Source organism: Lepisma saccharinum, chromosome 1 (genome assembly GCF_977018435.1).
Source record: "Lepisma saccharinum chromosome 1, izLepSacc3.1, whole genome shotgun sequence".
NCBI classification, from domain to species: domain Eukaryota; kingdom Metazoa; phylum Arthropoda; class Insecta; order Zygentoma; family Lepismatidae; genus Lepisma; species Lepisma saccharinum.
Window position 1 is genome coordinate 105,399,430 of NC_139229.1, and position 144,179 is coordinate 105,543,608.

Below are 144,179 nucleotides of genomic sequence, written 5' to 3' on the forward strand. Positions count from 1 at the left end.
GTACTACAAACTTTTGCACTTACAGCATAGGTTTGCCTTGTTGACTGGTGGAGTATTCTTACAATGGACCAGTTTTCACTGGCAGGTAACTTCAGACTTTGTTCATTGCTGGCCTTTGGAGATACATGATTATGCTATCTAATATTGAAGGTGGTCAAAATGTGTAATTCTAATTTTTCTAATAGTTCATTCATGGAGTTAAAACTAATAAATATTATCATTCTTTAAGGACATGTCAGCATAGAATAAACATACACAATTGATTAGACAAGTTTATATTTAAAACATAATATACTTTCAGGAAAAAGACTACAGCAAATAGTGAAGTTGGCAACTTTGGCTAAAGAGAATACAATATATATATATTTTTCCATTTTGATTTGTTATATATTTAATTTACACCAATGATTAAACACAAATATGTTTTTATCTTCTTTTAAATATATTACTCCAACTTGTACTTGTTTCTCCAAGTATAACTGATTATTAAATTTGTGGAAACAACACTTTCCCAAACAATATTTACACAATTAAAAATGTATTTACAAAAAAAAATCTGTGAACTGATAAAATTTTTGTAACTGTGTTTTATGCCTTCCTGATTACACAAAGTATTACACACATTTAAGAACTACAGCAAATGAGTTATAAATACCAATGCAAGCAACCCACACATAATGACTGTAGGAGTACTTTTGATATCATTAGTGATCATTTGTAATGTAAAAGAGTAATTTTTATTTCTTATATATAAAATGTATAGCATGAAATATTGGGATAGATACTTTTTCTTCTTGAAATTGTATAGCAACAATTTAAAGTTGTTCAAATCTTTATGAAATGTTAATGTATTAATATTCTATTGCAATTATACTGTATGAATACACAAAAGTTTGGTTTTGAAATATTGAGAGGTTCACATATGATCAGAATATTTAATCATGAAATCTATTTGTACCACACAACGTTGGTGCAAATTTAATGATAACCATGCATTTTGCGTAATTCTACAATATTTAGTCTGTAAATGTACTTCACAGCATTTTGCAAAACTCGCTAAGGATATTAAATTATAAAATAACAGCAAATATTGCAAGATATCCACGTTACAGGAAAATATACTCTGGTATCAGTAATCAAATTCAAATAGATGCTTTGAGATACTGACACCAGTGGTGTCTGTCTACCAATACCATTATGCCAGTATTGGTAGAGACTCAGTCCAAATGTATATACGGTATACATTCATATAAATTAAGATTCCAATTGAAGAAGAGTAATTAGATAGAAAATGAAGAATTGAAGTTAGTTTATCATGCGAGAATACTTTCAAGTATCATATATGGTCATACAGATATATGTAACAATAAAGGTCTATCCTCTCCAAAAGCATATCGAAAAAGTATTTCTATATTATATTTTTTCTATTATGTACACATAATGTTACATTTTTATGTTTTCCTGGTATTCTTATTAAATCTAGCATGAATAAATTCAGCACTTTATATTCCTAACAAAATAATTACAAACACATTCAGTGTGATTTATAAATTATTCTTCATGTATGGTTCTTGATTCCAGTCTTCTCGATTCCAAGTTAAGATTACTTTCTTAAAATATGTTTTGGTCTTTTTATCACTGCTAATAATGATCTTCCGTTTTGAAAATTAAATATACCTTCAGGTGGACAAAATATTTTCAGGGAGAAATATACAGTTGCTACGTACAGAGGCTCTAAACAGAGCTTCAAACTGAACCATTAACACACCAAGTGGGTACAGCATCTAATTTGACATATGTAGTAACACATCAATGAAAAAATAATATATACTAATATATATATATGTATGCATGTATATATCCTTTTTATAAGTTCAATTGTGCATATCTCCCTTCTCTCTGCATTCTCAGTCTTCCCTTTCATGATGAGATAAAAGAGCTCGGTTCGTTCTGACCCAGCAGTCCTTCACATGGGAAGCCTAATGGCAGTCATTCAAGGTTCAGGCGTGGGAAGTAAATGCCTCTTCTGCTGAGCCACACTCTGAAAATAAATACATTATGCCACTCGGTAAGAAATCTCTGGAAGCCATTATAATACATAAACTGAACAATAAATAAAATAAAATGGGAAAATCCAGTGACAATGTCACAATTTGCACCAGGGCCGCCTTTAGAGAACGTGAGGCCCTGTGTGAATTAAATCCGCGAGGCCCCTATATTATGAAAATTGAAATTATCGACATCATTCGTTTTTCGTAAAATTCTACGCTAAAGCAAGCATGGTTATTAGTATCATGTAATTATTATCTATTGTTATACCCACACGCGTGTTCTTCTTTTACCAATCTAAAATTTGACACCCTGTAGAGGAAGGTGTAATCAAGGTAAAGAACTTTTCTTAATAACTTTTGCTGATTGAGACCTCGTTTCTGGGCTAAATAAATATCCTTTGTGTTTGCAGCCATGTACTGCAAATTTATTATTTAAAGGCCAAGTTTGCTGCCTCGCACTGGTCAGGAGCAAGAATAAGCCAGAATAAGCATCAATTTAGTCCTGCTACGGAATTCGTCTGCTAACCAACGACAGACGAGTGACCTAAGTTTCACAAATTGACAACCCAAAATGAGATAACGCATGTTACAATAATGTGTGTACCAATATTTTTGTTTTATACTATTTGCAGTGTCATATTGTCAAACAAATATGCAAGTTTATGTAACAGCAGAAAAGAACGTGGCAGCAGACACTACCTTATTTAAACCCGACGGTCAATCACCTGAGTGTAGAAGCAGAAGCAGAACTAACCTATCATTTGGTGCAGAAGATGAAATACACTCTTCCTTGCAATTTGTTCCTACATTGCCACCTGGCTCACAGAAGAGTTAAATTTAAGATCACCAATGCCACTGGCACTCACGGCTGCGACTAATCACCAACAACACTAATACTAAACCCCAGTATTTTGCCATTATTTCCGTTTATCCATTGCCGCGGAATTTGAAGCAAACTGTATTTAGAGGTAGTAACATTTTTTCGAAGTCGCCCTTCTGACTTTTTAAAAACGCATCCCCCTTCTTTCCTTTTTTATAGCCTTTTGGGATCCTGATTAAAATTTACAAAATCTGTCTCGTTCCCAAGATATGTCATTTCCCACACTCGTATTCTAAACATCCACACGCACTACTGTCTCAAACAAGAATGACAAGGAAGGTAGAGAATGATTTCATTAACTTGAAACTTGTTGGGACTTGGGCATAGTTATAGAATCTGGCAAAATTTGCAAACGCCCCTTCTCTGGGAGGGTTTGTCAGGAAATAAAAATTAAATATCTCCAGATCTTTATTTCTATTCATCTGCGGGGGAACATTCCGACCCAAGGCCCGTTGATCTGCTCACCGATTGCCTTGAGAGATCTTTTTTGGAAATGGATAGAGTTGTATAGTTTGACGTCAGAGGGAGGAAAGGCAGAAAACCTAGAACGTGCCCGCTTAGAAAGTGACACAGGGCCGTAGTCAGGCAGGGGCCATGGGGGCTCACCCCCTCTAAAATGTAGACAGCAGATATTATTTTGCTCAAGACTTGGTAAAGGTTAAATTCACATAATAAAAAGAACAAATATCACATTCTTTATGACCCAAAGTCAAAGTAGCGGTAAGTAATTAGAATATTCTCTCTGCTTCAGCTACGAGTGGGAACAAAGGGTGTGAATGATATTTCTACATTTTCTGTGTCCTCTATAAACTTAATAAGCCCCCCCCCCCCCCAAACAGACACACACACATATGGTACTGTTAAACGTTTGAAAATGGACTTGCTTTACACAGCTACCACTGATAACCCATGACCCCCCCCCCCCTACCTGGAGATAAATTCTGGCAACGGGCTTGAAGTGAAATATACTGTGTATTTTTTTATTATTATATTAGTTTGTTTCTTCCGAGAAATAAATCTGTCCGCAAGTACATGTTGAAACTACTATAGTGGAACCACCAGCAGAAAGACCTGCGTAGACCAGCGACTTCTGGGCACCGTACTCCCACGACGAGGAGAGGGGCAGGGTGAACCATGCTTCCTTATGGATCGAGCTGAACGGATCGAGGGGAAGGTGCACGAAGATTTTAGCCGAAGGTTCTTTTGTTTGTAGTCGCTCTATAAAATATAATTTAGAAAATGTGATATTTATTTTCCATGTTTCCTTCTGACGAGAAGTAGCAAAATCTTATTGAAAAGACAAATTTGAGGTTGGAAATTGTAAATTTGCCCTTTATTCTTTCACGAGAGTGCTACGAGCGCTGTTTAAAATCTGAAGTGCTTTGAATACCATCCTATAAGAGACTAAATAAAGATGAACACCAATCCTGTGTTGCGAATTGCTCACCTCGAAAAGCCCAAATGAAAACACCATGAAAAAAATTCCTGCAAACTGAGTGCTGTGCATTCACAAGTAAGAGACAAATAATTGATTGTCCCAGCAATAGGACTGTTCTCAAACGTATGTTTATTCCAGCATATCTTATTTTGCGTCACTTTTCTGTCTCTTTAGGCACATTGTAACGATGAGCATGAATGATGGTTAGATGAAATTAAAGAAGGAACAATCACAGAAGCACCCATGCCCACCACTATATGAAATTTATGGATACTCACAATGAAATGAAATTAAACACTGAAGCCCAGGCCAGGATTTGAACCTGGAATTTTCGGTGGGGTTGACCGCTCAACCACATTGACCACTAAGATGGGCTCATGTCTTAAAATCACAATGACTGACTTTCTTACCAGAGAACTCAATAAAAATGCCCTAGATAAACTTTTCTTGCAACCTTTGTGGGATGGAGAATTTTCATTAAAAGAAGAAGGAAACTGAATAATAAGCACACAAATAAACTTGCTAACTAATTAAATCTCTAGCCTTCTTAAACCCGAAGGTTCATGACTGCAACACAGGCCTTCCACTAGTCCCTATCTTGAGCAAGATCTATATACTCTTTTCCATCTCTACCGATTTCCTTTAGGTCTATCTCAACGCTGTCCCACCATCTTCGTCTTGGCCTTCCTATAGGTCTCTTACCATCAGGTTTCCCAACAAGAATCCTGTAAACTCCTCTTTCCCCTCCCATTTGTGCCACATGGCCTGCCCACCTAAGTCTAATTGAATTAATTATTCTAATAATATCTGGACATGAATACAAATTATGTAATTCTAAATTATGTAACCTTCTCCACTCAACAATCTCGTGTGCCACAAGTAATGTAAACAAGTAGACAAAGTCATGTATGATTTATAACCAATGTATTTACCAATTTATCGTGTAGATTATGGCCTTGTCTTTTCCTCTACTCGACTATTACAAATTATGACAAGTTGTTAAACAATATTCCCAAAGTTTTGCGGGGAAACACTAATAGAGCAAACTTAATTTGCTGTTTGCTTGGATTCTGAAGAATTAATATTATGAAGATGGGAGATTGTTCTAAAAAAAAGGTGAGAGCATTTTTTTAGAACTCTTATATTTAATCGTACTGGGATGAAATTATGCAAAAGCACTGAACGTATCCATAATTTTGAAGTTCTTCACATTAATGGTGCTACAAACAACTCCAGCCCTCTGAGGGTCAGGGCGTGCCAACAGATTTTCTTTGAGTGACCCGTGGTCTGTGCATCGAGTCCCATCATTGCTGTTCTCTGGCTTTGGAGACCGGAGACCACCACATCATCTTTTCAAGCAGCTCCTCAATTGTCCTCATGATGCTGTGTCAAGCCGAAATTTTGGGGGTTCCGATCGGGACCACTCGGTCTAAAACTAGAGCGCTAACCAATATGCTACGTGGGAGGAAGCCCGTAGCCAGGGGGCCAAGGGGGGAGGCCAAGCCTCCCTGGAACTGTCAGTAACCCCCACTGACACTGCCGTTAGCGGCTTTGACATTAGGTAAAACTATTTGTGTAATAGGTTTGCAGTGAAGAGTGAAAATGTAGACAGCAGATATTATTTTGCTAACAACTTGATGAAGAAATTCTTGAAAATTCACTTCTCAGTACTTCATAGGGGAGATTTTTTAGCTGTACCTTCGCTGCTCTGTTACGGTCTCCCGTTTAACCTTTAAACAGTCATATATATGACCCATAGAAAGTATAGGCGAAAACAGCCAATGGGTCATATATGACCCATGGTGCCGATTACAACATTCATGTGCTTTTAGGACCTTCATACTTGTATGTGAGGTTGTAAACGCTGACAGATGTTGAGATAAGACTTTGAAATGTCATGTGGAAGAAACCCAAAAGGTCTACTCTTTGAAAACAAGGCAAAAGTTTGCACCCTTTTTCCAAAATAACGGGAGAAGAGGGGGCAAACACCAGATTTTTTTTCATTGAAATTTGGGGGACTTGGCCCCTCCCAACCCCGTTTTTCTCACTTGGGCTTTCTGAATTGTACACGGTCGCGTGCTCTGATGTTTTTGCTTTCAAACAAAAGTTATCCGAAGTAGATTGCTCAAATAGTCAAGAGATATAACGTTTTTCTGAAATAAGTGTAAAAATTTAAAAATCGCATGCAAAGGCCACGGCGAGAGAGGGGTTACTTTCGAAAACCGATCGGCTGTATAAAGGATAAAGAGAAATCTGTGACTTTGACGTTATCATGCAAATTTCCTCTGCATCTGTGTCAAAGGCCAACAACAGCTCCCAAGTTTTGGGAACGAAGGGGAGTTTCATTGCTTCGGCCCGGTGTGGAATGTACTGTAGGCACAATGACTGAATATTGTGCATTTTTTCTTGTGTGATATAAATATCTGTATTATCAAAAGTAGTAGTATGGAGTGTGTAGAAAGGGATGATTTGAATAGCAGTCAATTTACACTTTAATCAATGTTTCAAAATATATAGAAAATACAGCAATACCTCGTTAATCTGGACTAATGGGAGGATAAGTTGGCCGGTTTAACGAAAGTCCAGATTAACTGAAATAACCTAAAAGAACAGTAGAAACTGAATTAAAACTCCGTTTATAGCAACAGAACACATTTATTATGGTGTATTTAAAGAGCATAGGCCTAAATACACTATACAGTACAGTAAAATGTAAAGCAATATGACAATGCAGTGCTTCTAGCTACATTTAAAACCTTGCATTCTGCAGCCCGGATTAAGCTAAGTCCGGCATATTGAGGTCCGGATTAACGAGGTTTTACTGTATGTATTTGCATGAAATTGCAAAATTTTACATAAGTTAATGACCCCCCCACCCCCAGACACACATATAATTTACCTTCATTTAATACTGTTAAACTTTTGAAAAATGGACTCTGTTTACAAAGCCCCTCTAATAACCCGTGAGCTGCTGGAGATCAATCCTAGCTATGGGCCTGCATGGCAGCCATCTTCCCAGTAATAGGTATTAGAGGTCTGCACGGGCTCGGGCCAGGCCCTCGGGCCTAGGCCCGGCCGGGCCGGACTCGGGCCATAAATAACCAGAACTTCTCGGGCTCGGGTCGGGCCCGGGCCTCGTGGCTATTTTGTTAGCGAATATTGTCATCGAAAAATAATTTTTAATTATTGAAATTATGGTTTACTTCGAGAATGAGAATACATTTTTTATAACAGCTAGTTAACGAAGTACAACAGTGCCCATTTTTTTTTTCAAATGCTGAATTGGAAAGTAATTTTAATTATGTTTTCGGGCTCGGGCCGGGCTCATGTTTACTTATTATCGGACTCGGGTCGGGTTCGGGTTTCTTTTCCTCGGGCCGGGCCGGACTCGGGCCTTACAATTTAGGCCCGTGCAGACCTCTAATAGGTATGTTTAATTTTTTTTTTTTTTTACTTCAAGTAATTTTTTTCTAATTTCAACTACCATCGTTGTCACAATCAGCCCAAAGAACAGAAAAGTGCATCTTCTTATCATTTGGTGCCCATTTGCCTACTTGTTTTAGGAGTTTTCAGTGCCTACAAATCTGCACCCAAACTCAATACTTTCTAACACGAGAGCATTATGTGCTTTGCACTACTTGAAGTACCAAACACTCGAAGACAGTTTCATATTACTGGCAGAGAAATCTTGCTGCGGTTGTAAACACAGTGACTTGCCCAAGAGCCACAGAGCCCAAGCGGTCCTTCAGGACTTTGATGCCACCTCTTCTTTTCATCTTTTCTCAAATTGGCCAGATCATAAATTCCAAATGTGGGGCGACACATCCTCAAATGTGTTGTCCCTCAGCTTGAAGAGTAGACAAATAGCACATTTTATGGTGCCTGTCCCCTATCGAGCAAAAATATATGACAGAAAATCGAGGAAAGTTGGATTCACAAATACATTGCTGTTCCTTGTCAGCAAATTCTGACTGATGGCTTGACAAGAATGGATACTATTGTCCGTTACGAGAAATTCAACTTCGTTATGGTGAAATTTTTCGTTTCACAGGAATTATGTTTCCTTTCCTTTTTTTTTTTTTGTTCCCTCTATTCGAATGTAATCTCGCTTGTACGGACAAGAAATTAATGAATTACTGATTTAGAAGGGCAAGGCCCTCAAAGCGCGAGGCTCTGTGCAGTGGCACACGCCGCACATCCCTAACGGCGACCCTGATATGCACAATCTATCATGGGAACCTACCTGTAAGGCTTATCTGTAGTTTGTGCTCTGTCAAAACCTGGTGCTGCCACCTCTAGCTGCTACAGCAGCCACCCTCTGAGGCATGCTCTCAACTAGGTTGTGAAGATGTCTTCGGAATCCTCCCCCATTCCTCTTGAAAAATTTCAGACAGGTGGGCAAGGGGCATTGGATGCATCTCCCAAAACCTCACCTACTGTTCCAACTCGTCCGAAAGGGGTTCAACGGGATTGAGGTTGGGTCTTGTGCAGGTTAATCCAAGCAATAAACATTCTTGTCTTGATACCATCGAAAAGTAGCAGAAGCAACATGGTACATAGCACTGTCATCCTGGTAGTAGCAGGGGTTCTGTAAAAATGCAACAATGTTTGGAATAATCCTTGTCTAGAATTGTACAGTACAACTGAGTCCATGCTTCCACAAACAACCACCAGTGGTTCCACACCGTAGTACATTGACACATCCTATGACATAATGCCACTATCACCAAATTTCCTTGTGGGCACTTTGCACTCCGGTAGAAGGCTTTCCCTGAATATCCACCACACTCATACTCATTTGACAGACTGAAACAGTGTGAACCCCGACTCGTCACTCCACAGAACTAATTTACACTGCTCCAGTATGCAGTTGCTACGATCCAAATGCCACTTCAGCCTCCAAGCTTTATTGGTCTTTGTGATAATGGGCTCATGTTGCAGTTGCTCCATTGGAAACGGATACCCCTGTTGCTGCATGAAACTCCTGTCTGATAGTGGCGATCGACTGTGTCCGATTTTTAACAGTTTCACGTGTTAGGGTTTGGTGATCTCTGTTGGTCATAATTTTTGGTCACCTGGAACGCTTGGCATTCCCATGTTCTTCCACTTTCTACTTATGCCAGACTAATGCCATAGTTGATTTGGGCCTGTTTAACTTAAAAGCTATTGCTCTGCTGGACAACCTGCTAAAGTGGCATCCCACCGTTACACCCTTATCAAAGTCAGACAGCTCTGCACCAGGTGCCACGTCCTTCACAACTGGTTCTCTTGCTTACTGAAACACATCAGACAGGTTCAGGTCACAGGATGGCCGCACGAGTCAAATAACCTACTGTCATGGGTTGCCAAATTACTTTTTGGTATATAGTGTATTTATTCATAGTGATAGGTACAGAATTAGAAGAAAGAGTAAGGAAGTTTATATTTTGTGGTTATCATGACTATGAGAGTTTGTTGTATGTTTGGGATGAGAATGGAGTACATGAATACATCGTTACATTCAGTCTTGATTGTATTGATTTGTTGTTTTAAGTTAAGCTAATCGGGACTGGACCTACAGTTTAAAATGGGATCGGAACCACTATGTGCCTCCACCGAGAATCAAACCCAGGACACCTTGATTACAAGGCGACGACGCTACCACTGCGTCATCGGGGAGGCCATTCAGTGCTCAAAGTGAGGGCGAATGCAGGGGAATGCCAGAAATTACCAAATGCATCCCCCTAGCTAATTCACTTTCAATTGCATACCGGAACACTTTGGATTCAGGGGGGGATGCAGTGGGATACTTCATTCTTCAAATACAATTTTGAAAGTGCATTTCTCTCTTTCAAACAGCTCATGGTAAATTCTTGAGTATCAGAGAACACTGAACAATAGTAGAATCTGGTATCAATGTGATGTGCACAACTTGGAACTGTGTGCCTCTTTCTTTTTTCAACATGTTAGAATTAATATCATAGAGGTGTTACAATAGATTCCAACGTTATATCATTAGCACCAACAACAAACAAATTGTGACAGTACTCAGCAATAGGGCTGGATGGAAATATTTCAGTCGGGAAGTGAGATAAAAGGACATCTCGATGTTCAAGATGGGAAACAAAGTAAGGATATTTTCCACTTTTGGCTATTTGCAATTATGAGGATGAGTGATGATAGGATGAAATTGATGAAGGGACACTCCCATAGAACACTCATGCCCAGGCAAGGAGTCAAACTCGGAACCCTTGGCATCGTAGCACACTGTGCTAACTAGCCACCATGGAGGCTGGCTTGGTTGGCAGAGAGAGCAGGCAGTGCAGTGACCTAATGTCTATTAGTGCACATAATTCGCAACTTGCCCAAGACCGATTTCAGTGCTTGTCTGCGCTCCTTTCAGTGCAGATCCTCATGTTCACATGCCCCATGTCTATATGAAATGAATGTGAAACAACACGTGAAAGTGATGTTGACAGGGAAGGGGGGTAGATTTTGTTAAAAATTGGCGGTCACATCTAGAAAATGTGAAATGTGCATACATTACCGCTTTTACTGCTACACTAATATGGTCGCCATGTTTGATGATGTGAACAAATGAAGTTCGCTATCCGTTCCATGGAGCATTGCTTTACATGTGACAATATGGCGTCATCAGTAAATGTGGAAAACATACTTGCCCCACAAACTATTCACGTAAGGTTAGGTTAGGTTAGGTTATGCAAGCATAGTTAAAATTCAGGGTATTCATAAACATAGTTTTTGAACGCTAATCATGGCAAAAAATTGTTCTTTCCTTCATAAATCACCGGTGCTTACTTCGTTCACGGATCCCCTTATTTCTACTTATTTCGCATTTTCTAGACGTAACCGCCAATTTTTAACTGCAGATTCATGATTAGGATGCCGAATTTGAAAGCAATCGGAGATACTTCCGGTATTCTGTCATTGCTCCCAATCTGCTTTTAAGACAGGAGTCCTGCGAAATCTGATGTTCTTCTTAAAGTGCTTTGTTTTGAATATGAGATAAGAGTCTCTACCACAAATGGCAAAGCATGTGTAAGCATGAGAAGAGGACAACCACAAGACAACTCGAGAGAGAGAGAGAGGCAACATTAGTGATAACAGTGGATGATCTATTTGATATTTCCCATCAGGACATCACGGAAACGATAGAAGTAGAAGAGGACAAATAGTTAGTTTCTGGAAATGCAAGGGAAGAAAGAACACCAGGATTCATGACGAAACTGGACTAAGAGTATGTGTTGCATCGTGCAGCTAGTGCCGAATGCAAAGCTAAGATGGAACAGGTACACACTGTAGGGGGTCATTGCTTTAAAGGATATCGCTGGCGCCAGTGAAGACCTTGGTTCATTTCCCTTCTCAAGTGATAGTGAAGCAGGAGACGGAAAGAAGAGTAGCAGCGGTAACAAGTACAGTCCTTCTTTTTTCAAAAAAAATGAAGAAGACTGCCATTGTAGGAGACAAATTTGAGCCTGAACTGAAAAAAAACTCAAGTTTCCAACCAACTTAGCCACTACTTTCAAAGAAGTTTCTGCAATGAATATATGTTCTGTGACTCTTTAATGACCTTCTGCTTACCTTTCAGCTCAAGTTTAAAAACTAATAATAATATGGAAAAAAATAAGAATGGGTGGGGCACAGCCAAAAAATGTTTCCCGGGTACCAAACCTCCTGCAGAATATTTTAAAGTTGAAAAAAAATGGAATTTTTGCAAATTTGCCACCAGGCTGTGCATCCCCCACCTATTGATTTTCACCCCAGAGTATACACCCAGCTATCAATTTCCATTTCGAGCACTGGTTATGTGTGTGGTATATTACAGACAGGTTAACATTATTAAATCACTGTTGTCATGATCAGGGTTGTAACTAATGACTAAACCATGGGGAAAAGGAGGACAGCATGTATGGGACAGTCATTTGGGATAAAGAGTTGACGTAGATTAGCCACACAGTGTATTACGGTCCAGGTATTAAGCATATTGCTACAAAGCATGGTCTTCATGGCCAGAAGAAGAGAAATCATAAGCAGATGTATTCTGTGATTCTGTGTGTGTTCTTGCTATATCATGATTCAATGTACTTGAATGTTTTTGGACAAAACGTCCAGTTTCTATTAAATATGTTAATTGTTCACCGTCTGGTTTTTATCTTGTACAACTTAGTATTAATCTACATTACCATGTCCTTCACTCCGAACCTATCATAGTGCTTCAAGATCTGTTCACAAATTCGATATGAATTTGAATGAAGAATTTACATCTCTTTAAACAAAGGTACTCAATAGGTCGGAATGACATTATTATCCTTATCCACATATGCATCACATTACACAACTATTCATTCACAATGAAATTACAAGCCACATTTCCTATGTGAGTAAGGCAACAGACTGACATCTGATTCATTCCAGAACAAATCAGCTGGGACAAATTCACCCACTCAAAGGACTATAGAAATACTCTAAAATACATAAATCTCAGCTGGTACAAAGGGGTCATACTCAGAATGATAACTCCTTGTTAATCAAAACTCAAAGCAACTTATAAACATTCTCACTATATAATTTACAACAGGTTAAGGCTAGACATAATACATACATCATGTTACAGCCAAGACACATTTGGTGGATTTGAACATTAACAATCGTATTATACAATGTGAAGTGGACACAGGGTATGCTGTTACATTGTTTAATCTACATTTGTACAAAAGGTGCTTTCCAAATACACCTGTCAGTCTACCAATGTAATGATTAACCTTTTGAAGCCCCAGGCCCTTTTCACAGGTAACCCCCTTGGTGCCAGAGCCGATTTTGAGCAAAATGCAGAGTTTCAATAAAATGAGTGTAGATCGGAGGCTAATTGCCCTAGAGAGATGAATGATACACCGCTGTACGTGGAATGAATCACAGATTCAGACGATATAAAATGAATGCACATTCGGCGTATATATGGAGGGGGAGGGGGGAATCCCCCAAAAATCACTGCTTTAGAACAACAATGCTGGCCTTCCTTTGTTGGCAAATTTTTCCCTTGAAAAAAGATGCAAAAAAGAAGTCTCCTTTTTCCTGCCATTTTCATGAAGAAAAAAATCATGCAACACTCATTTCTGTTAAATACATGTGTTAACAACAATATGAAAAAAGAAAATCTGAATTCTAGCCAAAAATAGCGAAGTTATAACGTAAAAACTACGATCTTGACAAAGTGTCTCGATCGAGACGATCGGGCACCCAAGGGTTACCTAAGAGCATCTCGATCGAGACGATCGGGCACCAAAAGGTTAAAGGTGTAGGTAATAACAAGCTATCTGTTTGCGTCCAAGCATTCCTAAATCTCAAGCATGGTGACAGCACATACCGAATATGAAACTTTAGTGAACATAATCACCATCTCCAAGATGTAATTTAGTCTATCTTATCAATGCAGCGATTTATGAAAATGAAATAGATGATTGTGGGCTGAAATTACCACGGCGGATATTTTAAATATGTGATTACTGTCAGATAAAAATATTTGATTGTATACGCTAGAGGTGGGAGACTCAAAAAATTACGAGCGAGTGAAAGTGGCCCCGTGCAGAACTCTACCAACTCATTTGTTTGGAAAAACTATCACATCCTTTAATTGGGTGATCCTGGCTGAATATAATTACTCCTATTTGAAAAAAATATAGCTATCAAATATATAAAACTACACAATCGGGTAAGCTAGATGGTTTATGTATGCAAATCAAACAAGACTTTGCTTGTAGTGCAGTATTTGATAGAGATGTAACGAGTCCAATAAAGCCATTCAAAGTGGACATTCTACTGAAACCAGGAGCTGTTCCTATCTTCAGAAAAGCTTATGTTATGTTATACTTACCTACAGTTTCCATTCAAACTTAGGAGATAATGTTGCAAAAATAGTAACATCAGGATTGTGGGAACTAATTACTTACTTGGACTGAGGTTCAAATCCAGTTACAGTGATGAAAAAGGATGTTTTGCTAAGATTATGTGTTGACTTTTCTACTACAATTAATGAATGACAGAGAATTTGAAATTTAATTGCAGTATTCCTGATATTTCCATTAAGCTTATGGGTTGCACACATTTTTCAGTTGCACATCTTCACTTGAAGATGGCTTATTTTCAGTTATTGTTATCATATCAGATGCTGCACAAAATCTCATAATTGTCAACACCCATGTTAGTTTATTCAGAATCAAAAGGTTATACTTCAGAATTCCCATAAGTGAAAGCTAATTTCAACATGTTGATAATTTAGGATATATTACAAGTGATAAAGAAATCAGTCTGTAGCCTAAGAACTTTAATATGTTGTCCAGAGTCAAATGGGTATGGTGAGTTTTCAGAAAAGGTTTATTCCAAATCTCGACTCTGAAGAAAAATACCCGATGGAACTGTTCCAAGGATTCTTTAGAAGAATTCCACAGCATTATTTCAGAATAAAAAATAAAACCAATTGTTCCATTTGATCCAAACATATTGTTCTTGTTTGTGATGGTTCACCTTCTGGATTTGAAGTTCATTGTGACATTGTATTAATTGTCAACTTCATACTATTGCATGTGCTTCTATTTTTCCATGAAACTGAGAAGAAATATGCTCAAAATTCAACGTGAAACAATGAGTGTGTGTAGTTTCTGGTCACAAGTTTGATAGAATATCAGATGCCACTGTAATCAAATACATATTTCCTCCTGACAAAGCTGTGTCTAAACATATGTTACATACACTTGTTTGTTGGTCTTTATTGTTATCAGTAGGGCTCGGACGTTGATGACAAATCATTTTTTTATGAGCCTTGAAAACAATGCTAAACCAGATATAAGTATGTTTCACTTCAGTTCGAACCAGAAAACATTATTTTTATTTTGCATCCCTTTGCATTTTTCACCCTCCTTTTTACTTTTATGTCATTTCTCAGTATTTTTTGCCATTTTTATAGCATTTTTAGGCTTTTTCACCCTCCCTTGTTGTTTTGTGAATTTTAAATGCATTTGCTAGCATAACTTACATATTTAAATTTCCTGACATAAACCTTTTAGCAAGTTCGACATTAATCCAAAATACAGTCATTTATTGTGGTAAATTTATTTTTCCTCCAGCAAACTTGAAATACTTTCTGTGAAGCCTACTTTGAGGTTCTCTTGGTGGCCTCTATTATCTATTTAACATGTTGTTTTAAAGCAAAATTAGTCCCAATATTTAAAAAATATGTACGCGAAACACAACCATATTCTCTGATGCTGGCCAGCTATGGGTTAGAATATGTGAAATTATTCCACAGGCAGGTAGAATTAGAATCACTTGCAGGACTGCAGCCCTCCCCAAACAAATTATATTTTGTTGCCATTAGTGCAAAAATTAAATATTTATACTACCGCTATCTTACTGCATCCTGTTGCGCTGTGTGGAGCTTTCAAATTCACTTGGCACGCAACAAGCGGCAAACTGGTATATGAAGCTGCTTCCCCCTCGGGGACTGCCAGTACATCTCCATGTTAACTCTAATATAAGCACTGCTTCGACTTGCCTCCCTGCTAGGCCCTTGTCAATGCTAAAAAGCAAACTGCATTCAATGCAGTCCAATATACGGTGCCAAGTGGTAGAAATCGAAAGCTCTCACACTATGACTAGACGGCGGACACAGCACATAAACATGCAATTATTACCGAGAGAAACAGTAGCCGGCCATGTAACGCGTCCATTTCGCTTGTCAGTAAGTGCAGGATAGTTTAAGTTTTTGAAACGATTTAAAGAGTTATTTGTTTTCTGACAGTAAGTTATATAATCTGGTGTTCTGAATGGTAAATCGTACAAGTAAAAATGAATAATTCAATGAAAGACCGCCGCATGGAGTTCATCTTCAAATAGTTAAGGTAAGGTTTTTTTGTTTTTTTTATGAATGCAGCCCTCCTAACAATAAGTAGCATGAGCCGCCACTGATTAGAATATAAACTTCTGGATGTCCAAAGAATCAAAATAGGTGTTGATATAGAATTGGATTACCTCCTGATGGATCAAAAAATGATGTATTTAAATTTCGATCTCTTAACAATATAGTGATTGCTCCTGCTAGGACTGGTAGTGATAATAATTGTAGCACTACTGTATCGTGGAAGGTCTACTCTGAAAGAAATTGAATGACTTATACAGAAAAACCTTGTGGTGGATTTTATGTAACTTGAATTAAAAATAAAGAAAACTACATTAGCACTTAATTGCTACTTAGTTTGGTAGTTTAAACTACCAAACAAAGGGTTTTATCGAATTATTCAACTACATTCTTGTAATTTATGAAAAATCAAGCTTTCATTTTTGGAACGAAAATAATTTTTAGGACATTTCTTTAAATTTTTAGATCATCAACCTCCGAGCCCTAGTTATCACTATCCAAGCATAATGTCATATCCTCATCTAAGGTTCCAGTAGGTGATAAGTTAATCAGACTACCAATACCGGGAGAGCCTTCAACTGATGATGATGCAGTTCAATGTTGCCAAGTAGGAGGAAAGAAGAGTGTCAATCTCAGTTGGAGAAATTGCCAAACACATGTCTAAAGACCCAATACTCAACCAACCAGTTTTGATTACACTGGGGAACAAAATTTTTGTTGCATTGATACCAGCACTTGTTCTTATCTAATTTGAGTGTGCTGAATTCAAATCTGAAGTTCGTTTTTCTCTGTAAGCTCCAGATTTTTTTATAATTGAACATTTTCATTTTTTGCAAAATTTGACACCTCACGCATGATGACATGGTATGTCTGTGGAACTTGTGGCCACGCTGTCGTAAAATTAAGCATATACAATAGTATTTGCAAAGATGTATTCACAAAAACATGTAAGTGTGTCGAATTTTGAACATTTTTCTATTATAATCAAATATAACTATGAACTAATGCTTTTCACTGTACATTAACATGTAACATCTATTATGAGGCAAAGTTCAAATTTGTTCTAATCAGGCAGGAATTTTCGCTTGTAGCTATGGAGTTTGTGGATGTCCTCAGAGCAATCTCGTTTGATGCTCCAGCAGTAGTCTGCCAACATATGTTTATCCCATCGCCCTTGATATCTCTGTTCCATCGTCATGATGTCTCGATGGAAGTGCTCACCCTGTTCATCACTAATAGCACCTAGGTTGTCGGGGAATTGATCAAGGTGACTATTCAGGAAATGGAGCTTCACACTCATGTTGCACCCAAGATCACGAAATGGCAACAGCATGCTGCTAACAAGAAACTCATAGTTATCTGCCTTTTTGTTACCAAGAAAGTTTTCAATAACTGCCACAAAAGACAGCCATGCTGCCGTCTTCCTGTTGTTCATCTTCCTGACAAATACTTCATCATGTACAAGGGCACGAATGTTAGGTCCATCGAACACACCAGCTTTGATCTTCTCAAAGGACAAAGTAGGAAAAGCAGGAACTGTGTGTTGAAAACAATCACCATCTGTACACAGTGTTTCTCCCAAGCTCGACGGTCCCACATACAGAGATAGCATGGAAACTTCGTGAAGTCTCTCTGTTGACCCAGGAGAAAGTTCACCATTTTCAAGTCCACGCAAATGATCCACTTGTGCTCATGATATCTGAGTAAGTTAATTATGATCAATTTGATGTCATTACGTTCTTCTCGCAAATGTACTGAGTGACCAATTGGCACCACTCCATATACATTGCCATTGTGCAAGAGAACACACTTGAGATTGCGCTTTGAGCTGTCCACAAATAAACACCATCCTGTTGAACAATACGAAGTTATACCTAATTGTTTGAGAAGACCTGGAATATCGTTGCAATAAACAAACTGCTTGTGTTCTGAAAAAAATTGCACAAAAATCTGGTCCCGCTTTCGAAAATAAGAAACTTTTACGGAGAGGCCAAGGAGGTTTTTTTTTTTCCTGCAGTCTGGAGGCTAATACCTCAGCCACTTTCTTGGAAAGCCCTAAGTCACGCACTAAATCATTCAATTCCGATTGGTTAAACAGCTGAGGAGATGATGGAAGTTTGGTATCAGAGTCGTCAGAGTCTGCAACCATATTTTGTATGTCGTTATCACTACCCTCATGCTCTTGCTGATCATATTGACTGCCTTCATCTTCAGATGAGTCAAAACCATTAAAAACTGGAACTGGGAGTTCTGAAGAGTGCGGAGAAGGTCGAATTGCTGAGGGAATATTGGGATAGGAGATCTTATGCCTCTTTTTCTTATCAACAATCTTTGTGTTTACCAGGCAAAAATAACAGTCAGTTATGTGGTCTTTGGGTTCTCGCCACACCATGGGAACTCCAAAAGGCAGACCACGTCATTTTCCTTTTGTACAGTCACGAATATTGGCAGAAATATGCCAATATTTTACTTCAGGAGAAGAGAGAGAAATTCACAAATTAATACATACAAGTGATAGCGCACCTTTCAAATCTACAGATAGGAATTGACTGTAAATGTAAAAAAAAAAAAAAAAGGAGCTCCCTTGTGCATTGCACCACACCATGAAGGTGGAGTTAGGGTCCCACTCTTTCTTGAAGGTAAAATGTACACACTTTAATACTATGGACATGTAAAGCGAAATAATAAAAAGTAAGCCTGCTCTAAACAATTACTGAACTGAAACTAAATACAAAAAGACCAAGAAAGAAGTGGAAAAAAAGATATGCAAAGAAGAGGTAACAAAACATGGAGACTGAGTACAAGAGGAGAAGAAAAAGATGAACGATTTTGAATGAATGATTTATTTTACTTCATGTTTCTGCCACTTTTAGCTAATTGTGAAAATCAGGGCAAATGGTGATAAGATGAAATAGATGAAGGGACTGTCACAAACTCATATGGACAGCCCACAATGCTAGTCCCATAGAGGATTGTACTGGCCATAGGTCCAGACACCTCACTAGTCTGCAAAATGCAGTCCAGGGTGTATTACGTGAACAAGTGATGCAAGTGAGGTTGACATTTGGGTATCTTGAGAAATTGTTGTCACCCCTTACACTGTGAGATGTACTCGGTTAAAAATGTGGTGGACTGGACACGTCATGACAAAGATTATCATAAAGCAAAGTAACAATACAGCAGAACTGTGGAAGCAAGCTGAAAATTACTGAAAGAAATATTGAATTAGTAATATTATCAGCAACTTTACCCAATGATCAGTGGATAATTACTACTTACCAATTAATTTTAAATATGTACTTTATCACTAATGGCAAAATTTTCATACTTGTTTATCCTGAATAGAAAGTCACCTTTTGTTGTTACTTTAAACATAATTGAGATAGTGCATGAATTGTAGGTTTCTTACCCAACGCCTGTTCCAAGCAACAGTGAAATGAAATTTGTAAGAAAGAGTGTGTACAGAACTTCCTTTGAAAACAAGCTGGTTTTCCCCACCTTGGCATGCCTGATACTGTAAGTTTTCCTCTTCGGATGCTTGAATTTCCAGTCCCTAAAAGGAACAAGTAAAAATAAATTAGTAATGTTGCAACAATTACATTTACACAATGCCAATAACTACATGCGAACATCATGAAGACTAGCCTCATTATGAACTGGGAAATTTGGTTATATATTTTCAAAATCATCTGTGTGAGAAAATACATTTATCTAATTATAGTATGAGCACTTAACCATTTAGTTGAAACCTGTTTTCATCTACAGCTTCTCACCAAACAATAACAACAGTGTAGGCATTTGTACTTTTATCAGAACTGTGTTGTTTCCACCACATATGTTCAAAATGCATGCAGGATGACATTTCTTAAGGTGAACTTTTACAAATAAACTTCAATACAACACTACAATCCATCTTGAATCTTCACATATGGTTCACTTTGTCATGTTACTAATAAGAACTTGCTTCTTTCAGTACCTAAAATTATTTAATCTGCTGAACATTTTGATGTACTGCACATAAGAACTAAAAATATAATGACATGTAATGTCAGTAACAAAATATAATAGGCAACAATTTTTATTTGCAAGGGAAGTTAGATTTCATTGTTTTTTTTTTAGTTTTTGAAGTACGCTGGCACTATTTATAAACTAATAACAATAAACCAATATTCCAAAGCAGTTGTTGTTGCTATTATTATAATTATATCCTTGGGAGACTCTTCAAATTGATCCACTAGTTGAGTGAATATCCAGTACAACTTTTTTTCATTTTTTTACATTTAAAACGGTGTACTGAAATGCATAGATATTCTTGTTATTAACTTTTACACACCTTGTTCAAGAAAAAGCATTACAAGTTAGGGTGGGGATTTTAGTCATAAAGTTTATATTGCTCCCAGAAAAATATATTTTTTGTGAATTTTGTAAACTGTGGGACAATTATTCTTTGGATTAAATGGTAGAACATGTTTCATCATTTTGCACAATTTTTAGTTTGGTTATTCTATTGGAATACTAACTAAGCCGAGTGTCAGGTCAACTTGGCAGCAACTTTTCGCACATGTAGATCCAAACGTGTGCGCAGAATATAGTTCCGTTGAGACGGGTTCTATTCCGACATAACTGCATACTTGCAAGGAAACAGTTAATAAATTTGTAATATGTAGACAAAATAATATATACATTAGCAGATATGTACCTGATCGGTTGCAATCACTGAGCAGACAAACTTGGAACCGCAGATCGCCAACTAGGTTGTCGGTAGCGGTGAATGAACACTTAAACTCAAGAGCGAGTCAAGGTGGACTTGAAGACAGTTGCAGTACACATGGAATCACCAATCCATCTGACACCAGTGTTGCAGACCGTACTATTTTAACCCTACATTTATCATGATTCATTGCTAATCGAGCTGCACAGCAACGAGAATGGCTGAATCAAGGTCTCCTGTTGAGTGCGTGGTTTTTGGCCCAAATGCTATTTTAGGCAGGATTCAAGAGGGAAAGATCTCCAAAGTCAAGCCAAACAAGTTGTTTTAAATGTATATTCATCCTTAAGGCAACAATATCCGGATAAGATGATGAGGTGATGAGCATCACGTCGGTATTGACAGATGTCAGTGAATGTTCCATTTACACGGTGAATAGTGTTTTTTTTTTAAAACGGGTAATATGGAAACACCAGGCAAGAAGAGGCCCCTTGCTAAAGGAAATCGTTCAAGAATGGTGGTGTTGGATGATTTCTCCATGCGACTTATTTGCCAGAAAGTACACGAGTTTTACCTTCGCAATGAACTTCCAACCTCAAAAAAACTGAGAAGTGAGAGTCATTTACCGCCAATGAGCGCTCAAACTGTGTGTTGGGTGTTGAATGATTTGGGTTTTGAGTTTAGGAGGAAACGATCGTCTGTGTTGCTGGAGAGGGAAGATATTGTTGTTTGGAGACACAAGTATCTCAGCGCTATAAAAAGGTACCGCCGCGAAAAGAAACATATTTATTATTTGGACGAGACATGGGTCTATGCGGAACACACTCTGAATAAACCGCGGGAGGATACCACTGTGCAAAACCACTGCCAGGCTTTCGTTGAAGGGCTGAGCACTGGATTAAAGCAGCCGACTGGGAAGGGGGAGAGGCTTATTGTTACACACATTGGCAGCAACGAAGGCTTTCTCGAAGATGCTTGTTTACTGTTCCATTAATGAATGAACCAACTTTGAAACAAATATAATATTTTGCTTGAATGAGGCTCCTTTTTAAAATTTAATGTGCTTTATTTTACTTCGCTTTTATGCAACTTTTTGGCTAATTACGAAGATGGGGATGAGTAATGATATTATGAAATTGATGAATGGACACTCACACACATTCATGCCCAGGCCGGGATTCGAATTCAGGACCCCTGGCGTCGTAGTGCATTTTAAAATTGAGAACTAAATTAATTAATTACATTTTTAACAAAAGAAATGCGTGTTGTGCGGGCACGCGGGCGTGCATGTGTGTAGGATGCACAATCATTTATGAACATACCACATTGTTTTTAGTAGTCCTTATGTCGAAATCGGAGAGAGAGAGACAAAAAATGGAGAATATTGGAACCTTTCTTTCTTGCAAAAAGTTTGTTTTTAACATTTTTTTATTTATTTATTTTGCTTAGCTTTTTTGATACTTTTGGCTAATCATGAGAATGAAGATGAGTGATGATATGAAAAATTGATGAAGGGATACTCTCAAAAAACACCCGTGCTTGATGAATGAAATATCATTATCCTTGCTTAGCACCCCACTTAATATTATCGTGCAAACAGTAACTTCTGGTATTGTAAGGAATCCGTAGCTCAAATGGCATAGTTTTGTGAAAAGTGCAAAATATAAGTTTAAATTTGAATACAAAATTGTACTGCACATTCCGGATTTTCAAACAAGTTAATTTACGAAACATACTTGTCGTTAACTGGTACATTGTATAACACCATCAATAACAAATCACGCTGTTTTTGTGGTATATAAATGTCAAGTTTATATGTCTTATAAGGAACGGATGCTTGCAAATGGTGCAACAAACTTTTTAATAAATTTAATCTTTGTAAACAAAAGCAATAGCTCGCAATAAATTCAAGAGATGCCTGTCGTTTACTTTTACTTTCTTTCTTTTTGATTGCTCGATACAACCTAATTCTCCCCTGCACACGCACCCTCATGTTTCGAAGATATTTCACGATTAAACAATAACACATTTATTACACAGTTTATGCACAGAAAGTGATTTAAAAATTAAAAATTGTGTGGTTTAGGAGACTAAAGAAGTAGAAATACATTCCCCTTGACATGCATGTACGGGTTTTGATGTGTTGATGGGTTGGTGATGGTTGATGTCTGCGATACAAAGAGCTCGGTGGTTCAGGTAAGACTGGCATGGATGATTCTGAGCGCCGTACTCGCATGGATTAATACATAAAACATGCTGCAAACTTGACCTGAAGTGCGGCTTAACTATTAATTGAAGGGCTCAGGTGTAAAACACATGGTAAGTGACATTTTGGTAATTTTGAGTTACAAAGTAAAATGTGCCATTCTTAAATTTTTGAGTGAAATTGCCATGTCATACAATTTGCATTGGACCCAGTGAAGCCTTCTGAAATTGGTAAACACAACACGAAAACAATTTATTTATCTACAGTATAGCTTATAATAATCTTTTTCCTTAATGAGCTCAGAAATGACCAAAATGTCACTTACCATGTTTTACACCTGAGCCCTTAAATTAATATTACTGCAAACAGTACTGAATCAACAGCATTACCTAGCAACAACAGACTACAAACTTTCTATTCTGGCAACTTATTCCCACTCTCCTCCTTTAAAAAAATGTCTTTGAAGACCAGTCTCACGATTCTTTCTGAGCATCAAAGTACTTTTTTTAGTTGGACTTTCCTTCTCTCTGTTCTGATCTCTATTCGACAGCTACTTCTTGTGTTTCCTGATTCTCCCTTGCAGAGGAGACTTTAATACCCAGATTAATGAAAAACCAATGGCACCCTGTACCTTAAACAGAGCACTACTTACTTTGGTGGCAACTGGTCTGGTCTACTGCTCCACTCCCATATCCAGTCTGTATTTCTATCAATGTTGGTTATTTCACCATCCTGCAAAATACGTAAGTTTATTAGTTTTCAATTTTTTCACAAATACCCACAAAATTTATGACATGAGCACATAAAGAGCACATAAGAAAAACAGATTATCCCTTAAATAATAGTAGAAATTAAAAGCAGTCGACTATATATTAGAGTGGATAAAGAAACACTTTTTTAACCTACAAAAATACCTGGGAACCCAAAATGTGTCATATTCTGACATCATTCAATGTGCAAAATTTTGTTGCGGCATTTCTTCAATCTGTACAGTTGCTTCAAAGTATCAAATTTGCAAATGATTATTTCTTCACCAAACATGTCATAGTCAAGTGCTCTCTGAAAGGAGTCTGAAACTTGATGTTTGTTCTCTTACAAATCAAAGTTTAAAAAATTGATTTTGTCTTGTTTATGAAACTGGATATGTTCATTCAATGAAGAATTTCGTCACAGTAGAAACTAGTAACTTTGATTGGAATTCGAAACAAGCCCAAGAATTGGGGTGTAAGGGGTGACCTTCGCTGAAGGCACCCAAAACTCAACCACGCTTCAACGTAGTATACCCTGGTTGATGCAATATTGCAGGAGCATGGACCCAAGACAGTATAATCCATAGGTGTAACTTGACGGGTTCACTTGAACTTCTCCTCCTTAATTTCAGGTTTATTAACATTTACAAGGTACTTTTGTTAACCTCCTGGGACCTGGGGAGCAAAGTAGTAAAGAGTAAGATTTATGATTTCACAAATCGCAAATGTCAAGAATTATCTAGCAAATATGTAATCCTGGACCCTTTTTTTATGAGATGGAAAACTTTTCGAGTCTGCCCAAAGTTAAGCCCGAAGTTCAATTCTGCCCAAAGTTAAGCCCGAAGCTCGATTCTGCCCAAAGTTAAGCCCGAAGTTCGATTCTGCTCCCTCAAAATTAGGCGTCAAGCTACGCCATGGTATAATCTTCTGCGGGGCTTGTGTTGTGGATTCAGGGGGCATTTGGGCCTCCACTTTCTTAAATTTGAGCCCCGCACTATGGTCTCTCAATGCTAAGCCTTGTATATCAAGAAAAGCAAACTGTCGTTGACCCCCTTCCACTTTTTATGGTACCCAATCGCACCTACTGTATGGGTTGTATTTACCCACACTGGAAAACTAGTATTCAAAGTGCACTTGGCGATGATTTTAAATCCGGAAAGGACCATTTTAGCTAAGAAATGCATCTGAAGGTTCAGGTAAAAACTTGAAATTTTGAAGCAATCGCACAGACTGGAGGCATGGCCACAGATAAATAAATTATTGCACGGCAAAGAACACAGCAAATCACACATTTTTCCGCCCATCCTCGCAGAGTTTGAACACACACGCTCTCGTATCAGTACTTGCATAAACTGGATGAATGTATTTGTTTTTAGCATTACAACAATATTTATTGTAAGAAATGGAGATGTATTGTCAGTTACAAGTATGACTTCCTTCACCACAAGTTAATGGACCATCGCCCCCCTTTCTACATGAAAATGTTTCAAATCTATCTGGTGATATAAGGAAGACTGGCTACATGAGTTCGGGCCTCCCCGATAATATGGTGATAATCCAGTTGTCTTGTAATCAAGGGGACCTGTTCCATCTCTGGTAGAGGACCAGTGGCTTTGCATTCCACTTCAGTCTGTCTACTCCTGATAGTCCATCAGAGCACAGAGTGGACCCAAAATAAACTTTGACAAGAAACACTTTAAAAATCGTTGCATGCACAATGTCAGTCTGATAATTCCCTGTAGGAAATTTTGGCTACTGTTGTCTGTAGATCAATAGGTGTTTTGAAACATATACTGTGTTCAGATTTTCTAACAGATATGAATAAAAATTGTTAATTAGTGGAAATGAAATGTAATATTTACAGCCACCATCTTAAGCTAAACGCACTACATACATACTAAATATAATACTGAATAAATTATTTTCACTTGTAGTTCCTCTACTGTACTGTTTTCAGTAGACCAATAGGTGTTTTGAAACATCTACTGTGTTTAGATTTTCAAATAGATATAAAAACAAATTGTTAATCAGGAGGAATGAAAAATTATATTTATGGCCAATATGTTGAGCTAGATACACTACATGCACATAATACTGATGAGAATATTTTGCTGTTGTTCCTCAATTGTACATTAAGCCTATTGAAGGTGTTCAGTAGGAAACCATTTTGATTCAGTAGGTTTCCGAGAGAAAGAGTAGAGTACAATTGATAACAGTAGATTTTTGTCTACTGTAAACAGTAGAAATTTCCAGCAGGATGAGTGTTTCTTCAGTTTGGGTTTTTAAGTCGACTGTATGCACATAAAGGCTAATCGCAGGGACAGCGACAGGGGTGGGCACAGGTGGGCAAGCGCCCACCCAAAAATTCCTTTGTCCACCCAATCAAATTCAATAAATATATACAATTAGGAAATGTAAATGGTTCTGTAAATATAGGTTGGTCCTCATTCCATGTATATTTTACTTGTGAATATTGTCGATACTATAAAGTTCACAAGCTTCATCCCATAACAAGCTTTGACGTCATTTGGCGAAACTTTTGTCTAGTAAGTAAGTTTACGAAAATTTGAGCAAATATCCTGTTGAAGGAAATCAATTTAAGCTCTTCTTTCTTCTTTCTTAATTTTGTCATGGAAAGCTGAAGGTACTATCAGAACTCTTTTTTAAAATGTGGTCTAATGAACACTGCTATGATTAGAAGTAATCAACAGGCTTAGTAAGTTTTGTGGGATACTCACAATTATAAGGTTTATAATCAAGAGTTATTCAGAATTAGGAGGATTTGGAGGGTTGCAGCTCCCAGCCTTCAATGGAGAAAAATTGCTTTGAAAGCAGGCATATATTTAAGAAAAAGATATTTGGAATATGGAAAAATATTTAAAAAAATATAACTAACCATCTGACATGACTTGGACTAAAGGTTATAGACTAACTGAAACTGTGCATAAATGGAAGTGAGTTCTTGATGTTGTCAGCACCCGCCCTCCACATAAATCTCGGCCTGGGTATGATCGAAGTAATAAACAATAAAAAAATAAAACATCTTCTTCGCCTCGCTTCCTCCAGATACGCACGAAATTATATCGACGACCTTTTTAATTGGGTCCACACTGCAATACCAAGAAAGAAGACATGCGGAATTTTACGTTTGATTGATTAAGTTTTAAAAAAATTACTTCGCTTCTCTTCACTTTTGGCTAATCGCAATGATGATATGATGAAAGTGATGAATGGACACTCACAAAAATACCAATGCTCAGACCGGGATTCGAACCCGGGACCCCTGCATCACTGCGATAACCATTCCGCGGGTAATTTGATGTGCCACTTTTTTATTCTATCACGTTTTTTTACATAGTTGTCATCTTCAAATAATGCAATGTATCTTAAAATAACAATTTTTAATTTGTTCTAATTAATAACGAGTATCCGCAATCACTACCATACCGAGGTAACCAAATTTTAATGTAACAGTTTTGTAGGTTTGGAAAAAATCTATAGAATTACTGAACTGATATAATTAGTGGTTCGCACAATTTACAAGTTATCTTCCAACATATAAATTTTCACTATCTGTTATGCAGTTCTTATGATTAACTTGCATGAATTTCAAAGAAGAGGAAGAAAGGGTGGAAAGAAAGCTTGATTCGAGGGTCTCAGAGACCTATAATGAGGCAGCCAAGTTAAAGGAAAAAATTGCAAATAATCCAGTAGTGATTTTTTTTAAGTTCACATGCTCAAATAGGCTAATTGTCACTAGATCTCCAATTTAAACTGTAGTCCTAACGAGTGTGCATTGGCCTTCCACTGGGAATCAAACCCAGGACCACTTAATTATAAGGCGAGAGCTTTATGCGATCGGAGAGACGGTATACAGAAATAACTCCACAGAAATAACTCCGTCAACCGTATCATTTTATAACATAAAATGCATCCATTTAAGAAGTGGATTACACTATTATTATGATTGGCCCATGGACGTCCGCAGAATTTTTTCAAGGAGGGGCAAGCATGATAATTTGTTCCAGGGGGGACAAACAAGACATATTTCCTCCCTTAATAGTGCTGCCCCCTCAAAGAAACAATGATTAAAATTGAAGCTCTCATGTTCCTACAACATCCACCCTTCCAATAATTAACATAAATTACTGTGAATGAAATGCAATATATGTGTGTAATGTATAAGTTTATGGTATAAGATCCATTTTCCATGGGGACGTCCCCCCTGTTACCTTCTCCTCCTTCCGGACGCCCATGGATTGACCTGACATTTAAACTATTTCTTTCACGTACGGACAAAAATATTTGAGACTTGTATAAAGCAACGTCGTTGTTCGCGGAGCGGAGTTATCTGTTTAGAAAAAAAAATGAAGCCTTGTGGAGTTGAAATTACTACTTCAACTTTCGAAGTGCTACGAACTGTTGATTCTCTATTTGTGGAAAGTAATCAAGACTGATTTTGACTCATTGTTATATTTCAAGTCGATTTTCTGCTAGTTTTGACAATTGGTGAGGTTGAATGGTAATTAGATGAACGTCATGAAGGGACGGACACAAACAACCACAGAGGCACAAAACACCAGAAGGAATATCTTGACTGAGGTTACAGGCAGCAGAGACTCATTTGCCTACAAGAATAGTTTCCAGGTTGTACTATTCAGGAGGGAAGTTGACATTTGAGTGTTCGAAAAGGTCACACTTACAGCCCAAATAATGTGAAAAAGATACGAATTAATGGATACCTTGATTATGTTTGACGAATTCCTTGCTTTCAAATCGCTTTCTACACAAGGTAAGAGGGAGATCTCGAGTGAAAGACAGAGAGAGGGGGAATACATGTTAGTCAAACTCACATAATGCCTTACGTTTGTACCGCCCACCTTAATTTATCAATATACAGCTTCTGCCCACCCGGTCGAAAAATTCTGGCTAATCGGTACTGAACCTACAGTTTAAAGTGAAATCCGAAATATTATGGTATCGAACCCGGGACACACCTTCATTACACGGGAACGACATTACCGCTACACCATCTGGGAGGATGACAAAATCACTGACTGACGCTGGTGCATGAAAAATGCCCATTTTCTTGAAGTGTTCCTGAAGTTATAATGGTGGAACGCAAGGTCATGCATTCCATCAAATGACATGCTTGAAAGAATTCTGACGCGTACCGAGAAGGTGGTGTGGTGGTAACGCTAGCCTGGGTGCCTTCGTGAACCGATGCTAATGAGTTCTGACTACGGCGCCATGCAATCTTGAGCACAGCTGGTAGATTATGACGAAGGAGAAAAAAATAGCTTGCTGCGCGTCGAATGGACGGATTACACAAACAAGTGCCAACTCTGCCACGCTAATCACGTGATGTTGCCATGGCATGTTGTGCATAGCGTTCGTTGAAGCGAAACTGAAGGACGAATGCATGTATAATGAACCACTGTACGCTGTTCTGCTTTGTTCCGTAAGGGCTCATTGTTTTTCCATCCCTGAGCTTCGAAACGCTTTTCCTTTGGTCACACGGCAAACGTGTTGAGGCTTCCTCCAAGAATTAAAGCGCAACAGAAATTTCTGCATGGCCTGTAGATAGCTCGAAACTACACTCCAAATCAGTTACGCTGCTAGAAACATCCTGATAAAAGATACTTTCCTCCAGAAACGGTTATCATACTTTCATACAGAATGAAAGAAACAATTTCCTCAATGTCTGGAAATACCTGGAGCTTGTTTCTCACTGTATTAGCCTCACTGCCGAGGCTTCTTTCAGCGCGAAATTTGAAATTATGTGCCATCATTAACTATCTCTTTTTTATCTCGGAAACTGATAATAGAGTGACGAATGATACCTCGTTTTGTTCAGTATAGTTCACACTATAATGTAATGCCAATGAAAAACACGTGTGCGTTAGTAATTAGAAGAATAAAGAAATGTTCTTGGAAATCTTCGTCGTAATTAACCTAAAGAGACATAAAATAAGAAATATATACGAAATATTATTAATGACAATCTGAAAATGTTTGATTTTACTCTTACCTTCCATTCAGCAAATATAAATCCCAATTATTGATTCATTTGGTTTATTTTACTTTGCTATTCTGCCATTTTTGGCTAATCGCGAAGATGAGGATGAGTGATATGATGAAATTTATGAAGACTCACAAACTACACCCATGCCCGGGCCGGTATTCGAACCCGGGAACCCTGGCGTCGTAGCGAGCAAATCCAAATTATTGATGAAACGAAGAAAGGAACAAGTCCTTTGCGACATTACATTGCGAAGTCCAACAACATTAAGAAACGGGAGATGGCATTTGTTTATAAACTAGTTTTGTGAAAGAATCTAAGAAATTGATCTAAGCTGTAGCCTAACAACAGCAATTTCTCTCCTAACTACAAATTTACAAATATATTTTTGGTAGTTTCACATTTCAAGTGCCTTTCTAAGAAAACGTTCTAATGCAAATAAACAAACACCTGATGTGAAAGAAATACAATACAAAGGCTTGTCGTATTCTGAAGTTACAGGTTCAAAACGTTCGGCAAAAACAAATCAGATGAACTTTCAGTTTAAAACGACGGGGAAGCTCATGAAAAAGGATATGGATGGAAACTTTTGATGTAATGTGAATGACCTCATTATGTAGGAGCGTGTTACGGGTGTTGGATAAGCCCCACATAGAGTACACGAATATATCACGTGCTAGCATTTCTCTGGCATGCAGGGGAGAGGAGTGGGAGAGATACAACGGTTCCCGTTTATCAAGTAATTGTGCTCAGCAAATAACACTGAATGGATTATATCTACTCACGCTCAATTTTAACTGCTTGCGATTTCCTTGGCGGTTCAGCTATTATTATTATTTACGTCATTACATTTGGTTCAAGAAGAGACTACAACTAGGCCGACGCGGGGACCGTCTTTATGGCAGTGACCCTCTGTTGCCGCGTTTACCTACGAAGAAACTTCCGGTCAAACAGCCAATTATACCTACCGCTGTCTCCTTCTTTGGGCAACAAGCGGCAACCTTTTAAACACTCCTCCCCGAACCAGCCAGCAGAGAAACAGGAGTTTGTCAAAAATTGTCGTTCTGCACTGTGATTGGAGACCCTGTTCGTACGGTGGCACAGCTTCAGTTGACTTACGAAAATGAGGGACTTATTCGCGGCTTTAATCCAACCTTCTCCATAAAATGGCGTTCCTGCACGTTTTATGTATGTATTTTACGTTTTTGACTTCTTTAAGAAGCTAATCGCGAGGATGAGGATGAAAGATGATGGATCGATGAAACTGGCCAATACACCAAACTGAAGTTCTCTGTGCGTCAACATTTGGGACTATTTGCCCCTTTCGCATTTTCCAGGCTCAAAAGGACAAAACGTATGACAAACACACACCTACAGAGGGTTATACTGACTGTAGATCCAGACGCCAGAGCCTTGTTGTCCAACGAGGTTGACACTTGGGGTATGACTCGTCGGACCCAATTCAAAAGCCTTCTTTGTCAAGCGCCGTATTTCGTCTTCTGACATAAGCTCGGAATGCTTTCGTGGTTAGGTTAAGCTTGTTAGGTTTAATCTTTCGCCATAAATAGACTACGTTTATTTTTTTTATTTTTTTAAAAAAAAAAAGGTCACTGGAACTCGGCAGTCAAACCATGTTGAGTTAATTCTTTTTTAAACACCCTGTACGAAAGTATTTACCCTGACGTCAGAAGACGAAATAAGGCGCTTCACCAAGAAGGCCTTTGTGTTGGTTGCAATAAGTGAGGCCCTTCACACTAGTGTGCATTCAGGAAAGATCACCCCTTACACCCCTCGATGAAACTGATGGTGAAGTGACGCCCAGGACTCGAACCTCGGTGATAAGATCATCAGTCCAGTACGCATGGTACGAAATGAGCGTACAGCATGTTTAGGTGGAAGGTAACAATTTCAACTTCTCGGTGTACAGACACCAGCAATAAAAATGTGTCATCTAGATCCTGAAATACTCTAACTAACTAACTCTCTAGCCTTCTTAAACCCGAAGGTTCATGGCTGCAGCAACACAGGCCTTCCATCTTTCCCTATCTTGAGCAAGTTCTATATACTCTTTTCCATCCCTACCGATTTCCCTTAGGTCCATCTCAACGTTGTCCCTCCATCTTCGTCTTGGCCTTCCTACAGGTCTCTTACCATCAGGTATTCCAACAAGAATCCTGTAAACTCCCCTTTCCTCTCCCATTCGTGCCACATGGCCTGCCCACCTAAGTCTTCTTGATTTAATTATTCTAATAATATCTGGACATGAATACAAATTATGTAGTTCTAAATTATGTAACCTTCTCCACTCACCTGTCTCCTCATCCCTTTTAGGTCCAAAGATTTTCCTAAGGATCTTATTTTCAAATACTCTCAATTTATGTTCCTCTTTCAATGTAAGGGACCAAGTTTCACATCCATATAATACTACAGGCAAAATTACTATTTTGTATATTTTAACTTTTAGTTTCTTAGATATTAAACGAGAAGACAAAAGTTTATGAAGAGAGAAGTAACATGCATTTCCTGAATTAAGCCTACTTTTTATTTCCTCTTTAATATCATTTTCATTTGTTAATATTACTCCTAAGTATTTGAATTTGGAAACTGGTTCAAACGAGTTGTTATCAATAATTAGATTTTGATTATTACCTAACACTTGGTTTTGGCCTGTAAGCATATATTTAGTTTTCTCTTTGTTAACTTCCAAACCTATCTCTTTAGCAGTTTTGAAAAATATTTTAGCATTATTCTTAATTGTATTCACATCATCCCCCAGTAAGTCTACATCATCTGCATATGCTAACAACTGAGTCACACCATTTAATTTTAGTCCTTCTTTAGTTTCTTTTACCTTCCTTACAGCATATTCTAAGGCAAAATTAAAGAGCAATGGAGATAATGCATCTCCTTGTTTTAACCCATCATGAATTGTAAATTTGTCAGACATATTAATACCCACACGAATTTTACTTTCTGTTTCACTGGTGCATATTTTTATCATACTAACAAGCTTCTTAGGTATTCCAAACTCTACTAATATATCATATAATTTATCTCTTTTGACTGAATCATGTGCTTTTTTGAAATCAATGAATAGCTGATGGACATTTTGATTATATTCCCACTTTTTTTAAAGTGTCTGTCTGAATACTCACTTCCCTGAAAGGCGTTGTGTGTGTTGCCTAAAATCTACGGCGGTGGTAGAAGCTTCCATTGAAAATTTGCTATTAAAATCCACTTATTGCCGTAGAGTTAGGCAACACACATAACGCCTTGCAGAGAAGCAAGTATTTCAGGACCTACTGTCCCATTTTTATTGCCGGTGACTGAATTTACGTAATTCGTCAGCTCGACCACATTATCTTTTTGTGATAGCTGTCTGGCGCGCAGAAGTACATACATGTGACTGCAAGTTACCTCGATGAACCTTGACGCATTCGTAATCTTTGCGGATCATTGATAGTAAAATTAACACAATAAAATTGTTCTTGCAGTGATTGAGCTTTTTAATTACTGAGCGTTTGAAAGCATTTTGCATGTCTTTTTCAGAGTGGACAATAGTCACATTAAAAATGGAGCACGCGATCACTTCTTGGACAACCTACTCCGATACCGTTGCAGTACGTGCTCGCGAGCACATACTCAGTTTTATGAATGCGGCCAACTGAGTAAGATTATTACAGTTTTATTTTTATTAGCAGAGTTGCATTCGCGTTTCGCGTTATCTTCTGCGGCGGTTAAAAATACCTGACGAGTATATGGTGCAAAATCCTTTAGTCAGACTGTTACTGGTGCAACTCCGTTCTTAACTTTCCTGGTAATGGAATTCTTGTTTTGAAAAATAAATTACTTTTTCTTACGATAATTTGATAATTATTTTTTCCCAGTAGAAAATAAAACAGTGTACGTGTACGGAAACAAAATTATGCACAAAAATAATGAAAAAGAAAATAGAAATCATTCAAATTTAAACTAACGCACTTCCATGGCGGAGTGGTTAGCACAACGGGCTACCACATCAGGGGTTCCGGGTTCGAAAACAGGCCTCTGCATGGGTGTTCTTTGTGAGTGTTCCCTTATCAATTTCATCGTATCCTCCTCATAGTCGCGATTAGACAAAAGGGGCAGAAAAGCGAAGCTAAATAACAAAAATTAAATCTAATTACGATGTACCACAGTCATTGCTTTATGTTCTTTTGTGGTTTTTGTCTTGTACTGAGTGCAGAATCGTCATGAAAATTCATATTTTCTCGGTGACCTGCGAACAGCCACCACCTATAGGTACTAGAAGAGCGTTAAGCGGTCAACTCTCGACCTCGCCACCGGAGTTTAAGGATTCGAGTCCCAGCCTGGGCAAGGGTGTTTCTGGGACCGTCCCATCATCAATTGCATCTATCAATCTCAACGTCGCGATTAGTGCGTTGACATGCATTTGAATCCTATTTTGAGGAACACTTGCTTCCACGCCCTCTTTCAAATGCTTACGAATTCCTGTTTTACAACGGAATCACGTAGAACCTATGTTGACGGCAATCAAATCACAGTTCTTCCGCATAAGCGTTTGTCAATAACTGACACTGTTCAAATCACATGCGATATCTTTTGGCGCTCAAACTTTCGAACTATGTACGTACAATCCTTCAATATTTCGCAATGAACTATTGGAATTCTCTGGTAAATAAAAAATAAAAATAAAAATAAATAAAATAAAATATCAATGACGATACATTACCCGAGGGGTACATCATTTGCAGTCAATTGTGTTCTGTGCTATTCACATTAAAAATGGCTGACAAAGTCGATTAACCATTTTACTAAATTTTGCATCCAGTTATTCGGTCAGATATGTCTTTGGATTTTCAGTGAGGAATCGGTATGAAATAGTGGTATTTGGAGAAAATGAACAAAAGTTCATAGGAAATCCTCTTTTACACGTATCAAAATTTAAGGCAAAATTTGCGAACAAAATTTTTATTTTAGCACAGCAATTTACTCGCGTAAGAGCCAAATGCACGGCACACTACAATTTTTAACCTTTTTAAATTCATGAAATAAAATGTTCTATGTATGAATACTATTTCTGCTACTCATTTATGTACACTTTCGTCATTAGCGCAATAATAATGTTAGAAAACAACTTTCAATTGATTGATTTATTGAATTAAAATTTTGGGGTGCGTGGGCACATGGACCATTTTGCACCCTTCAATGTATGGGGGAAGATCCCCTTAGCTATAACCCTTACTTCAAAATTCAAGAAATAAAAAGGGGTGTAAAAAGCCCCTTGGGAAAGGTTGTAAATGGGCCTGCATAGGACAAACACAACACATTAAAAAAGGTAAGGATAGTTTAAAACCACCTGAGAAAAAGTGGAAAAGACCTGCTCTTCTCAAAAAGCTAAAAACATTGGCTAAGACACTGTCATCGTCCACCCATAGAAGACAAATCATTGGGAATGTTCAAACCCTGTCTGAGGTAATTAAAATCGGAACATTCGAGAAGAAGAAAATTGAAGTGTATGAATACTTTTAACACTCACTGTGATCTGAATGTTATTTCTTTAACATGCATCCCCTATGCTATTGAGGAGGTTGTGTAAAACTTATTGATCGGATGACCCAGTCTCCATAGACTGCGTGCATTAACAGAAACCTTTTCTTCTATATCTCAGGAGATGTACAGTGTTGGAAATTACGGTAAACTTTACAACATTCTACCGTTAAAATTTAACAGTCTGCCTGTTAATTTACAAAAACGGGACGTACCGGTTTATTTTATTTAAATTTGAAAATTTTATCTTGTAAAAAGATAGATAAGGATTATAAATTGAAGTTGCGTGTACCGAAAATATATGTTTAAAAACAGAATTATTAAAATTATATTAATTTGGTTAACTATTTAATGGACGTTGACACTTTAAAAATTTCTCGAGTTAAGTTCACTTTATAATGCTAATGGGGACTGGATCTAGAGGCTAAAGTGGGATCCAAACCACTATGTGCCTTCACCCGGTATCGAACCCGAGACTCCTTGATTACAAGGCAAAGACGTTAGGGAAGGGTTACAGAGTAGGTAATGAATGTGTAACGAAAAAGAAACAGTCAAGAGAAGCAACAGGTTCGAACATGAAGGTTGGCGACATCCGAGATAATTAGCTTTCGTCCCGTGACATTGACATAGAAGCTTATGGCAGTGACATTAACGGGCGACGATCGATAAGAAAATTAAATCAAACAATGACACCGCGACGCGCTCTCGCAGGGAGGGTGAGGACGCAAGAGTCTGGTGATCGAGCTGCGCTGTGATTCGCCCTGGCCGCGTGCCAGGTAAACATCGGGATCTCCAAGTGCGCGGCGAGTGGCCCTGAGAGGGAGAAGCACGTTTGACTTTCGCAGTAAACGGACAGAAATATCGCTCGACATCACGTAGTTTCTGTAGTAGCTGCAAACGAAACAGTTTTTCACTTCCTGTGAACTTCTGCGTCATGGCATATCCCGGATCTGGTGTACTGCCCGGAAAGAAAGCACGCCATTATTGCATATTGCACGACAGGCACATGTCAGCTGCCGAATTACGAAATGATTAATGCCCGAGAAATTAACAGCGAAAGAACTTCACCGACACCGGAGTCACGAGAGGAAGCTTTTCTATCGGATATCTAAAACCTGACAACCGTATATTGCGGGTCGAAATATAAACGTATATTATTCTTGGATTATCCTTCGATGGATCGTCACGAAAACGTTTTCTTCTTATTATTATTAGTGCGGGATATATTTTTAAAGTCTACACCGGGAAAGCTATTTTGGCATAAAGACAAAATTCAAGTAATATTTGGGAGTTTTTTAGAAAAAAAATATTTATTTAACCCGTAAGGACGCACGTAGTAATGGAATTTTGAAATCATTTCTTCCAATGAGTGCCTAACGCCACCCTGCTCAGTACCTTTCCAGTGTAGTGTTCCGACAGCAGGGACATCGAAACAGCTGTGAGACTTCTTTCGTTCCGCTCGCAGGGCTGTGGAAACACTGGCTGGGTGAATTTCACCCACACCGCGCTCAGTTTGGTATTTCAGCATGTTCTTTGTTTCTCACTTTATCAATTGTGTAATGCAATAAAAATGTTCAAAATTGATAAAATAGGTTTAATCAATAGATGTGGTGTTATTAAAATTGTTTAAAACAATTATGCACTTAACAAGTAACTTTGCTTGTGGATACAAATTACCCAGCGGAGAACGCAGTACACAAGAGTTTGCTTTGTTATGAAAACACTTTTCGCAAACACTGCCAAGAAATTTGTCTTCAGCTAGTGTTTTTTTTAAATAATAATAATAAGTTTATATAGCACATGATTCAGAAGAGAAAAATCGCAATGCATTTCGTCTGCTTGTTCGCAGTTGCACCCATAAATGTCATCGATGACGGAAATACAAATTGTCCATGCTTCCCTCCTAGTACGCTCCCCGCCCCCTTTGTATTGTTCCATGTACAACTTCCGTCCTAGTTTCGATTATCTATTTCTGTCCTAATTGTAAGTACTTTTGCTTTCACGCTGAGTGACAGCACCACATGCACTCACTTACTCTACTATTATAGTGAACCACCAATGATATTAATTCCGACAATGAAGACGATTATTTAAAAAGAAAAAAATACGTATGTATATTGATAATGCATTCATTTGAATGGGGGTTGTTTGGAAAATCCTGTATGAATACATGTGAGACAGAAATAGTTTTATCGCTCGCCAACGTCCAAATACCGTTATCTACTCCAATCCCTGACCACAAGCCAGTTCCGATTTTTGTACACATGGTCTTCCCTGAACGCGAATAACAGAATGCTGCTCTTTCCGTAGTCCCTCAATCAATCTTGACAGCTGATTTACATTTAGATTAATTATGCGGTCAGCCGAGTAATAAACACAACAAATGCCGCAAATTTACTGCGACGAGCTTATACGTATCTTCTTAATAAATCCTCAGCGAAAAAATCCAACTGCAGAACAAGATATATATATACAGTATATATATTGGAATCTTACCTTATATGGATAATTAATATATACGCCCTTCAGATCATCATCGGTGGAGAACTCTGTGTTGGGGCTGTTCGGCGGCGATTTTGGGCTGAAAAAAAAAGGAGGGAAAAGTCAAGGAACAGAATATTCATACCATCTTTTCTTAATTAGTCAGTTTTTAAATACAGATTTGTCGCCACTCTCTACAATGATGCCAGCCACCTAATATGAGGATGTGAAGTCTCAGGTAGATAAGAGAAAGTCTCACCCTCACTGGTCTGAGACAGCTTTCAGACCGAAGTGGCAAACGACACTTGTTGCTTGGAAACGAAGCTACAGATATGACTGTAACCTTTCGTACCGAAATGACACGACAAGCTGCCCTTGTCGGTTGTCTCTTTTGCGTTGTTGGGCCTCAAAGTTCCTTAAAATCAGCTAAAATATAAATTATTTTATGTAGCTGTATAATGATAGAACATACAACCTGGGCCTCCTCGATGGTGTAGTCGTAACGTCGTTGTCTTGTAATCAAGGGGTCTTGGGTTCGATACCCGGTGGAGACACACAGTGGTTCGGATCGCACTTTAAGCTGTGCCCACAAATTGGACTTCTAACCTAAAAGAACTAATTATTTCGTACCGCCATAGTTCTTTGAGTTTGAAGTCTACTTTATGCACAGATAGGCTAGTCGGGACTGGACCAACAGTTTAAAGTTAAATCCAAACCTAGCCATTATGTGCCTCCACTGGGTATCAAACTCAGGACCCCTTGATTACAAGGCGACGACGTGACCACTACGCCATCGGGGAGGCATAGTTATATAATATTGACTATATTTCAATACTCCATCATGGAAGAACGAAAGAGTGGCTCTCTTCCATGCACAGCTGAAGGAACCACTTTGTACCGTGCGTCCATTTCGATCTGCAGCCGAGAGATCGGGAGAAGCGTGGCGGGCGGCACTGACGGAGATGCCGACAATGGCGGCCTGAAATGCCCGCTTATTTTTATGGACATATGCAGACATTTATATAAATATTGCAAAACGAGCACTAACCTGTGTTATAAGAGTATGGTTTTAATTTTAGTAGCTTAGTGACTGTATGTGCCGATGATTTTGACACGCCCACCTCTTGTGAAACACGGCGTAGAGGTTTGTTTGGAGAACGTTCTAACGCTGCACCAATATCATCAAGTTTTTCTTCGGTTAGAATCCGTCGTTTTTGCTTACGTGTTTTAAAATTTAACGATACAGTTTTTCGTAATTTAAGGACAAGATATCTAACCGTATCTCTGTGTGGAGTTGAAACGCATGGGAATTTATGTACAAATTACCTACACACGTCTCTACACGAGTTTGTTTTCACGTAGGTACGTGTCATACATAAAAAATCTTTGTTCTAACGTGAATCTTGCGGCTGGCATTCCAATCGTCTCACTGACACGTCACACATACACACTGCAATAACACAAACAAGTAACTGCAAGTAACCAAGAATAACACTCTTGCGCACAATACGAAATTAACACGCTCTTGGTTTACATTGCTCGCCACTATATTTACAACTCTGTCTTCATCTAGGCGCGAAGGAACAAAAAACTCGAGCTCGGATATTTCGGATTGCGAGGAAGCTCACGAAAACCATTCACTTTTATCGGTTTCGTCTGCAGTGTAATCCTGATACAGTGTTGCACATTCGAAACCTCCAAACGATTCCCATCGCCACAAAACTCTTTCAAGGATATAAACTTAAGCAGGACGTTACTGATCAAAACCATGATTAAAATGCTTTTTTATCTGTGGCTCTTAACATCGTTTCTATAGCGTATTTATTTGTGTATATAAGAGCAGAACTTGGATGAATTACAGAAGAACTTTTGCGTGTTATAACACAGGTTAGTGATCGTTTTGCAATATTTATATAAATGTCTGCATATGTCTATAAAAATAAGCGGGCATTACAGACCGCAAATGTCGGCTTCTCCGTCAGCGCCGCCCGCCACGCTTCTCCCGATCTCTCGGCTGCAGATCGAAATGGACGCACGGTATAAACCGTAAATCTAACTTACTTCTTAGAATATACTAATGAGAGTTGCAAACTCTCATTTACTAGAACAATATAAAAATTTAGCATTGCATTGATATGATCTCTTGTAAAACGAACCTTAGAAAACAATGCAACTTTTCACACCGAAGTTGTGACAGTATTTGTTTGGGTCATTGTAAGCCACCATGAGCCACGTACAGCTTGTTACCTCGGTACGAAAGCTCGCTAGAAGAAATTATACCACCATTGTAAACTGAAGTGCTTCGTATTCAACTACGCAGTTGGACGGAAATACTCATGTAAATAGTATTTCGTAAGCGTTATTCAGTGTTTGGAAGTAATGAGTTACTTGTGAAGTGGTTACAAATAGTTACTTTCTTCATGTATTAGTGACTAACGAGTTTTTTAATGAGTAACTGTAATTGGGTTAATTTTTCAGATGAAGAGTAACAAAATCAAGTTACTTTACGAGTTATTTATTTTCCTGTGCATTTTAGATAATTGGATAGCAAAGAACAAATTTGTTGTTTGCTAAAAATAATAGACATAGATTTTTAATTTCCATAAATATGGAAGCGGCCCCGGCGCCCACCCAGCGTCGAATAACATGGGTACCTGGGGGAAACCCTGGGGGGTAAAGGCGGTCAGGGTCGTGATGCTGATCACATCACCCTCACTCACGACCGGATCAAGAAAGTGTGGGGCGTTACCCCCACACCCCCTATACGCCTTCATGGCGTCGTGCTAAACACAGGGGAGCACTTTACCTTTTCTTTTACCTTTATATTTATTATGATCAAATGTGTTTCCGTTACGTAGTTTTTTTTTCAAGTTTAAGGGTTTGCTGCCCTGAATTTCCTTGCCTTTATATTTTTAATGTTTGCATATCAAGTGAAAAGTCACAAAAAAAACATGTCAGAAAAAAAACGTTTCCGGTTCAGGCAAGCAACTCGTTCAACGAATTACAAATTATCTAAAATGAAGAAACTGTAAAAGCAACTTAGTTAGTTTTTAAGGTAGACATACTTGTAACTGAGTTACATTTTAAATTGAATGACTGTAACAGCGTTACTTTTGGATGAAGTAACTGCGACTGTTACTTTTCAAAACGAAATTTTCCAAGACTCGCATTAGTACAACTTGATCTGTTCCTAAAGCCTGAAATGTTTAAGTACCGATTCAAGTATATAAAGTCACGCGCCAACCAAACCCTCCAAATCCATTTTTTAAAATGAGATAAAATCAAAACAGTGCTTAGTTTCAATACCCGCTATACCAACGACGCATTTCAAAATTTTCAGAATCAAAACTTGCCAAATTCCTTCGTCCAATCAAAACGTGCTATTGGATGGTGTGGCCTTCTCCTCCTCTTGGGTTATTTCATTGTGTTTCAATGTGGAGGAGCAATGATGTTTCATACCAATAATTATCATTACAGCTGATACAATGTTTCCATTACTTAGGTAATGAATCTAGTTGTAAACGCGTACACAAATTAAGTTTACTTACATTTCTTACTTTAGTAAAATAACAGAAACCCACTGCAAACATGCATATTGTTGATTTGAGTTGGTGTTTTTAGTCCACTTTATGCACAGAAAGGCTAATCGGGATTGGGCCTACAATTTAAAGTGGGATCCGAACCACTATGTGGTCCCGCTGGGTATCAAACCCGAGACCCCTTGATTACAAGGCAATGACGCTACCACTGAGCCATCGGGGAGGCCCCATTCATATTATAGACAGTTGAATTTGGAAAAACAAAATCCGCCAAATGGTTATTTTGGTATCAGAATCCGCCATTTCCAACATTTCCCTGAAGTTTGCTTTTTATGAACAAAGACTGGCCTTCACGATGGTGTAGAAGTAATATCGTCACTCTTTAATAAAGGTTTCAATACCCGGTAGAGCCACATGGTGGTTCAGATCTCGTTTTAAACTGTAGGTCCAGTCCCGATTGGCCTTTCAATGCTAAAAGTGGACTTAAACAATCAATGAACTCATGAAATTCTGCAAAAATAATTACTGTCATAATGCAAAATCAAGAATTGAAAACGAGTCGCTTACACGGATAATATATTAAAAAATATATTTGAAATTGGATTTGATTGTAATTCTGTTTTAGAAAAATATTTTGATTTATTGGCTCCGGTTTGCTAGGTACAGTTTTTCGCATTTCCTGAAAATTTGACTGTGATGGATGTGAAGGGTTTTGATTCTAGGTGCCTCAAATCCGCATACGATTTGATGAATAACGCAGTGGCTTCCGTTGGGGCTTTATAGATTCCAGAATCAACTGCAGTAATTTTAGAACCTGCTACATGGATTCCTGAGCAGACACGGGAACTTGAAGGTGAATGAACACGGGCTCTGCATCACGTGGAGGTTTTCCCCTGCCAGCGCTGGCATTTAGAGACATTAATTTTCGTCCTCTCGCACCCTCCCTCCTCTTGGTCTGCTTGCTTCTCCCGAATTTGCAGCCCACGTCCATTAAACTATCGACACAAATAACGTAATTCACTTTCTGGAACATTCATTTTGGTCTCCAATGCTTTTATCTTTACTTGATCTCTAACTTTTCATCCTTCTCAAATTGTATTCATTTGGCAATTTCTACTCTAACAAACTCTCTAGCCTTCTTAAACCCGAAGGTATATGGCTGCAGCAACACAAGCCTTCAATCTTTCCCTATCCTGGGGAAGATCAATCCACTCCTTACCAACTTCATTCAGGTCCATCTTAATATTATCATTCCATCTTCGTCTTGGCCTTCCTACAGGCCTCTCACCATCAGGTTTCCCAACTAAAATGCTGCAAACTCTTCTCTCCTCTTCCATTCGTGCCACATGGCCAGCCCCGTTAAGTCCTCTTGATTTAATTATTCTAATAATTATAAGAATCCGTCTCTACTCTGCAGATAAGTTTTCGATGTCCAAAGTAGGTAAGGCCTTGGTGAGAAAAAAAATCGGAAATTTCGATTTCCATGTTTTCTATTTCCCACATTAGTAGGTTAAGAATCGTCAATTCGTTATAATTACGTTTTAGACCGCCTTCTTGGAAGCAACTATTTTTTTTAAATTCAACCATAGAATTTTAAATGGACATGCGGGTCTTCAATCATGTGATCACTTGAATTCATGTACATAGAACCCAAGGACTATTTAGGGGGGCCCAGGGGTCCTGACCCCCCCCCCCGAAAGATTTATTGAGTACGAAAATTAAATAATGAAAATATACTCGTTTAGCATTTGTTGTATAATTTCCTCTGAACTTATTGTAAGACAAGGATTATATTGCGATCATACGGCTTTGAAGGACAGGAAGGACGTATTTAGGGGTCCGGATCCCCCCCCCCCCCACACACACACACAGTCGAAATACTTAGGTATGAAAATTAAATAATGAAAATATACTCGTTTAGCATTTGTTGAATAATTTCCTCTGACTTTTTGGAAGACAAGGATTATATTGGGATCATACTGCTTTGAAGGACAGGAAGGACGTATTGAAGGGGGGTCCAGGGGTCCAGACCCCCGAAAGACTCACCAAGTACTAAAAATAAATATAGAAAATAGTAGTATTTGTTACATAATCGATGGTTATTAATTTCCTCTGAACTTTTAGAAGGCAAGCATTATATTGAGATCATACGGCTTTGAATGACATTACAAAGAAGATTTATGTACACTACTACTCAAAATAACATGCATAAAATTTTAATCAGAAACTTACTTTTCTCCAAGTACATATAACATAATTTTTATTATTCGATAAACATTCAATTATTCATCTATTTGACATTAATTTTATTTGCCAGGGCACTTGTTTTTATGTAAAATATTCCGATCTTAACTACAGGTAAGCTACGTGCACTCTTATATCTCTATTCTTATACAGTCTTTTTTTCCTAATCGTGTAATAATAATATAATATTAATTTATGCATTGTAATTAGTATTAATTTGATTTATAATTACTTTAATATAAACATTATTAGTATTATTATTAATATTATTATTATTCCTGCGACACTTGGTTCAGCCCCCCCCCCCCGAAACATATTTCTAGATACGTGTCTGATAGAACTGTACTACAAATCCTATAGGAAGTACTTTTCCCTTTATCTTGACTATATACAGTCTTCTACTTCCCCATAATGTTATCCACCATTGTCCTCTGGTTAGGAGAGAGAGTTCATTTCGCAATAAGATGTCTGACCGGTCATGCTTAGCCAGATAAAATGACGTAGGCAAAACGACTTAGCCGCACGGCTTCCCCAAAATATCAAACTGACTGGATGTCCGTCTGCAAGCTGATATTGAGTTCCCCATGCGGGTTTGGCCCTATTACACACACTGCTTCCTCGCGGGGAAATCCACGTGGAGCAGCACATGAGGAAGTCATCACGTGTAATATCCCCTTAAAGCTTGCGTGATTCGATCAGTGTAGCTGCTTTGTCGTCAGCAGTTTGTTTACAGCATTCCCCAACAGTTAATATTCGAATGATGGAAGCCATGTTTGTCAATGTAAGCGATAACCTTTCTTCTCTCACTATCAGTTTTCCATACACCAACTCATGAAAGTCGTGTTGGTGGTCGTTAATTATGATAAGGACTGTCTGAAGTCGTAAAGGAAAAAGGCACTCGTGACGACGCAAGCACATGCTAGGTCTTTATACTCTCCATGCCACTTGTTGCTTTCGAGTTCACACATTTTGACGTGCGCATGTCTGTTGGATAAGAAAAACAGTTCTGTCGGGGCAACAAAAGATAAAATTGTAATATGCGGCCTTTGATCAAGTAATGGTGTCACTTTTGCACAGTTCCACATTATAACAATATAAGTCACTTAGGATCCAAGTGGCCGTTAGGCGTCGTTTCATAGGTTTTAGTTGGCGCTCAAGTCGATATAACAAGTTAAAAATTGTGTTAATATCATGTATTAATGACCCCTCTAACCAATGAATTTTATAAAATTGTCTGACACATCTTGTTTTAATTATTCAGTATGCGCCTTCCCGATGGCTTAGTGCTAACGTCGTTGCATTGTAATCAAGAGGTCTCGGGTTCGGATACCCCGTGGAGGCACATAGTGGTTCGGATCTCACTTTAAACCATAGGCACAGTCCCGATTACACTACCTGTGTACAAAGTGGACTTAAAATCTCAAACCTATTCAGTATGACAAAGAAATGTGCAGGATGATTTAATACACTATTTTAGTGACATTTAAGCCATGCAACGTGTTATTTCCAAGGATTTTTTTATCGTATTGGTGATATCCAGGAAGTAGATCAGGAAATAACAACAGAAAAATGTGCCAAGTGTTCTCGGAGAGAATTCGGCTTGAATGTCGACTGAAATATAAAATTTAAGATTTGGAAAAATCAAGGAAACATTATTGTATCATTAATACTGCCGAACAAAGCAGACACCTAATGCACAAGTTAGAATGCTTTAAAAATCCATCCTATTAGCCTGCTTCAATGACCTACTGCACATGTTCAAGTTCAGTTAATTACTTATCTAATCTTACCACCATTGTTCGTATGAATATTGGTAGAATTGTTCGCGCAAAGTTGACGATAAAGCAATGACAAAGAAAACTGCGCAGCATCATTAGTGAGGGCATTACTCTACCTTCTTTGATGCAGGTCAAAATCTGCATTCGAATCATTTTCAGTGTGTCTCACAAATAACTTACGTCTCGATCCCGTCGTTCTATTTACATTGAAGCTATTGTCTAATCAACACAAATGAGAACAAAACTGATTTAAAATTGAATTACCTCTACCTATTGTTCTAAATATCGAAACTTTATTTCATTTTCATGCAGCTGATTGACTTTACCTTTAAAAAAAAGTAACTTTTTAAAAAAATTACAGGAGGCCCATAGATAATGGTGTGAAAGTAAATACTGTTGGTAAGAAATTCAGACATTCTTAACTTACATACATAGCCGGCACCAGAATATGAAAGATTACAGGGGCAGAAGGGGTACTGTGCTTCTTGTGACGTATAACTCGCTGAAAAAAATCGGCATTTATATATTTGTTTTGTCTCACACGTAGTAGCGTTATGGCCCCAGCACCCCTCCTTGAGCACGCCACTGTGTGTGTCACTTGCAATAAAAATAGGACCCGCAGATCCTCAAATACCAACTTCTCAGCAGTGTGTGTAGTGTTTTGCCAAACTCTACGGCGATAGCAGAACTTGCTTTTGAAGAGCTGCTATTGAAGTTTGCTCATCGCCGTAGAAGTAGGCAACACACATAACGCACTGCACAGGAGCGGGTACCTTAGGATCTAAGAGTCCTATTTCTATTTCGGATGTTGTACCAGCAGCAAATCAATAGAAAGACTGTAAGTGAAGGCTAAGGAAGGAAAGAACACTTGGTTTCGAAATTTGCAAGCAAAGAATAGAACTGTTTTCAGAAACACAATCAGTGACTTCCACTCTCACCTGTCCTTCGGCGTGTCTCGGCGGGAAGATGCAACCGACACTCGAGCAGACGATTGGTTGCTCTCCCTCTGAGCCTCTCGCAGTAGCCTCAAGTATTCATCTCCCGAACCAAACGGTAACGGCGTTACTCTGTCGGGGGTCACATTCACAGTCAAGTCCACCCACGACTCTGTTGAAAGAAAAAAAAAATTGGGTTAACTCGAAATTTTAAATTACAAAACTAAGATTAAATAATAATAAAAAGAACTACAAAGTTCCATTTGTAAGCTTAATATTTAGGCAAGCTCTACAGATAAGAACATGTCGCAGACACATTTCTTGGATTCGAAACCAGGTGTGCTGGAATGCACGGGGTCAGACGCCCACCCGGAAATAGTGACCTATTCACAAGGATTTACTCCACTCTCTCGTCCATTTAAAATTTTCTGCGTACCCCCCCCCCAAAAAAAAGTCAGCTCTAGCGGTACCACAAATTTTCAAAATGTCACTATTTGACTCTCCCGAGGGATTTTCATGTAATAACAATATTTTTTTTATTATTAGTTTTAAAAGAATACCCTGTTATGAAGGTAACTAACTGGTTGAAACCATTAAATAATTTTAGGACACCACTTTGAAAACAGTTTGTAGAACTGCCTACAAACAAAGTGTCACTCCTCACTCGAGCCTTTTACGATTTGAAATTTTGAAAAAAATTATTTATTCTAACGCTACATATATATTTCGGAGACCCATATTGGACCTTATATTGGATAATTCCAAATCCTGAACAGCTAGCGAGAGGTATAAAACGGATTGTGTATGGAAGCACGAAAGTAAACCATTAAAAAAAGCAACAAAATACTTCCCCGTGCTTCAGAACAAGTTTTTTTTTTCCAGCACCTTGACAAACAATAAAATAATTCCGCACGTCATTAACTGTAAGGAAATGTTTGTATAACCAGAGCCAGCAGTGTGTCAAAATATGTATGTATAGGGGATGGCGAAATAGCTTGTCGACGCAGTCACTTCTAAATATCTCAAACAACGTGCATGCATGGTCATTAACTTGGTCCTATGATAGTGTGCTAATATACTACTTTTAAAAACCAGAATTTCCATTACTGTCCAGAATTACACTATTTTTCACAAGGTAAAAACCTAAAATGACTGGTACTAAAGCCACTCACTTCATAACTATTGCTAACACGCAATATTCGCAGCATAGTGAATTACAAACACACATTCTGGGCTCGATCCTATAGTAGGGCATGTGTGTTTATCACTTTTCTCTCATCTAAATCATTATGATTCATCTCTACTTCGTGGTTAATCGACATAAATGTGGCACGAAAAATTTGACAAGCGTGAAAAATACAAGATAAACATCAAAGCTTACATATTTATATTATGGGCGTAGAAATTCAGTGCTATTCTCCAATTCACACATGAGCCGACCTCCCTGGTGGAGTGGTTAGCACAGCGCGTTACGATTCCAGAAGTGCCGAGTTCAAATCCCGGCCTGGGCATGCGGGTGTTCTTTGCAACTGTCCCTTCATCAATCTCATATCATCACTCAACCCCCGCAATCTTCGGGATTGCCCAAAAGTGGTAGAAAAGTAACATAAAATAAACCAAATCAATCAATTCGCACTTGACATCGTGGCGTAATTACCTCTACAAGATTGAGATGTGCCAAGCAATTACAAACAAAATAGAAATTTCAATTTCAGATCGCCTCAAAAAAAGGTCAATTCGATGATTGCTTTTTTAAAAAACATTAAACATATTCAGTATAATCGCTTCACATAACTATATCGATTTAGATATTTACATAGAAATACAATGTCGGCGAGGTAGAAGACAAAGCTTGTGTGTTAATCCTGTCGTTTAAAATCCACTACTGTGCGGGTGGGTACGCGCGTGCTCACCACATATACGCAAATTACAGAATCTCGTGTATGTTCACAATGTGTGCAGAAAAGAACAAAGTTAAGTAAGGAACAATGTATATTCCAAATGTGTTCCTCCCAAAGCTAGTTTCTACCTCAAGTAAAGCCATTGTATTCTACATCGAAATTTTTGCCTTCTCCGTGATGTCTTTTTTGGTATAAAATAAGGAAGTGTGTAGCAGTAAGTTGTTAACCTTGGAGCAACCGGAAAGGTGAGCTCGGCTTCAAGTAACGAAACTCGAGAACGGGAAAGTGCAGAGAGATATGAAGTTTTTGGCTGAAACAACCCTGGGAACAGAATATATAGCCAAGGACATCAAGACAATCGGATATGCTCGCTATCCTGCATACCACTTCTTTCCTGGAGCAGTAAGACACGTTGCTTTTGTATTTCTTTTAAGTCGCTCTTCTTGACACTTTTGGCTGATCGTTACGATGAGGTTGATTGAAGATTGGATGAAAGGGACATTCACTAACACACCTGAACCCCACAGATCTTGTGTTCACAGAGTCTCGATACCAAAAAGAATGCAGTTTACAGGTTATGCTACGTGGAAGAGAAATCAACGTTGAGTGCCTTCTTCAGGAAAGGTCGAACCATACAGACTACTATAATGTTCCAAGCGGAGCGAAGAGAAACTAGTGAAATTAGGCAGCAATATCAGCAATCCAAAACAAAGTTTTCTTTCTGCTCTTCCTACATTCTCGATACTAACTCTGAAATGACGCATTACATGTACAGTCACGAATATTTCTGGGTTGTAACGATACTATTAACTTTCAATAGAATTGTTGCAACCCACATGTGTCCGTGACTGTACATAGAAGTAGCTCTCCAATAGTACACCCTCCATTCTTCCTACTACCATTGTCTCCTCCTCTGTTCACTTTTATTGGCAATGTGGAGTCTGGAGCATATAACAGCTTACAATTACATAACTAATATGAACGAACCAGTTATTATGTTGGCAGGAAATGTCAGAGATCTCAGCTTAGCACTGAATCGTGACACGTATCTAGAAATATGTTTCGGGGGGGGGGTCCGAACCAAGTGTCTCAGGAATAATAATAATTATAATAATAATGTTTAAATTAAAATAATTATATTAATTAAAATACATAAATTAATTTTATATTATTATTACACGATTAGGTAAAAAGACTGTAGCTATAAAAATAGAGATATAACAGCGCATATTCATTACGCAGCTTACCTTTAGTTAAGATCGGAATAATTTACATAAAAGCAAGTGCTCTGGCATTGAAATTAATGTCAAATAGATGAATAATTGAATATTTATCGAATAACAAAAATGATGTCGCATGTAGTTGGAGAAAAGTAAGTTTCTGATTAAAAAAGTTCAGAGGAAATTAATAACCATCGATTATGAAACAAATGAAAATACGTCCTAAATACGTCCCTCGTATCCTTCAAAGCCCAATGATACCAATATAATCCTTGTCTTCCAATAACAAAAAATGCTAAACTAGTATATTTTCATTATTTAATTTTCGAACTCAATAAGTCTTTCGGGTGTGTATGTGGAGGGTGTGTATGTGGAGTGGGTGTCTGGATCCCTAAATATACGTCCTTCGTGTCCTTCAAAGCCCTAGGATCCCAATATAATCCTTGTCTTCTTATAAGTTCAGAGGAAATTATACAACAAATCCTAAACGAGTATATTATCATTATTTAATTTTCGTACTCAATAAGTCTTTTTGGGTCTGTGTGTGTGTGGGGGGGGGGGAGTCCGGACCCCATAAATACGTCCTTCGTGTCCTTCAAAGCCTTATGATCTCAATATAATCCTTGTCTTCCAATAAGTTCAGAAAAAAATTATACAACAACGGCTAAAAGAATATATTTTTTATTTAATTTTAGTACTTCATAAATCTTTCGGGGGTGTCCGGGCCCCCTGGTCCCCTCATAAATACGTCCTTCCCGTCCCTCAAAGCCGTATCACCCCAATACAATCCTTTTCTTCCAATAAGGAGGAAATTATACAACAAATACTAAACGAGTATATTTTCATTATTCAATTTTCCTACTTTATAGGTCTTTCGGGGGGGGGGGAGCGGGTCTGGACATTGTAAATACGTCCTTAGTGTCCTTCAAAGCCCTATGATCCCAATATAATCCTTGTCTTCCAATAAGTTAAGAAGAAATTATACAACAAATGCTAAACTAGTATATTTTCATTATTTCATTTTCGTACTCAATAAGTCTTTCGGGTGTGTATGTGTGTGTGTGTGGGGGGGGGGGGGGGTCCGGACACCCTAAATACGTCCCTCGTGTTCTTCAAAGCCTAATGATACCAATATAATCCTTGTCTTCGAATAACAACAAATGCTAAACGAGTATATTTTCATTATTTAATTTTCGTACTCAATAAGTCTTTTTGGTGTGTGTGGGGTTGGGGGTCCGGACCCCTAAATACGTCCTTCGTGTCCTTCAAAGCCCTATGATCCCAATATAATCCTTGTCTTCCAATAAGTTAAGAAGAAATTATACAACAAATGCTAAACGAATATATTTTCATTATTTAATTTTCGTACTCAATAAGTCTTTTTAGTATGTATGTGTGTGTGTGGGGGGGGGGGGGGTCCGGACCCCCTACATACGTCCTTCGTGTCCTTCAAACCCTATGATCCCAATACAATCCTTGTCTTCCAATAAGTTCAGAGGAAAGCTAAACGAATATATTTTTCATTATTTAATTTTAGTACTTGATAAATCTTTCAGGGGGGGTCCAGTACGTCCTTGCACTGAATCTACATACATAACAGTATATGTAATTCTACGACCTATAACTTCACAGTGTCATACGCTCGCAATCAACGAAGAAATGAACTAATGAAGTTCGTTTACCGAATAATGGTTTTGACCGTAACAATGTTCAGCTCTGCTTCCAGCCCGTAGTTTTAGTAGACATTTATCTTACGGGTGGCTGTAAACATGCGATCGAATGTTATTTATATTTAAACCACGTTACAAAGCTGATACAAATATGTGATGTCAACTTTCCTTCATTATCTTCAGGTCCGATAAGGAAGCATGTCTAACAAACAACAGCTGTTTCCACGAGTTTGAGATTAACATGTCAAAGCTCTAGCAAGCTGCATCTGCAAGACTTCCCTTCCAGAAATATCGTTCTTCCATCTGGGATAGAAATATTTGGTTTCCAAATAAGCTGATCTCATCAGAACAGTGCAGTGTTGCCACATGAAGAGAATTTTCTTCAATGCAGGGATATTACAAATATACCGTCGACTACCGTTTTAGACTCATGCTTTTACGGTGTGTGCAATTAAGCCGTATTTATTCCGACATGAAAGGAACCACACTTAAAAGTTACATTTCGCTCTACACTTTCTTATAATCTAACTTTAAAAATCATTGCAAGGCACCTCAAACACAGCTAACTGCTTCTGGCGTTGCAATGGAAATCGGATGCTTTGAATCACTTGAAAATCAATATACAGGGTGTAACATAAATATATATCAATACTTGGGGGACATATTCCTTACATGGAGACGATGAAATAATGTTATATGAACATGGGGTCCGGAAAAGCGTCATTGACGCGTGAGAGCGCATATTCGAAAACGCTGCACACTGTGAATGAGGCGAAAGCGGTGTAGTGTGGAATGTCGAAAAAGCTGTCAGATGCCACATACCCCACATCTGAACTGTCGGGAAACATGGTGGGAGACATTGGCGTTGACCCCGGGTGAAATGGGGGTGTCGAGAAACACACCCTAGTCAGGAAACGCTTTATACACAGTGTGCAGCGTTTTCGAATATGCGCTCTCACGCGTCAATGATGCATTTCCGGACCCATGTTCATATAACATTATTTCATCGTCTCCATGTAAGGAATATGTCCCCCAAGTATTGACATATATTTATGTTACACCCTGTATATGTCGTCGGTTATATTTTCCACAAACATAAGGGGATATAAGCTTCACTACCTCAAAGAAAATCACATCATTTGAATGCCTCGGATCCCTTTAAACTGTACGTCCAATCTCGATTAGCCTTCCTGTTCATAAAGTCGACTTAAACAAAACAAGAGAAGTGCCTGATTGATTAACGTCCTTTTCATGTGCGAGTTTGCTGTAGCGTATGTTAATATTATTTATCATTTTACACTTAATTAAGTCATACACGACTTCTTTTGAAACAATATAAAATCAAATAATTGGCTTGATGCCCCACATAAATAAAAAGTCTCTTGTCCTCGCATAACTCAACGACAAATGTCACCGAACCTTCGCAAAGAGCATTGAATCAGCCGGCAGCGTTTGTTGCTCGTCGTCGATTGAACCCGGCCCCTTATCAGTCATTATCGTAAACCCGCAAATAGAATAATCTGAAAATATCAAGAGCAGCAAGAATAACCTAATTGTGTGGCTTATTGAGATTCCTTTGGTATGATTTGGTTTATTTTGCTTATCTGCCACTTTTGGCTAAACGTGAAGACCATGATGAGGGATGATACGATTAAATTGATAAAGGGACAGTCAGACTAATTCTCACAAAGAACACCCATCTCATGCCCAGGCAGGAATTCTAACCCGGGACCCCTGGCGTCATAGCGCGCTGTACTAACTAACCACTGTGATGAGGGTAATTTGTATATTTAAGCACGAAGGAGGCACTCACTGGACAAATGCAAACAGCCATCAACAAAGCATAATGGCAGAGATTCTTCGCGCAAACGTAATTGCTTGCTTCGATGCTTTATCTTCCATATCCAATTAATAGAATTAAAACAAATTTAAAAATGGCAAATGCAGGTTAAGATCGCAAACTATCGGAGAGTGTAAGGCAAAATTCCCCGTGCATATAGCACCGTGCTATGAAGGCACATTTAGGGGATGTGGGGGTAGGGCCCCACACACAATCTCGATCAAGGCCATTCTGGAGGTGATGTGATCAGCACCACGCTCCGACCGCTTTTACCCCACCCCTCCAGGGTTGCCCCTAAGTAGTCATATATTTGAGGCTGATTGAGCTGCTTTACGCGCGGACAAGGCCGGAAAAAATTCCGACTTTAGATCACCCACCCTGGGGGAATCCAACCCGGGTCTTCTGACCCCCTTCCTGGTGGTCATATCCACCTTTACAAAAATCCTTCGCATGTTTTTGGCCATATTGTCGGAGAATTCTGAAACAACAAAACTTGTTTAGAATTTTTTTTTCTTGTGAGCTGATAAAATGAAATTCGAATCGAGAACTTCACGAACTGCAACCTGGATGAGTGCTCAGCCAGGGTTATGGTATTCGTCGTACGATACCTTGATTTTTGAATGAACGACTTTCTGTTTTTAACCCTTAACCGGTGACGACCCATTTTGTGTCGTAGACAGTGACGTGGAGTCTCACAGACTCCTGTATAAAAGTTTGACACCTGTCAAGCCTGATTCTTTTCTTATACAAACAGCAATTTCTAAGGTCTTTCTTACTTATTCATGAATATGTTATGCGCTAATTTGATAAAAAATAGTAACAGGTGCATTTGTGACATAGCATGCTGTAGGTGTCGTGTCGTCTGCACTGAGGCTCCTTATCGGTTCATTTCCGCCGTGACATATGTCAAGACCTTCCTTGGCTGGTTTTCCCACAATCCAGAGTGTCATCACCGCCGCGCGCACGTGTGTTTATGGGCACATGGTGCATAGTGCATAAAGTGGACTTAAAGCATAAAATCAAACGTGTGTTTATGACGTTGCACAGCTGTGTTTACACTGAAATGTTAAACCTATCCAGAGAGTCAAATATGACTTTTCTTTACTTATTACAAAAGACGTTACACAGGATTACTTATATCAATTTTATTCCACAACAGAAAATACATAAATCAGTATTAGCCTATTAACTATTAATCATTTATCGTTAATCGTAAAAAAAACATTGTAAATACAGTATTGTTAAAATATTGAAAGCATTCTACAAGTACTACGTAAATGTACACTTTGGAAGCAACATAAATGTGCCAGTCTATTACACTTAATTATTATACACTACATAAAATCGTCAAAAAAATTATAAATACAGTGTAATTTTTTACAAACATTATATACGCATTATATACGTAAATAGCTACGTATATATAAACACAATATTTCGATACACTTGCACAACAACAATACAAACGTTATTTGAATTCTTTCCACGCGTTGCTTCTATCATTTCCATATTGTCAGCCATCTTGTCGTCTCTCTCAAGTCTCAGTTTTACATAAATACTAATTTCCCAATGTATATCCCTCATATATTCTTTCATATTACATTCATTTATCCATCACCTTCCTTTTCAATAGAAGATAACCACAGCTGGAGCTGGGCAACGTCATAAACACACATGCGCGCGGCGGTATGACACTCCCGATTGTGGGAAAACTCACCAAGCAAGATCTTGACATATGTCGCGGCGGATATGAACCGATAAGAACCCTCGGCGGAAACGACATGGACTCCATACTGTAAGGAGAGGTCATTGAAAAAGAACCAAATTTAGGTATAGAATTTTTTTATATATCAAACAATCAAGAAGGATAAGAAAAGTAAACATTGAGATCCTGTTAGACTAATCAAAGAACAACTTATTTTTAGAAAAAAAACACTATAATGTCAAGCATGACAAAAACCACACTACATAAAAATTAACAACAAAAGTTAGTCTTTCTTTATTGCATCACACTCTTTGCAAATTTTGTAACTGCAAGTCAAACAAATTGACTTTTTGCACTAACAATCAAGAAGGATAAGAAAAGTAAATATTGAGATCCTGTTAAACTAATCGAAGAACAACTTATTTTTAGGAAAAACAAAACTATAATGTCAAGCATGACAAAAACTTTATATTTCACAGTCGGAATCACCACCTGCATCACTGTCATCAGATTCTAGGCTGTTACACCAAGCCAGAGCTACTTCCTCAAAGCCAGGATCCGTTACACGAATGCTACGTGACGTACTTGCTCTGGAAGCAATTCTAAATTAACCAAAAGCAAATGCAACCGATTTACAAAACACTACGTTAACGGTGACGTGGAGTCTCACAGACTCCGACGTGCTGTTTTCGTCACAAAGGCTGAACGACCACTGCCGCTAATAACATGTAGACCGACTACCCCCACTCCTAGGAAGATACTAGGCCACGTGTTGCCGCCAGTGAAACCGTTTAAGAGTTATTGAAACAATTTCTTCTTGAGGAGTCTCTCAGACTCCACGTAACAGGTTACGGGTTAAGTCCGTGCTGATCAGACTAGATCTACAGTTTAGAACCGAAACACTGTGCAATATTAATATGCCTCCTCCAGGTATGGAACCCGAGGTTCTTTACTTAAAGGTGGCAGCCTTACCACTAAGCCATCCAGCAGGAGAGCAGCATCGACTTTAGAGCGATTATGAAAAGCAAATGCTGTATTGTAACCTTGAACCAGTGCTTAGTACTACTATGAGAAAGCATGTAGGCACACATGAATAGTGTTTGTCAATATTGATTAGAAAGTCAGTGGCGATGTTCGTTCACTCCGCAAGGCATGCGAGCCTATTATTAACACCAGCACGCCCTTGAAAAATACGTTGGGTAACATCCTTGAAGAGGAGATGGGAGAATTCGACTGAAGAACTTGCGTATGGTCAAGCACTGGCCTTCTGCCAAGGCGTGGCCCGGTCGTTGCACCAAGCTCCTTGCACTAAAGATACTGCGTGTTCTAAGACTTACATTTCAAGGACAGAAAATACTATTGTGCATTTTGGCAAAATGTCAATTTACTCTAGACAAAGCAAACTGAAGTCAGAATTAACTACAGCCCAAGCGATATATACGGTGCTGAATTTAAAAAATGTCCAGGGGGGACAGGGAAAAACCTCTTTTGAAGCATAGGGGTATCATACATAAGACATTCCCCCCAAATGGTAATGGGGGGAGTTGACGCATCCAGAGGGGAAACTCATCCTCCCCTACAAATACTATATTCTTAATTTATAAATCAAAATTCGTAGAAAAATCCATAGGGGTTTTCTTTTAAAAATACACAAAAATCAGATTATGTGAAGTACCGGTTGAACGTAGACTACCGAAAGACCATTCAATACAGTAATTTATCCACACACTTCCAACATCCCTTCAAATTTCCTCAACACTCCCCCTAAAGTTTTTCACAAAGGCTCAATTTATGCTCAATTTGCTCCAAAATTGCCCTTACACCCCCACGAACACTAACCTACACACCCCAGATGGAAAATTTTGAATAAATCCTTCATGCACACTCCTGTAGAGATAGAGGATAGCGCAATGCCAGACAGCATCAAGTGATAAGTGTAACTTTATACAAAGGTAAAGGTACAGTCTCATGAAAAGAAAATCACTGACTACATTTTCAACGATGCAATGTTCATGAACCGAAAGAAAGAGGTCAGCGAAGTAGAAGATAACACTTGGACCAGCATCAATAATTCTTGCCTTGTAATCAATCGATACCCGTTGAAGTCACATAGTGGTTTGGATCCCACTTTAAATTGTAGGTCCAGTCCCGATTACTGTGCATAAAGTGAACTTAAAACACCAACTCAACAACAACAAAAAAATCAACAATTCTTTATCTTAAAAATATGAACGATGTAAAAGAAGAGTGAGTGAAAATGGCGATGAACAAATTGTCTATTATCATCATCCTCGCTGCCGACTGTACAAAATGGAGCTAAGGTAGTGTTACTTGTACGGTCAAGTTCAAAGATACGCTTACTCAAATTACTCATCACTATATTCGGCACTGGGAATATTTAAATAAAGCCGTTAGCAAGGCAAATGCTACCCTCTCAACACCAAGTGGAATCCGAACCTTCAGTGGTTCCTTCACCGCCAACGATATACCGCAAACCTGCTTACCTATAAGTTATCCAACCGATCTTCGCATCAGCGACGTTAAGCATGGAATAGAGGATCCACACGAGCGTTGAAGGGTCGGGTTGCGACTCTGTGCCGACGGATAGAAAGTGATTGATGGGAGGTCCACTAGGGTGAGCTTCATGGTATCCAAACGATCGTCGAAGCACTATATGCTCCAAAGCGTACCGAACTCGGGATCCAAGGCGACGACGTTGCCACTACGCTATCGAGGAAGCCCGAAACAATTGGAAAGGCTTCGTTGATATGTGAATCTCAACCAGTTCTAAGGGATCCAGCTGTCATAAAAATTTCAGCTGAAAACTTCTAATGAACAGTAGTTAGGCGGTCACAAATTTGACGACTTGACTTGACCTGACCTGTCGCCTTGACCATCGGAGATCGGACTGCATAACAGCAACGATGGGTTTGATTCATTTAGTGTTTTAAGTCCACTTTATGCACAGTAAGGCTAATCGGGAATGCATCTACAGTTTAAAATGGGATCCGAAGCACTATGTGCCTCCACCGGGTATCGAACCCGGGAGCCCTTGATTACAAGGCAACGACGCAACCACTGCGCCATCGGGGAGGCCCAGCAACGATGGGATTCGATGCGCTGACAAGTCATCCAATGAAAAGCTGCTTGGCAGAACTTGGTCCTCAAAGGATCGTGTTTAGACCAGCATATCAAATTACGTCACAGTTTCTCAATGTGCTTCAAAGTTTATGCATAATCTTACCAGAGGCATTTTCACCCCTTTCTTTGGATCGAGAGAGAGAAATTTTCTGAAAAGGTCCACGCGCAAGTGGAGTTTTTTAACTCCGAGATAAGTAGCTTACTAGCGTAATTAGCATGACAAGTAAACTGCTGCGTATTTGCACCTTGTTTAAATACTCAGCGCAAGGATGTCAAAACAATGAAAATGACGCACATGAAAGCGCGACAAAATACTTCACGGCAACTGTCGAGACACGTGTGAGGGATATGTAAGAGTTGTGCACCAACAGATTCTGACACCTGTTAGCACCTATTGTAACTAGATTATTGGCTTTAATAAGATACTGTTACGAAAGAGCCGAATTAGTTTTAGAATGATAAGGTGAGCTCTGAATATGATTCCACTTCTGAGATCTAAAGTCACTCTAGTCTTCCTTCAAGGACTGTACCCTGGAGGGTGTCATCACTCGTTTTCATGAAGGCTTCGATTCATACCTGGCCAAGATGACCTTGTAAAAGTCGAGGCGAGACTGAGACCCCTGCACAATGCTAGAAATTACAATTTAGGATTTGAAAACTAAAATTACTTCACTGAGCGACTTATTCAGGAGTATTGAGCTACATCATCTTTTTAAAATATAAAATGTATATGTTGTTCATTCTAACATAAAAGTTGATCCACAAGAGAAAACTGTGAACCTGGTTGTATACATTCAGGACAAAACGCTATTTGCGAGGGTTCGTGAAACTTTGTGCTAACACACGTTGTATACGTTTGTTGTACTAAATATTTCGAGACCGAATACGAGACTTCTCGATACTATCCCTTTTCGAATATTTCTTTTAAAAAGCAATCTACTATTCTTCCAATATTCTATTCTTTGATCTTAATGTTAGCAGCTGAAGTAATGGATAAAAACATCATCTGTTCTGAGATCGAAACAAACTGGGGTATTTTAAGGTTCTGTTCACGAAATATATTTTATTGATTGATTGAGTTAGTGTTTTAAGTCCACTTTATGCACAGTAAGGCTAATCGGGGCTGGACCTACAGTTTAAAGAGGGATCCGAACCACTATATACCTCCACCGGGTATCGAAACCGGGACCCCTTGGTTACAAGGCGACGACGATACCACTGCGCCATCGGGGAGTCTATTATACATGTCTACCACTGCGTCTACTATACATGTATGTATGTATGTATGTATGTGTACACCCAGACACAGACAGCACTGAATAATGTGCCCTCACATGAGTGGCTTTCCCCGGTGGAGGCACAAAGTGGTTACAATCCCAATTTAAACTATAGGTCCAGGGCTGATTAACCTATCTGAGTATAAAGTGGACTTAGGACCGGAGGTTTATGATCCTAGACAAGATCCATCTACTCTTGATGACTATCCGTGCCAGTTTCCTTCAGATCTATCTCAAGATCGTCTTCCATCTTCTGTCTGGCTTTCCTGAAGGCCTCTTACGATCACATTTCCAAGTAAGAATCCCAAATCATGTCTCCCATTAGAGGCAAAATAAATTAAAACCTTTCACTGAAATCTAACACTTACTGAGGAAAAAGTTGCCGAAGCACAGAATCGATACAAGTTGGCTGCTTAAACAACTACAGCGCCTGTTGCTTTAACTTTAACTGCCATTTGTGTCAAAGTGATACACAGGGTATATCCTGTCGCAGGTCATACGTAAAGACTGATAAACAACTTGCTTGCAGCGTGTATAGTTCTTATACACAGCTACTGTGTGTAACTACTTTGTTAATATAGCGCGTGTGCCACTGTTATACACACGGCCTAGGAAAGAGAGTTATAAACGTGTATTACACAGGCCGTAAAAATATAAAAAAATTAAAAAAAAAAATTGGGCGAATGACGCTCAATTCTGATTTGTATTTACAACTACCCACCTTTATCTTGCAAAAATACCGCCACAGTTGTGCGATGAGTACGTTTATTCCTTGTATGTGTGTGTGAACTTGCTAAAAATAACTAGTCTAATGCAAGCTTTTCTTTTATACATATATATGGTTTCATAACCTTTTAAGTATGGAATTTATGATATTAGTGGAACGGGCCAGCCTGCGCTTCGGTGACCATGGCACACTTCGGCCCACTCTTGGATTTGGATCTGCAACTCTCGCCAAAGAAGAAAAATGGTTCCTAACGCAAAGGGGCTGGTGTAGGTTAAGCACAAGTATAACTTAAAATCACTCTCACTCCCTCCAATAATGTAACGAACCACCGCATCAATGCTTAGTGTTCTGTTTACGAAAACACAATGCAGTTGGTCTTGATATCATGTAAGAGCAGTGCTAGATGCAGATACGCACTTTCAAACATAGTTTTAGCATGGTTCGCTTCAATATAACAGCAAAACTTTTTTGCGTGAGTGGAGTAGCAAGAAAAACAAACTTCAAATTTGAGTGCAATGAACAACTCGTTGTTATGCTTCAAGAACGCAAGTCGGAACAGACCATTGTCCAAGGCCTGTGCTGCATTGCTGCGACCTTGTGCCGCAGCATCACGTGGAGCCCTGAGGCAATCTCCCCCGTCCCACAGGATGGGCCAAGATTAAAAGCGAAAGGCTAGGCCGATCTAAAGCCCTTCCCAACATTGCCACAAGATTATTTGACTGTAACACTCACAGTGACCTTTTAATTGAAAGTCTCGGCAAATATATTTCACTTCTGTTTAAGGTAAGTCGACCAAACAGTAAAAATGGTATATCAACAGAAAGGTTCCAAAAAAGAGAGAAAAAATAGGAACATTTAAAGAGAACCCTGCAAATTTAAGAACAAGTAGAATGTTTATGTTTCCAAACTCTTAGGAAACCGCGGGCGTCGTTAGAGGAGGGAACAGGGGGACACATCTCATCAATAATATGAAAAATATATTACATGTATAATATTGTGTATATGTATATGTCCCCCAATAACTCAAAGCTGTGATGCGTACCATTATGGAAATTTGTGTAAATTATTCTTTGAAATAGGAATTCAAATTCTGCCTTCAACTGTACACAACTTCTTATTAATTTCTATCCAGTGGACCTCCCTGGTGGTGTAATGGTAACGTCGTCGTCTTGTAATCAGGGAGTCCCGGGTTCGATGCCGGGTGGAGGCCCATAGTGGCTCGGATTCCATCTTGAACTGAAGGTCCAGTCCTGATTAGCCCATCTGCACATAAAAGTGGACTTAAGAGACAACGACCCCTTTTCCAAATACTACAGACAACACGTATTTACGTATTTCGAAACCAGTACTACCACTGCAAGAGTATTAATTGTGGTAGTCGTAAACTTCTAGTACGTAATGCACTATGCTCATTAGCAAAGTATGTAACATTTATCTTTCTACGTGAAACTGGAACTCGAAATGAAACAGAATGTGTGTCAAAGTCAAGTTATTTTTAAAACATCTGAAAAAATCTGCCCAAAGAGATCTTGAAAACCAAGCAAACAAAACGACACAACACAGCCGTCCCGAATTAGTTATTCATGAAGGTCCCAGCTTGCACGAGTAGCTTTTCGAAAATTCCACAGAACAAAACAAATTTGCAAAACACGCCACCGAGTAAACAAAGCCATAAAATCACAGCTTTACAGCGCCTTCGCATCAGCTTAAAAGCAAGGGCTTGTGACGGAAAGTGGAGGGAAAATAGGAGAAACAGAATTTCTTTTAGATTCCACACGTGAACAAATTTACTACATTGCTAGCACCATTAGAACTGTGAGATTTCAGTACACGAGTCTCCGACAGTTCAGAGTTGACAGGCAACAGCAATATGGATGCCTTTTTAGAGCTGAGATACATTTATTCCATTTTTTTATTCGCCTGAAAAATAGCACGTTAATACTCTGATGATACTCTTCATTTTGCCATGTCAACCTGAAACGTTTGTAGTTGTTCTGTATCGTCGCTTATTCATATCTTGAAGTAACGTGTTTATGTGAGTTGGTTGGTAGCTCTACATACAACAAAAACAATGCGCACAGTCGTAAAAAAAGTGCAAGAAAATAAACAGAGATGTGTTAGAGCATGTTTCTTTTCATTCCCCAAGGGAAGAAACACTGAAATAACTTACGTTTTTGTAATTAATTGCAAACATTCTAATAATGAATAATATGTCACAGTCTCCGCCACAGTATGCCTTGGGAGACGTAGAAAACGAGCAAAGACAAATATAAAGAGGAGAATTTTACAACACGTACTATACTTTTTGAGTTTGTTTTAAGATAATTTTATGCACAGAAAGGCTAATCTGGATTGGACCTACAGTTTACAATGGGATCCGAATCACTGTGCCTCCACCGGGTATTGACCCTGTGATTAAGAGACAACGACGTTAACACAACGCCATCGGGAGGCTCTGCTATGAGTTTTGGTTAACTGCGTGTTTCAAACGTGGCATCAGTGTCTTTCCTTCCATTGGTCACCAGTACAACTTCTCTCTAGACCTAGTCAGGGAAATGCACTATTTTCCCCATGGAAAAAAGTTCTATATCAGTACGGAAATGCACTATTTCCACCAAGGAAAAAGTTCTATATTAGTACGGAAATGAACTATTTCCATCAATAAAAAAGTCCTATATTAGCACACGTACTCGTTTGGATTATACTCAATTGTTTTTTGTATTAGAAGAAAACATTACTTTCTGTCACTTTCTGAGAGAGAAGAGAGAAAGAGGTAGAAAAAGGAGGCCTGGTGAAGAGATGAGAGAGAGAGAGACAAATGGAAGGGGGAGCTTGCACCAGCAACTCGAAGAAAGGAAGTATCCTCAAGGGTGTAAAAACATTTTTTCCATGATAAACATCATAGTTCAGAAACTTCCATCGCTATATGTTTGTCCGACATTAATTACCTTCCGTCCTCACCTGAAAATTCATTCCATTCCAAGTTCTATTTATTTATACACGACTGTTTGTTTTAACAAGTTGTTAATTTCACAAATGGACGAGCAAACAGCATAGTCTACGACCATGATTTGAGAACTTCCAAACCCTGGAACTTCAGACGGGAACAAAGCTGGTAAGTTTGGAGAGTTTGGACACTGAACCCTTGCTGTTTACGCCTACATAAGAGCGATGAAAACTGCCGTCTCATGTATATACTCAGGGTTGTACGTATCTAGTGAACTGTGTATATATAGATCCACCACTTCCTTTGAAACCTTGTCATTACAGTTGTCATTATAGCGAGTCTCACATATCGCACCCAACTCCAACACTTTCTTGGTCAAACGCAGAATTTCGTCTTCTGACGTCAAAATAAATATAATATTTACGTTGTTAGGCTAAATGAAGTGTATTTATACGTAAAGTGATACCATGTGCTTTGAACTACGCCATGAAGGCGTGTAGGGGGTGTGGAGTTAGAGCCCCACACTTTCTTGATCACGGCCGAAGGTGGGGGTGATGTGATCAGCACCACGCCCCTGGCTGCCTTTACCCACCAGTTTCCTCCAGGTACTCACTTCATACGACGCTGGGTGGGCGCCGGAGCCACTTGAACAGGTGAAAAAAATCCTGTATAACGACTGTTTTTTAGGAAGACCCCTACGTGCAGCCTACCCCACACATCATATTCATATCAATCATACGTGCAGCCTACCCCACACATCATATTCATATCAATCAATCTCAAATCTCTTTTTTTCGTTCAGGACACACGAACACAAACATCCACGTCATAACCGGGATTCGTACCCGGAACCCCTGGCATTGTAGCGCGCTGTGCTAACCAATCCGCCACGGAGGTCGACTAACGACTGAGCTACCGCGGCTCGTACTGTAGAGTGGTTATTTATTCCTAACTTCCGATACTTGATTAAGACTCGTTCGTTTATAATAACAAAAATCTATATGCAAGAGCGTTTAAAACACTTGGCAAATAAAAAAAATGCAGTTTTCTTGTATTCGACATGAACTCCTATTGTTACATCGCTAGTGTATTTATGCTGAGATATAAACCTAACAAGCCTAACATAACTACGAAAGCATTTGTAAAAGATGAAATACGGCGCCTGACCAAGAAGGTGTTTGAGTTTTGTGCGATAAGTCATAACCGCATTGGAGCCAGGGGTGTCGCTTGTTTGTCACGGGTAAGCCTGTAGTTCGCATATTTTCCGAGGTTTCAGAAATCTTGGCGCTAGTATAACGAGGGAAAAACTTTCCATAAATATCCAACATGTGCTGTATGAAGAAAAATAATTGTCACGTGCACATTGTCTTCCGAGTAGTAACGTTCATAATTTGTAAATTGTAAAAATTAAAATGCTTTGTGCTCGTTATCAGCTACGTCTTTGCGTAGTTATTGAGATGCAACGTTGACCTGAAATACAAAACATTTGCATTAAAACGAAATATTGCTTTGTAAAAACCCAGATAAGGAGCTGAAAAAAATCACAGAGTATAAGATAAGGATGGGTCTGACAACAACAGAAAACACAACGGAATGAGCCAGTAAAAGGTCGTTAAAAAACTCTTATCACTTAAATCTCTTAGCAGCTGCAATAAACAACTAGAGATGTACGTACTTGTTAATGATCATCAATTTGTAAAAATAAATGAGCAACGGATTTCAAAATCGAGCGATTCCAGACTAATTCCTCGTCCTTGAGATGCATACTCCGCACTTACTCCTACCATAGCACCATGGAAGTACAAACACAAGACAACACCAAGTTAAGCCAACAAATGACGGCATGAATATTCAATTTGTCCAGATGGCCGCAAGCGTTTGAATTCCCTCATCCCTGCATAGGTAATTAGGTCTACACCCTTTTACTTCCGGCAGTCACAAAGGACCCGCGACACCTGTGTTCCTAAGGTGGGTATCTTGCATCAAGCGAATATTTACAACAGACAAAACTAATGGTCGAACCTTTAATAGACAAAATGGACTAATAAAACAACCGAGGTTGATTTCGAGTCGTCATTTAAAAATTAAGAGACGAGATGGAGATCACGGCCTTCGAGATTTGTAGAGGTTGACATGCGTTTGTCAAATCGAGACAAGAAGACAGGGACTTACTATCCTAAACTGTCAAGTGTCTTTATAGACTGGTACGATATTGGAAAATTTAACTAAACCAAATTGCTTCACAATGCGACTTCATCTGACATAGTCAAGTGGATATCAACAAGTCATAAATTCACTCAATCTCATAAGTATTAATTCTAACTACAGTTTCTATGTTCTATGTATACAGTAGGGAAAATGGGTATCCAGGCTGAGGTAAATCGAAGATCCTATCGCAATGATATCTCGTATATGTATTTTTGTTATTCAGCTTCTCTTTTCTGCCACCCTGGCTAATCGCGACGATGGACATGGGTGATGAATGAGCACACCACGCGCGCAGAGAGCAGAACCGTATATATAGCACGAAGGCACCCTTTGCAAATAAAATATAAAATTATTCCGCTGTAGTCACCGGATGCACATATAAAGATTATTCTAAAGTCTTATGGTACTATCTATAAATTACGAATCAAATATCATTGCAGTGGTACAATTTTCACAAGAATCCCGTTACAAATAAGATGGGACATCATGGACCTTTGGTTGTTTGGGGCGCAGATGTAATTGGTGGACAGAGCTTCGGTTTGCCTCATCCTGATCCATTGCCGACACTGCTTAGTTCAGCCACTCCAACTCGTTGTCCACTATCGTCAACGGATTTCTGGGTTCACCTTCCCGTGAACAAAATTGACGCAACGCCGAAGGACGTTCGGGGTCTTCGAACGGAGTGTCCTTCAAAGCTGTGCTCACGAGAGGAAAATGGACACCTTCTTTTGTTGTCCTCAGTTTCCAAATAGGTACAGAACGTAGTTGCTGCATCAGTGACGTGATCTGACTTGCAGTGATAGATGAGTTAATCTTGGCCAGTGGCGCAAACTTTTGAAAAACATTGTGTGGGTTGAACTCGATTTGTTTTATAATTTTATGCAATAATATATGTCATAAGTAGGCTGAGGATTTCCTTAAAATGCCTTTTTTTGTTCCTTGGCCCGAAAATGTAGGCTTTTGTGAGTAAAAACCGCTTCAGTCCACTTCTGAGAGAAATATACGAATTTTATAGTGATAGTTTTTGCCCATTTTAATCATAAGTGTCTATTTCGAAAATAACTGCTCTTTGAGTGCCCAATCAGGAAAAATAATAACAAAAATTGTCGGTGTTCATCGCTTTTAGTGACCATTTTGTATTTTCCAGCGCTTTCTTGCCTGTCTATTTTGAGTTTATAATGTCCATCGATTCTCATCTGGTTATAAGCCCTTTTCCTCCCTTACTTTCCTATTGGGTGGGCTCGAGCCCCACAGATCCATATAAGTCGGCGCCACTGATTTTGGCCTATTATTATTTTCAAATTACGACATTAATTCCAGGGGAAATCTTATATTCTCAATCCTCAATAAGATCAGACAGGTTGGGATTCAGACTAGTCCTAGTAACATTCTTGGCCTACACATTAATACTAAACTGGACCAAACGGCGAAGTAACGAGCTACAAAGACATAGGCCCCAAGTTCGAATCCTGTACCCATTTCATTCGTTCATGGTCCATTCTCAAAGTCACCAAGAGATAGAAAACCGATGTATAATAATCAAAATAGGAAAATAAAAGATATTCAATTCTACCAAGCTTACTCTTTGAAATTGTCTTTAAATAAGCAGCTGTTCGTAGAAATGACATAATTTACAAAGGAGTCGCTTTGTTTTCATAATAGAAACAGTAACAGTATTAACCCATTTTGTCTCACTGTTCCCATATGGAAAACAATTAACAGTTTTAAAAATATTATTCAAATAGAGAATTTTGCATCAATCTAGGTCGACTTGGTAAAGTGCATGTCTTAGAAGTGTAAAGATTTGTGATAATGATATTGTTTATAATTATTAATATATGCAAACAAATAACCTACAAAAACTCAAATTTATGATTTAAAAATTGGAACCAAATTGGAATCCCGTTATTTGAAGATAGGCTAATCGGTTAATTGACGACTAATTAGGTGATGATATAATGAAACTGATAAAGGGACCTCACAAAGAGAACCCATGCCGGGATTCCAGTCCAGGTCCGCTGGGGTCGTGGCGCACTGTGCTAACCACTCCGACACGAAAGTCGGCATACTCAAATCGGGGCTACACTTGCAGTTTGAAGTAGGATCCGAACTACTGTGCAATGTGCCTCCGCCGGGGACAAAATCCAGGACCCCTTAAGGATCCCGTTCAGCAAGGAGAAAAACTTCCCTACTGTGCACTGCTCTTTCCAATGATGCAATGCTACGTTAGAATACTCGGACGTAATTTGGACTACCATAATCCAAATCTCAAGAACCCAACGCTTCCAGTGACGTTGATTTATTGTAACCTATAAAGCTGGATTCTTGCCTTTGTCGGCAACTTTCTTCTTTCACTAAATAAAAGTTAAATGCACTGCACCCATTAGAAACTAATCACGATCAGAATACGAGCTGTGTCAAAGGGATCTCACGCGTTTAAGTCCCGTGGGTGACTCTGCGGTGTTACAAATTGCTCGCCAGACAAAGGGGCGGTTGAAGAGGTATCAATTTTGCAGTGTTGCCAATGCACGCATGAGAATTCACAGACACTACAAAACCATTTTCGTCAACTTAGAAACTGTTAATTGCCAACATTAACATTGTCAGCATTAAACAATTACGCGAGCTTCTAGATATATTTCGGAACATATAGGTTACGCAGTTTGAGATCAGTGGTGTTGGCGAGCTTTCGAGACAGAGACCACAACCACGCCCCCTTGGACCAGCACCCCCACCCAAAAAAAAAGATGCTGATTATAGAAAAAACTACTAAAAAAAATTCCCCCTTTCGAAAATCCCCAGGCACGCCACTGATTGTTTTAGGTTTCTATTTTTTTTCTTCTCAAAACAGCGCTACTCTCAAAACCACAGTTTCCGTTTGACGTTATCATGCATCTGTGACAATCTTGTAATCATCAGTCCCTTACAATATAAAATGAAATTGTATGTGTGAAATATGTAATTACAGGCAGACATTGTTTCTCTAGATGGGCCTCCCAGATGGCGAAGTGGCAACGTCCCCGCCTTGTAATCAAGGGGTCGCGTGCTCGATACACGGTGGAGTCACAATGGTTCGGATCCCACTTTTTTTAAAAAAAAAACTGTAGGTCGATTCCCGATTGGCGTATCCTTGCATAACGTGGGCTTAAATCAAAAATTCAACTTTCATTCACCAGAGGGCGACCGACCTGCTTCCTTCCGGACGCCCTTGAGTACAAGTGAGAAGAAATACAGAAATTTTGAAACATATAAACAGTTTGCGATCAGTGGTGTGGCGAGAAAATTGATTTTATCATGTTAATTGGATTACGATGAAGCCATACAGTTTTTCCTTGAAATAACATTAATGCAAATAGTGGCTTATAACCCCCACACGTGAATAAGTGATGAAATATAGCAGCTGCTAATAAAAAACGGAGCGATATCCTTGGCATGAAATTTCCGAGTACCGGCCTGAGAGAACTTTGCTGTTCATTATCATTGAAGGAAAAAAACCTAATGATAATATTCACTTTTAAATACAGTGAATAAATACAGCGCAGTAACTCTAATCCGTTGTACGATCAGCTGCAAAGATAAAGGTAGGCAAATTGTGCATCGTTATTTTAGCTATTCAATTGCACAAAATGTGAGTTTCTCTGATAGCATAGTGGTGGCGACGTCGTCTTGTAAACAAGGGGTCCCGGGTTCGACACCCTGTGGAGTCTCATAGTGGTTCCAGTCCCGATTAGCCTATCTGTACATAAAGTGGGACTTAAAACAAACATTCAAATTACACAAACTGTAAGTTATAAACAGTTGAATATATTAGCAGTAACTTGTGAAAATCTGGATCTAAGAGAAGCTTTCTACTTTGTGACCACGACCACAGGCTGCTAACGGGATACATTGACTTACACGCGTCCTGCAACCCTGATGATATGCAGCGTACGTGACTGCTGACACAGAGGCGGGTGACTTTTCCACGGATTGTATACATACCTACGTGATTCGAGATCATTACAGCTCAAACTACGGGTAACAACTGACCCCCTCCCCCCTGGACTTTTATATGGCCCGTCTTAGTAGAATTAAAACTTCTAATTTTATATTGACGCATTATCTTCAATGTAAATATGATGTAATTTGGTTCGCGACGAATTGCTCAAGTTACTGGTCGTGCCTAAAAAAAATGAGCCACCTCTATTACAGACAATACGCTAGCAAAAAAACTTTTTTTTCGGAAACCTGCCGTACTTGAACGTTCACTTTGGAAAACTACTTGTTCACAGAAAGTATTTCAAGGTTTACATTCAAATTGCGTGGCAAGATCATGGATGTTCGAACACAAACATATCTGGATCTTAGTATTAATCATTTCATTCATGAATAAAGAAAGCAAAGGTCTTATATTTATGATAACCCATTAAATAATAAAATGTCAGTTAGTTAGTCTTCCAGCTGAGTGTGAATGAATAGCCTACTTCATGAAATTTACCTGCGAGTGTGAGTGATCACAAATAGTCTCAGTCCGGATTCTTATTCAAGACCATTGGTTTATCAAGGCATATTAGTTAGTGTTTCTTACACTGTCAAAGATAGAAGTGTTTTGTTGACAAAAAAGTTTCTCAGAAGATATGTTTCAATGTCAAAATAAAGGAATATTTTTAATAAATTCTGATTGCAATAATTGTACTTCTTGATATATTATCATTAAAAATGAAGAACTGGGGTATTTCTTCGGTACAATACTTTTTCCATCCGAATGGTTTAGCACGGCATTTGGCAAGTAATCGGCTTTTGAACTTGAATGTTAAGCATTCGTCGCCAAATGGCACGTAAACACCAAAGGCTATGTTTCGAAGGCTAATTTGATCCCACTATGCGTGAGATAGCATACACATATTGCATCATATTTTCAGAGAAAATGTGGAATATTTTCGGATACATATTTTTGAAAGCACAGAAACAGGGTGTGGATTTTCTACTTAGGTTATTTGCGATACGTATTGAACACTCTAATTTACGGTACGTACCTTTTTTTATTTTTGGCGGTGAAATACACACCTGGACTGCCTTTGAAAGCACACATGAACCGAGACGTGGGTAAACAAACATTCGGCGCAGAAAAATAAATAAATGTACGTCCACGTACTTCGTGAAAGATTTAAAGTTAAAGTATTACGGCTTCCGTTTATTTCCACTTGGATGTCTAGGAACAAATTATTAAATCTTTACGAATTACGACTTTATACCTTTTATCGCTGCAATGACGTTCTTATTCTGACCAATAAAAAATTCTATACACTTACTAGCTGCATAATTACAGATGAAATTTGAACAATAAATCTATTGGGGAGTTGATGGAAATGCTATTTCCTACAATTGTAGAGCTTTATGACGAATTCCTACAGTTAGAAGCGATTATAAAAACAAATATGGTAAACAGTGGAGTAAGTCATATTTTGTTCTTTACTTACCTCCTAGGACCTCTTCATGATTTCCATTATTTAACTTCGATGTCGACGCCATTACTTCCTCCACATCTACAACAGTTTTCTTTGTAACACAAGGCGTTTTCAAGCAAAAATCTCGAGAAATGGTAGTTTCACCAACCTTTAAACACAGACACACACTTTGTGTTGATAATACGTCAACAGACTGTGTGGTGTTGTAGTCGATAGAATGGCCGTAAGTCAAAATAGAATCCATTCTTTTAATAAATTACCGTATAAAAGTATCTATCATTGACTATAAAATGGATCTAGTAATTATAAAAATACTTAACTATAAAATATATTTATATTATATTTTTATTGAATATTTATTCGATTTATTGAATATGTTAGTTTAGATTTGACTTCAAGCTAAAAGTATCCCACATAGGTGGCAGTAACGATAATACGCTAAACAGCTGATTTTATTTTCGTTGTTATTGTGTTAGTTTTTTATCTCTGAGGTCGATTACAAATCGTTCTTATTGCGTATGTAAGTAATCCAAGAGTACATATGTTCTTTACTGTGTTATTTTAAAATTAACATTTCTGTATTAGTAGTAAATATGTTAGCCCACTCAAGTTTACACTTTGTGCTGCATTTTTCTTGTTCTTTTTTTTAAGCAAAGATGGAGGCTTAGCTTTGTGTTACATAGAAATTCGGTTGAGCGAGTAGCTCTTTTTAACTTGGGAATTGTATTCCTAAGGTAGACGTGAATTGTGTTCTATTACATTAAACTGTAAAATTTGTAGGTAAGTTCTGACGCCATTATCATAAGGAGACCTGATTATTAAGCCCTATTTAATACACCATCTGGAATGTGGTTATCATTTTCGTGAAGAAAACAAAGCTTTAATCGAATATTGAAAACACACTTATGATTGATTCGGCTGTGCAGCATGTGTTTATTTTCTCGTTTGTAAATAATTTCAATTCATTTTCCACCTAATGTAATAAATTTAAAAGTGTGTGAAGGTCAAGCAAATATATGCATCTCAGTAATATGGGAGATATTATCACACGCTTTCATATTTCGCCAAATTTAATTTAATGTTTTTATTAATAATATAAAGAAAAACTTTTAGGGTACAACTTTTTTCCTTTGGAGTTACAGTAGTTTCAGATTTTTCTCAAATCTTGAGCTTGGAGAAAGTATTGGCATGAGGGTATTTTCCATTTTATATTTTTTTTAAGCACCATAACATATTTGGGGAGTGTAGTGTGTGCATAAATTATTTTTTTTTTATAGAATGTTTAATCTCTTCACGATTACAATTAATGTGGTTTTGATGTGAAGTAGTAAGTATGCAGTATAGAAATAGTAATTCTTAACAAGAAAAGTAATAGAAAGTTGGGTAACACTTTACTATACCAGAGACGGATTTCTTGAAATTTACAGGAGAAAGTATTTACGCAAATCATTTTCTGTAGCGTTGTTGATGTTCGGGAATGTAGTTTTGATCCATTTTAATGCGAATGCATGTGGTTTTGTACGAAAATCTATTTCCGGCACACTATTGCTGCTGCTGCCATTTGCTTTCTGCACGAGAGCACAATACGCTCCGTATTGTCCGTATATGCTAAATTGAACGAAAGGAGTGCTAATGGAACCTAACCTAGTAGGCATACCTCGTCCCCGTGATGGTTCGTGGGGCTATCGTGAATTTTTGGTCTAATGTCAATGGTTTTTGGGGCTACCCGTGGATGGTTTGTGGGAAATAAGGAACAACAGTAAGTACTCGTTAATGTAAGAAATAGACATTATTTTCGTTAGAAATTCATTATTTCACCTAAATAAATGTTCCGCAATGCAGAATAGTACGTTAGCAATGTAAAAAATTGCAAAATAAATCATTGATAGGTGGCTCTGGTATAGTAAAGTAGTACTGAAAGTTGTAGCATATCACATCAGTGCTACATTGTATGAGAAATAGAAAAGTCATTATTTTCAAAATGATTTAACTGATTGTTACATTAAGAAGCCAGTGCATTTTTCTCACTCTTGGTGTAGGGCAGAGATTCCCAAACTTTGTTCGTTTCACAGCACCTTTAGTACTTCAAGATTTTTCCATGGTGCCCAAATCAGAATGTAGGCCTATCTAACACTTGTAACCCTCAGTGTGTTTAAGTTGCTTACTTTATGTTAAAAAATAAACATAAATTTCAAATTGAGAAACATTTTATGTGTAAAAAGTACTAAATAAGCACATATTTGGAGCAATCGTGCCATAACAGTAAGTGGCATGGTAACAGTTTTGTATGGGCACAATGTATTTTTACAGAAGAAACTACGGTAAAACTATCAAAGCCGGGAAATGTCTGTAACTCGTTTATTCTGTAATTGTTGACATTCGTAATTACCTATTCTGCATTGCGAAAGATTGTTTAACAAGGGATTTCGCTTTTTTTTTAACAAAATTAGTATCTATTGTCGACATATCGAGTAATTATTGTTCATTCTTTTCTCGCTTCCTGAACACTCAAAATGGCGGGCAAATCTTGACTATTGTTTCAACCTTCTTAACAGAAAAATTCCTGCATAGCCCCGAAAACCATTCGGGATAGTATGACCATCCACGAATAGCCCCAAATACCATTCCCGCATAGCCCCAAAAAACATTCACGCATAGCCCCAAAAAACATTCACACATAGCCCCAAAAACCATTCTGGATCGTGTAACCATTCATGAAGAGCCCCAAAAACCATTCACGGTAAGGTTAGGTTAGGTTGCTTTAGGTTGGGCAATATAGTGAAAAAACTGTTTGGAAACACTTACCGGGAATTACGTCATCAGATGCTCGCAACATCCGGTTCAAGTACATGGATGAAAATGCAAGCAACAGCTTTCATGCATTGGACGGACATTATTATAGAAAAATACATGATTTAGCAGCCAAATACATTGAAAAATGCGAGAACACTTCTATGACCTTCCGAAATTACATAGAAACTCAATTCCGTAAGTACTTTCTCCTGTAAATTTGAAGAAACCCATTTCCTGGCTATGACATTTTTACCGAAACTACTTACGGAAATGTGTTTCTGTATCATGTTGACAGTTGGTGGAGGTGTTTTCTTTCGTCGTGGAATCTATGTTACCGGGAATTCATGTGTTTTTTAAGAAAAATATCTCTCCGACGCACAATAGACGTTGCTTTTATTTGCTTCCTCTGTGTGTACCAAATGTTGTGTAGGTTTGATGACGTAACTCCCTGTCAAGTGTTTCCAACCACGCCGTTGTTTTTTTTTTAAATTATGTTCACCTTAACTTTGCTTGCCTAACCCAACCTAATCTTACCGGAAATGGTTCTTGGTGCTATCCGTGAATGGTTTTGGGGGCTACCTGTGCAAGCATGCACAGGTAGCCCCACGTACAGTGCATACAATTTAAAAACGGTATGAAGCACAAATATACAATAGCCTATACAAAATATACAAGTAAGATTCTTAAAGCAAATGTTGAAAATGATGACCTTGTTCTTGAATACACAGGTTAACACGTTTTTCCATATTTCTTGCAACACCCCGCAAGAAGTAGTCTGGACTTGAAAGATCTGGGGGGCCACAGTCCCTTTGAAATAATCCTGTGTCCAAAGAAATCTCTTAACATAGCCATAGTCTCATTGGAAGTATGCGGAATTGCGCCGTCCTGCTGAAACCAGCACCGACGTTCCTCTGGTTCCTACATTGCAACAAACTGCATTATGTTTTGGTAAGTTTCACTATCTATTGTGTTTTTTTAAAAAAATGGGCCCTACCACTCGCCGCCTGGATATGGCACACCAGACACCAACTTTCTGAGGGTGGACTCCACGAAAAGATGGGGATTTTCAGAGCTCCATGTTTGATAATTTTGCGAAGACACGTAACCATTCAGGTGAAACCATGCTTCATCGGAAAAGAACACATAGTCCAATAAAGTGATGTCATTCCCAATGAAGTCCTTCAACTATTGACAGTAGTGCACACGATTAGGGTAGTCAATTTGTTTTAATTCTTGAAAAACATTTTCAGAATTGACGACAACAACAAAAACAAGACTCAAATATACCGTATGAACTGCTTTTAAATTGAACGCACTGTACCATTCATGGATAGGCCCACGAATCATTTCTGGTAAGGTTGGGTTAGGTTAGACAAGCAAAATTTAAAAAAATAAAATCCGTGCATAGTGTACAATTTGCACACGTGACGAGCACGAAAGTAGGTATTTTTTGGTGAAGAAGGTTGGAAACACTGCATACCCACTGATGATGCACAAAACTCCGCGACTCAAGCGGAGCCTGCCATATTGTGTGTTACACAAGCGAAAAAAGGAAGAACAATAATTATCTTAATGTGAAAAATTGAAATTATGTTCGTGGAAAAAGCAAAATACAACCTTGAAGAATCTTTTGCAATGCATAATACGTAAGTACGAATGTTAAAAATGCCGAGTGAGATGTGTTGTGCCCATACGAAATTGTTACCAGTGACATTTCATTGAAAGTATTGGAACATTTCACAACACCCCTGTAAGCCAGCCATGGCGCACACTTTGGGAACCACTGGTGTAGGGCCCTTCCTGATGGCACAGTGGTAGTGTCGTCACCTAATCAAGGGGTCCCAGGTTCGATACCCAGTGGAGGCACATAGTGGTTCAGATCCCACTTTAAACTGTAGGTCCAGTCCCGATTATCCTTACTGTGCATAAAATGGACTTTAAAACACCAAAATGAATCCATCACTCTTGGTGTAGATTTTTCATGTAAGATTTTAGATAAATTGAAACAATTTATTATGGTAGACTTATTCAAATGAACGTTATGTGTAGGTATATGATTTTTTGTGTCTTTAATGTAATGTACTCCCCTCTGAAGAGATTTCTTTGTTTTAAAGTGAAAGAAAGGATACAACCATACATTAGTACATTCTACTACAAGTTCTGAGATCATACTTAAGTTTCAAATGCAGTAGTCTTGAAACAATGTTATTCTAACACTGTAAAGTGAACAAAACAAGAGGAAAATATACATACATTGCTAACGATGCAGAGTTAGGATTTTTGTAATGCTCCAGAAGCCTATAAAATAGATAACACTTTACAAGTAGTGGAGTTGTGGGAGCATTTGTGTACAAAGGTGTACGTTTGGTGTTTATAAACCATAGATTTTGGAAAACATCATGATCTAAATCAGTGCAATGACATACTGCAACATTGTATCACATCGAATTTGCATACATTTTCAAATGCATTTGCAAATTTTAGTGGAATACAAAGAATAATAAGAAAAATAATATGACATTTGGCAGACTAAAATCTACAGAAAAGTATGATTGAATGCAGTGGCACAACCACAGTGGAGTCAGGGTGCATTGCCACCTTAACCTTAGATGGAAATAAATTACAAGGGAAACAGGCAGGTGGCAAGGGGGGGGGGACATTGAAGTAAGAAGTAGGATTGACCAAATCTAAGAGTAGCCTGGTGAAAGAGGAAATTCAAGATGGAATTAGATTTGGGGAAAACTGATGCCGAATATTGACTGTCATCTTGAAATCACACATCTGTCTCTTTCATAGGACTGTATGCTATATGCTACATCTCACTCATACAGGAACAAGCTTCGAATTTTATACAAACATTTTTATCGTTCTCTTTATATGCGATATCTACTATTTCATTTATAATTTCTACATGTGTGGCAGTACACTTCTGGGTTGTAATGACCTCATTTACTTTCAACGGAATCGATACAACGCAGAAGTGTCAGTGACTGTACATGATTCCACTTTTATGCAAAGTCTTCATACTTGCATAATTCGTTTTCTGGTAGGCAATTCATGTTTTTTTCATTACAACTTTTTGCCTCTAAATGTAATTGTGTATACATGCTTACTGATTTTTATCCGCCAATACAGATATTTGTACTCGTCCCCCTAAGGACATCCGCAAGGAGGGCAAGAAAGGGTAGTTTCCCCCCGTTGAAAACTTTCCTAAAATTTGGTAATTTGTTTTTGCTTGCTACGCTCGTAGCTTTTAAGTTTTTATGAGACACTAGCATTGGCACAGTATTAAACATTAATATTATTGGAAGTGTTTATGACCTGTTCAATTGATATTGGTTTTTGGTTTGCAAAAAAATATATAGAAACAATTTTGTAGCTCATTTTGAGCACAGCAGAATTTATACATGTTACAATGAAAATGTTTGTCCTTATTAAATTAATAATCTTGACCATTTTCAAAAAATATATTTCAAAATTTCCGTACTAGCTTTGCTCTCGATGCGGAAACTTTTGTGAACTAGTTTTCCCAAATAATGATAATAAAAACAATGTTAATAATAATACTAATTGCAATGTAAAAAATAATGTAATAATTTATGTGCATAAAACACCATGTCCTGATGGCACATTTAAAGGACGTAGGGGTAGGTCCCCACACATTCTCGATCTCTGCCATTTTGGAGGTGATATGACCAGCACCACACTCCGGCCACCTTTCATAGCTGTAGGGATGTACACAGCAGTCTCAAGACCCTAGAATCGGGGTTTTAAAACAAAAACACAGAAGTCAGTCTACGTTAACATTATCCAGATGATTAAATTAACGATTTACACATACGGACTAATTGCTCCGATTTTAGTTTTTTCATTATTATTATAATAAACTCATGTTTCACATTTGGAAATGTGGGTTTGCATAATTAGTTTGCAATAGGCTTCATCCGTTCGGTATTTGTTGGTATAATCTTTACATTCTACTCGCTCGAAACATGGTGTCACAGATCCATTTTTGTATGGTGTTATTAAACGTGACTACCCCCAAGAAAATATTCTGGTTGTCACAATCTTGCACAAGTTTAACTTTTTCGAACAGTTAGCAATGTAGAACAGGATTATATTCAATAAATATGGTTGCATGGTGTTAAATGTGACATTTCACACACAAAATGTAAAGTTCTCTACTCAAAATTGGATATAAATATTCATAATGAATTGATTTCATAGAATTATGAAGTATTTTGTGGTGCCTGCTAACAAATTAAAAACAGAGAAACCTGAGTGTGGTAGCGTAGCTTGAATGCATGTAAAGAATTAACGAAAATGTGTTGTGTGTGTGACACTTTAAATGTGCAGCAAAATTTGACTTCATTTGTCCATGGAGTACAGATGCTAATAATTTGTGTTGGTGGAATATGCAAATTATATGCATTCAGAAACATTTAAACCTTAATTCAATTAAAAACACTAATAATTTTCAGATTAATTCATTTTGTTATTTTCATGAAGTAGGATCACTTTTTGTGGTATGCCCCTACATTAGCTCAGTTATAATTGTTTTAATGTATTTTGTGTTTCAGGTTATTTGGCAGTAATGAAAATGAAGATACCAAATACAGGATCAGGTAATGGTTACTATGGACACGAATCCATTTCTTATATGTCGGATGTTTCAGCTGTCACTAATGGAGTAGATGATCTTGAGTCTCCTAGCAACGATGGTGATTTTTCTGAATACATGTGGATGGAAAATGAAGAGGAATTTGAGAAAGAAGTAAGTTCTTCAGTTATACTCAGGTTAACTGGCAGTTTCCTTAAAGTTCCTGTTCTGTTTTAAAATGTCCTGCAGTGGAATTTTCCTTGTCTCTAAACAAACAGTTGAGTTTTTATCACTTTTTCTGTGGGTAGTGTTGCTTGGCAAATATACATATGGATGCCAAGAGGGGCATCCTTATAATTTTGTGCCTTTACCATATTCTGATTGATTGATTTGGTTTATTTTATTTCGCTTTTCTGCCACTTTGGATAATTGCAAAGATGAAGATGAGTGATGATTTGATGAAGGGATACTCGGAAAGAACACCCATGCCGGGATTTGAACCCGGGACCCCCTGGTGTCATAGGGTTGTGTGCTAACACCTCCACCACCAAAGCCAACTTACCATATTTTAGTAGTTCTGAATTGTATGTATTCTTCCTGACACTTGAGATTAATAGAATACATAAACATGTTCAACATATTTGGTCTAGGAATTAATTCGTGCGCCTGGACAAGAGATGGCGTAACGAGCATATCGTCCCACAGTTCCGTGTATCCACACATGCGTTGAAAACTCCTGTCAGCGCGCATCGTTCGTAGTGTAGGGCAGTTGATTGACACGTCAACAACAGCACTTTGTAGTCAACTGAACATGGCGCAGTTCGTGCCAGATAAAGTGTTTTTGCGGGGTGTTCTGCTTCATTACTTTAACATGCAAAAAAGTGCTACCGAAAGTCATCGTATTTTGGTGGAAGTGTATGGTGACCATGCGCTAGCTGAGCAAACGTGTCAGAAGTGGTTTGCACGGTTTAGAAGTGGTGATTTCGGCCTGAAAGACCAAGAGCGACCTGGACAGCCAAAAAAATTGAAGACGAAGAATTGAGAGAATTGCTCGATCAGGATTCGTGTCAAACGCAGGAAGAACTTGCAGAAGCATTAGGCGTTGATCAAACAACAGTTTCCAAATGCCTCAAAGCCATGGGAATGATTCAAAAGATGTCACATTGGGTTCCACATGAATTGAAAGACAGAGACGTTGAAAGATGAAAAACCATTTGCGAATTGCTGCTTCAAAGACAGAAAAGAAAGGGGTTTTTGCATCGCATTGTTACTGGCGATGAGAAGTGGATCCATTACGAAAACCCGAAACGAAAAAAGGCCTGGGTGAAGCCAGGTCCATCACAACCGAACCAGGTCCATCACAACCGAACAACTGTGCAAAGGTTATGCTGTGCATATGGTGGGATATGAAAGGTGTGGTGTACTATGAGCTGCTGCAACCGGGTGAAATTATTAATGGAGAACGTTATCGACGACGATTAATGCGTTTGAAGCAAGCTCTGGCCAGGAAACGACCAGAATGGGAGAACAGACATGATAATCTTATTTTTCAACATGATAACGCTCGCCCACATGTCGCAAAACCGGTCAAAACCTATTTAGAAAATGTCGGATGGGAAGTTTTATCCCACCCGCCGTATTCACCAGACGTTGCTCCTTCGGACTACTACTTGTTCGATTGCATGAACAACGATTTGATTGGACAGCGGTTCACTTCTTCAGAAGATATCGAAAAATGGGTCTCTGACTGGATCGCTTCAAAGGATGAGGACTTCTTTCGCCACGGAATCCGTAACTTGCCTGACAGATGGGCGAAAGTGGTGGCTTGCGATGGACAATATTTTTCTTAAGGTATTTATGTATTTTGTGTTTGAACTACAGCTTCAATGTGTGCGTAACAACCGCACGAATTAATTACTAGACCAAATCGTAAACACCATATTTCTTGTTTTGACTCCATTTCAGTACATTCTTGTCGCATTTTTTTTTACACATTTTAGATTGTTGTTTAATGTTAAAACACCCTCTTAGGATAAAAATTTGTAACAAATAAAACTGTAAGATCGCATTCTAGGTTACTTTGAAATATAATGAAATGAAAAATGAGATGGAGAAGTTTGTAATGTTTAAGCTGCGAGATTTAACAGTTATTAATTAACTTGGTCTTGCAATGTTTTACTGAAATCACAGGGAAACAAGTCATGTACCTTTTACTTCATTTACTTCCCAAATATTAGAATCTTGTTCTCCAGTCTAGTCCATGATTCCTCCCACTCAGCTCTCTTGAATATATTTCACATTCTTTCTTTTTTCAGATCTCTAGTTTACTACTGGGTTCTTTCATTAGTTTTACAAAACCTCTTTCTCTTACTTTGTAATTTACAGTCTTCTTATCACTGCCCATGGAATGCTTTGAATTAGCCATACAAAATTATCAATGGCCAAATTTGCTGCAACTCATGTATCCAGATTCTCTGCCTCTGTGGCAGAGTGGTTAGCAGTGTGTGCTACGATACCAGGGGTTCCAGGTTCAAATTCCTGCCTGTGCATGGCTGTTCTTTGTGAGTGTCCCTTCATCACATCATCACTATCCTCATCTTTGCAGTTAGCCAAAAGTGGCAGAAATGTAAAGTAAACCAAATCAATCAATCGTGCATTCAGGAATAAATAGGTAAATGAAATGACTGGGTAAATAAAATAGATTGTGTTGCACACAACATGCAATTTTGTTATTGGAAGATAACATTTTTAAATGTTTACCTTTTTTATTATTCTAGGTAATGCAACAGTTGGAAGAAGAAGCACTAATGGAACAGTGTCTTGAAGCCATGCTTGAAGATGAACAAGAAATCAGAAATATTCAGAACAGACTGATAATGGCAGGTGGTTTACCTTTGGAAGAACAAGCTAATTTTAATTCTTCGTCCGCTTCCGAGACTGGAGGAACCAAGTAAGAAATCAGTGCTTGTGTGTGATTACGTTATTGTGCATGGTGACATGAATTTTCACAATACTTTTCAATTAAATTATGATCCTCTTACTAACACGAATGCTATGGACAAAAAGTCCCTAACAATGAGAATTTTCTCGAGTGCAAAAAATCAGTGTGAAATGTAACTACATATTTCCTGTTTTTCTTTCAGACATGCCAATATGTTAAGGTGATCTGCATAAAAAAACCAAACACCATATTTTTTGAGTTCTCACATGATTTATCCTCATTGTTCAGATTAGAGCAAAGAATGAAAATAGTGATGTAAAAAAGAAGAAAATACAAATAGAGTTTATGAATTCTATTTGAACAATAGTTGTGATGTACATGAGTTTACTTTTTTTTCACTTGACCTTTCTGCAGTACTCTATTTATGCCTTATTTTTTTTCCATTTCAGTAATGCATCTGATTTGTGCAAGGTTATGGAAAATCTTCAAGTTCAAGATGAATTGGCTAGGCAGGTGAGTTTACAAATATGGTATTGAATGAATTTCAAGAGCATTTTACTCTGATAAGTTTACTTTTCATTTTTCCACTCAAAAATGCGCAGAAAAGTAAACTTATCTGAGTAAATTACCTATCTGCATAACTGCCAAAGATCATGTTAATAACTGTTGGGCATATTCCAAGATGCACCAGTGACATTTTATTTCGTTACAAACTTACATTTCTTCACTTGCTTTTTTCATGTGTCTTTAGATTTGTATAACTTATGTATAAGAGACATTACAATTTAAATATGTGTTCACCAAAATGAGATTTTGAGGTAGACTCGGTAAAGGTACTGAAGAAAGGAATTGTAGTTTCATGTAGTTTATTTTCTTGTTCTTCTCTTTCAATAGATAAATTAGATAAATCCAAATGATTAATTGTTGATTGATTGGTTCACACCGCCTGTCTTTTACAGTTTCTAACAATTCTTACTATTTTTGATGCTAGTTCTCCTTGTAATCTTGTCTCAGACCCTGTTGTTTCTTACAGCACTTGTGCAATACACTTTCACGTATGATTTGCACTGTGGGAGTTGGTTCCTGGTGGGCATGTTAACACTTTTGACCTCTGTGTCTTTATTTGTGGTTTACATGGAAATGTTATGTTTCTGAGCAAAACTGTACAGTGTCCACATGATGGATGTTTGGGGATTCCTTATCAGGGTTGGGATTGACACCGGTGATGTGAAACCTTTTTGGAGTAGAGTCCTTACCTAAAAATTTGAAATTTATTGCCATGGAAAATCAAGGCTTCCATCTGCTCTTATTGTGAGCAAGAATGATCTAGTCTTCATAGTTCTTGCTATTTTTTTTCAGGTTCATCTCTGCATTGTTCTGCTCATCTTTGTTTTGAATCAATGTAATAATTACAGTCTTTTACGTTGAATTGAAATTGATATTAATGGTTAACAACACAGTAAATGTGATAGCTAAAATGTTCAGTACATACAGCGGGTTTTTTTTTCTCGCCTGATTCTGTGCTTGTCAGAGAGTCCTTTCGCACACTATGACGCTTTGTTTATTTGCCCAACAACCACACATGATAAGTGCTAGATATGAGGCAAAGCTTGTTCAAATGTGTATATGGTTGATTAATATGCAGTGAAACCTCAATTTTATGTTTTTCAGGGGACCACGCTGAAAAAACTTAAAATGTGGGAAAGTCTTTAATTGGAGGAAAATTTCATAACATTTTGCTATGTTGGAACCATCAAGATTGATGTATAATGTGGAAAAATGTAAAATTGGGTTTCCACTGTAGTTCTTTCTTGTTATATATTAGGGATTGGACACACTCTACTACTCCATCAACCAATATAGACACATCAGTTTATAAATAAAATTACTGAAACAATCCAATAACTATCCTGTAATTTAAGGTAGAATTCTTACATTTTGTTACTATTTTAAGGCAATGACTACTTTCACCAAATGGTGAGAATACCATATGGGACTATTTTCACCAGGTCCTGACTCTAACATGTGGAGCTATTTTGATCATTTGCTGAGAATGGCAGAAAGTGCTGAAGACCAGAAATCATAGGTGTTGAAGTTAACAGAAGTAATTTTAATGCTAACAGCCCTAAACATGACCTGCCTAACCTAACAACGAAAGCATTTAGGAATACAATACACCTTCATACTTGCATCATGTGACATATTAGCAGCAGCAGTCCATATCAGAACACCTTGCAGTATTTTTCCAAACTGGAGCAGAAAAAAAGTGCTTGTCATGTGCACAAAAATGAATGCTCACAGACGTGCACATTCGCAGGCCAGGCCATAGATCATGCGCATGCATAATTTAAACCTGCTGAAAATAGCTCAAAAGCTAGCTTCACACAGTGAAGCTAGTCACTCGGTTTTTTTAATTGGAAGGCATAATATGCTCTAGTTCCATAATGTATATGTCAAAATACATTTTCTGTTTCAAAGAAATCATTGTGGTCACCATTTGCAGTTTTGTATTGGATCAGTAGAATATCAGTTGTCATTATCTGTACTTCATCTGTGTCAACAAAAATTTCGTATTGGTTCACCTCTAACAGCAAGCTATTCAGAAGTTGAAGTTTTTACTTCATTCATATGTTTATTTAAGGAAATGTTTATTCTTTCAGAGTACACTTAACCCCAATGCTGCAGAGTTTGTGCCGCAGCTAAGGATTGCTTGCAATGTCAGCACAGATCCTCCCAGACCAGGAACTTCATAGGATATATGCATGGCTCCATTTTCAACTGAATTTTTCATTACGCTGGCTTCAGAGAGTCTTCATGAAGTAGTCAGATGAATGTTCCATTCATATCTTGTAAATATGTATGAGTGTATGTATAGTTATGCATGCATGAGAGGGACAAATGAAGTACTGTATTGTTGCATCTGAAAAGACTTAAATGTGTTTCCATAATCCTTAGGTTACTTAAAGTGTAACATTAGTTGTAATTGCATTGAGTGCAAATTTTCATTCATATAAGTATATAACAACCGGAAATAGTTCTATTCGGTAACACCAAAAGTTTAAAGAAGAAAAAAAGTATGCTGCTTGTAAACCATCTCTTGTTTATACTTCCCTTCCTTTTACATCCAACCTATAATTATGACAAATATGAAACCTGGAAATTGAGTTTGGTGTAATCTTTCAAATAGGATATGGTGTGTCTTACAACCTTCAATTGTTCAGTTAGTGACACTTTCATGCTGTTCTGTATAAGTAATCAACATGTCCCTGTAATGCATTTGGATTTTTATTATTGAAAATTAAGTAATTGATAAAATGTGTTAATGAAATAATTTCATAAACATTAGGAACTTACTTTGCTACTTGCAATTTGAACATACTTGCAAAAACAATATACCATATGTGAATTTATGAAATACTTATATGCTGCCCACCCCTCGGCAGCTTAGATTCAAACTATAATCTCAGATATGCAAGATATTATGCTAATTGTAAAAGTGACACTTCTTAATTTTGTGTGAAACATCACTTAATTGATAGCTTTGAGTTGTTTGACCATTTTTCTAGTCAGATAAAGGTTCACTCCAGTACTTTTTTGTGCATTATATGGTATTTGATTGAAGGCAAAATACAGATTTTCAATTTTAGATGAAATTATATAGGTTGTGCCCAAAGAAATTAAAAACAACACAGATTATATGCTTATTAACAATTTACATGCTGAGAATATTGTATTGAATATGAATTTCACCTTGATAATTTTTTTTCATTGAAGAGAAGGAAAGTGGGTTTAGCTATGTTGCCGACAAGTTTGAATAAACATGATGTGGAAGACTACCACACATATTTTGTGTTTGTCTTCAGGAATTGAAGAAGTTGATGGATGATAGCTTATGTTGAAACCAGGGTGTTTTTTTATTTAATATGAAAGTGAATAAAATATATTTCATGTAAATCAATGTTTCTGTGAAAGGAGTGCAGCAGTTGAGAAATGCTCTTAGCATATTAGAGCTTCCATTATTTTGAGGTTTGTTTCATGTTATAAAGCAAATTGTTTCTAAAGGAAATTTATTTCTAATGTTAGTTACCTTTTTCATTGTAACATTCTCTTTTCCTTTACAGTAAAGAAGAATGTGTTGCATACGGTAACTTGGTTCATATTGTTTTTGATAACTTGAAGTTAAAAGTAAAGTTTTCCATATCCTATTGATGAACATTATCAATAACAGTGTAGCATGATTTTCATTTTTTTTTTAAATAAAGATTTTTCATTTTAATTAATCCATGTTGCATCTGACAGAAATAGTAAAAAAGTTTTGGAATTAAGGAAATAACTATAAATCATAAAATTAATATGCATTGCTACTTTGATGAAATATAAGGAGAAACTACTCATCTGTAAAGAAATGAGAAAGATTAAGATATTTCACCCCTCTCGTTTTTTCCCTTGTAGTAATAATGTAACTTTTTTTAAATTTAGTTTTTGTTAATGCTTCAAAATTTTGTTATACTGGACTATTAAAATTTACTCTTTTAAAAATTTTCTTCCTTCAATTATTCTTCATATGGAAACTCTGGAACAATTTGGAGTTTTTAGGTTTCTAAAGAAGTTTTATTCTTTTTATTCTGTGTGTTATGCATTAATAAATAACAATTTAGGGAAGTATAAGTGTCAAACTATTTTAACATACTACTCTAAAATTAAATTGATCTGTTTCGAATCTCATTCATTGATGTAAGCATGAAGCATCAGATACCAGTGATATTTATACATATTTTTTGATTGTTTTGTTTATTACAAAATGTTAGTTATTTGATGTAAAAATGTTGCTAATCAAAGGAACATCAACTATATGACTTGAAACATTTTTTTTTAGTTTCATTATATGTCAAGGTTGTGAAAGATCATTAGTGTTGATTAAATATCCACAGGTGATTATTTTAAATATGAGTGAGAATATTCTTGCCATGCAAGTTTAAGAATCGACTTTTCTATTTTGTATTTTTTCTAACTTATTTCTATGTTGTTACACACTATTTGTTATGAAGATAAGCTTGATTAGCATATTTTGTGTCAGAAACTTCATCCCAGTCATGTTTATGTATAATACATACAAATATCAGAAAAAGGAACAAAAAAATGTGGTGGTGGTATTTTCATGATAAAGAATTTAAATTTTAAAACTGCAGTTTTGAGTATGGCTTGCTCTTAGGTGCAAAAAGAAAGTGACAACCATGGTTGATTTTTCTTCATCTAAGTGTATTCATTTTAAGTTTGTATGTACATTTTCCCGCATGTGAAAATATTCAAATAAATTTGTCAGTATTTTGTTGTCTTTGTTGCTGTGGATTGTTCAGTTTTCAAATGCCAAAATGGATGTTCCTGTGTATAGATCTGATTTTTGGAATTTTCTGATGATGAACTTGCATTTACAATGAGTGCACAAAAAATAAATAATGGAGATATGGCAGAAGCATATTTAGTGACAGTTTTGTAGACCCCCTCCCCCTTTCCCTCCTTTTTTTTTTTTTTTGAGTGTATGGGTGAGATGTGGTGCAGTATGTTATTGTGACTGGAAGGTAGCATGTTGTAAATAGATCTTTTTGAGATACAGTACAAAAAAATAATAAAATATTCATGAAGAAAATTTAATTACTGTTTTTCCTTTCCTCCAGTTTTTTTTTTTTTTTTTTTTTTTTTTTTTTACAGTGGAACCACGATTTTATGTTCCCACATTTTAAGTTTTTTTCCAGTTCGATCCCCTGAAAAAACGTAAAATCCAGGTTCCACTGTACATGTATTTCAGTGATTGATTGAAGAAAAGATTTGTGATGGCTTCTGTGATGTCCTTGCTTGCGTACGTATCTTTTTTTAACTTTTGAGCTTTACTGTTGTAGGATAATGAAGTTGATAATTATCAACAGATATGTTGAAACCTTTTCTCGAGTGTGAAGGAAGGCAGACTTTATAAATTTTAATTGTTTGGTGCACTCTTGATAAATTCTCTATAACCAGGTTTGTTTACAAAAATACAACAAAGAGCAACTTCAACTTCTGCTCTGATGTCAGTACAATTCCATACACAGACGTTGTAGAAGAAAAATATCTATGGAAAACTTATCTTGCGCTAAACGTACCGGGTAACAACTGGTTGTTGCAGCGGTTTATTTTCTTTTTGGTCAACTTCAAAAATACAGAACTTAAAAATATATTACAAAAAATGTGCACAATTAGGAAACCTCATTGGGTCAGCTTCTGTAGTGATAATGAAGATTTCTCACATTTGGCTAGTAGTAGTTTTCAAAAGAAAGTAAGGAGTCTTCACACTGAAAATTAATAGCTGTCAAGTTTGTGTTTCCATTACTATGTAAAATCATGTAGTTTTTACATTTAGAAGTAGATGGCTAAATTCAGAGTGGACCCTTTGTAGTTGCAGGTTAAGATGAATTCACAAGGTCTAAAAATTACGGATATTAATTTTTCAAACTAAAGTAGGTTTCCTAAATATTTTTAATGAAAAATAAAAAACTATGGCGCAACAGCCCTGTGAGGACCGGTGCCTGCCAAGCTGATTTTTGGAGGGTAAATAGATTGATCCCAAATTTGAAAGGACGAATGGGATTTGTCCAGGGTGATACTAGTTAGAAATTAAATTGATGAAAAAAAAAAATTACTTGTTTCTCTCGAATCTTGTGTGGTTTTTATATCAGATTTATAATTTTCTGTGGTGTAAATAGGTTGACTTCCTGCTTTCACTGTCATTGTGATGGAATCAGTGCTTGAGACGTATTATAAAATAATTACTATTATAACAAAAATAAATTTTATTCCATTTTTTTTTATATATTTGGAGAGTATTCTTCTTGATCCACCACATGAGTGAATATCCAGCAAAACTTTTTTATTATTATTTTTCATTTCATTCTGTTCCAGTAATGAAGTGCATAGTTATTCCATTATTAACTTTTACACACATTGTTCAAGAAAAACTTGAGAGAGAATTTAGTCCGTGTTTATATTATAAAGAACTAATTTTTGGAATTTTGAAAAAACTAACCATTTATTATTTTAGTTTAACTTGTAGAATACAGAATCGTTAGGTCCTGTGTTTCACACTCATTTTTAAATTTTTTTTAACGCATATTTTACTTTGTTATTCTGTTTTCATGATAATAGAACTTTATTTCTGTTATTAGCAGTGCCCACATAATGTATTTCTCCATGCTGATCCATACAAAAATTCCCCCACCTATCCCAAACTTCACACTCGGCTAGGAATTTCCCCTTCGAGCAATTAATTACATAGAAATATCTGAAAGAAGGAAATTAATTCAAAGTAAATCACTATCCTACCATTTTGTTGCAAAATGTTGCCACAAGTTAACACAATGTGTGTGTGTTAATACCATTGCTAAAGTAGGGGCGCACCACTTTTTGTCCCTGTTCTATGGCCTTTGCCTGGTCTAAGGAGAAAGTAAACTTCTCTTGCCCCTCCCCAGTTTTGGTAGCCAATCACCGCCACTACATTGCAATATCATATTAATCCTTTAAAATGTTATTTTTGAATCTCTGGAGAAGAAGCCTCAATACTTTGGGAGAATATTGTTTGTTTTAGAACAACAACATCCTTTTGAATATCATAACAAAAATGTACTAATCTTAGGTGTGTGCAGATCCTCTGATTAGGGGGGGGGGCAAAAGCCTTGATGAAAGTTCAGCAACATAAGCGCACCATAATGAATAACTAAATTATCTCTGAAATGTGCTGCGCTCCTTTTCCTCCAAACAATTGTGTGCATGCATTTAAGACAAAACTGTTTAGCAGCAAAAATCTGAAGTACTTGATAGTTATAACTTCTCTCTATGGCAATTTACAATGCATTACAGAAAGCAAGGAAATTGCGAGCAAGACAATTTTTAGATCCAAATATTTGCAAACCGAAAATAATACTGATTTAATATGGCACAAAAAAATGCATAGGGCGCCATAGCATCTCTTTTTCATTTAGATTGTTCGGCGCCCAGGGCCAACTCCCGCTGCCCCCTAGCAACGGCTCTGAACTTGAGAAGACTGTAAGAAACGCAGATATTGCGAGCGAAGCGATCAAGAAAATATTATGAAATGTATTTCGATTTGTATAAAATTTGATATGGAGGGGGCAATTACCCCTTTGTGCCCCATTGCAGGTGCTTTGGCGGTCTGGAAGAAATAATGCAAGAAAGACGTGAAAACTAATTCCATCTTGAGTAACATTTTGTCCTGCTACTCATAGATTCTACTAGTTTTGCCTCAATGTTTGCCCTCTAGAATTGATTTCCGTCCAAATTTGGGGAGGGGCAATTCCCCTGTCACCCCTGTGGTTGCGGCACTAACCCCCTTCTCCCGTAGTTGCTTTGAACTTTAATAGGCTTCAAAATACTTGATTTTCTTTAAGAGTATAATATCCTTTAATACCGATGAAAGATCCCTCTACACTAAATTTCTAGGTGAAAGCATAATAATGTAGGGACATGGACGTCTGGAAGGGGAGGGGGACAAGGATGGCCACACCTCCCTCTTAGAAAGCGAATGTCAAACTAAAAGTATATATTTTACACATATAATTTGATTTCATTCATAGTAATTTACATGAATGTGATAATTTCAAATTCATATGGTGTTTTTTGAGGGGGCAGCACTATTATCGGGGTAATATGAACAATGGAAAAATACCTTGCCTATCCCCCCATAGAAAAATATGTGGAAGTCCATGATAATGTTGCTATTGCCCCCCGTGCGCACGCATATGGTTTTTAATGTACTTTTACTAAAATGAGGGAATTCTTCTGAAGAAAATTGAATTTCTCCCGTGTGGGAGAAACGGATCACCATCACTGCCACTGAAGTCAATTGAGAAAATGTATGTAGATTTGCATTCTATTACCAAGATCAATAAGATAGTCTAGCATGTTGTACATGCACTGAAATATTAATTTAAACTTTTAAATTGAAGAAAACAATAAATTAATACCCTTACATTTGCATGAAAGAAAACATGAATGATTTTAATTTCGCAAGTGGGCGGATGTTGGAGTGGCGTAAGTAGTGCGGAAAGAGCACAGGGAAAGAGATAAGCAGGAACTGAAGGAATTGTCCATTGAAGAGTGGGTGGGTCGAGAGTGATTCATACGTAAAATTTGTGTAGGTAAGTATTTTGTAATTGATTGATGTGTTTCAACCTGTGAAGTAATTTTCGTAGGTAAAGTGACGATTTTCAAGGTAATTAGAATTGTGAATCTTCCATTTTATCCATCTAATGTAAAGTGAGGAACCCATTACATTTTGTGTTCCTTGGCTTTCCACTACAGGACAATAAAAACGCATTAAGTATAATTAACTAAAAAATAGTATGAGTTTTCGAAACAGGAAATATGTACCAGATTCTCGGTGTGCATATATAGAAACAAGAATGAACGTTTGTAGTAAGAAAAAAGTAATCGACGGTTTCTGTGTTAAATTATACTAATATTCCTGTCAACTATGTATTTCACCGGGTGAACGTCTAAGGCAATTATTTCCTAGATCTTAATAATCATTCTGTCTAGTCTTTCTGGATCCACTTTTCATTCTTAGGTTAATTTTGCGATGCGCTTGACGATATAATAATGACAAGTCTATCCTGTGCTCACGTCACAAAATGTGATGTCAACAAGGCGATGGTATTTAACAATATACACAAAATTTTTAAAAGTGTTATAAATGTTTAGAGTACACCTAACGTAACTCCTGAGGATAAAATTCAAAATTTAAATGTCGTGTCTATGTACCCTTGTACTGTTTGTAACCAAGGACAGCTAGAAGGATTTTGATCTATATTAAATGGTCATGATTGGGTCCATGTCGAAATCTTGGTACTACTTTACTATACCAGAGACACCTATCAATGATTTATTTTGCAATTTTTTACATTGCTAACATACTCTTCTGGGTACTAGTTTACTATCCTTCGGACACATTTATTTAGTTTTACAGAAGAAACTACTTACCGTAATAAGTTCCTGCAGCATTGTCGAACATCGGGAAGGTTGTTTTGTGTGATGTGGGAATGTTTCCTAGCTGAAATTCATGTTGTTCGTTGAAAATTAATTCTCCGACGGAGAATAGCGTTTGGCGTGTACACCTTCGTACACCATCACGCATCGTGAATGTAACATGACGCGTCGTGATTGTGTTTTGTTCATGTTCATTGAGTATCCAGTGTTTCAAACTGCCTGCGTTTGCAACGAGAGAAGGATGAAACGAGAGTTAGAAGGATGGCGTGTTGCTAGCCCCACGAACCATTGGCACGTGGTTAGGTTAGTTCGGTTAGGTTAGGCAAACATAGTTAAAATTTGGTGTCTTGTTAGTATCAGGATCTAGAAATTAGAAATAATTGCAAACCATTGACGCTAGCCCCACGAACCATTCGCGCTAGCCCCACGAACCACTGACGCTAGCCCCATGAGCCATTGGCGCTAGCCCCACGAGCCATTGACGCTAGCCCCACGAACCATTGACGCTAGCCCCACGAACCATTGACGCTAGCCCCACGAACCATTGACGCTAGCCCCACGAACCATTGACGCTAGCCCCATGAACCATTGACGCTAGCCCCACGAGCCATTGACGCTAGCCCCACGAACCATTGGCACGTGGTTAGGTTAGTTCGATTAGGTTAGGCAAACATAGTTAAAATTTGGTGTCGTGGTAGTATCAGGAATATACATATATTTGGTTGTGAAACAAAAAAAATGCGGAAATCGACAGTTTTCATTCCGAAAACTAACGCCTTATTTTCGCTTATTTTGCAATTTCTAGATGTTCTACACCTTCAGGAATGTTCCGCGAAGCAGATACGTAAGTGCGAATGTCAAAAATTGACAAAATGAAAAAATTAGAGGTGTCCGAAGGATAGTAAATTTTTACCATGTTATTGATTGTATATATAAATTTACACAGATACATCTATGTGATTGTAATTATGATTCTTTTTTAGTAACATGTAGCATTGAACATTTATGACTTAGTGACCAACAACATAAAGTGTTACAGAAATGTTGAAATTTATTTAATAATTAACTGGAAAATTTTGGGAATCTATTTTGCTAAAACAAAAGAACTTTGGCCTATTCCAGCGAAGGCTATTTGTACCATTGATACTGTAGGTAATATCACATCTTCTCTGGTATGATGAATTAATTTACTTCATTACAACCAATTGGCTTTTGTGTTAATTGGATTGCAGTTTGTGTTCATGATGGTGTAGGTTGTGAGTATGATAGCAGTTTATAATGTAGCCTTTTCCATTTCAGATCAGCATAGCAAAAAGGGAGTTTAAATTCATTAAAAATGACTGATCACTTTGGACCCATCACCCTGAAATGGGATCCAAAGAATTTAGAAATTCGTACAATGTCTGTTGAGAAGACACTAGAACCATTGGTTCTTCAGGTAAATTCGGTAATGAGAAATATACTTTGATGGTTTTGTATCTTGCTGTAATGAATATTGTGGCTAGAAAACATTGTCATATTTTTTTAATCTCAAAATCAAGCACGTGGCTTTATAGTTTGCATTGATTATGCATCTAATCAACCACCTCATACAGTAGGATATGATTTAAAAGAAAATACTTGTGATTTGAACAAATCCAATTCCTTTTTAAAAATGCTTTCCTATAAGTGGGACAATAATATGTGGGTCAGTCAAAAAGTTAGTTGCACAGCATGAGAAAACAAATCAGGAGCGAACTTTCAGGAAACTTTTGTTTGCACATAAAAGTTCCATACAGAAGCTACTTTTCGACGTAATCACCTCCTTTATTTAAACATTTGTCGAGGCGTGTCACAAGTTTGTCTATGCCTGCTGCGAAGAAGTCACATTCAACGTCTGAAACCATTGACGTGTTGCAGATTGCACCTCATCATCCGAGTGATATCGTCGCTTTGCAAGTCCTTCTTTCATGGGTCCGAAAACATGGAAATCACAAGGTGCAAGATCTGGGCTATAATGGGGTGATCCCACACTACCCACCGAAACTTGTGCAGAAGATCCGACGTTAGTCTTGCTGCATGCGGTCTCCCATTGTCATGCAGGAGCACAATGCATTTCAAAAGTTTACCTGGCCGTCGATCTTTAAGTGCTTTTCGCAATCATTTTAAGGTTTCACAATAAGACAACACCTTATCTGTCGAAAAACAGCATCAGCATTACCTTCCCTGCAGATGAAACTGTTCGGCACTTTGTTCGAGTTGGGGACGTGGGATATTTCCACTCGAGGGAGCTCGTTTCATTTCAGGTAAGAAACTCCAAAAGCTCCTGTCCTTCATGTTGATAATTTAAAAAAATACATAAGCACTGTCAAAATGCTTCCCTTTGCGTGTGTCTGTCAATAGCCGAGGCACCCATTGTGCACAAACTTTACGGAATTTGAGATGCTCAGCAATGACGTATGCACACTTCCATGTGAAATACAGAGTTCATTTGCGATTTCGTCTATTGTTACGCATCTGTTTGCAAGAATGAGTTCATTCACTCAAGCACTGATCTCCACATTTGTCGAAGTTGATGGTCTTCCCTCACGGTAAGCGTTGATATCTGTACGTCCGTTCTCAAACATGGTGCACCACTTTGCGATAGCTTGACGCAATATTGCATTTTCACCATACACTTCGTGCACCTGTCGATAAATTTCTGTGCGGTTACCTCTTGCCCACAAAAACCGAATCGCTGCACGTACTTCCACTTTGGACCCCACCTGCAGCTGCCGAAACATGTTCACAACTGGTTAGCAAGCAACCTCCAACTGCCACGTTAATGCCGCTACGTCACGCACCACAGATACATGTCTGCAGTGTTGCCAACCCATTGCAAGAAAATATCCATGTACCAAAATTTTGACGAGGGTGTGAAACTAATTTTTGACTGGCCCACGTACATGGTATGTTACCGAATGTTGAATGCATGTATGAGAAGTATAATTCCTTCTGACATAAACACTGAGTAAATGTGGCTACCGTCAAAGGTAGAAAATCAATATTTTTGCCAGAATTAAATATTTTGAACTTCCTTAGCTGAAATGATATATTATTTGATCACTGTTCTGGATTTGAATGGTTTCCATATATTTAATGGTGTGGCGCCCTTCATATATAACACTAATAAGCCCAGTAATTTCCTCCAATGCCTCAGAATACAGGAGTTTAATCGTTGGGAGTATTTTGCTTTCATTATTTCACTCTTGGGTGGTTTGCTCAAGAATGTTGCATGTTATTTTTCGAAAGTCATTATAAATAATATGTGCTTATATTATTCATTCCCCAAGGGCAATTAAATGTACATATGCTGTTCTAGCCAGGCTTCATTACAACAACTGTGTATATAGATGTGTTTATTTTATTGAAGTAGTTGTGCTGCATGAATTTATTTTGAAATTTTTAATTTCTTGTGCATGGGTAGTGACCTGTTTGTAGTACCACTGCATGGCACTTGTTTTCCAACACTGAAGTTGAGCACAGTACATTTGACTTCTGAATCATAACAAGATGTCGGAAGATGTTCAAGGGCAGGTGACCCTAAAATGGGATCCAAAAAATCTGGAGATAAAGACTCGCACAGTTGAAAAGACTTTGGAGCCATTGGTACTGCAGGTAGAGTAGTGATATTTCTTATTAATGTGATTAGGTTAAATGCCGTAGTTCATGTCATGATTTACTGTAGAACTGGTGATTTTTATTACTTCATTTGTTTGTAATTTCCATGAAGACCAGTGGCAACTTTAGCTCATAAGTAGGGAGCGGATTTCTAAGTCCATACCTTTTTTTTCTTCTACATCCTAGCTGTGTGCTATTTAAAGATCCCTGGGTTTCATGTACACAGCACCCCTCAACTGAAATTCTATATGACCTAAAAATGCCTAAAAGCCATATTTTGACTAAAAATGCCTTTTATATCAATCGCTTAATGTTAAAAATAACTTTTATGAAGAACGATCCTTAATTTCCACTTGAACGAATCTGAGCAGCAAACGAAGCAATGCAACAGCAAGGGGTGTCAACATCTGTGCAGATTTCAATTAAAAGGGACCGTAGGTGCAGCATACCAAACAAAAATGTGGGCTGTTTTGGGATGGAATCCTAGCTACAAAATCATGCAGGGCCGTTGAAGTTGAAGTTTTATGAGCACACTTTATGCACAGATAGACTAATCTATACTTGACCTACAGTATAAAGTGGGATCCGAACCTCTATGTTCCTCCAATGCATATTGCATCATTACAAGGTGACGACGTTACTACAACGCCTTGGGGAGGATCAAACCTGCCTTGGGAATCAGGACAGTTGCATTTATGAATTTGCACCAATAACTTCGTGTGGCGTAGAGAGAAAAGGTTATCCATGGACACCTGGGTTGTAACGATCATATTGAAAATTAATAGGATTATTACAATTCCACTGAAAGTTAATGGTATTGTTACAATCCAGAAGAGTCCGTGACTGTACTAGCACCTACTCATGGATGACTGAAAGAACTTCACCATGGAGAACATTGAAAAGCATATGGTGGTGCAGTACTTAAAAATATGATAAAGGTTATTACATTGGACAAATTGTGGCCGCGGTGGCTCAGTCGGTAACGCGTCTGACTACCATGCTCAAGGTCCCGGGTTCGATCCCCGGCCGGTTCAAATCCGGGAACTTTTCTAACGGTGAAAGCGGCCCCGGCGCCCACCCAGCGTCGAATAACATGGGTACCTGGGGGAAACCCTGGGGGGGGTAAAGGCGGTCAGGGGCGTGATGCTGATCACATCACCCCCATTCACGACCGGATCAAGAAAGTGTGGGGCGTTACCCCCACACCCCCTATACGCCTTCATGGCGTGGTGCTATGCACAGGGGAACACTTTACCTTTTTTACCTTTTTTTACATTGGACAAATTGTATATTAAAAAAAAAACACTGTCCTTCTTTCTTTCCTTCCTTCCTTCCTTTATTTCTTTTTTCCTTCTTTTCCTTTTCTTTTCTTCATTCTTTCCTTCTCCATTTCTTTCCTTCTTTGAAGAGTAGTATTAATTGCAATAAAATAGTAACTTTCGTATACAAATTTAATCTAAAACCAGTTATTTCATAAAATTATTATTAATTTATAATTATGCATATTAATTATTTATAAGCACTTTTTTAGCACTTAAAAATCCGTTCCCTACTCATAAGACAACCAAACATTCTTCTCATTTATAAGGTCATGTTTCATTGTGCTTCAAATGATCTCATTTGTTTAATCAAGAATGAGTTTTTAGTACTAAAGGAAAATTTTTTTAAATGCATTCTTGTATTTTTTTTTTTGTAATCCATATTAGGCATCAGTCAACAAATTATTGTAGTTAAATATATTGCATTCATATGTAGGCTATAATATTTTGGTGTATAGATGTTTGTGTACAGCGTAGCATTTGATACAGGCATGTGCATGTTATGTCAAGTAAAACAAGAATGGAGGAATGGTGTTAAGTATTTCTCATTAGGCTGAAATTTGATTTGGATATATACACAAAATCTTCCGCTTTTATCATTTATTTACCTACTGAACAAGTCCAACTACAGGTAAAACATTTTTTGAGGGAACAATACATAATGCTTTGTCTATGTTCCTAATAATTATTATTTTCAAAGGTCTGCTGTAATCATTGTCTGGTATAGATATATACAATGTTGCACTCTAACACAGAGTGCAGCAGAAATTAGACAATGACATCAGAGATTGAATTCCAGCTTCTATTATTTTAGTGATTCAGAAATCATAGAACTTACCTTACACAGCATAAGAAAACAATAAAATCTGCAACAGTGTTTCAGCTTCATGTGACTTATTTCAGAAGGTACTGGTACTTCTGATGGGAAATGGCATCATGAATGAAGTACCAGCATGTGATAATGGTAGGAGCTGGATAGAAAGTGGGTTTGAGGATGAACGTTTTCAAATAACCTTCCTTCATTTAGGCACCTTTCAAACTGTAGCGACCCCCAACACAAGTCACTTGGAAAAAAACTTCGGAAATAATAAATGCAACCTTTCGTGCAAAAATGACACGACAAGCTGCACTTGTTGCTTATGGCATGCGTGTTGGCAGTTTTCTCAATAACATGTACTGTATTGCCTGTTGATCACACATGCACAGCCAATGCTTTTTCTATATACTGGACGGGCCATGTAGCTTGCCACGTTGTGTGAAACCACTCTCATCGCTTGTCATACTTGTCTGAAAGCTTCCTTAGACATCCACATCTAGGAAGGTAATGGGGTGGGTGCAGTTGTTGGATATTGAAGCATTGGTGTCCCAATTTGTCCATGAGAAATTGCCATAGGATTCTTGTGCCCATGGCTGTACCTCAAATTTGAAGGTAGTATTGATTTTCAAGGGTAGAAGTTATTTTTCCTGACCCACACTTGATAATTCATAATTTACTTAATTACAACTTATTCCTACCTTATCATGAATTGAAAGTTGTTCTTTGTGTTTCAAAAGCTATAAACGACCTTTGTGGTTCAACATACAATTAATTTTATCTTGTGTGTGATTTTTCCTAAGTAGGAAGTTAAGACCTTTTGAGAAAAAATGTGGAGTATAGACTTTTTGTGCATGAATGGCTAAACTTTTACACATTTCCATATTATAGGAGTTTTTAGATGTGTGCAACTGCATGTTTGTTGGTTTTGGTATGTTTTTGTCATTTTTTTTCTTTTGTGCATGAGTGTCCATTGTTTCAACCTCATTCTTTTAACAGGTAACAACATTGGTTAGTACAAAAGGACCTTCGAAAAAGAAAAAGGGAAGATCGAAAAGAGCTCACGTATTGGTAGCTGCAGTGGAGAAGGCGACAGAAAACTTTATTGATAAAGGAGAACAAATAGCTTATGAAAACCCTGACATAAAACAAGAAATGCTCTCTGCTGTGGAAGAAGTCCGTAAAACAGGTACTGGATTTTTGTTCACATGCATTGTTTTGTGTGCATAATAGTACTGGTAAATTCTATACCAGCACTTAATTGGTTACAGCAAATATTTCATATCTGTCCATCCATAGTAACAATAAATTGAACATTGTTTAACGTTAGTGACACTAGTATTGTTATTTTACTCTTATCTTCACTAAGCAGAACTTTAGCAATTGTACTGCAAGCAGCAAAAAAAAAAGTTTGATTTCATGTGAAATTTGGAGAATTACTTTTCTCCCATCACCCTGATATATATAGTATTTAGGGAAGTAGGATATCTGTAATATTTTCAGATCTATAATGTAATTGAAGGGGAACCTTGATTTTTTTTTTCATGAAACCCAGTTGAAAAATTTAAACTGAGGGAAAATGTAAAATCTAGGGAAACTTTTACAGCACATAACTTTATTGGAACAATGAAGATTGATTGTATGTGGAAATATCTGGTTTTTACTGTAATTAACTCTTGTAATTCACTGTAATCAACCTACAGTTAATTTTTTCTTGCAATTTTTATTCACAATAGATGTCACTACATGTCTGGTATCTTTGTCAGGCATATATTGCATGGAAAGATGAACTGTAAGGTGATTAGAGTGAATTTTCTCTCTGCGTAACCACCGAACAGATATTATCTTGACATACAATTAACTCTTGTGCTTTTTGAAAGTTTTGTTCAAGATTTAATTACGAATTTGCAAATTTGGAATTTTTATAGCTGTAGCTATTATAGTATGAAAGCTAAGATAATCTTTGTTTTTACTGATAAGTGAGGTTGTGGATTCTGATGGTGGTTTCCATTGTAGGAGAAGCAATGAGTACTGCTGCCAGAGAGTTTGCAGACGATCCGTGCTCTTCACTGAAGAGAGGGAACATGGTGAGAGCTGCTCGCAATCTTCTCTCTGCAGTTACAAGGCTTTTGATACTTGCAGATATGGTTGATGTGCACCTGCTTTTGAAGTCACTCAGGGTGGTAAGTGCTGTGTGTCATGCTCTTATCTATGTTTACAACTAGTGTATAGATATAATTAGTATATCTGTGCTGCAGTCCCTTTGTGGTTACTGTATAGTATGGATGCAATGTTATAGAGAACACAATTTTTTTTTCAAGTATCTCACCAAATTCAGCCACGATTTGAGCTACAATAAGCGCAGGACCTCTGCAATTCTAAGAAACAAAATCTTTGGTAATACTTATGAGATAATCTAGATCTTTGACGTCCCATTTCCTATTCTTCATATGAGCTTTGTCCAGAATGTTCATCAGAATTAGCATGCCAGCAAGAGTAACTAGCACTATGCATTGAATACTACAACCTGGAGGAAACATTTGCAAGTAAGCTAGCATAAGCCTCAATGCAATAGCATGCTTATTTGTGGTACAGCATCTGTTTGACTGACTGTTTCTGTTCTGGTTGAAATGAAAAATTTACACACACAACAAATTTGTGTAAAGTCGTGTGAAATTGCAGAAATCCTTTATGGGGATATGACTTTAAGCCATATTCAATTGCATGTAAGCAGAATCATTTTTAAGAAATAGTTGAATTACAGTTGATGATCATTTTTAAGGATGTGTATCAACATCTAAAATTGACACAATTGTTACCAAAGTTAGGGAAGGCTAGCCATTGTTTAACAATTTGTGAGGTGGCTGTCATAAGATTCTGATGGGAAATTTGGGAATGTGATGCATTTGAAAGGTCTGGTTCTTGGAAGGAAAATCAGTGGATGTTGCATTTGACAATGTACCTGCACACAAAGCACCACTAATCCATCACTTTTGGGTGAAAATGCCAGACAACAGTCATCCCCAACTAGCTTACTCACTCAATCTATTACTAACAGACATATTTTTATTCCCCAAATATAAAAAAGGCATTGAGGCCTATGTTGTTGTTTTTTTATGCTTAAACTAAATAAAAGTTATGAATGGGAATAACTGACATTTTCTAACCTCAAATTTCATGAATTACTGTAATTGTAAGTTTTTCATAATGGGTGAAATGAATTAACGTTCTCAGGAGTAAATAATATAAGGAATACTTTTATGTAGTAAACTTGCTGGTAATAGCATTGTGAATATTCTCCAGGCTACCTGGTGGCTAAATGATAGTAACGGCAGCATTATGTTAACATGCCTCTTTATGTTGTTATTACAATAAAAACAATTAATAACATTAGTTATTTTCCTTTTGTTTATAAAGTGTGACAATGGCAGAGCTTACATTTTGTAGCAATTGATTAATTTTTCCCATTCAAGGTTGAAGATGATTTGGAGAAAGTGAAAAACGCATCAAGCCAATCAGAGCTGCTGGACAGCATTAAAGCATTCGGCCGTAATGCTACAGAATTGATGACGCAAGCTGCAAAACGTCAGTTGGAATTGAAAGATCCACAGCTGCGTGATGACCTAGCAGCTGCTCGAGCGATTTTAAAGAAGCATTCCACCATGCTCCTCACAGCTTCAAAAGTAAGTCTTGTCTTTTTCAGTATGTAGGGAACAGTAGGGTGTCTAAAAGTATTACCAATTACAATTACTATTCAAGATAGTTAATATAAACTGAAATTGCAGCATGACACTATGTAGATGTATGAGAACCCGGTCTCTCAAAGGTTTTTGTGGTTAAATTCAAACATAAAGTTAAAATTTTATAAGGTCCTCCCTCCCCCTACACACACACACATACATATATATCTGATATTCATGTGGTTATGTCCAAGAAAACGTGACAGTTTTATGCAAATTCTGCACAGAAGAAACATGCTTGAATACCTCAGGTATGTGATGGATGTTTCTACTAATGTAGTTCCTTACCACTTGCTGTGTCTTGGTGGAAAAAGTTGTGAAATATGAATATCCAAAACAAAGCTTGAAGCTCTTGCTTCTTGTTCATCTTCGTTCTTGGAAAGACGGGGCAGATTATACCTGCTACAAATGTTTTATCGTAATTGTGTCATATTCTATCTTCTGTAACCTAAATAGTCTGTTAAACGAAGCATTAGAAGCAGTATTAAATTGCAGTTAATTGTGCAACAGCATTTAATATCTCTATCCCAAAATTGAATCTCTGTGCTAGATGTTGAGATAGTTATAATGCAGTTTTGACTTCAAACAATTGTAGAAAAGAGAATTTAATCTAATTCCAATTATGCCTTGCTGGTCTTCGGGCGGTTGCTCAAACTCTTTCTTATGAAGTTAGTTTAGTTTTGATTTTATTATCTTTTATATTCTTATTAATTATTTTATTATTATTAAAGTTGACTTTTTTAAGTACATCCAGGTTCTCAATTTCGTATCATGCCGAAGGCATGACTCAAATCCGGGACCCCAGGTGCCATAGTCCGATAGTATAATCATTTCATAAAAAGGGCCCGAGTGAAGCTGGAAAGAGCTTCTTTCAAGGAAATGACACCTGCGATCTTCAGCCAATGTAAAAATCTGCTAATACAAATTCTTCCGGAATTGCAGGGAAGATACTGCAAACACTGCTTTACGCTGAAAGCACCGTTATTGAGAGAGGCCGAAGTTTGAATTTCAGTTAAATAGCTTGGGAGAATATTTCTTCACACAGTCGGTATCTGAAATCTATCGTGGGCACAGTCAGTACCTCGGAATTATACAAGTTGTTGAACTAAGAAAGTTATGGCATGAATAGTTGTTGCCTCCGACATAAAGTCTGATTACCGTACGTTACAAAAGGAGTTACAGCGAGGATTAGTATGCTATCGGAAAGTAGTTTTATTTCAGGAGAGTTTCATCAGTGTTTCATCTACAAACCAGCGAGTCAATCCTCACTTCAAGATCTACAGGTAACGAACGTTCCTAAATCCTTGTCTATCATTCTCTCACACCCCTGCCAGACCAGTCAATTGAAGTGTTTAAATTTAATTGTGAGTGTTGTTCTTATTTTACGGGGCAAGTCCCTTGCTTGGTTAAGTGTTGACATTGCTCTTCAGAGCTATACCCCCCTCTTACGATACACCTCTCACAGACAATTAACTTCGAATATCAGGCTTTCACATAGCCTATCTATGATCCCTTAAGATAAACAAACTCTTGTTTGTTCGTGGTGAAGGCTGCAGGCCTTTCTCTTTCATTCATTTCCCCCCGCGAAATGTATGACCAATTTTTTGTGGTTATTTTTGCCCCCTGAGCGATGCAGATTGTTTCAGCCACGATTTTCTTGCTGATGCGGGCTGATTACAGGCAAGGGTGGAAAAGGAACCACCCCTCTTCCTTTCCTTTGACGTCTAAAATGGGGCAACCAGTTCTGGATATACTCTTGAAAACGAACAAAAACCATAGAACAAGTAATAAAAAGTGACCCTCTACCCTTTCCCCAGCTCATTCTCCGCCACTGCTGTGCACGGTAATGTTGATAATTGCAGATTTCAGTTGTTTTTTTTTTATTTATTTATTATTATTTTTTAATGCTGTTGTCTGCATAGGAAATATTGCCCATATTATTGTCTGTTGCATGGTAAAACGTAAAGCAAGGGTCATTTCTTTCTTCTTTACACTGCTGTTAAAAGTTCCCTCTTCGACAGTTGCGTTATCTTTAAAATGCTGGGACTTTTCTCTTCCCCACCTGTTGCTGGAACTTTTTACAATGCAGCTGGCGCCAGTGTTTTGTCTAGCGTCTGCAAAGCTCTTGCTTGCTGATAACAGCGATGACTCATCCAGCGCCAAGAAAAAAGTTATTGTTTTGAATCTCGCAAAGCTGTTTTCATTTGACGATAACGAAATTCGATATCCAGAAAGGAAAACAAGAGTTAAAATAACTTCATGTTCTGCGCCTTCTGATAAGCAAATCTGTATATTTAATTTGCATCCGCTTTTCTTCAGAACCATTCATGTGGAGGAAAAAAAAAGTGTTCAGTGTAGGAATGGTGGCTGAGACTGATTAAAAAGACATTATTCAAGGAAAAAACGTTTGGAAGGGTGGGTGTTTGACATGAAGAATACTCCTAAATCCAACATTAAATCATCGATTAACATGAGAGTAAATAACGATCTACCATTTTGATATGTGAAAATACGCAGTTTCATAAATCTTGTTTTCAGTTCATTTTATGCTGATGGGCTAATCGGGACTAAATATACAGTTTAAAGTGAACTTCGATTCCAAACCCGAATGATTATCGACTGCCACGCTGTTTAATGACTGTGTAATGACGTGTCCTAGAATACGCATTGGGTGAAAACAGATCGCAAGTTGCACGTTTCCTTTTTCACACTGGATTACAATGCAAGTCAAGGAAGGAGTTTCGACTGCTCCCTTGAATGGGGAAGGAAGGTGAATGAAGTTGGTTGAAGCAAAGAAAAGTGACTTTTTTTTACGATGTATTTTACACATCAGAACCAGAACGAAAATTACAGCCCTGCCTTTATTTTTTTTTTGTGTGGTACCTAGAGAGGTTGTTTCTCCCGAGAGATCTAATCTTACCAGTTAATCTTGTAACAGACAATGCTCCAGTAAACCCATATAAAATCCAACATTCATTCTGCCCGATTATCTCCCGACTTTTGCTGGCGCCAGTCTGTCTGGTGTCAAGATTCTTCGAGTTTCGCTTGCAATAAGAGAGAGATTGTTTTCCTTTCCATTGGTCTCAGTGCAAACGGGTTTCTCATGAACTAGAATTGTCAGAATTTCCTGGAAAAGCAACGACACTGTGCACAATTGAAACAAAGTAACATTATTTTAAATTCTCTTTTGTGAAGACTTTTTCAGGTTCTATTTTCCTTCTCACAACACGCATCCTGTGCATAACAGGTTGTATAACTACCAGGATAAATGGTGTTACCATCTCCTAGGCATCTTTGTGTCCGTTTTAGCTCCGTTTAAGCTGAAAATTGGTGCAAATTCCAATAACGACCCCTTCGAAATAACAACCCTTTCCCGGGAACTGTGAAAGGTCGTTGAATCGAGAGTTGACTGTATATGTGTAAACAGTAAACACACCCGCAAACAAAATTTATTACACATACTTGTTTTCATTACTCTGTCTCATGAGTGAGATTTTCTATATATGTATCTTGCTGCAGTTTGCATTTCATGCTGCGGATAATACAAATTATGAAGTACGATAGCATGCACAGAAATGCTATATATTTATGTCAACCTTTTGTGAGTAACAATGTGCATCTATATATTCTTCCTTTTTTTTTTACATTCGATCACTGGTTTTAATATCGCAACAAATGTGAGAATGCGAGTCAACAAAATACACTCCAGATCTGCTCTGCGGCACATGCTTGCATTTCCACGAGCATCGCACGTTCACGACTCTTTTAACAGCACGAAGAGTCGCAGCACAGTCCCACGACTCTTTTCCATCGTTCGTTCATGACTCTCCTGGTAGCTCGAAGAGTCACAGCACAGGGCCACAACACTTCTCCCGCCGTTCGTTCAGGACTCTCGAGACGGCACGAAGAGTCATGGAGCACCTTAATGACTCGCTCTCCTTAGCGACTCTTCTCCTCCCTCATCGTGCGTTCACGAGTCGCGAGCTCTCTTGCACAAGGCGAGGTGACGGCAGTCTTGCCAGCAGCCAGCACTCCTCCCTCTCCGCAGATGGTAAACAGCTGTGTTGAACAAATTTATATCGCTCGCGAACATTGTCCATGTCCATCTCATGTAGCTGTTTGTAGTTTTACAGTCATTCAATATGTGTTTCTGTGCTATGATCGAATTTCTATAAAGAGGGTCACGTTATACGTATGTATTTTTTTTAATGTTGCTTTCGTTAGTAAAACACGTTAACACACAGAGTCATGGAAAGTTCTGGCTTGTAACAACCTCATTAACATTTAATGTTATCATTACATCCCAGACGTGTTCGTGACTGTACCATGAAAACGTTTTTGTCAGTCAAAATTTGTTTTAATTCCCCTTTATGCTCAGAAACTTTAATCGGGACTGAAGCTACATTTCAAAGTGTGATTTAATGTGCAAGATGCCCCCACTAGGGATCGAACCCATGACAGGAAGGATTGACAAAAGCAGAAAGACAACACTATGCAAAGTCCATTGTGAATGTTCTTTGTTTATTCATTTTAAGGATATATTTTTGGCCAGCTTGAAATATTCTTGGTTCGAGTGACATGCTATTGATGGTGTCGCTCGCCTTTATTATGTCAGACTTTCTCTAATGAGCGTAAGATATGTGAGATTCTACACAGTGTATGTGTGTCGTGTCGTTTCATTAATTGGGGTTGTGCGCGCTCTGCTCATGAGCGAGCATGCTCGCGAGTGCGACTCCTTCATTCGTTCAATGAATCGTGGCACACTTTAACGGCAACTTCTTGTCTCCGTCGTTCAAAGAGTCATGAAAGTGTACTGTGATCAGCTGTGACTCCCTCCCCTCTCACGGCACGTTTCAGCCTGCCTCGCTTACAACTCTGGAAGAGAAACAGAAAGGAACCTCCCTCCCCCTTGCTTTCCACACTTCCACCTACCAACATGGATGCATCGTCTTGAATTCTTTCAAAAAGACTCACATCCATGTGGGCACGTGGGACATGTGCCCACCGTCCACGCCGCAAAATATGTGGAAGAGAAAGAAGAAAATATTTGCTTGGCGGGAAGGAGTCATAGCATACATACAACTCTTTGAACATGCCGTTCATTTCTAGTGAACGAGTCGTTACTTTTGAACGACTCGTGTAGCAGTGGCCAGGCAAACTCGCGTTTCCAGCCCCCACATTTTCAATCATCATCGCCGCAAGTGGAGCTAGTAGTATGCCGAGATGGAATTCCGTGTTCTCAAGGTTCTTACCCCCACCGTACAGCCGATGTTTGCCAGGCCAGTGAAATGATTTAAAACGGTCATTAGCATTAGCGACTGGGGGAAGAGACGTGCCAACACCCCAAGTTGTTAAATGTCTCTTCGTTGAGATGTTCCCAAACGCAGAGTTGGTATATATTACCGTATTGCAGGCCGGTAAACTGTATAATTTCATTCTTGATACAGGTTCTATGATTTCGGTAATTGGTGCCAAGGACATTCCAGCCAGTGCACCACGTTTTCAGATTCCCACTCTCATACATGGTGTGTCGAACACACCCCTTGCGGGTAAGGAGATCGTGCTTTTAACCTTTTCCGTAGATGGATTTACATTCCGCCACCCCTTTCGCGTTCTTCCGACGTTTGAACAGGGTGCAATTCTGGGGAACGACTTTTTAAGTAATCAGAGGGCTACTTTGGACTTCCACACAAATCTTCTCACCCTATATCGTTTTGGTTCTCCAGTAAAAATCTCATCTTCAGGCTACTACCCACAGAGCTTTAGACGTATCTATCAAACTGGCACACATGATCAGGGCTAATCTCATTCCCGAATTTGTCACGGCGAGGAAGATAATAGTGAAACCTCACTCTCGCCTTTACATTCCTGTGAGCTTGGTAAATGGTATTGCAGTTTCAGACACGTTATTGGAACCTGACGTGCCGTTTCAACAGAAATCTGGCTTATTAATACCTCGGGCTATTTTAAATGCACAGACCAACCTTCTCTGGATTGGCAATCCATTGATGCATAGAATTACAATTCCCAAAGGTCAGCGTATCGGCGTGGCTGAAGCATGGGAACTCCCCATCCTGATTACCCAGACCGAGGCACCGGTCGAACCAACCAAGGATTTTGCGAGTGACACCGCCAGGGTATTTCCCCCTCAGGTGAACATCACGACAGAAGCCGAAAATACAAGTCAAGCATCTCCAGTTGACAAACAGTTGAACATAAATCTGGACCTTACGCCCGTACAGCAACAACAATTATTGTAGCTCTTGAACTAATATTCCGACGTTTTTTTTGTGGTCCGAGACTGACGTTGGTCGGGCTACAAATTACATACACCGGATTCGCCTTAAAGACGATGTTGTTTTCCGGTCAAGGCCGTACCCGGTAATAGTAATAAAAATAGTAATAAAGTCTTTGACGCGATCGCGATGAATGTAATCTTGATTTGCACCAGTTCTATTTTCAGTTACCCCTGTCGGAAGACTACAAGCTGTATACAACATTCACAGTGCGAGGAAAATGGCATATTGAACTCAATTTTGTGGCAATGAGTGCCAGCATGAGTCCCGCCAGTTTAACTAGGTGCATTCAGTTGGCTTGGGCACAAATGGATTCTTCTACGTTCGCCTCCTACATGGATGATCTGTACTGTTTTGCCGACGAGTTCTCGGTCTTATTGACCACCCTCGAGCGACTGTTCAAGTGTTAACAGGCGGCCGGTTTGAAATATACCCCTTCTAAATGTTCCTTTGGTTATTCACAAATTATCTCCCTCGGGAGCCGTGTAGGCCAGTTTGGCTATCAGATTTCAGATAAGATTATCGATTCAATTACCCATTACATCCCCCCCCCCCCCCAAAACAGTATGTCAGGTTCGCCACTTTTTGGGCCTTATTTCCTACGTCCGGCAGTTTATTAAAAACTACTCAGACATTGCTGCACCGCTTCAGGCATTGGTAGGAAAGAATAAAGGTTTCAAATGGGAACAACCACAAGAAGATGCCTTTGAAACCCCAAAGAAAGCTTTAATTACCGCCCCTGTTCTCTTGCCAGGTTCATATTTATACTGATGCATCATCCACTACCGCGATTTCCGTCATTATGATGCAATAAATCTCTGAAGGGGCATGTCCCTCTTGTGCGTACTGCTCACGAAAATTGAAGGATCACGAGACTAGACTCAGATCATTGAACTTGAACTGCTTGCTATTCTTTATACATTAAAGAGCTTCCGGTTCTTTCTTTTAGGACGTCACTTCCATTTGTTTACCGATAACAAAAGTATAACGTATCTTCGCACCGCCAAATCTCCATCCCCTAAAAAATTTACGTTGGGCCTTAGCGATCGATGAGTACTATTTTACGGTTTCCCATTGCTGCGGTACTCAAAATCCGGCAGACCCTCTCCCGGGATACTGGTATCAAACCAAACGATGACGCACCAGAACTGGAAGAGACTAGGGTTTTATTCATGCAGAATAAAAACATTGATATTGCCTCCCATCAACGTGCCAATGAAACACTTAGCACCATTTTTGTATTTTGGAGGATCCTCAGGGGGGAGGGCAGCCAGGCCCCTGCCCCCCTCCAACAGGAGGTGTGTTACCATTCTATCAAAAATGGGTTGCTCTATCGGCTCCATCGAATGGCCTCGGGTGCACAGAAACTTCTGTGCATACCGAACGCCCTCCGTGACATGGTGATTGAATCTTTACATTCATTGCGAACCGGAGGTGGCCACATGGGCTTTTCGAAAACTTACAATCGAGCCCTGAAGGAAATTTATTTTCAGTTTATGAAGAACTTCATACAGCGGAAAATCACGAATGTGCGGTGTACCAGGTGAATAAGAGGCCTCCCGGTTACCCGACTGGCGAGTTATTAACTTATCTGCCGCAAAAACCATTCCAGTCCATCACGATTGACTTCAGTGGTCCACATCCCGCTTCAGGACCGCTCAGACATAAATATATACTTGCGGCGACTGACTTTTCAACCCATTATATGTGACGTGTCGGCTCAAACGGCGGCCGACTTCCTGTATGAAGAGATTATACTCTATTTGGGGGTCCCGGAGACCATCCATGCAGATAGAGGAAGTGCATTTACTGCTAAGCTTTTCCAGGAGTTGAATGAGAAGCTAGGGGTAAACCTCAAGTTCACGCCCACGGCGTACCATAATCCCTTCGGCCTTCAGGAAAAAGGACATTCTATTTTGCAACAGATTCTTAAAAACTTTGTAAATAATGCACACACAAATTGGGAAATGTATCTTGGCCCGGCCCTGTTTTCATATAACAAGGCCTGCCAGCAGAATTCGCGTTATTCGGCTTTCTATCTCTTGCATGGTAGTGTAATAGAACGTGTTAACCCTAACTTGTATCGGATCCAATTCCCGAATATACTGGACCAGGTGATTATTGACGATATTGGAATACACCGCTTTAAACTGTATCATCCGCCCCATGAAGAGTAGCAAACACCGGGAATACGGGGAGGTTGCCACCCCCCCCCCCCCCCCCGGGTACTTACCGGCAGTCACCTATAACTTTTGCTATATATCAGTGGTCAATGAGCAGCAACGATCAGACAGGCAATTTTTTTATGATAATTTTAACTTCATACATAAATCCCTAATAAATAAATATCTCCCTTCTCTTATGCGAAAATGTTGTGAAAGGTATTTTTTTTCGCCAATCACCACAGTGTCTCTTAGTGCAAACTGGACGTCACCCACACCAGAATAATGAAAGTCACGAAGATGCACGATATGTTCAATAACACTAGGAGTGTTTATATGTTAGCGCACAGTGAGACAGTCTCGCATCTAACATGTTTAAAAATACAATAATAATGCACTTATTATATTATATACAAGTCCCTCAGGGGCACCTTCTGTTTAACAGAAACAGAGGGGAAAGGACGACGTAAGCCAAAGGCTTTTGAATTGTTTATCAAGTCGTGTGCTGAGCACACGTTCAATGACTTATACGAAGTACATTCTTCACTAGTTTGGTGTGCGGATGGACGAAACTGGTGTTAAACATATGGTCACATTTTTATGCATATTTTTTTTTGCATTACAAATAGTACCTTTGTCGCTTGCACGGGAAAATATACCTCAACGCACCTTCGTAATAATTTTGCTCAGAGTTCATTCCAGTTACATTAAATATAGACAGATAAATAATGACGAAAGAGATTTAAAGGTGCTGGGCCAATGAAGAGACAATGAATATATAAATCAGTGCATGAAGTGAAGTCGGCTTCATTAATAATAATAACGGATAGATTATTATTATCCCGTTTAGTCAGAAGAGTTGTGGCTTGCTCCCACACTTCAATAAGTATATAGTCACTGACAGGATAGACCTACAATATGGCGTTAATTGTATCATAACAGTTTTAACTTTGTTAATGTTGCAAGCATTAAGTTTTAAAGAAATAATTCTTTAAGCACTCCCTTATCACTATAGTTTTGGTACTTTCATCTTTATCACGATAATAGCGATTTGTTTGTTTCTCATAAGCTGCCTGCTTCATCGTTATTCCCGCACACAAACTGCTTTCGCGCAGTCTCATGCTGCAGCTCATATTACTATGACCAAAATAATAAGCGAAAATGGCATTGATACTTATCACACTTATAAAAACATAGGCTTTACCATAGTAAATGCGGGCATACATATTTGCGTACTATCCCAAGTCAGTGCGCTCTCGGAGCTGGAAGTGCGTACTCAACTGCATGCACCACGCGCCTATGTCAATGTGATCCACCCTGCCGCGAACGCTCGTGTGTAGGATGAGGTCCTGGATTTACTACCGCCGTTTTACATTCTCCAAGCAGGCCTATTGCATTTATCGCCCATCTCTCGTATGATGACTTGTCTCTATTTTAAACCATCCTTTTTTATGGGCAGAGAGTCGTTCCGGCTGCCCGCTTTTCAACACTTGTTTATGTCTTGACTCAGGAAAAAGGGATGGCGTTTGTTCATCACAACAGGCATAGTGACCTAGAACTGCATTGAACGGCATCTGAAATTCTGCTGAATTTTCTCGACCTCGTGTTGGTAATCAGGAGGCATATCTATTTTAAATCCACGCTGGGTGCGCCCACCATCCCAGCTCGCTCTCAAGAACGAAACATTTTTCGAAGTACGTTCGTTTGTTCCCCGGCAAATTTTCTCCACACACCTCCCGTGGCAGCAAAATCTTTCTGCCCCTTCCGTCGCGCACCCTGCAGGGATCATGCACGGGAAACCTCCGCTCGCTGCCTGCGATGTCAGTCGAATCCTTTGCGATTGCGCAATACCCTCTGCGCCGGTTTCACACTCAGCCAACTGCCCTTAGATCTGTCATTCGCGGCCAAGATGTATTTCTCTCTCTCTAGCGTGGATTCATATCATATCGCACAAGTCAGTGTTGCCAGTCTTCACGTTCTAGTTCTAAAATTGCCTGCAGGCTTTCATCGCCACAGAACGAAATTCGCTCGAAAGAAGTCGCGAATGAAAAGTCACCACCATCGAACGACATTCATCCTTGCATCGCCCCGGATAATTGCAATTCAGCTTTCACACTGTTTTTCCTCCCACGGCTTTGCAAGCTGACACCATTCGGGAGACCTGCACGACATTCCTGCATACGTTCGTGGCTCCCAGTTTTTACCTTGCCTCGAAATTGGGAATATAAAGTGTACACATCCCCCTCCCCCCCCCCCACCTTCCCCAGAGCTGTCCATGGGATGACAGGACATCAGTTCGTCAAGTTGTTTATTTTTTTTTTTTTTGCCGAGGCCAATGCCTTTTTTTTTTTTTTTTTTTTTCCATTGCATAAAAAGGTACCTTCTGGTTAACCCTAGAACAGATTTTGTTTTAACAAAGGAGTGTCGTGTATTTTAATTAGTAGTGAAGTAAGTAAAAACAATGGCCAGTTATGGAGTCAAATAGCAAAAGTTCCGGACAGATGGAGTACAATATACGTGAAATAATAATAATAATAATAATTCTCTCTTACCAGGTTTATGTGAGGCATCCTGAGCTGGCAGCAGCAAAAGCAAACAGAGACTATGTCTACAAGCAGGTGTGTGAAGCAGTGAACACAATATCAGACGTAGCTCAAGGCAGAGGGCCTAATGTGCCAGAGCATCCGTACGATGGACCAGGGGAACTTGCTGCTGCACTTGATGATTTTGATGTAAGTAACTTCACTGGGAAAGTAATTCCACATGAATCTTTCTTGTTTTCATGCTATCGATTTACAAGAAAGTGCAAATGAAACCTAAGTGTGAGAAGAATCAGGGGTTGTTGGTAGAGTTCCCAGTGAAGGCACAATGCACTGTGGTTTAGATACAATTTTAAATTGTAGGTCCAGTCCCAGTTAGCCTAAGGCAATAGACTTCGTTGTTTCATGTATCTAATTGTTTTGTTTTTTTTATTCTTGAGATTCAAAGTATTTCAGATTGATGAGTGCCCAGTTGACATGATAGCTATATGAGACTTGAACATAACATTTTTTCCATTAATAATTTCTTTTATAGTACAGAGGGTATTCAAAATAGTCACATAGTTTTGAATGCTTAATAGTGCAAAGAATGGTTTTGAAAGAAAAATGAAGCACTTTGCATGATCATAAATTGTAAAGTTTTGTTTTTCTTGACACCAACTCTCCTGACCCTTAATACAAGTAACACACACACACACACACACACACAAGAGTATATTTGTACTTGCTTGCTTTATAAATTGATTAAATTTTTGAAAACATGGAGGAATAGATTCTTTAATTCCCAACTTTGCATATATACCATGTTATCCTTTCTTTCAAAGTTCACTATTTTTGTAGACAAAAGTGCATTACATTTTTTTTGTAACCTGCATGTAATGTACTCTCTCTCCTAACAGATTGTCATTTTTAAGTGGAGATGTATCAACATAACATTTTTTTCACTAATACTGATAAAGTATTAGTATAAAATATACCAATACTGACAAGCAATATTGTATTGATGATATAAATTGGTAATTATTTTGTGAAGAAAGGTTTAGTCTTAATGTATAATTGATGGAGCGTTGCTTCAGAAAACAAACTGTATTTTGGAAACTTTAAGTTACTGAATTTATAGAAATATGGAATCAATAAAATTATTGGAAATTATATCAATATGATTATATTGACACAGTTAATCCATATTTAGAAGTATAATAACTTCTGTATTACTTTATCAGGCTTGGTAGTTTCATCATATCATTTGAAATGTTTGTGTTGTAGCAGTAGGTTCAAGCGACCACGAATCTACCTTTAGAGAACCTAGCTTGGATGGCTGGGATAAGAGCTGTAAAAGAATTCACCAGGTTAAAATGGTGGAGCCTTAATACTAAGTGGGAAAACCTGTAAACACAATTAGACAAATAAGTAATGGTTAACAATAACAAGATTTATTATAAAACCCAGGTTCGATACCCACTGGAGGCACATGTGGTTCGGATCCCACTTTAAAGTGTAGGTTCAGTCCCAATTAGCCTTGCTGTGCATAAAGTGGACTTTACGCACCAAATCAATCAATCACTCATTTATTATAAAAGAGTAGTTGCTTATATATGTAACTTGCACTTTACAGTGTGTAATTTTATAAGAATGAAATAATTACTGTAATTCCAGGAGCGCATTGTGATTGACCCATTGGCGTACAATGAAGTTCGAACCCGTCCATCTCTGGAGGAGAGACTTGAGAGCATAATCAGCGGAGCAGCCTTGATGGCCGATTCATCTTGCACTCGTGATGAAAGAAGAGAACGCATCGTGGCTGAGTGTAATGCTGTTAGGCAGGCTCTTCAGGATCTTCTCTCTGAATACATGGCAAATGTAAGTGTTGCAAATGTATAGAAGATAATATGTTTAATAACTTATCTAAGATCAACTTATCTTGTTAATCTTGAACAAATGTTACCATAAAGCATATACAATAAAAGGTAGTTCTTCAGTTTCAAACATCTGTACATATTAGTTAACTATGATTATGGTATCGTGAACCCAACTTCTTTGTAGTGGACCCCCTCCTCCTATTTTCCATAAAGATCTTCTTGAAGATATAGTTAGGACCTCCATTTCAATAATTTTATCTGAAAACCAGCAGTATTTTTCTGGAAATTCATATTCCAGAACTACACAGAATGTTGAAAACAATGTGCTAATATTTGCCAATAATATAAAATGACATCACAGTCATAGAAACTTTTAAATTTTAATAAATTTAAATGAAATTTAAATGCCATTATGCTGTGTCTCGAAAGTAATATTTTGGTTATTAACAAAGATGATCAAATGTATACATTCAAGAGAATTCCTGTATTTCATTATCTGAATGCATAAGACTGCAATGTAGTGTGTTGGCCAGTCATTGAGAATAAACCTGTAAAATCGTTCATATGCCATGCGTAGCATCACAGCAATATGAACCATTTGAATAAATATACAGTGTGATGCTGCTTGCAGGTCACCTTACAGTAATTTAATAGTATAAAACTGTTGTCATAACCAGGGAATGGATTCATATGTAAATACAGTGAAACCTCGATATTACGTTCCCGCATTATACGTTTTCCCACTTAATACGTTCATCCAGTCAGGCCCCGGCAAAAGGCCGTGTTAAATAATAGGACAGTCACCTTGATCTTATGTTCGCTCTAACTTCAGTTTCCCGCTTTATACGTTTTCCGAGCCGTGTCAATATCTTTAAAATTTGGCAGAAACCTGTTTTGTTGACCGCGACTTCTCCCTGCTTTTTCTTGCTTTTGCAGCTGTTTCATTCACCATGCAACCTTGAACTTCCAGATGTTAGGCTTTCATGCGAGAGGAGGGAGGATAGGAGTGAAGAGGCATGGTCTGTGGAAGGCTGGGGAGGGGGAGGTGGGGTACAACATGCATTTGTCGCACCTTCCTTGAAAGACAGGAAGGGACAACGGCACTTCTTGTAGTCCCTGTGAAGAATAAATGGGCCGATCCTTCTGCCTCAGGATCAGACAACAATCGCACTGGTGCCAAACCGATTCTCTCTAAATGCTGCCTTCCGTAGAGTTTGGACACGTGTGTGACTGAGGTGTCTTTGTTTGCCCTTCCCCTTCACAAAAATGAGAGTGGAAAATTGACAACGGGACTCATTGCCCACTCATTTACGGAATCCTTTGTAGTTGACTGGGACGAAAAAAAAGTGGGGAGGGGGCTTGTTTCGTGTTTGTAATTTTGTTTCCTTTCTTCTTGTTTGCAGTGTTGGAAATGGAAAATAAGGATTTGCCATACCTGATAATAACTGCACTTTCTCTTCAATTAAAAGTTGTTTCTATTTCTAAGGAAATACGATTGGATCTAGTTCGATTATTATAATCGCTATATAATTTGGTTATCAGAATGAAGCTGAAAACGCACAAGCTAAAGTATTTTTTTTTCTATGAGCAGATAGGGAGATATATTACTCACTGATATAAAAATATTCTTGTCAAATCAATTTTGTGGGGGAGGGGCAGAGGGCGAAGTTTGGATAAATGTATTATTCTACGTGAGGGAGAGAATGTTTCTCTATGCATATTACATGACTTGTCTGCTGTAAAGTGACGGGGCCAGGAAAAATGAGTGAATAAACGAGGGGTGTGGCAATATTTTCTGAGAGCTGCCAAATTTAGTTCACCATTAAAATGCAGGTGATCTAAGCTACCACATAAAGTGGCTCTGGAGCTCATCCAGCCTAAAATAAAATTTGTACGGGGGGAAACCTTGGTGGGTAAAGGCTGCCCAAGCATGGTGCTGATCACATCACCTCCAAATTGGCATAGATCGAAGAGTATGTGGGGTAAAGTAAAGCCGTCCGGAGCATGGTGCGGATCACATGATCTCCCACATCCCCCTTTATATGCATCACAGCATGGTGCAAAGTGCATTGGGAACTGTACCTTTGCCTTTATCTCATTTGAAGGAGGGATGTTGCTTTCTCATGCCCCCTATGGTATCGTCACTAGTCTTTACTGAAAAGTGCCAAGTATTTCTCCCCCGATTTTCTTGCTCATGTAGAAGTGACATCTTAACCAATTAACATAAAAGCAAAAAGCGATCTCCCGTCTCCTTTCCTCTGAGGTCTAAAATTACACAGTTGCTCTTGAACCTGAATACGCACATTCAACGAACATAGCAGAACATAGCATACTGCAAGCAAGCATATATATATATATACAGGGTGGCGACAGACCTGGAAAACCTGGAAAACCGGGAAAAGTCAGGGAATTTGAGGTGTCAAAAAAAGTCAGGGAAATGTCAGGGAATTTCGTCTTCATTGACTTTTTAAATTTTATTATTTAAAGATATCGTTATGGAACTCTGAACGGGAACAGAAAATTGTTATAACTCTGGCACTATGGGAGCAATCTACTTCAGATAAGTTTTGTTTTGCAGCTAAAACATAAGCGCATGCAACCGTGTACAATTCAGAACGCCGGACCGAGGAAGGGGTTTTGGGGGGCTCGACCCCCGGATTTCAATAGAGAAAACAAAAATCTGAAGTTTGCCCCCTCTTCTCCCACTATTTTGGAGAGAAGGTGCAAACTTTAGTATTAGTTTCAAAGATTGAACATTTCTCAAGAGAATGAAACATGTTTCATGTTCTTGGGTGCCATACAAGTAGAATAATAAGTCAAAATGTGATTAATTTTTTTTTTTACGAAAAATATGTAATTTGCATTTTTGGAGGTAAATTGTTATAACTCGGGCACTATGGAAGCAATCTACTTAGGATAAGTTTTGTTTTGCAGCTAAAACATCATAGCATGCAACCGTGTACAATTCAGAACGCCGGACCGAGGAAGGGGGTTTAGGGGGCGCGACCCCCGAATTTCAATAGAGAAAACAAAAATTTGAAGTTTGCCCCCTCTTCTCCTACTATTTTGGGAAGAAGGCGCGAACTTTAGTATTCTTTTCAAGGAATGGACATTTCTCAAGGGAATGAAACATGTTTCATGTTCTTGGGTGCCATACAAGTAGAATAATAAGCCAAAATGTAATATTGTTTTTTACGAAAAATATGTAACTTGCATTTTTGGAGGAAAATTGTTATAACTCGGGCACTATAGGAGCAATCTACTTCAGATAAGTTTTGTTTTTCAGATAAAACACCAGAGCATGCAACAGTGTACAATTCAGAACGCCGAACCGAGAAAGGGGGGCTGGGGGCATGACCCCCGAATTTCAATGGAAAAAACAAAAAAATGGATTAGCCCCTACTTTTCCTGCTTTTTTGGGTAGAGGGCGCGAACTTTATTATTCTTTTCAAAGAATGGACATTTCTGAAGAGAACATAACATGTTTCATGTTCTTGGGTGCCATAGAAGTTGAATAATAAGCCAAAATGTGATTTTTTTTACGAAAAATATGTAATTTGCATTTTTGGAGGTAAATTGTTATAACTCGGGCACTATGGGAGCAATCTACTTTAGATAAGTTTTGTTTTTCAGATAGAACATCACAGCATACAACCATGTACAATTCAGAACGCCTGACCGAGGACGGGGGTTTGGGGGAGCCCGACCCCGAATTTCAATGAAAAAAAAAACAAAAATCTGAAGTTTTCACCCTCTTCTCCCGCTATTTTGGGGATGAGGCGCAAACCTTAGTATTCCCATCAAAGAATGGACGTTTCCAAAGAGAATGAAACATGTTTCATGTTCTTGGGTGCCATAAGCCAAAATGTGAAACACTGTTTTTTTTTAAAAAAATAGGTAATTTGCATATTGCTCAGAAAATTGTTATAACTCGTGCACTATGGGAGCAATCTACTTCGGTAAAAGTTTTGTTTTGCAGCTAAAACATCAGAGCATGCAACCGTGTACAATTCAGACCGCCGAACTGAGGAAGGGGGTTTGGGGGGCGCGACCCCCGAATTTCAATGAAAAACTATAAAAATGTGGAGTTTGCCCCCTCTTCTCCCGCTATTTGGGACGAAGGCGCGAATTTCTCAAGAGAATGAAACATGTTTCATGTTCTTGGGTGCTATACAAGTTGAATAATAAGCCAAAATGTGATATTTTTTTTTTTACGAAAAATACGTAATTTGCATTTTTGGAGGAGAATTGTTATAACTCGGGCACTATGGGAGCAATCTACTTCGGATAAGTTTTGTTTTACAGATAAAACATCAGAGCATGCAACTTTGTACAATTCAGATTGCCGAACGGAGGAATGGGGTTTGAGGGCGCGACCACCGAATTTCAATGGAAAAAACATAAATATCTGAAGTTTGCCCCATCTTCTCCCGCTATTTTAGGGAGAAGGCCCAAATCTTAGTATTCTCTTCAAAGAATGGACATTTCCAAAGCGATTGAAACATATTTCATGTTCCTGGGAGCCATACAAATTGAATAATGAGCCAAAATGTGAAACTCTGTTCGGAAATGTGGCATGGATATGTTGCGGAGGGGAGGGAGAAGGGGGAGGTTGGTCATCAATATGCATTTTTCAAGCTTGCTCCAGACCTGTGTCAAGAGTTTCCACCCAAACATAAGAGTATGAAGGTCGAAAAAGCACATTCATTTCGTAATCAGCACAATTATACCATATGCTATCATCAGGCCAGTACGACCTTACTCTGATGATACCATATGGTATTATTGGGGTAGTAAAGGTTAAGCCTCTAAATATTACGTGGAAAATGCATTGAATATCATTTTTTCTTGTCCATATGGGAGTAGTAAGGGGACTTGTCACGTAGTAAGGCATTTTGTTGGGCAAACTGAAGGAACATGGAAAAAAAAAGGTTCCATTGATACATACGATTTTTGTTGAATATCGCCACCTGACAAGGTATCTCACTACAACATGCGACAGAAATTGCATGGACTGCAACATCCAACAAAAATCGCATGCATAAACAAGAAGAGCTTTAGACTGCAAATATGCTGCTGGAATTTTATTACTCTTCTGGCTCACTTCACCTTATTTAATTTAGCAGTGCTTATGAAGTTCTTCTTTCATCATCCTGATGTATTACTGGTTTCGCACAAGTTAACATACGTTTACAATGACATTGCACTATTCTTAGATATCAAGAAGAATTCAACCAAACGGGATATATATTGAATACTATCACAAAAAAGTTTAACATAAATCTGTAATGGTGAACGTTATAAAAATTGGCAAGAGCATGCTCCCAACCTCAAATTTACTGTAACACTAGTATTGCATTGAAATTAACGCCACTCTCTGTCCTGTTTGTTTAAACTCATGAGAGATGGTCATTAATCTCTCACAGGGTAAGGTTAATGTCCAATATTATGAAACAAAATACTAATAATAAATACGTAAATATTTTAATATCATATTTACTAGATTCATTCAATCATAAAAGCAAATCACTTTCTTCAAGGATTGAATTTTCTCTGCCATCTACTATTTATATGAGGGGTGGCCAGAAAGTAATTTCCAATTAGTAGGGACATTGATTTTTCGCAAATGCCAAAACCGTGAAAAATGGTAATTGCTGCGAAGTTATGTTTAGGAATGTGCAGTGATGTCTGGACACATTTTTCGCCCATTCGAAATATCGAAATAATGCGAATTTGGCATAAAATGCGAATTGTTTGCGTTTTTAACAATTTTTTTTAAAGAAATGTCCTAAAAAATGAAAAATTCCATGAAATCCAACATTCTTCTCTTTTCTAGGCCATGTTTGTGTACATAGAACATGCAAGTTTTCCAACATTTTACTCAAGAGTAAATTGTAGAGTTATACCAACATGGAATAATTCCGACAGACACATTAAGTCATGTATTTCCCACGATTTTTTCAACTTCTATCAAAACCATTTGCATCACAGAGCAAAGTGGCAGGGTTCTAACAGGAGATCGAGTGCATATCTACCGTCATACAGGAGCCACATCTTCGTATTTGTCACACAATATATGTTTTGAATTACCAAGCTAAGTGTGCACCATCGGCATTTGTCGAGCCAGTAATAATGGAGCTCAGTCGTTAGGGCGTCTGACTACTATGCGAGAGACCTGGGGTCAATCCCCTGCGGCGGAGAACCGGGATGTTTTCCATCTATTCAAACTGCTCCGGTGACCGCCCAGCATCATATGAAGCTGGGACCTTGAGGAAACTGAGGGATAAAGGTGGCCAGGAGCATGGTGGTGATCACATCACCCCCACCTTCAGCCGTGATCAAGAAAGTGTGGGACCCTAACTCCACACCCCTATACACCTTCATGGAAAAGTGCAGGGGAGCACTTTACTTTTACTTCCTCAAAAATCTGTTCCAACATATCAAACTGTCACGAAAATACGTAGACCATGTGACCTACAATTTAAAAGAATAGTTTAAAAGCACAATGAAGTATTAAGTTGCGGTATGTTTGGCAGATAAATGTTCTAAAACAAAAACGCGAATTTTGGGAAACGTAACACTAACAAGTCAAAAAAGATAATGCCAATTTTTGGCGCTATAATATATCGGTATCTGTCACGTGAGATTGATTGTTTTAATTTTTTGGTGTGTCGCCACTTATGGTCATTATGCACCCTTCAGTATATACGGAAAATTCCATTATCTAAAATCCTTACCTTAAAATTAAAAAAAGGGGTATGGAAAATAACTTTCAAGATATCAAACTCTCACAAAGAGGCGTAAGTTATGTGACTTACAATTTGAAACAGTAGTTTAAAAACACCATGAAGGTAGAAGGTATATTTGCCAGAAAATGCGCTAAAATGAAAATGTGAATTTTGGGAAAAATAACACCGTATAGTAAAAAATAAAAAATAAGAAAATTCACCAATTTAAAAAAAATAACAAAATATTAAGGTCCCTACCAATTAGGCATAAATAAAACAATAATATCAGTAGTAATTTATTGCATTTGTAACAGTGAGTCCTAACTTACTTTTCGGCATAATCACCACCATTGTTCTCGCATTTGTCGTAGCATGGCACTAAATTTTGTATGCCCATGGTATATGTGTCTGACAAACAAAAACTGAAACTATCTCTACCGCAGTGTAGCTGTCAAATCCTTGCCCTGCCAGAAACCTATTCAGTTAAACCAGGAGATGAAAGTCTGTACATTAAAGGGCAGGACTGTACAGGGAGTGGTCCAAGATCTCTCACCTGAAGTGATGCAAAGGGCCTGTGTTGTGCTGTATGGGGTTGTGCACATTCAATTGGCCTTCCGTGAATTGTATGCACCATCGTCTGACCATACTATCATTCACGACATCCGGTCTGCACACCTCACACGATTGCTGGTGGCTCTGTGCCAAATTCTGAGTGTGCAGTGTAGGCTACATCGCAGTCTGTGGGAGACTGTATGATAGCTGCAATCTTTAACCTAGAACTGTCCTAAAACATCTGCATTACAACTATACCAGATTACAGCTACATGCCACTTCTTCCTGTCTGCATGTTTGTGTGTCGCTCTCCGACCACTATTGTTGCGTATAGGCACCATTGGAGTTTTTTTTCAGGATGCCCCTCGTATATGAACTTTCAGAAGCTTTTATTATTAGAGTGTTCCTGTTTTAATGTGTGGTTAGCTAAATCAGGTACCTATACAATGCAATTCTATAAATTGCTTGCGTTAAATTTCTAATACCTACGTACCCTTTTCGTCAGCATTAAAGGTATAACTGCATGTTGTCAATTTCACAGTACTTCACTTGGATATACTGTACTGAAGCAGAAATCCCATTGATAAAGTAAGGAAATATGACACTTTATTTTGTTCGATTCAATTGTTTCACTTATATGAAAGAGTTAAGTTGTTTGCTTTACAGAGAAGAGAGAAGTAGCTTTATGCATTGAAAAATGAGTCCGCACTCATGGTTCTTGCAAGCAGAGGGTTCCAAACCTCAGTGGAAATATCAACATATAATACCGAGAATGGATAAGGAGACTGATAAATTACAAATTGTATTTCTTAATCATTCACTCTTATCTCATTTAGTCGTAACTTTAAAAATAATCAAGTATTTTATTTTAAAGTTACTGCGTATGACAAAATTCTGTAATCAATCCTTACCTAGCTTGTGAATTGTAATAATTTTCCAAATTCACTATTTTGCAGTTTGAATTCAAATCATAGAGAATAGAGGAATTAAGTCAATTTCATAGAAGATGATATTGGTGTTTAACAAATCCATGCCTGGATCTGTATGAGTTTATTATTTCAATTTACGAAAACATCGATTTAGTTTAGTTTGTAATTGTCAGGGAAAAATTTAAATTTTGTCCTGGAAAACCTGGAAAAGTCAGGGAATTTCATTTTTGCTTGTTTGTAGCCACCCTGATATATATATATATATATATATATATATATAACGCCCATCTTCCATGATCTCATTAATTCACCACTGTTCACAGCTGTGCAGTAATTGAACGATTGAGCCGGTTTCTCATTCTTGAATGTCCTGTGTCGGAAATCTTGCTCCTATGTCTAAAGCATTGACATGACAACATGGGAAGAGTGTCAAGGAGTGATCCTTCCTACCCCCCTTATTTTCTTTCTGCTACTTGGCCGAGTGGGAATGGGCACACTTCTGATAAGCGCTGCTCAACCACCTGTTTTTGTCTCCCCCTTCCCCTCCCTCCTGTTGCAAACCAGTCGGAGGGGTGCCTGCGAGCAGCGGGCAGCTGGTAACTGGCGCCATTGTTTTGTCTCCTGGCTCCAGAGCTATGACTCGTAAGGGAAGAAAAACGTCAGTGTTTTGCATCTCGCCTCAGAAGGTTGTTTTGCTTTGATGATTAGGAAACACAAGCAGCAGACACAATGCGAGAGTTAAAGAAAAAAATACTATCTTTTTTTTTCTTCCTTCGGATAAATGCCTTGAACGCACAAAGCAGTGCAAGAAGAAAATGCACATGATGCTAAGAATGATATAATCCCCGTTTTCTTCGGAACCATTCACGTGCTGAAAATATATCACGCAATATTAAAGAAGTTATCGGGAAGAAAAAGAAAAAAAAAAAGAAACGTTATTTACTGGGAAACTATTGCCCTCCACAAGACTTCTTAATCCAATAATAAATTGTGGATTAATATGGATGTAAATAACATAAAGTGGCATGCCCAAGGGGGGGGTCATCCCCCCATTTTGGTGAGTATTTCTGAATAAAAAAAGGGATAACGTCATAGGCAGGAAAAGATGGCAAAGTGAGGGCTGACTACTGTTAAAAGTATATGTAACCCCATCCTCCTTTCGAAAATCATGCGCTAGTCACTGATAATTTCTTGCGAGCGTCACTGATAATTTCTAAAAATGCATAAGTTTGACAAAGCTTGCTTTGTTCACTTCATGCTGTTTTGCTGATCGGGACTGGATACATGTGCAGGTCAAAGTGGAATCTGAATCATTCTGCATGTCTTCAGGACACTTTGATTGCAGTATATAAAAATGCTTGACGTCCAGGTATAAATGATCACCTACCCCTCTAATTACCCGGGACTTCAAAAACTAGCAACTAATTACCAGTTTAGAGAGTAAATAGATATCCCACACAATCAGATGAATCCAAGAGATGGCAGTTAGAAGCAGTCATTCACCGTCCCTACCCTACGAAAGTGGGTCCTGTTAATCCGTCATTGACTTTCACAGCAGATCTTGCTTTTTTTCCTTGCAAATTCATAATCATACTTCTATCCCATTGTTAAACAATTTTTGATATAATATACCCCTAAAAAGTCGATTGTGTAGTCAATCCTTACTGACACTTGAGTTTCACCCCTCCCTTATGCTTTCCCGCATTGTGCGTTTTTCATTTAAGGGCGCCTGAAGAATGTAAAATTGGGGTTTGACTGGTACATATCTTCAGATTCTAAAGTCAATGTAATTTTGTATAATCTTACGAATTGTGTTATGTAAGCTCGAAAAATGCTCTTTTTACTTTCCATATTTTATTTTTACATACACAAGCTTTAGCACATATTTTGCACATTTTAATTTTTACATGGAACTTCCATATTTTCAAACATTTGCTGACACATATTCCATATTCATGCTATTACTACATTTTCTACTTTGGTCTTAATAGCAAAGGTTTTCCATTAATCTGTATTTTGTTTGTTTTGTACTCTGTTTATTTTTAAACTGGACAATGTACAATGCATCTGGTATTCTAACATTTGTGTCAACAATGGAAGCCCAAGCTTGAAATGGCAGTGAAATCCATTACATATTTTGAATATATACTCCCTTTATTTCACTCATTATTGAACACAGTTTCAGTCAATATAAATCTGTCGTAGCAACAATAGAAGACTCACGTTTCAGCACTTTAAAAGTAATCAGTTTTGATACCAAAACAAAGTAAAGCACATTTTGTATTTGAATTCACTTTGTAACAGAATTTATGTATATTTTATAACACAAGTCTCTTATTGGATTGAAATACCCTCACAATAATGCTTAGAGAGTTTTATTAACACTTCTCTGAGAAAAACCATAACATTTGCAGCACTAACCTTAGAGCAGTTCTTACTATCACCAAATAAATATGCACTAAAATATTTGTAGTACCTGAAATTATTCCTTTATTTATTTTTTTTTGCTTTGATAGTGACATTTCAATGACAAAATAAAGGTGTATTATCAAATAATTCTTATTTATTGGCCTGTAGATTTAGTATGGACAAACAGTAAGCAGCTGATTTCAGATACATCTGCATGTAAGAAAACAGTGTAGCAGGAATTTTTTATTTTATTTATTTTAGTAAAAAGATTACAACCAGTGTTGAGGGAACAAAACATTAAGTAATACTATAAACAGGTACATACTCTTTCACAGAACTTCGTACTGATAATTACTTTCATGGAACTGGTGTAATTTCCAATATAGATAGTTTGGGGATATAACCAGGGTTCTAATTGGTCCGGTACAAGACAGTGTTAGAATTTATTTCCAGATTTTACACTTTCCTGTGTTTTAAGTTTTTTCAGCCACAGACCCATGAGAAATGTATGATTGGGGTTCTACAGTATAATACATTGCTTCAAATGATTTACTTAAACATCCAAGATGCAGTCAATGCAGAAGATGTTAGCAAAAGTTTTGGGTAAATGAAATTTCTTGTGTATGGTTGGAGATTTGAAAAGAAACCATGAAATTCCTGGAAGTATAAAATAAGTTGAAGGTTCCTGCTTGAAAATAATGCTATGTGCACATGTTATTTAATTTTGTATGGTGAATGTGTGACTAATATTAGGCGTAAATAATATATCTAAGAATATGAATTAAATAAAAGCTCATCATTAATACTCACAACTAAAATGCAGCTTTTTGATCCAAATATTTGCGTACATCAAGAACAAGATTCGTGTATTTTTTCTGAATATTATTCATATAAACCATTGCTTAAGCTCAGGTTTTGTTTTTATCTTTTCTTTGACTTATCAAACACAAGAATGAAAATGTGTTACTATATTGTCAACTTTTTCTTTCCTTCTTGATGACCATACCAGTTGGAAACTGCAAAATGCCTGTCGAGAAGTGGGGTAAGACTGACATAATTGTTTGCACATTTTCTATCCCTGTTTTTGCCACTCCTGTTAATGTCTCTCTCTTCAGGTAGTTACTTGAGTGTTCCCTTTTTGCACATATCTGTGGCACTCCCGAGAGATTGTGTTATAGCTTTATAATCACATGATAGCAAAATATGTTAATGCTTATGTGAGACATTAGAATGAACCCAATAACCATATTTGCTTCCACATGAGTTTAGTTGCTGTCTCTCTTTCTTTGTGTTTCTTTTCTGTCCCTGCATATGTAAAGCTGGAAAATAATTTCATAGCAACAGTGGCCATACCATAGTCTTCAAAATCAGTGTCAGCTGTTTTCTAATCACTTCTGTGTTTTTCTGTACAACCACCCTTCATGGTGAAAAGTATAGTAGTTGTCACAGTTTTAAACTTTCACTTGTCCTTTGCTTTTGTGGAAAAGATATGCAGGTTTATTTTATTTTATGTTTTGTATTAGTGAATGTACCAATATGGTGGAGCACTAATATTGCATTTAATTTCTTGTATTCTAATTTTTTAACAATGCGCCATGTGGTGAAATGATTATGTAGACATATATCTGTCTATACCTTGTTTTCTAAAGGGACAAGGCAAAATACATTACTGATTTATTCCAGGATGGTTACAGTATTGGTTTGTTTCCATCCACAATATAAATATGTTATGTCCAAGAAAGAACTGGAGCCAACATCTGTAGGAGAGCAGTAAGCACAGCATGCTACAATGCCAGGAGCCCAGGTTCGAATCCTGGCCTTGTTCTATCTGAAACTGACTCCTTTTGTAGCTGGCTGATACAAAAAATCTCTCCCCCTGCCTCTCTCTCCATCCCTTCCCTCCTACCCCCTCCCTCCATGGACAGCCTCTAGTGCATCAAATGTAAACTGTCAAAGTTTCTCTTTTCAGAGATCTGATGCTTTCTTGTTCACTCACTAGTTCTTTCATGGACACCTTGTAGTTAATGATTGCATAAACAAGAAGTTAAATGGAAATCACCACCTGCTGACATATTGCGAAGTCATAGATGTGTCATATGCTGATTACTTGGAATGTACATTACATTGGAGCCCCATAATGTATTTTGTATTTTTAAAAGCATTGCAGCACAACAATTATGTACAGGACATTGCCAAAATACACATGGAAATAATCACTGGAGTGAAGATTTCTGCAGAAAAAGTCAGTGTAAAAAAAGTCCAAGGGTGAGGATTGATTGTCAATGTGTCGAGCCTTCAGTCCAGTTTGTCCTAGGAAAGGTTGCAGGTTGGGAGCGGTTCTACCGGTTTGGAGAGGGGTGCCAGTCGACAGGAGATACAGGAGGAGGGGAAGGGGAACGTGTCTCTCGTCTTTGTGACATATCATCAGAATCTAATTCTGATGACATGTCAGAGGGAATGTCAAGTTCTTCTTCATCCCACTCAGAGTCCGTATCCATTGCCTCCAGCTCATTCCGAATTTCATCAGAACGGAGATCACTCTGGGAAGCCGTGGTCAACTATAAGCCTTTTGCTGACACTCCAGACACAAATGACACTTTCACATGGCACAAGTCACACGCACACTTGTCAGTTTGTGAGATATAAAAACCACCGCACCACAAAAAACAACTTCAGGCACGTGCACACTTCGCGAGCATTGCTGATGGATGTGAGCGAGCATTGCTGATGGATGTGAGCTCTCTCATAAACTAGACCGGAGTGACTAAAGCATGCCAAAAATGGCACTTTCTTGCATGTGTGTCACCAGTCTATTTTTAGACAATGCAGATCACGTTGTAGCCACTTGAGAAATGCTTGTGCTTGACAACAAAGACCTGTTTTCCTACCTAAATCTTTGCTTTGTTACAACACAGTTTTCCTCAACCCCTCTCCCCCTCCCCCCACCCTTCTGCCAACATGGGGAAAGTTCCTTGTGACATCAGGTACCAACAAGCAAACTTTACACCCATCGAGTTTCCCGTGGTGGAAGGAACACATTGCTTTAGAACAACAAATCCCGCCTTTGTTTGTCGGAATTCTTTTTTCTTTGAGAGGAAGCCACCATTTTCCTGCCTCTTTTGTTCAACACCAAGACGTGCAAGAGTCATTATTGTTTAATATATGTGTTAACAATAATGTGAAAAAAGAAAATCGCAATTCCAGCCAAAAGTAGCGACATTATAACGTAAAAATTACGAGCATAACAAGGTATCTCAATCGAGATACTTGGGCACCAAGAGGTTAATGTAAAAACTGGCAACCTATACCTAGGATGCTGCCAAGTCAAATTTGAGTCTTTGCTGCCACTTTCGTATTTCGTTAAATTAATACGACCTGTCGTAAATTTAAAAATGATAACATGTAGAGTGAGTAAATTGTGAAAAATTATGGTGCATTTGCTTCAGTAGGATGACATCAAAAACAGTGTAGTATTTCCTTTTAATGCTAATGGAGAAATATTTATTGAAAACCTTTTCTTATGATTTTTACTTCAAGCCCTAAAAAAAATATAATTTGCTAAGAAGTAACATACCGTATATGCATTGGTAAGTGACTTGTCATGCACATGTCCTAACAGCAGACTTAAGGTAGAAGTTCATAAAATAAACTCCCAAGACATGACAAATTTTAATTTTCCACAGTATCGAGATTTTCTTTAACTGCAATTGGTTGGCAGTGAAATGAAATGTAGACTTCCACAATTTAGTGCCACTTAGATTCTATTCACAATTATGTTAATTTGCTGTGGTTCTATTGCACCATTATTAGTTTATTATATTTTTGTTTCATTGCCGAGCCATTTAGAAAAAAATGAATTAACAGGATTGCTAGAAAGTGAAGAATCTTCACTGCATTATCATCATTTATTCAAGGTTTCAGGAATACAATTTAGAATCAAATGTAAATATCCAGAAGTACTTCCACATAAATCTCTTCACTCAGTTTGTGGTTACTGAAGGTGAGAATGTTAATATTCAGTAAACAATGCTGTGGCAATTAAATGGTGTTTGCTTGGAATATGACTATGCATATCCTACTTCTTTCTTTTAACTAGTCTATATTAATAATTTCTTTCCAGATGGGTGTCAAGGAACGAAGTGAAGGATTGGATAGAGCAATTGACCACATGTGTCGAAAGACCAGAGACCTTCGAAGACAGCTAAGAAAAGCAGTTGTGGATCATGTATCAGACAGGTACTTATCACTTCCTCAAAAAAAATTCTATAGTTTGAAATCAAATTTAGTATTTTATTCACCATTTTTAACACCAAAATGACATTTTTATGTCACTTTTGATCCTGAAATATGCTCAGTTTTTGTACCAAAATTACAGTATTTTATTCACCAAAAATATGTCACTGGTACTCTAATTCCTTCAACTCCAGGAATGAAAGGTTGGTGGAAATTGAAACTCGAGCAGGGTTAGTTTTGGAACTGTGGCATTCTCTATGGCTTCACCACAATTTTGTTCTGAACACTTGCATGGCATAGAATGATGCATGGTTGAAACAGTGCTTGACTTCAGGGCAGGAGGAAATGTAAATGTATTTCATTTCCAAGTTATATCAATTATGTTATATAAAGTTAGCTCTCAAATGATTTTTGCTGTTTGAATATTTCATTGTTCGGTCTTTCACCTAGTTTTTTTTTTTATATAATTATAAATAGGAAATACTCAGATGCGAAATTGTTTTGCACATATAAACAAATCTCTACTGCTGGGAGACTTCAAGGCTACACTTTTAAAATAAGTAGTAGACAACTATGTACTGTCGCATTTTAGTCACATGAAATTGAAAAGTAAGAACTCGTTACAAGATTTGCGAATGACATATACATATATTCTGCTTCCATACAGTTCAACACAAGATAAGGACAACAAACATTACAAGATAATATTACACAGACACACTTTTAAAGACAGTCATAATGGATAACTGATTATTGAAAGACAGAAAAACAAGAAAAAAACAACTGACAAGAGCTTGATGGTTATGTGTATTTCAGGTATGTCATCTGATGTTAGCCAGTGTTTGACATGCACCATTGAAAGTTTTTAAGAATCAAGCTCTTTTGGGAAGCAAATTTTGGTTCCCCCTCCCATCAAGCACAATTAGAAGAGGAAAATTTTAAATTTTACATAAAAATTCCTCTCCAGTTGAAAAGTATTGATCTTTCCCATAGTGCAGAAAATTTTTGATCTTTCCCATAGTGCAGGTGATGTGGTTAGTACCCTGCTCTGGCCACCTTTAACCCCCTCTCCTTTCCTCCAGGCCTGGGTGAGTTCCAAAGCCACTTTATGCAGGAACATGTCTGGAACCTTTCCCACCCTCCCTTGGAATCAAACCTCTGGTCTCTTGTAGCAAGTGTCTTGTAGACTAAACCACTGCAACTAGCTATTTATGGAACCACCTACCTTACTTGGTCTATTTTATCTTATGAGTTAGCTGAACCTTCCTAGTAGCTTAGATTGCCCAATTCCACTTCTCTGTTTTGGTGTTGTGTTACTGCAAATATTATCAGGGTGGCGACAGACCTGGAAAACCGGGAAAAGTCAGGGAATTTGAGGTGTCAAAAAAAGTCAGGGAAATGTCAGGGAATTTCGTCTTCATTGACTTTTTTAAAATTATTATTTATTTATTTAAAGATATCGTTATGGAACTCTGCAGGGGAACAGGAAATCTCGTTCGTAAGTTTCGGCCTCAACTTTTAGGCCCCTTTTATGCGCAACACAACCACGGCGCCAGTAACCAGTGATGGCAGGAGGAGAGAGAGAGAGAAATTTCTCTCGCCCTGGCTTCTCGGCGGGTATTTTAAATTCGAACACACTTTGGAGGAAAATTGTTATAATTCGGGCACTATGGGAGCAATCTACTTCGGATAACTTTTGTTTTTCAGATAAAACATCATAGCATGCAACCGTGTACAATTCAGATTGCCGAACCGAGGAAGGGGGTTTGGGGGCGCGACCCCCGAATTTCATCGGAAAGAAACATAATAATCTTGAGTTTGCCCCTTCTTCCCCCGCTATTTTGGGGAGAGGGCGCCAACTTTAGTATTCTCTTCAAAGAATGGATATTTCTCAAGAGAATGAAAAATGTTTCATGTTCTTGGGTGCCATACAAGTTGAATAATAAGCCAAAATATGTTGGGTTTTTTTACGAAAAATAGGTAATTTGCAGTTTTTGAGAAAAATTGTTATAACTCAGGAACTATTGGAGCAATCTACTTCGGATAAGTTTTTTTGCAGCTAAAACATCATAGCATGCAACCGTGTACAATTCAGAACGCCTGACCGATGAAGGGGGATTCGGGGGCACAACCCCCGAATTTCAATGGAAAAAACATAAAAATCTGGAGTTTGCCCCTTCTTCCCTCGCTATTTTGGGGAGAGGGCGCCAACTTTAGTATTCTTTTCAAAGAATGAACATTTCTCAAGAGAACTTTCATGTTTTTGGGTACCATACAAGTTGAATAATAAGCCAAAATGTGATTTTTTTTACGAAAAATAGTAATTTGCATTTTTGGAGGAAAATTGTTATAACTCTGGCACTATGGGAGCAATCTACTTCGGATAAGTTTCGTTTTGCAGCTAGAACATCAGAGCATGCAACCGTGTACAATTCAGAACGCCGGACAGACGAAGAGGGGCTTGGAGGGGGGCAACCCCCGAATTTAAATGAAAAAAAATCTGGAATTTGCCCCCTCTTCTCCCGCTATTTTTGGGGAGAAGGCGCAAACCTTAGTATTGTCTTCAAAGAATGGACGTTTCCAAAGAGAATGAAACATGTTTCATGTTTTTGGGTGCCATACAAGTTGAATAATGAGCCAAAATGTGAAACTGTTTTTTACGAAAAGTAGATAATATGCATATTGCTCAGAAAATTGTTATAACTCTGGGAGCAATCTACTTCGGATAAGTTTTGTTTTTCAGTTTTTTCAGAATGCCAAACTGAGAAAGGGGGGTTTGGGGGCGCGACCACCGAATTTCAAGGAAAAAAACAAAAATCTGGAGTTTACCCCCTCTTCTCCCGTTATTTTGGGGAGAAGGCGCAAACCTTAGTATTCTCTTCAAAGAATGTACGTTTCCAAAGAGATTGAAACATGTTTCATGTTCCTGGGTGCCATACAAGTTGAATAATGAGCCAAAATGTGGAACTCTGTTCGGAAATGTGGCATGGATATGTTGCAGAGAAGAGGGAGGTTGGTCATCAATATGAATTTTCCAGGCTTGCTCCAGACCTGCTCCACCCAAACATAAGAGTATGAAGGTCCAAGTATCATCGGGCGAGTAGGACCTTAGGGTCAAGTGCCCATATTTCGGATACTTAATTTCAAATTAGATTTTCAGTACCTAAATGTAAACAAAATAAGCCATAAATGTGTTGATAAACATTGAACATATATTTATTAATGTTTCTGAAAGTTATACTAACATTTATAAGAAATACTTGGTATATTTTATGAAACACAGAATTGTATGCATATTTTTAGTCTGACAAAAAGGTTGCCTAATGTCGGATAGGGTATTTCCTAATTTCGGATAGGGTTACTAATGAGTGTTTGAAAAGGGTGCACAATTTCGGATAGTCGAAATTAGGTACCCGTGCAGCATCCGAAATTAGGAAACCCAGTCGCATATTCAATATGGCGATTCTGTGCGTTCCCCCTCTGAAATAATGTGACTGAAACTACGTAATAATGTTTGCTGAATCTCTCAAGATTATATAAAATTTAGACAGAAGTGAGTAAATATTAACCTTCCAGTTGTAGGCCTTAAGTTTGGATGGTGAAATATTACATCAAAACTCCGGAAAAGTCAGAAATATCAGCCACACACTAAAGAAACATTGCTGAAGGTCACGCACAAGGGTAAACTTTGGGACGAAGTAGCGTGTTAGTTGGCACTATCTGCACTTCGGCGCTACTGTTCTAACATGGAAATTTCTTGGTATCCGAAATTAGGAACCTATCCGAAATATGGGCACTTGACCCTACTCTGATGATACCATATGGTACCATCGGGTGAGTAAAGGTTAAGCCTCTAAATATTACGTGGAAAATGCATTGAATTATCATTTTTTCTTGTCCGTATGGGAGTAGTAAGGGGACTTGTCAACTGATGGAGGGGATGGGAGCGGGTGGCGCCGTCCGATGGTTGTCGGACGTCGTAGTAAGGCATTTTGTTGGGCAAACTGAAGGAACATGGAAACAAATAGGTTCCATTGATACATACGATTTTTGTCGAATATCGCCACCCGACCTCACTACAACATGCGATAGAAATTGCAGGACTGCAACATCCAACAAAAATCGCATGCATAAACAAAATAGGTAACTTGCTGCTCGAATTTTGTTACTCTTCTGGCTCACTTCACCTTATTTAATGTAGCAGTGCTTACGAAGGTTTTCTTTCATCATCCTGACGTATTACTGGTTCTGCACAAGTTAACATACGTTTACAATGACATTGCACTATTCTTAGATATCAAGAAGAATCCAACCAAATGAATATATTGAATGCTATCACGAAAAAGTGAAACATAAATCTGCATTGGTGAACATTATAAAAATTGGTAAGTGCATGCTCCCAGCCTCAAATTTACTGCAACACTAGTATTGCAATGAAATTAACGCCACTCTCTGTCCTGTCTGTTTAAACTCGTGAGAGATGGTCGTTAATCTCTCACTGAGTAAGGTTAATGTCCAATATTATGAAATAAAATACTAATAATAAATACGTAAATATTTTAATATCATATTTACTCAAATCATTCAATCATAAAAGCAAAGACCAGCCCTGCTAAATTTTCACTTTCCATCTACTGATTTATACGAGGGGTGTCCAGAAAGTAATTTCCAATTAGTAGGGACATTGAATTTTTCGCAAACGCCAAAACCGTGAAAAATGGTAATTGCTGCAAAGTTATATTGAAATAATGCGAATTTGGCATAAAATGCGAATTGTTGGCGTTTTTAGGGATTTTTTTTAAAGAAATGTCCTAAAACAACGAAAAATTCCATGAAATCCAACATTCTTGTCTTTTCTAGGCCATGTTTGTGTACATAGAACATGCAAGTTTTCCAACATTTTACTCGAGTAAACTATAGAGTTATACGTACATGGAATAATTCCGACAGCCACATTAAATCATGTATTTCCCACGATTTTTTCAACTTCTATCAAAACCATTTGCATCACAGAGCAAAATGGCAGGGTTTTAACACGAGATCGGGTGCGTATCTACCGTCACACGGGAGCCACATATTCGTATTTGTCGCACGAGATATGTTTTGAATTACCAAGCTAAGTGCGCACCATCGGCATTTGTCGAGCGAGTAATAATGGAGCTGTCATTAGGGCATCTGACTACTATGCGAGAGACCCGGGGTCGATCTCCTGCAGGGGAGAACCGGGATGTTTAACACCTATTCAAACTGCTCCGGCGCCCACCCAGCATCATATGAAGCTGGTACCTTGAGGAAATTTTGAGGGATAAAGGTAGCCAGGAGCATGGTGCTGATCAAATCACCACTACCTTCAGCCGTGATCAAGAAAGTGTGGGGCCCTAACTACACACCCCTATAGACCTTCATGGAAAAGTGCAGGGGAGCACTTTACTTTTACTTCCTCAAAAATCTGTTCCAACATATCAAACTGTCATTAAAATACGTAGACCATGTGACCTACAATTTAAAATAATAGTTTAAAAGCACATTGGAGTATTACGTTTCGGTATATTTGGTAGATAAATGTTCTAAAACAAAAACGCGAATTTTGGGAAACGTAACACTAACAAGTCAAAAAAGATAATGCCAATTTTTGGTGCCATAATATATCGGTATCTGTCACGTGAGATTGATTGATTTTAATTTTTTGGGTGCGTCACCACTAATGGTCATTATGCACCCTTCAGTATATATGGGGAAAATTCCATTATCTAAAATTCTTACCTTAAAATTAAAAAAGGGGTATGGAAAATAACTTTCCCAAAATAACTTTCAAGATATCAAACTCTCACGAAGAGGCATAAGCCATGTGACTTACAATTTGAAACAGTAGTTTAAAAACACCATGAAGGTATAATTTCAGATATTTGCCAGAAAATGCGCTAAAATGAAAATGTGAATTTTGGGAAAAATAACACCGTATAGTAAAAAATAAAAAAAATAAACCAATTTAAAAAAATAACAAAATATCAAGCTCCCTACCGATTAGGCATAAATGAAACAAGAATATCAGTTGTAATTTGTTGCATTAGTAACAGTGAGTCCTAACCTAATTTTTGGCATAATCACCACCATTGTTCTGGCATTTGTCGTAGCATGGCACTAAATTTTGTATGCCCATAGTATATGTGTCTGACAGCAAAGACTGGAACTATCTCTACCGCAGTGTAGCTGTCAAATCCTTGTCCTGCCAGAAACCTCTTCAGTTAAACAAAGAGATGAAAGTCGGCACATTCAAGGCCAGGGCTGTACAGGAAGTGGTTCAAGATCTCTCACCTGAAGTGATGCAAAAGGCCCGTGTGTACTCCGCTGTATGGGGTTGTGCACATTCGATTGGCCTTCCGTGAATTGTGTGCACCATCGTCTGACCATACTATCACTCACGACGTCCGGTCTGCACACCTCACACGATTGCTGGTGGCTCTGTGCCAAATTCTGAGCTTGCAATGTAGGCTACATCGCAGTGGGTGGGAGACTGTATGGGAGCTGCAATCTTTAACCTAGAACTGTCCTAAAACTGCTGCATTGCAACTGTACCAGATTACAGTTACATGACACTTCTTCCTGCCTGCATGTGTGTGTGTCGCTCTCCAACCACTAGTGTTGCGTATAGGCACCATTGGAGCTTTTTTCAGGATTCACCTCGTATATGAACTTTCAGAAGCTATTATTATTATAATTAGAGTATTCCTGTTTTAATGTGTTGGTTAGCTAAATCAGGTACCTATACAATGCAATTTCATCAGCATTAATGGTATAACTGCATGTTGTCTGTTTCACAGTACTTCACTTGGATATACTGTACTGAAGCAGAAATCCCATTGATAATGTAAGGAAATATGACACTTTATTTTGTTCGATTCAATTGTTTCACTTATATGCAAGAGTTAAGTTGTGTGCTTCACAGAGAAGAGAGAAGTAGCTTTATGCATTGAAAAATGAATCCGCACTCATGGTTCTTGCAAGCAAAGGATTCCAAACCTCAGTGGAAATATCAACATATAATACCGAGAATGCATAAGGAGACTGATAAATTACAAATTGCATTTCTTAATCATTCAATCTTCACTCTTATCTCACTTAGTCGTAACTTTAAAAATAATCAAGTATTTTATTTTAAACTTACAGCGTATGACAAAATTCCGTAATCCTTTCCTAGCTTGTACATTGTAATAATTTTCCAAATTCACTATTTTGCAGTTTGAATTCAAATCATAGAGAATAGAGAAATTAAGTCAATTTCATAGAAGATAATATTGGTACTTAACAAAACCATAACGTGGATCTGTGCGAGTTTATTATTTTTATTTGCAAAAACATCGATTTAGTTTAGTTTGTAATTGTCAGGGAAAAATGTAAATTTTGTCCTGGAAAACCTGGAAAAGTCAGGGAATTTTATTTCTGCTTGTTTGTAGCCACCCTGATTATTAATGACTCTTCTATGAAATAAGTTGAAATTATTCTTTTGGTACTAGTTTACTATCCATGGGACAGATTTCTTCATTTCTACAGAAGAAACTACTTACCGTAATAAGTTCCTGTAGTATTGTCTAACATCTGGAAGGTGTTTTGTGTGATGTGGGAATGTTTCATAGCGGAAATTCAACCATTGACGCATAGCCCCACGATCCATTCATACATAGCCCCACGAACCATTTCCGGTAAGGTTAGGTTAGGTAGGGTCACAATAGGTTACAATAGTTAAAAATTGGTTTCGAAAAAAGTATGCGTAGCCCCACACACCATTCTCGCATAGCCCCACAAACCATTGACACACAGCCCCACAAACCATTTGCGGAAACGTATGTTCTTCAGTTACAAAAACACTTTTTTTAAAAAAAAATTGATCAAAAAAACGTGAATACACGTTAAAAAATGATCCGCGAAGCAGATAGGTAAGTACAAATGTCAAAAATTGACGAAACTCAGAAGTTATAGGTGTCCGAAGGATAGTAAACATTTACCATTCTTTACCATTATTATTTTTTTCCAGAACTTCATTGTAAACAATTCTTTTTTTGCAGCTTTTTGGAAACCAATGTTCCTTTATTGGTGCTTATTGAAGCAGCTAAAGCTGGTAATGAGAAAGAAGTTGAAGAATATGCTCTTGTCTTCCAAGAACATGCTAACAAACTGGTTGAAGTAAGTGCCACTTATTTTAATGTATAACTTCATATTAATTTGGACTCCTTTAGACGAGAATAAATTTAACACTATGATAACTACATAAAGATGTTATTAGAAAGAAAATGTTCATTTTGTGTAATAAGTATAGTTTCAAATCAAATCTGGGATTTTATCCACTATTTTAACACTGAAATATTATATACTGCTTTTGATCTTGAAATGATTGCCCAGTTTTTGAACTGAAATCTTGATCTTTTATTTACCAGAAATATGTTGCTCTATTTATAACATATCCCCTATGTGCCTCAGTAGGTTGTTCATTTGATAATTATTTTTTCATTGCTCTGTGTAAAGATCCATCATTAGATAGGATGCAGTCTGCTTTATTTGTAATATAGTTTTTGTGATTATAGTTTTTTTCAGTAAATTTGTTAAGAAATCGACATTACAGTTTTCTTTCAGGATAGGAGATTATTAATATGGAGAATGATTTTTAGGTTACATGAATTACTTGATCCACAACTGAGAGTTACTTTGGATACTTGCAGGTTGCAAACTTAGCTTGCAGTATGTCAGGCAATGAGGATGGAGTGAAGATGGTGAGGTATGCAGCTTCCCAAATTGAAAACTTGTGCCCTCAAGTAATTAATGCTGCACGCATCTTGGCAGCACGGCCTAGATCGAAAGTGGCTCAAGAGAACATGGATGTGTTCCGTGATGCATGGGAAAACCAAGTGCGCATCTTGACAGAAGCTGTTGACGATATTACCACTATCGATGACTTCCTTGCTGTATCAGGTATTTTTCTTTCCATATCTAAAATTTAGTGTAGTGAACTTGAAAATTGAAGATTGAGTATTTATATTTGTTATTTTATGTTGCTTTTATGCCACGCCATAAAAGTTAATAGAACAATGTTTCATGTACTTTTTAGGTTAACATGAGAGTGATGACAGAATTTTTTTTTTCAGCAAGAAAACCTGCCCAGTTTTTCCAAATATTGACTTATTTGATTGCATACTTCTTCATCAGGTTTATTTTACTCAGATATTTTTCCTCTCTTACAATATACTTGCATCCTACTTTTGTTCATTATTTTTCAGGCCTCTTCTTCCTTACCTTTCTTGCCTCTCAAATGTTGCAGTTACCACATGGCACATTAAATTGCCTAGGTACAAAACCACAGCACATACTTTTTTCAGCATGATCGTCCAAATTTTTTGAGTCTTGCGGGAAGAGGTTTGTTTGCTTAAGTGCCAAATATTTTGCACTGACGACTAGATAGCGTATGCTTGAATGGGCAAAATGAGCTGTATGCACTTGAAGCCCAGTAATACATGTATAACCATAATTTGTGTGTGGTATTGGGCCCTCAAATGTGGATTGTGAAGTGAAAGATGCTGTGAAATTGAAATAGATGATAGTGGGCTGATGCTACCAAGGTGGCACATAATATGTGTGTGTCTACGATTATTGTCACATTAAAATTATATTCCATTGTATACGCTCAAGCATAGCACACTCGATGGTGGGAGACACAAACGAGTATGAGCAAGTGATAGTGGTACTGTGCAGTACTGTAATTTGCATACTTCAGTTGAAAAAGCAATTTTGAGTGCTGCAACCTTTAATGTTTATGTGGAGAACAAGGACAGTCTACACAGTACATCTTTTGTTCCTTGAGCTTGGGATAAGTGAGATTGATCTTCAAACTTGTATTATATTGTATGTATGTTTTTACATATTCACAGCATGTGAATAACATAGTTTTAGCCAATGTGTGTTTTTAATTGTTTTCTTATACATATTACAGAAAACCACATACTAGAAGATGTGAACAAGTGTGTGTTAGCCTTGCAAGAAGGTGATGCTGATACGCTGGATCGTACAGCTGGTGCTATCCGAGGCCGTTCTGCTAGAGTCTGCAATGTTGTTGGTGCTGAAATGGATAACTACGAGCCAGGGATCTACACAGAGAGAGTGTTGGAAGCTGTGAAAGTGTTGAGAGATCAAGGTAAGTGAATTTAATTTGCCTTACAGTAAAAATGTCACATTATAAAATAAGTATTTTGCTTGTATTAGGTAACTTCATAAAATTAGAAGTTAAAAAACTTTAATGCAAAAAGTTGAGGAAGGTAAAAAACAGATTCAAATTTAAAATTCTGATTAACATAATGCTTGTAGATGCTAGTCTAGACATTCTGTTGTTGCTGTTTGCATACAGAAGAAACTTATTGTTGTCCAGTTATTGTAAACTGGCATATCTCACACATTATAAACAGTCCAAACTATTTCTCATTCCTGACTGTTAGATCCAGAATAGCCATAGGTATCATTCATGTAATTTCTGGGCAAACTATACTTATTTGTTAATCATTAAATTCCTACCTTTTTCCTATGCTATGGTGTAGATTCATCCATTTTGGTGGAACAGCATCTTACCTATGTGAAACACAGTCACACACGCATATTCAACAACTGAAAAAATCTGGGAAAATTGAGAACCATGCTCAAGACAAATTAGGGAAGTGTTCAAAAGTAGTGAACGGTTACACATTTTCGTATTTTTTGTTTTACTATTTCAGTATATTGTTTTCAATAATGTTGTGTTATTTCAGTATGTCTCTTTGGAATTTAACTTTGCTAATTTTCGTTCATAAGTTTGTTAGATCTCATAATGAATTATGCTTTCAGTCATGCCAAACTTTGCTCAAAGGGTTGAGGTTGCTGTAGATGCTTTGTCATCGAACCCTTCAAAGGATGTTGATGAAAATGAGTTTATTGATGCATCCAGGCTGGTGTATGATGGCGTAAGGGAAATACGAAGAGCAGTATTGATGAACAGGGTAAGAAAGTTACTTGTGTAAGCAGTGTAATTCTAGGCCATGTCCGAATGGCATTCTGTTCTTTCCCATCAGTTCCTTGGCCCGTCGAAGTCATCCGAATGTACATAACACGTTGCAGTACGGTCATGGGCATCCGGAAGGGGGGCAAGGGGGGGGGGCTGTGCCCCCCCCCCCTGCAAAATTAAAGTCAACCAAAAAATATGTATTTCACACATATAATTTCATTTTAGCCACAATAATCTGTGTTAATTATTGCACGAACACCATAAATTCAAATTAAAGCAATGTTTTTTATGGAACAACACTATTTTTGGTGAAAATTTGCCTTCGTTTGCCCCCCCCCTGGAAACAAATACCTTCCTTTCCCCTCCCTGGAAAAAATCCTGCGGACGTCCATGAGTATGGTTGCCACTTTTCCCACCAGGTGTCAGCTTGAATGTTACCCACTGTACAGGTCCACATTATGGAAGCAGAAGGCAGACAACAATCAAACACAACAATGATTTCCACCTATTTACCACTCACATCAAAAATGTGGCATGTGATTCCTTCTTTACCAATTTTTCTACGTACAGTGTTATCGATAAAATGTCCAAGTAACATTGAGTTTTACATCGTCTGTTCAGTAAGCGTTGCCTCTGCAAAGTGAAAGTTGCAATATGGTTGCCGAATGTGGGACTACAGCGAGTTGAAGCATGTACTTGTCTCACCTCTCCCCTTGAACTCCACCTGCTGATTTGGACACTGCCATAGAATTTCTGGTTTTACAATGCACATAGTTTAAACCATAATTTAATTTGTTGTAAAGTTAAAGTAGGTTTTCAAGTGGCTAAATATGGAACATTTGAATGTGTGTGTGTGTGTGTGTGTGTGTGTGTGTGTGTATCTATATATATATATATATATATATATATATATATATATAAATCAAAGAAGGTAAAAGGAAACACTAACCGGACAGTAGAAAAATTCAAAATTTTCGCTAATTTCATAGCATCATCGGTGTGAGAAGAAATAGACGGAACCGGAAGTTGGGGCACTGCAGAGTTGCCAGGTCCCCATCGAAGAAGAAGCGGTGCGTAGAACGAAAAAAACACTGTTTCTTCACCAGGCTCGTCGTAAACTGTGAGTGTGTAGGAAGAGTTGGGAGGGCGGGAGGGACGGGATGGTTTGAGGGGGAAGGTGGGTGAGGGACATTACTGGGTGGCCTTGTTCAGGCCAGGTGGGGTGGTTGCACTCATGGCCGATATATAGGCCCTTTCCCATCTTTTGCGAACAGAGGTGTTGGCTGGTTTGGGTAGGAGATGGATGATCGCTACCCGGAAGCAGTCGTTGAAACTGATGTTGTGGTGGTTGGTGTGGACGGCGACAGTGAAGTCCAGGTTGTGGGTGGAGGAGCGGTGGTTATTGATGCGGAGGTTGAGGGCTGTTGATGTTTCCCCCAGGTAAAAATCACTCACCACAGATGTTGCAGGTGAGGATGTAGATAAGGTTTGAGGCATGGCAGGTCCCTTTGGGATGAAGGGTAAATTTGCCAGTGGCCGTGTACACCTGGAGGGTGTGAGAAGTGATGAGGATGGAGCAGGTCTTGCACCTGGGGCGGTTGCATTTATGGGCAGGGGGGTGTTGGATGTGTGGTGAAGGAGTGTTGTGGACCAGGATGTTTTGGAGGTTGGGGGGGGTCGTTTGAAAACCACCCTGGGTTTGTCGGGAAATATGCTTTTGGTTTCAGGATCACTGTGGAGAATTGGGAGAATAGAGTGCAGTGTGTGCCTGATTTTGTTGAGGTGGGGATGATATTGGGTGATGAGTGCCGGTGGGTTGGTGGCAGCAGGTTTCTTGGTGGTAGTGGTATGTGAGGCAGCTCGCGATATTTGCTTGGTGACCAGGATGGAGGGATATCCACGGTTAACCAGGGCCTGGAGTAGGCGGAGGTTATAATTCTGGCGGGAGGTGGGTGAAGTGTTCAGGCGTTGTCCCCTGAGGGCCAGAGAGAATGGAATGGCTTTTTTGGTGTGGCACACACTGCACTCTCTTCTCCCAATTCTCCACAGTGATCCTGAAACCAAAAGCATGTTTCCCGACAAACCCAGGGTGGTTTTCAAATGCCCCCCCAACCTCCAAAACATCCTGGTCCACAACATTCCTTCACCACACATCCAACACCCCCCTGCCCATAAATGCAACCGCCCCAGGTGCAAGACCTGCCCCATCCTCATCACTTCTCACACCCTCCAGGTGCACACGGCCACTGGCAAATTTACCCTTCATCCCAAAGGGACCTGCCATGCCTCAAACCTAGATACATCCTCACCTGCAACATCTGTGGTGATTTTTACCTGGGGGAAACATCAACAGCCCTCAACCTCCGCATCAATAACCACCGCTCCTCCACCCACAACCTGGACTTCACTGTCGCCGTCCACACCAACCACCACAACATCAGTTTCAACGACTGCTTCCGGGTAGCGATCATCCATCTCCTACCCAAACCAGCCAACACCTCTGTTCGCAAAAGATGGGAAAGGGCCTATATATCGGCCATAAGTGCAACCACCCCACCTGGCCTGAACAAGGCCACCCAGTAATGTCCATCCCTCACCCACCTTCCCCCCCAAACCATCCCGTCCCTCCCGCCCTCCCAACTCTTCCTACACACTCACAGTTTACGACGAGCCTGGTGACGAAACAGTGTTTTTTTCGTTCTACGCACTGCTTCTTCTTCGATGGGGACCTGGCAACTCTGCAGTGCCCCAACTTCCGGTTCCGTCTATTTCTTCTCACACCGATGATGCTATGAAATTAGCGAAAATTTTGAATTTTTCTACTGCCCGGTGAGTGTTTCCTTTTACCTTCTTTGATTTTTACTTAGCCCTTTTGGCCCTCCTTGCTTTTATCCATATATATATATATGTGTGTGTGTGTGTGTGTGTGTGTGTGTGTGTGTGTGTGTGTGTGTGTGTGAGAGAAAGAGAGAGAGAGAGAGAGAGAGAGAGAGAGAGAGAGAGAGTGAGTGAGTGAGAGTGATCTGATCACAAGAACCTGTTCCATCTGGCGTGTGATGTCAGAACATATTTTATTAAATTTTAAGTATAAATCAAATTTGTTTTGTGTTTAAATGGTGAACAAAAGTCACAGTCTCTGAAAGAGTAATATTCTTATTAATTTTACCATATAATCTGTAATTTCAAATACTGATGTGTACGTGACTGCATTGAATCTTCTTTTTTTATAACTGCCATTAGTTGTAGATTGTCTATGTAGCTGAAAGCTGAGTTAAAATAACAAGAATGTGCATGCAGAAGCTAAATGCAATGTTGTGTTCCTTCATTTACATTTTCCCACCTTATACATTCAAACTCCATGGTCTCAATAAAACAAAATGCTATAAAACTTCTTCAGATTTACAATTTTCCCTCATTTTAAGTTTTTCCGTACACCCCCAAAGAACATAAAATCGAGATTTTAATATTTTCTTTCTTTTTGTTTTGGACAAAATGCAGTGAAAATACATTCCTAGCCGCTAGAAGTACATTATTACTGATTATTTCTATCCACTGTAAGTTTTCTGTACTTATAATTAACATTCTTAATAGTAGTATAATTTTGTTTCAAGATTAGTTGTGGGTACCTTGCTTCGTCTTGTATTTGCAATGTTCTCTCTATATTGTTTTTTTCCCCCCCAGACTGATGAAGAATTGGATCCAGAGGATGTTGAGTTTGATGAGCATTACACCATTGAAACAAGGAGTAAATGTAATTGTTTCTTCTTTCTCTGGAATGTACCACTATGGTCTTTGCTGTAGTGACCAGCTTTTATAGTAAGAACGTTTTATTTTGTAAAATGGTATGTATAATGCAGAGAGCATTCACAAAGAAAATATTGTGCACTTCACACTGATTACAACTAAGACGAACATTCATTTTGAAAATTTGAAGAATTTGAGTTCAGGTGCTGACAACTTGAAACCCCTATCTCACATGAGAAAAGAATCCTGAATTTTCTGAAATTAAGAATAGGATTTCTGTTTTTAGAATATAGATATGTTAATGAATAATAGTAAATTGATATGATAAAAAGTGCAAGAATTCAGTTAATCTATATGAAGGTGGTTCTAATAGCTTTTGCCTTGAAAACTAGAAGCCAAAATTCTTTGCAATTGTCTGTTGTCATACTAGTCCCCTTGTGAGCAGGGAATTTGCACAAGTAATGTATTCCTTCTGTAGTACAAGTTCTTATTTTCTCGACTTTTTGATGCTACAAACATTCATGTTTTTGAAGAAATACAAATACAATATTCATTTGAATACTAATTGCATTTGTAGCTCCTGAAAAAAAGTACACGTGTGGCATTGAAATACCAAGAGAATAAAGTCACAACCGAAGATGCAGTGTGGTAATTCACTATTCACAAAACATGAAGTATATATTTAGAAATGTATTTAAGAAAGAAACACTGTTCATGAATTTAGCTTTTATATCCAGTAGTGCGATACCTAAATGGCATAATTGGCAATATGCCAGTATTGATCTAAATCACTATCAGCTGATTTAGTTCCATCCCCTAATGAGTGGTTTTGCCTAAAGTGAAATGTTAAATTTGAACATAAGAGATGCAACCAGTAACTCGGATCTATTACGTACTGTAGCCCAAGTTAATAATGCACACAAGATTTATAATAAAGTATGAAAACTAAGGAACAATGAGATACATGTAATTTCATCACCATACAGGTGTTGAAATGTTCACATTGCATGAATTGGTTTTACCACTTTGGTTGCTATAAATGCTGGTCTTGTTCAATAACAGTTCAAAAGTATCATCAATCATGCAAATTTAATTTGATAGTTCTGCCACTGTCATTAGCCTGCAGTTTTATAGTCACTTTTACTTAGGCTAAATATTATAACTACTGCTTACATGTGCAAGTCTAGTTCATGTTTGTAATGCTAAAGGGGCAGTAGTTTTTTTCAATGAAGTAGTTCAGGATGATAAGTGGTAATG

At 38.1% G+C, this 144,179-nt stretch overlaps 3 protein-coding genes across 13 annotated transcripts in view; 2 read left to right on the plus strand and 1 right to left on the minus strand.

Moving 5' to 3' along the window:
• Positions 1-259: 259 nt before the first annotated feature.
• On the minus strand, positions 260-70,783 carry BNIP3 (BCL2 interacting protein 3). The gene is made up of 6 exons (XM_083135826.1): positions 70,588-70,783; positions 46,496-46,664; positions 38,012-38,096; positions 23,847-23,926; positions 19,690-19,833; positions 260-2,041 (listed from the first exon to the last, which is right to left on the minus strand). Exons 1-6 carry the CDS (start codon positions 70,637-70,639, stop codon positions 1,990-1,992), a joined length of 582 nt encoding a protein of 193 aa, XP_082991952.1. The 5' UTR covers positions 70,640-70,783; the 3' UTR covers positions 260-1,989.
• A 190-nt stretch (positions 70,784-70,973) lies between these two features.
• Paip2 (polyA-binding protein interacting protein 2) lies at positions 70,974-86,561 on the plus strand. 2 transcript variants are annotated; one of them, XM_083135838.1, is made up of 5 exons: positions 70,974-71,095; positions 77,949-78,142; positions 80,746-80,918; positions 81,359-81,422; positions 83,570-86,561. In XM_083135838.1, exons 2-5 carry the CDS (start codon positions 77,963-77,965, stop codon positions 83,660-83,662), a joined length of 510 nt encoding a protein of 169 aa, XP_082991964.1. In that variant the 5' UTR covers positions 70,974-71,095; positions 77,949-77,962; the 3' UTR covers positions 83,663-86,561. The 2 variants fall into 2 exon arrangements, with proteins under 2 accessions (XP_082991964.1, XP_082991972.1); XM_083135846.1 differs by lacking the exon at positions 70,974-71,095 and adding an exon at positions 71,243-71,355.
• Positions 86,562-89,988: 3,427 nt separating this feature from the next.
• alpha-Cat (catenin alpha) overlaps positions 89,989-144,179 on the plus strand; it is a 69,911-nt gene continuing 15,720 nt past the window's right edge. The window contains exons 1-14 of one of the 10 annotated variants that reach the window (XM_083135857.1): positions 89,989-90,094; positions 92,241-92,388; positions 97,713-97,902; positions 98,730-98,896; positions 100,187-100,396; positions 111,467-111,643; positions 113,108-113,311; positions 124,938-124,970; positions 128,049-128,164; positions 136,225-136,342; positions 136,876-137,125; positions 138,141-138,341; positions 139,022-139,173; positions 142,860-142,929. In XM_083135857.1, the coding sequence (XP_082991983.1) occupies positions 92,278-92,388; positions 97,713-97,902; positions 98,730-98,896; positions 100,187-100,396; positions 111,467-111,643; positions 113,108-113,311; positions 124,938-124,970; positions 128,049-128,164; positions 136,225-136,342; positions 136,876-137,125; positions 138,141-138,341; positions 139,022-139,173; positions 142,860-142,929 (1,999 nt within the window). In that variant the 5' untranslated portion in view covers positions 89,989-90,094; positions 92,241-92,277. Of the gene's footprint in view, positions 90,095-90,141; positions 90,169-92,240; positions 92,389-94,386; positions 94,578-97,712; positions 97,903-98,729; positions 98,897-100,186; positions 100,397-111,466; positions 111,644-113,107; positions 113,312-124,937; positions 124,971-128,048; positions 128,165-136,224; positions 136,343-136,875; positions 137,126-138,140; positions 138,342-139,021; positions 139,174-142,859; positions 142,930-144,179 lie in introns of those variants that run through there. The other 9 variants (XM_083135886.1, XM_083135922.1, XM_083135904.1 and 6 more) reach the window with 9 other exon arrangements.

Excerpts from the sequence above, each read along its gene's own strand:
- Paip2 (XM_083135838.1), top strand. The coding sequence starts at position 77,963 with ATGAAAATGAAGATACCAAATACAGGATCAGGTAATGGTTACTATGGA. Across the intron at positions 78,143-80,745 it reads AAGAGGAATTTGAGAAAGAA|GTAATGCAACAGTTGGAAGA; the intron begins GTAAGTTCTTCA and ends TTATTATTCTAG. Across the intron at positions 81,423-83,569 it reads AAGATGAATTGGCTAGGCAG|AGTACACTTAACCCCAATGC; the intron begins GTGAGTTTACAA and ends TTATTCTTTCAG.
- BNIP3 (XM_083135826.1), bottom strand. The coding sequence starts at position 70,639 with ATGGCGTCGACATCGAAGTTAAATAATGGAAATCATGAAGAGGTCCTA. Across the intron at positions 46,665-70,587 it reads TCATGAAGAGGTCCTAGGAG|AGTCGTGGGTGGACTTGACT; the intron begins GTAAGTAAAGAA and ends TTCTTTCAACAG. Across the intron at positions 38,097-46,495 it reads CGAGACACGCCGAAGGACAG|CCCAAAATCGCCGCCGAACA; the intron begins GTGAGAGTGGAA and ends TTTTTTTTTCAG.